This window comes from Stegodyphus dumicola, chromosome 6, assembly GCF_044657685.1.
Source record: "Stegodyphus dumicola isolate Sdum_Otavi_A_Nest chromosome 6, ASM4465768v1".
NCBI lineage: Eukaryota > Metazoa > Arthropoda > Arachnida > Araneae > Eresidae > Stegodyphus > Stegodyphus dumicola.
This window is the reverse complement of record NC_140773.1, coordinates 87227149-87371327: the sequence shown is the minus strand read 5'-3', so window position 1 is coordinate 87371327 and position 144179 is coordinate 87227149. Positions and strand designations below refer to the sequence as shown.

The window sequence follows — 144179 nt, the reverse complement described above, 5'->3', positions numbered from 1 at the left end:
ACAGGTGAGACCTCGCATTCATGTAAGTTTTTGCTATGTAGGAAACAACAAAGTAGCTGGTTTCGATACTATTATAGATGATAAAAATAACATTTTAGAATGTTGGTATTAAGTTTTACTTCAGAAATAAACATAATACTTGAATTTATTTGCGCATCCATCGTATTTCATTTTGCGACATTTTTTGTGAATCCTAAGAAATTCGGTTAAAATCTCTCCAGGAAAATCACCCATTATTTAATATTAAATGATTAGTGCTGCCATCTATGAGAAGTACGGCTATTTATTCCTTTTACTAAAAATGACAACCGACTAGAGCTACATGGTAAGATTCTGAGAAATATAATGCTACGCTAAATTTCGTTCAATAAAGCATTCTTATATCATAAAAAGTCCTCAGCTTAACTCCAGAAATTAAAAAAAACAGGCAATTTAGTTTCCATAAATATAAGAAATAAAAATGTTAGTAATAGACCAAGCTCATTCAAATTTTGCTTGTTTCAACTTGAAGATCTTCGTAAATTGTGTAGTACCAAGCTAAACAGATAGAATTTTTTTTAAAGCCTTGTTCGATGTGCAGAATCAAAATGCAACTGCTAATTTTATGACTTCGTATATGGTCTGAAATATAGTTCATTTAAATCTCATATAGAAAAGAAATATTTCTTTCTTTAATTTATTTTTTTTTAATTCTGCAATTTACATAGCATATTTCTTTCCAATGTATATTTATTTATTTATCCCCAGTCCAAAGCCCAATGTGAGAAGGAATCATTGAATTTCTCTCTATTTACTGTTTTGATGTAACTGGTAGCACATCCAACTATCACTGGAAAATCATGATTTGAATCTCGCATAATTGATTTTTCACGTTAGTTGCCCTTAGAAGCATTATGCTTCTACAAACTGAGTCCAGAAAGCCAATGTTTCATTAGAACCAATTGATGCTTTATCTCATACCAGAGCCGGAGAACACAAACTGAGTCAATTTTCTCACTTCTTAAAATTTGCTGATTAGAATGTAAACAATAAAGACGAAAATAAATTCTGACTTCTCAAATTATCTAGTAAAACATTTCTGTTGTCGCCTTTTACCTTCGGGCCTGTAAGCGCATGTTTATATTGCTTAATTATTAATTCACCGCTGGCAAAATCATCTTATTCAAAAAAATCTTTTTCTCTTTTTATTTTCTTTCTTAAAGTGTTGAAAATCATGGAGTATACTAGGAGCCCAGAATTTTTCGTTTTTCGTTAGTAACCAGCGATATAACTTAAGTACTCTAGTTACGCCACTGATTACAACAATTTTTAATTTCTCGAAATATGTCAAAACTAGAATTTCTTCGGATTGTTACATGTTCATTTAGAAATTAAATTTTTTCCTTAAGTTTTCTTTTATTTTCAGATATTTTTTATTCCCAATATTCATATTTCATTGCTTAATTTCCGAAACACCACTAGTTGAATTATATTCTTTGCAGGAGACATACTTTACAGAACATCCACTGTTCTCAAGTTGGAGTAACCGCAAATTTAGAATTTAGAAATCCTTTCTGTAGACAGATTTTACGAGTGTATTAGCGTGTACGCCGAATCTATGAACAGGGTTTTCATACAAAATAATTTTGTTTTATATAAACTAGATTCCGGACAGGAATAATTATTATCATTATTTATGTGACCATATAAATACCCATCGGAAGTTTCTAGGCTACATAATGTCTTTATTTAATGTACACCCATGCCCAAAATTATCTTTACATGCATTAAATAACAGCTTTCTCAGAAACTGGGAACTGTAATTTTATGAATTTGTGTGGAATGATCCATAACATCATAATGCATAAATGCAATGCAATGGAAATATTAACCATTGCATTTATTAGTGATATAAAACTGTAATATGAAACAGTAGAAATGGTAATAATATATTACAAGAAGAGTTCAGAAAAAATTAAGGCTTATGAATTAAATATACAATGTAGTCTTCCCTGACTTGTACTTACATATCACAATGTGTTTTCATGCTGGTAATAACGTTCTTAGTTACATTTTGGGAAATTAAGTTCCACCACTCCATTAATGCGGTAATCAGAGCATTTTCATCTCTAGGAGGAGAATGTTTTCTTGCAACTGCTCTCCCATAGGTCCTCTATAGAGTTATTAAAATGGATGATCAGATTACTGTTGGCCACGATATTCGCTCAGTGTCAGTTCAAGTATTTCATCAACGAGGTTTGCCCCATGTGGATGAGCATTATCGGTCATAAATAAAAAAGTCAGATCCATATATACCTCAGAAAAGGCTTACATAAGGTTCTAAAACCTCATTTCCAATATATCTGGCCAGTCAAAGATCCGGTGTTGAAAACGTGTTATCATGTAAGTCAATCGATCGTTACTCCTTTCCATATCATCATACCAGAGGGTTACCGAAGCAGTACTTTCCTTAATATTCGAAGGAGTATTTTGCATTCATGACTCCTTCCAGGTGGAAACAAATTTAGAATTAAACGTTAAACTAAACCTGGATTCATCAGGAAAGAACACATGAGATAATTGATGTTTACTTCAGTTCTGTTATTCTTTGCATTAATTAAACTGCACTAATTACATTCACCCTATTTCATTGTGAAGAAAGTGAAACATTTAGCTTCTGCTTTCTAACAAATGGCTTCTTCTTTAAGCCTTCTGTATCGAGTTTACCGTAATACAACAGTTCCAGTGACGGCTGCAAATTTTGAAATTACTTGCCGAGCAGTAAACTTCCTATAATCACGGGGAGTTACTGACAGATATCGATCCTTGCGGAGCAATTTTTATACGTTTACGGCCTTATCCACTCCTCCTTCCAACAGTTCCAGAGTTATGAAGTTGTTTCAGTAATAAGAGGTCTATCTGAAGAAATTCACACATCTCAACGCTTTCATAACTGTAACGGCCTGCTTTCAAACGGCTGAAAATACTCCCCTTAACCGGATTCTTCCATATCAAACCGATTTAGAGAGACCCCTTTTGCTTCACGTACTTTTGAGTATACGGCACAATCATCTGCGGTTGAAAGGCTTGTTGGAAAAAGGTAAAACACAATACGTTTATGTTAAATTAATTGCATTTAAAAGTGGAAAAAAAAGCTGCTATTTACAGCGGAAAAAATATAAATTGATGTTCACACAGATGCAGTCTCTTTACCTTTTCACTTTCACAGATCGTTCACTAAAAATTAAACGAAATTGCGGATGAACGATGGATACTTACCAAGCAGAAAATATGTGTGAATTACCAGTATCTGACAATGGCATTTAAAACGTAGATGGGGAATGAATGGTATGATGGCTTTTCGGATAAATCTCACTTTTATTTGCAGTACCCTGCTGAATGCACCTGTGTCGGGTGCTAGTGAACGAACAATGAAATGAATCCTGCAACGATGCTTTGCTTTACCGATCGGACAGCAGACACTGTATTATGGGAGCCACCAATCCAAGTAGACATTCGGTACCTAGAACAGCAAACTTTATGTATCTAGGTGCTAGAGCTTGTTATTTTCATCTTATCGTCAGGGCATATCTGGGTCCTTTTAGCAAAAGCATGTGACACACAGTACAGTAATACATGGATATCCGCTGTATTTCACTACTTCCATGGCATGCGCATTAATCTGTTCTGTTTGCCTGTTCAACATAACTAGTCCATCACCTCACATTCTAACGGGCCGTACACTGCTTATGGTTAAGGTAAATGAAGTTTGAAAAAGCTTGCCCTAGCTTCCTAAACTCACATCCAACGCCTGTTTCTCTGTTACCGGTCATGTAACAGCAGTTATTGTTCCGCGTGATGATTTGGTAAGTATACGAAACATTGATTTCTTAACGTTCTACATTTCGAACAGAGATATGGTTGTAACCATTTCACCGCTGTACCGTAAGTTGCCTGTGTAATAAATAAGTCTTTGATAGCTCATTTATTTTGTTAAGCTGCCCTTTTTTTTAATAAGCAGCATTGTACAAAGCACTTTTTATGGCAATCCGACGAACTTCGTTGATGACAAGATATGTCATAAAATTTAAGCTAAAAAGATAATTACAGGAAACAAAATAAAGAAAACATTTCATTAGCAAGCGCAAACGTGAAATTCATTACAAATAATTTTATTGAAATACAAGCATTAACTTTCAGATATAATATACAATAAATTTAAAACAAGAACGTGAAAAAATACAAAGCAATAATAACTGCAAAGGAGTAAACAATGCGTTGAGCGCTGCTGACACACGATGTTGAAATGCTCGGAAATGTTGAATCAATATCTGTACAGAAGTCGTAAAGCTGCCTACCAGATGCTTTCATAAGAACTTTGAAAACGATGTTTGCTGAGTCGCCGCTACACTTAGATCCTATGATGTCTTTTGAACAAGAAATGTATTTAGATACAGGGCTAAAAGAAGAACAATAGTAACAATACTGAAGGAAAATTATTAAATAAAAATAAGTGAAAGTTTTGGGATTTTATATTTCGCCAAAGGTTTTTTTTTAACGTTTTGTGGGTTACCTTTATTTATTAAACATCATGTTCTTCGTAGTTAAACCATAAAGATCAATTCAACAGCAATATCACAAAATTAATTAAAAAGGGCATGTCTTTAGAATTTCCGATACACAGTCTCACGCGCTGGAGGTAAAAACCTTTTTTTTTTTTTTTTTTTTCATACAGTGTTGCCACTGCTAGCTTTAAAATCGTTGAGTTTCTTAAAGAAAAATTCGGTAAAGTTTTACAAAATATGAAATAGATAATAAAACAAGTTCCAAATTAGAGCGTCCAGATGCCATGTTCAGGGGCAGGATTATTTTATTCAAAATTGGATGGCTCTAGGTACCGTTGTTTTATCACAATGAAAGAAATATACATATATTTATGCAGATTATTCATTACTTAAATATAATGCAGGACTTTAACATTTGGTAGCAGCAGTTTGAAAAGTGATACGCCGTTTATAGAGATTTGACGCAAAATGCCAAAACGAAATTAATAACCCTACTGGACTAATAACTCTAATAAACAATACAAATTTATACAGAAAAATCTAAGATCCTTTCTTGGAGAATTTATGATTAAAGGATATCTTTAATTTCAAGTTCAAGTTTCTGAAACCAAATCTCTTATAAAATGCTTTTTATGTATGGCACAAGATCAGACTCCCACAGAAACGCTTTTCCAGTAAGATAGCTTTTCTGACATCTTTAACGTCTTTTATGTTATGGAAGAATTATTCACAAATAAATATATCATTGGAAAATCAAGAAATAACTTTATTTGATATGTTTGCTAACATGGATAAAAAAATGCCTCAAAATAAAATGAAAATCCTGATTCCATCTAGTTTTTCTTTTGTTGTAGCAACATGGCCTTAAACAGAAAAATTGATATGAATGGATTAGTGATGTTAAGACTTTATTGGAAAATAATCAACAATTTTAAATCGTAGTAACAAATACTAATTATACATTTAAAGAAGGCTAAATTTTTATAATTAAATATTGTTTAACCTTACTTAAATGTTTAATATCGACAAAAGTTGGATATGAAGAGATTTATTGTGTGTGTGCAGATTTTGGATGTGAGAGTTTAAAAGCCATACTGTAAACAATACGTTAACATTGAATCATATGTCACAAAATGTACCACATAGCGCAAGAGATGCAGCTTTAATTAGCGTAGATTTTATTTTAGCTGAAGCTCTTTTAGTGATTCTACATACATTATAGTCTTTTTAAGCTACAGTTATACGAAAGAAATGCAGCACGAACAGGAAAAAAGCTAATGAATTTTCGAGAACTTATTAGTAGCTAACAGTGAAGCTCTCTTTCACAAAAGTTAAAAAAAAAATTGTAACAATAAAAAAAATCGGAAAGTGTTTAGATTTTAAAGATGGCCCAGGAGATTTCTTAAGGTTCTTATGAACCCGCTGAGCTTGCAGTCTACAAGTCTCTTATAGTCAAGTTGTACTCTTCTAATCCATTTCTTTTTGTCATTTCATAAGGTATTTCTTCCGCCTTCCTAGCGTGCCTTCGTGGTGTAGTTGTTCTGCACGCTGGGCCGGTATTCCAGAGGTCCGTGGTTCGATTCCCGGCGAAGGCGTTGTTAATGTTCCATCTCTCCGGCTTTTACAATTAACCTAATGTCTCTACAACTTTATTATGGAGGCACTTAATAGCTGGGGCACCGTTGCCAGGCTTGCTGGATTTGCATATATTGAAAGAAACTGCGGTAAACGTTCTTCAGGAGTACAGCATTTTGCTTCAAAATCGTAAAGAGAACAATCATATAAATTTATTCTTAGAATGATTATCAATAATTTCCATCAGAACGAAAGAAACTAACTTCCATTTGAAAGTATGTTTATTGGCTGCTTTTCAGAATAAATACCAGCAAAAATAGAATATACATGTATATGTTACCGCTAAAGCTGGGAAAGTCGTTAATGAGCACATTATCCAGTTAATCTGCAGATTAACTTATCCACTCCGTTCACGTGCAGAATCAACAATTTACCCCATTTTACTTAGGGAATGCCCTCATTACAACTTCCATACCGTCAAAGTTCAAAAGTTTGTTTCTTTGATGATTGATGACTGATTCTAGTTTATTGATTGTTTGATGGTATTAACTTGATTTAGATATCGAAAAATAAATAAATAAATAAATACGATTATGTTAATTTAACCCTCTCAGCGTTACGGACGGAAAATTCCGTAAAGAACGGTGGCTTTCGTATTTATTACCTATAAAAGTTTCTGCCAGCGTTAAATGAGTTCGATTTTGGATTGGATGTATATTGAAAGAAAAGGAATCAAGGTATAAAGTGAGAGAGTCGTTTTATTCATGACATTTGGAGGAACTTTAAAATTTCAGAACTAAACATGCAACGCTTGGAGTGTTAAGCGTACAGAAACTATGCTGCTGTTGTTCCAGCAATAATCTTATTTTCACTTTAACGAGTGCCTAGTAGGTAATATGCTGATTATTTAAGTCATTTGAGAAATGAAACAATTTTCGTCACCTTAATATACTCATTAGCTAGATAATCTGTAGAATAACTGATTTCTGCACTTTAGCAGTAACATATACATGGAGTAAATAATTTTTTGCTTTTTCTTCAGTAAAACATGTTAAACTGCGCCAACTGAAAGACATTATTTTCCTTTCATTTTCATGTTTGTACATTACCAATAACTAATACCCTTTCTGAAAAGCACAATATGAAAACTTACCAGCAAGCAGCAATATATATATGTTCGTTATTTCCAGAAAAGTTCCGCAAAACTTCAAATTCAGGATCTTCTGGCATTTTGGAGTAGAGGTAACAGTTTCGAATATTGTCCAAGTGTTTCTCTATGCAAGGTAAGTATGTAAGATAGTCTGAAATAAAAATTGAGTTCCTGAATAGTAAAACTATTCATATTGTTCAAAGATTACGTTTACAACATTTACCTTATATAATTTTTAGCTATTTTTGAGACTTTAAAATGAATCTTGACTCAGTCTTTCATCCCTTACGTGAGTTCATAAAATGAGTACGAAGTTCGCTTGAGGACTTAACATCGGGGGGCCGGCGACAAGCTGACCACTTACTTGTCCCGAGCATATGCTCATGCATCCAGGGGCCCACGGTCAGGAAAGGAGATATCGAGGCACTGCAGACTATGCCCACTAGGGCTGTTGAGCCAATGCGTTTTTTTTAATGAATCTGTTACATAAAGCACATAGCATTCTCTCAATTTTTGCAAAGCAAATTTTAAGCATTTTCTACTACCTGGCTGTGGTAATATTTTAGGTTTCGAAGGATATGGAATGTTGCTTAGACTTAAAAAAAAAAGTAAAAAGTAAGTAAAAAAAAATCATGGCATATACAATGGGGATCTGGGCGCTTTGTGTGTTTTTTTTTTTTTTCCTCAGTCCTTTAAATCTAAAAAACGATAGCTCATCCTGTTACACACGGTATTATATAATATCTGGCATAAAGGCAGGTAAAGAGAACCAAATAAGCAGCCTTTGTAATGGAATGCATGCGTGGAAATGGCTCGCTGAAGTAGTAAAGGCTGCGGTTGAGAACAGTAAAAAAAAGCGGTACGCTGGAGCAAATACGTATTCTCCGTGCGTATGCCTGGTTACACAAAATGAATTTTAATGAAGGAGGCCCTGATGAATACAGATTTGTTCAGAAAAAACGCGAACTATTCTCGAGTAAATAGCTGCCGGATCCCGTAACAGTGCGAGAAGAGATTACTTTGCAGTTTCAAGCGTGATGTAAGCAGGAGAATACATCACAGAGCTCTCGCGGTGGAAGAAGCTGTAATGCGTAACTCTGCTACAAGCACGGAAGCTGTAGGACGTGAGGTTCTGTTTTAGGCAACCAAACTTGTGAAGGAATTTTAATGAGGGAAAAATGCATCCATGTCTTTTGCAGAGAGCAGTCATTGAAACCGGGTGATTATCCTCTGCAAGTTAACTTTGCCGGCTCTTCACTACAGCAGGCTGCAGCCAATCCTGACTTAATTTCGTACTTGTTATTATTTATTACCATTAGACAAGTTATAAATTTCATCAATTTTAGTTTATCCATTATCTCGGATTTAAAGACAGAAGTGCTGGCTTCTCCAAGCACGAGCTGGTGCCATCTGTTAAACTTTATTTGGATTTGAAAAGGTTACCTGTCTCTGTGGTACTTACAAGACATAGGGATAATTCTCTTATTGTCTCTTTAGATTTCTGGTATAATTGTATGCTCTCGAAGAAGACCAAATCCAACAAAGCATTTTTTTTTTTTTTTTTTTTTTTTTTTTTTTTTTTTTCAAATCACATTCGGAGTTTTGGAAAATAATCATAATTTATATGCGATACTAAGATAAACAAGTTTTATTTGGTTTAAAAAATTTTAATTAATAGCTTTCGAAAGACACTGCTCTAAAAATGCACCGCACAACGATACTTTAGTTTTATTTTAATACGGAAATCGATATTATAAAATGTGACGAAATTTTTGATGTGACGTAGATGATGATGATGAAGCTGGTACGTGAACGTAGCGGGATAGTTGTGGCCGGTTGGTATAATTCTTCAGTTTTAGTATTACTATAGAAAACATATATATAGCTAGATTGATGCAAGAGATGCTCCACTTATTCAATAACTGCAAATGTACTTTTCACTTATTCACAGCAATATTATCGGATTTCTTATACTCACAGCAATATAATTGGATTTCTTATACTCACAGCAATATAATTGGATTTCTTATACTCACAGCAACGTAACTGGAGAGAAATAAACGTAGCGAACTATACATTAGCAGGGCAGAGACAAGCAATGAGAAGAACAACATTATGTTACTGACAGATTAAGAATGGTGAAGTTGCTGCATTTTTCAAAACATGATTCTCATATATCTCATTACTACTTTTTAATTAACAGTAATGATTTCATAATTATTGGATAAATGATTTTGCCATTTTGTCATTGCTTTTACTTTTACCATTATAAAAGTCATGCTTTCCATACGCTACATAAAAATCCTATAGCAAGGATTAGTTTTAAAATAACGCGCTTTAAAAATATTTATTATAAACATTTTACTATTTTTAGAAAACGGAAAAAAAATAAAATTAGAAAGAAGACTTCAGTTCAAATTAAAGTTAAAATTTTATCTTCCATGAATAATTTTAAAGTTACCTTTTCTGAAATTGGGATCTCTCACGTAGTTTCCTTCCTTACATAAAAGTTGAGATAGAGCTTGTGACCTACTGATTTGGAGAGAGATGCGTAGCTTTTCATCAGACGATATGCAAGATGTGTACCGTAAGAAGTCAGAAGAGCAACTTTGTCCAGCTTCAGCTTCGCTGGAAAAGAATAAATTGCTATTAGTGCTTTCCCTAGATAATTAATTTTCAGTTTTGTGACGACATGTTCTAATTAAAATATAGATATAAAAATACAAAGAAACTTCTCTAAGACGATCACCCATGGTTCCACATGATCTTAGTCCTTTGCAGGAATAGATGTTAATTACTAATGTGCATTCAAGTTTTCAGAAATGATGAACATTTTCAGGGATGATTTTCCCAGAAAGGTAATCATCATATGAAAATTCAATATATTTATAAATATATGATGGCCATAAAAATTCTTCCCTTATATAGAACCACTAGCTGCCTGGATTTGTCAGCTCAACCACTCGAAATAAAATTTCAGATATTGTTATTTGAAGGTATGCACTGCAGATTGCGAGGATTTAAAACAATAGAGCTGTCATGGTTACGGTTACAGATAAAACATTTCGAAGCAACACTCATTTGTTTCTTGCGCAAATTGACCAGCGCACTGAGAAACCACAAGGACCATAATGCACAAAAATTGCCGGCACACAACATTTGCAAAGGACCAATGACAACACAAAAGAGAAGAAAGGGGAAAACTTTCATTGGATATGCAAGTTTTCAATGTGCCTACCTTCGCAGATGATAATGCGTTGCATGTGATGGATTGTTGACAGCGATGATGAACGTAACATTGCAGGAGGAATTTGTATAACTTCGCGTTTTATAGTGTCTTTCGCGTTTTATAGTGTCTGACGCGAATATCTTCATTAAAGATTGAAGTGGATGTGATGAAAACAGATTTCAGATATCCCCAGAACCAGAAATCCTTTGGAGGAAGAAAGGGGATCGAGGGGGCAACGGGACTGTTAGATTTTAGGAAATAACTCTATCTTGAAATTTATTCCCTCTGAAAACTTGTGCTTCCAATAAAATCTTTTTATGTCTTCTAGCTTGTGTTATCATTGGTCCTTCATAGGGGCCTTCTCTGAAAATGTTTTACGCCGGCAATTTTCGTTGTATGTGTATCATTCCATAACATTTATGGCTTTTCAATGCACTGATCAATTTGCGCAGGGAAAACATGTTGACGTTCAGAAATTTTGAAATGTTTTCACTGTAACCGTAACCCCGAGTTCTCTATTGTTTTAAATGATCACAATCTCGAGCACATATCTCGAGCTATATTCAAATAACAATATCTGAAATTTCCTTTCTTTAGTTGAACGGATAAGCCGCTAGAATTTCATGTACAGGAAAATTTTACGACCACCCTGTATTTACAATAGATGAAGGACTTTTCATATATTAAGTTGCATAACATTGTTACCCCTATTTTCCGTGCAAGACAGAAAGGAAACAATACTTACCCAAGAAAATAATAATATCTGATTTCACCATGAATTTCTGAACTACTGCAAGAGCTGCAAATTCTGATGTATTTTTGCATTAGTGGCAATAACTGTTGAAAATCCGCAGACTACTCAATATGGTAATTAGCCTTTTTGACTTACAATCAGATTCAGAGACTTCGAATTCAGATTCAGAGACAATCGAATCAGATCGAAATGAACGATGATAAATTGAAGTCTTAATATTCATTGCTATGTTTATAATGTAACAGAATATGCATAATTTTTCTCGATTTCAATTTAGTGATATGAGTACACTTTTGCAGTACTATATTGGCAACATTGATGTCTCAGATATTATTTTAGATTAATTTCGACAGCATTATTTTCTCAAAATGAATGACGATATGGTTAGAAATCATTGAACGAGGAAAGCAAGCAGATAACGTAAAGGCTGGTAATTCGGTCCGGGGTACGGATCCAGCAAAGAGCTGGCCGTATTTGGGGATTTTCTTTTTTCTCATCGTTTAACGTGAATACGAAGAGAGTGTTCTTCAGAAAGTCCTTCCTGAAGGAATCCCTCCTTATAGCTAGGTTATCCTTGTGTCTTCTTCTATATTCAAATAACCTACTTAATCAAACGTATATAAACGCAAATAACCGTTAGCAAATAAGAAGGGTATGTTTTCAGAATTAGTGTAAGGTATTCATTAACCCTTGAAGTTAAATTCAGTTATTTCTTTAATTTTTTTTTCCGAATTTAACTTACCTACAGAGCTTATCTAGTTCTTCTTCAGGTGCAAAAGGTGGCTTACTTAAGGTGGTGAATGTTGCTAAACTCTGTATGCAGCTGGCAGTTCGATTATCAGGACAAGGAATATCTGTAGCAATAGTTCTTTGAACTGAAAAAATAAATAAATACACACACCGTTATTTTAAATTATGACTTTCTTGTACGGCCTATTAAATCATACACATTTTTCGCTGCGCTTCATTTAAAAATATTTTTCTCGAATTTCATTAGTAATATATTTCTCATTCAATCAATTCAGTTCTCACTTCGCGAAAAGGCAAAAATACATAAGAAGTCAAAACATCTTCATTAAAAATTATCAAATACAGAAGAGCCTAAACCACCAGACACATTTGAGAACAGTTAAAAGTTTTTGCAACTAAATTTAGAGTTTCTGAGCGATAACGAGCAATTTGGCTAGCGGGCACGAAGACAAAATTTTCGGTGCATGAAACTGAAAGCTTACTTTTGGTTCGACTGAGCAAAAAGGACACTAAAGTTTTTGAACAAACTGACTTAATTCACTATTCTTCTAACAGCTCCTAATGTAAACAAGTGGCGGTCTCGTTAGGCTTAGTACCATTTAAACAACTTTTAAATTAAGACACAATAACACGCCGAATAAATACTAATTCAGAAGTCAAACAAAAAAAATCAGCGTTATATTTTCACAATTTTCACAGTGTAAATGTTATTGTCTAATAGAGTTGAAAATCTAGGAACTAAATATTTAGCTAATGGATACGAGGCAGTACCTAAATTTGATACAATATAGCGGAAAGGAATACCACTTTTATGGATTTTGGGAAAAGCATATAATCTAGCACAATTCGCAACAGATGGGATAAGCGAATGTTTTAAGTTGCTTGAAATGATTTGTGAAGATTTGATCGCAGTTTGTATTTTTGACAAGTCCGAAGATGAAGGATCTTTAGGGATTGGATTATACGGTCCTTCGTTTAAGAGTTTAGCGACACCATCGATGTAAGTGTTCTTTTCCATGACGACTATCTGGCCACCTGTGAAAACTGTGAAAATATAACGCTGATTTTTGTTGTTTGATTTCTGAATTAGAACTTTTAAATTGTTGATAATCTACAACTATTGCATTAAGATTAACTAAAGGCATAAAAACCTTAACCATAAGATAAGAACGGCATCATATAATCACTTTTAAAGCAAAAAAATTCACAATTTACCAACATACAGTAAAAAACTAAGCTCGCCGAGCCGGGTTTACAAAATAGCAAATTTTTAATTAATTATTATCTTTCCTTTGCATTTTTATTAGTCCTTTTGAAGAATCAAACGTATATTTTGTAAAAAGTCATTTAATAGAATTATCAGTAGTTTTCTTTACAATCATTTCTTTCCCGAGACAACACTTCTCTGACAAAGAAATGTTCAATTACAGTACTGACACAGATTTTTCAATATTCGACATATTTTTCTCTTTAACAATTGTTATACGTATCTAAATGCTCATTTAAAATTAAAAGCTTGTGATTATTTCTTTTACTATAAATTTATTAATAATATTTTCACTTGTCATTTTGATATAATAATAATGTTAGCTATTTTTAGAATTAACAATATAAATAAAGTGTTTCAAACTGAAAAAAAAATATTTGCTTGCAAAATTGTTCACTCTTAAAACACAAATACGTATTACACATACTTGATATGAAAAATAGGAAAGTTCATTGCGCAATACATCTTTTAGTGTATTTTCAATAAATGTATGTACTTCAGAGTGAAAGTCAGTTCGTGGTAATCACGCTCTAGTTCCTTCACAGTTTTTACAGAGATTTCAGAAAAAAAAAAAAAAAGAACTGCATGTTGAGTTTTCTAATATAACAAAAGCAAAAATTCCGTTGGTGCATTATCCAGAACAACAAAATTCGGAACTCATCAAATCTGAAGACCTGATAATTCTTAAACATTACACAAGGATGTTGACATTTAGATAAATAGGCAAAGATGATGAAAGTTATGATTATAACTGAATACATTTGAGAAGGATGGAGAGTCATTAAGAATTTTTTAAGAAGAAGAGAAAAATGTGCAGTGCCCTCGTCGGGAATCGAACCTTGCTAACCGTTATGCCACGACGGAATGCTGGGAGGAGGGAGAAAATACCTTACATACTTTAGCCCTTTTAAAGGGCGATTGGGGATTAGGGAACCCAATCGCCAAATCCTGGTATGAAGAATCATCCTTCACTTTTTTTTTTTTTTACTTCGGGCATCATTGTTAGAGTCATTAGATTAGTTTTGAAGCGGAAGACGTGAAATGTGTGCAATGCCCTTGCCGGAACTCAAACCTAGACCTTTCGAATGCGCGCCGAGTGTGCTAACCGTTACACCATGCATGCTGGAAGGAGGCAGAAAACACCTTATAAGGAAAACAGTTTTTGGTGTTCTTCCTGTTAGCCAACAGAAAATAACAACACTGCATTTAAGTAATATCTGTTAATTTTGTTTTAAACATTTTGAACATTAGAAGCATTTTATTCCAATTATAAAATAGAAATTCAAATACGAGTAATTTTACCAATATATTGCAAATAATAAATTAATCAACAAACATTCAACATTCCGCAATTTTTCTCTATTATTTGATCGATAATCTCTATTATTAAATAATGAATAATTTATATGTATGCGTATGCATATTCCTCACAGTGTAGAAAAATGGAGGCCTCTAGAGCCGCCATGTTTTGAACATTATAGTATTCGAGCCGAACATGTACACTTGAGAGCTCGAGTTTCGAATTGTTTTCTATTTATAGTATGTTTTGTACTAATTTGATGACATTTTAATTAATAAATTTGAAGATTTAAAAGCAATTTCTATTCTTGCCACTAGAAAAAGCGTAAGAATTTATATTTAAACTTGAATTAAGAAATTCCTTAATTAAACAAATTTGTTGCCGCTATGTGAAAAAAAAAATTTATCTTCGAAGAACCAGTGTGTTACCCTTAGACAAAATGTAAGATAATTTATTTATTTATTTGTTTACTTATTTCTCAGAGTTGATCTATATGCTACTGATGAACAAATTAAGCGATATAAAATCAATAAACATAATTTTTCATCTCTTATTATTAATCACTAGCTGAACTTACAAAATTACACTAGCTGGGCTTATTAAAATTATTATGTTTTTTTTCCCTTTTTTAACTACTATATTAGGCGGCTGACCGCAGGTAATACAGAAAAAAGTTTAAATATTCCAAGAATTACTAGAATATGATTTAAAGGCAAGAAAAAATAACTGCTTGATACTTCTGAAAGCGTAATGAAACAAGTATGATTGTGCAGCGTTATCTTTATTGAACTAGTTAACATTAAACCGGGGAAGAAATATTACTAAATTGATATTCATTGACATGAACTAGAAAGTATACCAATGAAAGCTTAAAACTAGATATCTTTTTAGATTTCTTCATTTAAGTTATTTCAAAATAGTTAAAACTAATGTTATAAACATTTAATCTTTAGTAGAACTTATGTCTAAAAGATTTATTTGACTTTCGCTGAATTATGGGGCAGTATTTACCAGTTTAGTATAACTTCTCTTGTTTTAGTGCTTTAGAGGGTATATTAATTTCATTTGATTGGATTACTTGATTATTGGCAAAAAACCGTTAGGGTTATGAAAAGGATAAATATTCATAAATGGTTAAATTAATTCTAAAATTATTAGTGAAGAAAAATGACGAGGAAGTTACTTAATCATTTATAATAATGAATAATTATAACTTACAATAAATAACTATAAAACGCTATAATATAACGAATATCTTTTTTATGCCGCTTTAATGATGAAGAGGAAAAGTATTTTAGATAGCAAAATTAAATCACCAAGGGATTTAGTTTATTTTTACTATGAAATTATTTTATCATGTAAAAATACAAATCTTTTATGTGAAAAATTTTAAAATACGAGTAATATATTTATTTAATTGATGAAATTATCTATTGTTGTTGTTGTTTGTTGTTGCAAATGCTCACTTGTCTGACCTATGCTCAGCCCAAACCCACGAAATTTCTCGTGGCAAGGAGCGCAAGTTTACGCCTGTAGTTGGCAACAGCCTTGAGCACCTTACAGGTGACAGTGCGATTTAGCTCAGTTCCACCCTTCCCCCAGTTTTATGGAGATGCTGTATTCTTTACGGCAGGTACTTTGAGCAGATGAAAAATTAGATACTGTAAATAGGAAGTAGGAAATGTACATATTAATTGCTCTGAAATATTAATGCAATATATAAATTAGCAATAAATTTCTTAAATTAATTTTTATAGTATTACATTTCTATTTGGTTTTGTGATGTATGCTTTGTTTTCTTGCAACAGCAAAAAAAAAGTTAGTAAATCAAAATTATTTGTACACATAAAATATGAAACTAATAATTAGTTTAGAAAATAAATATATGTACTTAACTGATATCTTATATAAAGTTAAACAGCTAAAATTATGAAAAAACGAGAAAGAGATAGCAGAATTCTTTTAAATTTAAAAATTTTAATAAATTTTAAAAATTTTCGTATGTAATGTACTTTCGTACTTTCGAAAATCGAAATTCATAATTCTTTTCTATTTATCTAGAATTACATTTTCCTGAAATTATTCATTGCATGAGGAATAATAATATGGATAATCCATTACACGATGATAATAACAGAACTATAAATGTCCAGTAAGAAATGGATAATGACATACTCTTTCATAGGGCTGGAATTCCTTAACGAAACCTTAAGGAAAAGTATGCCATTTGAGGAAAGTGTTTATACTTTTTGGATTTAGGCAAAATACATAGAAAATTCAGTTTCTATCAATATTAACCTCCTAATTAAGATACATTAATGCTTTCATTAAGAATATTATTAAACCTTTTAAAACTTAGTTTTATATTAACTTTAAAATTGCATATTAATATATATGTATTTAGTTCTTATTATTTAAACATTTATAAATAAATAATAATTCAGTTTAAATTCTGAAATCAAAATGGAATAAATTCTACTTTTCCTACTTATCAAATTTGAAAAAATTGTACTTAACAGCAAAAAAGAACATATCCAGCGAACATCACCACTTTTCTTAATACTTGCATGATGTATTCGGAGCAAATTATAACTGAAAACTGAAGATATTATTTAATGGTTCCTCTGAAGCTACTGTCAACTTCTGAAACGCAATAAATTTTCAATTTTGTTCAAACATAAAAAGCACAAGCCGACGAATACAGCAGCTCTATCATATCCTGCGCTGATTCAACATCTGTGATGCTCGAATCTTACATACTGGAAACAGCTGGTACTGGAACTTCCAGCACTGTATGACAAAGCATATTTCCCGATGCTCTAGCATTGAGGAGAGGTAAAACAAAAAGAAAATTTGCGAAATATGCGAATATTGCAGAATCGGGAGACAGACGGCATTAATTGTTCTGCCTGGCTAATTTCCTATTTTCATTCTTTCTCTGCAGGAATTTCCCAGTTATGCAAATACATCAATATTGCTTTTATTCGCCCAATATTTCTTTGTATATTTATAGGAAATGATATAAATATACATTAAATTTTCATATAATTTCGATCAGAATACTTCAAAAGGATTATTTTATGACGCGAAATCTTGACAATTTCAGTTCAATTCAGTATGGATTTCGTTCTGTAGATTTTATGAATAATGACAATATTACGTTGGTGTACTTTTAGAGTTTAAATAATGCATCATGTTTTTATTCTTCATTTTCATAGTATTTATTCATCTGTAGACAAAACAGCAAAAAAATGCGTAAACATATTTTGCGTATCTGAAATATAGCGTAATATGTGGTATTTTTAAAATGTGAACGATGAAGAATGAATAGAGTTACCGGACGCCAGGTACTTGTAAGTAAGATTGGGATTGAAAATTGCCCAGTGTATGTAAATGAAAGTGACTGTTCGTCTAATTTATCGCTTTCGCTAATAAATGTACCAACTCCTGTGGAAAATAATTTTTTTCATTCCAACAATATTTGATCTCCAAAAAATAACAGTTACGGGTGTCAATAGTAAAGAAACTTGGAAGTAAATCCCAAATACTTATGTGATGATTTTACAAACCTATAAAATAAAGAAATAATTTATAAGCAAAATATTAACTAAAGAAAAATGTGCGGTAATGAAAGCGAAACAAGAGTCCAGCCATCCACTTTATCTTCAGGTTAAATGTACTTTAAAATCTGACATACTGCTATCTATTTTGTAATACTTTGAATATTTTGTTATTCTTACTGTATCGCGAACAAACTAGCTGCATGTTTGTTTTACGTGGTTTTCTCTATGTGTTATATACTAGCTAAATTAGTAGTCCTTGAAACCTAGAATACTTAAGAACTATGTGGAGACATTTCAAAGTTCCCGTACGTAATGACAAGTCCAAATACGAGTTAAAATTACTCTTTATACGAACTTAAAAAAATGATTAACGGATGGTCTCTTCTCAGGTTTACAGTTACAGTCTCAGGAGGTTAAAAAAAACATAGCTTTAAGCATTCCTTCAACGTCCACAAACAGGACATGGAAATAAAGCTCTGTCTCGAGCCATTGCATTCAGATTGTTTACAGAATATTGAAGAGGGCGAAATTATTTCCTTGATGAAGAACATACAAGCAGTCTTTTAGCAGCCGTATTGGCAGAAAATTGTTGATCATACAAAAAATGTTAATCCATGGCAATCGCTTTACCTACAGAAGGAACGTAACGTTACCTACAAAAAAAAAAAAAAAAAAAAAAAAAAAAAAAAAAAGTTTAGTACGACGATGTTTTAGAACTGTGATATTTTCTCCTTGCAAAGTTTCCTTCCATGACGTTTTCGTCTTGCGTTGATTTCTCCACGACGTTTTCGTTCGCCTTTTATTTAATGTTATCCGCGATGTTTTTGGCAGAAGCCCTCGTTTTAGGTGTACCTTTATTGTGCCTTCTTCATAGTATCATATGGGAAAGTGCTACCAGTATCAGTATCAACGTGCAGTTGTACATTACAAAACTGTAACATGTAGACGTAATTTAACAGTTTAATTACGCAATTAATCTTTTAGAACATTGTACTATCGGTTTTATAGAACATGCTTTGCATGTTTTTACGTGCTTTTGTACGTTATAGAACTGCAATGGCCTGTTTTAGAATAGTAACATACAGATATGATTCAGAACATTCTGGCAGTATGTTTTATGATAATTCTTTGTAAAGCGTTACACGTTCCACGAGAACCTCCTTACTAGATGTGCTATTGCCTGTTTTATGACAGTAACTCGCAGACGCGATTCGGAACATTTTCGCCTGAACGTCACATGCACCTTCATGAAACATTTGGATTGGACGTTCTCTGACCGTTTTGGTACTAGTTTGCAATTTACGAAGGAACACACAGACAAAAAGACACACACACACACACACACAAAAAAAAAAAAATCAAAGAGACCCAAAAAAAAAAATATCATAGGTATTGAAAAGTGAGTTGCGTATCTTTTCCAGCATGCCTACTCTGAGATGTGAATAACTGGAAGTTTTGTTCATACTCCCTTCTTGCAGAGTTTTAAATAAAATATTAAAGTATAGAAATATCACAATATAAAAATTAATTACCATAGAAACTCTTTGTTGGTTTCATATTTCCATAAAAATCACTCCATGAATATTTAGAGTTCTGTTTTAAATTTAAAGACTGCTTTCATCGTTGACACTAGTACTCAATCTCTTTCTAGAGATCAATGTCTTTAAAAACTGAAAAATTGTTTCTATTACAGCTGATGCATTTAGAGGCAAAGCTAATTAACTAGAAGCGAATCACGCTGATGGGAAAATACCAGACATTCATTTCCAGACACATCTTCAAGAGTAATTACAAATACACGAGGTCTGATAACCCTATTTTCTTAACAACGTATCAGCAGAGAAAGCTCTTAGAAATGCTTTCGCGCTGTGGCTCATACAACTACCAGTGACACAGCATCTTAAATTAGTATGTTTTTACTTATTCATTGTTTCAAAGATTGAGAATGTGTTCCCTTTCTCAATTAAAAGCAGGAAAAGTGAATGCAGGAAGCTTATTCTAAATGGGAAGAAACTACAGATCAGTATAATTTAAAAAGGGATCATAGAAGACATATGGCTAAAATAGTTTCGGCAGCTTTAGTAGCACAAATGAAAGATAAATCTGATATAGACAACACATAACTTCTTTGTACGGCTTATTATACACATTTTCTGCTGAATTTCATTAAAATTTATTTCCTCGTATTTCATTAGGGATATATTTCTTATTCAATTTATTCAGTTCTCATTTCGTAGCAAAAATATATAAAATAATATATATAAAACCTTATAGAATCTTCATTAAAATTGTAAAATGTAGAAAAACATAAAGCACCAGATACAGTTAAAAATAGTTAAATACTCTAAATTTTAATTGTAAAAAATAATTTTTACAATTTAAATTTAGAGTATCCACGCAAAAACAAGCAATCTAGAGAGCGTGCAAGAATACAGATTTTTCGGTGCGCAAAATTGAAAGTTTACTTTTTTAGTCCCACTCGGCAAAACGACACTGAAGTTGGTGCACAATGTGACTTAATTCATTAGTCTGCTAAGTGTTTTCAATGTAAATAAATGGAGACCTCGCTAGGATTCATCACTTTTAAATTGTTGATAATTCTACAGATATTGCATGTAGATTAACTAAAGGGATAAAAAATCTTAGCCGGAATATAAGAACAACATAATTCAATCACATTTAAAGCAAAAAAATTCCAATTTACCAACATATATGAATAAAAGAACTAAGCTCACCGAGCTGGGTTTCCAAAATAGCGAATTTCTAATTAATTATTAACGCAATATTTCCTAAATGGAGGGTCACGAAATTTTCAAATTCAAATATAGATTTTAAAGTTTCGCTTACGTTTTTACGTTGACAGAAGACTTGCATGATTTTTTTTTTTGGAGGGAGGGGGCGGTCTGATGACCATATACTGTCAAATTGTGTAAAGCATAGTAATCACACACTTAAAGATAATATGTAAATTTTATAATAATAATAATAAGTCCAGGTCTCTGTGTTGTACGATACTCTTGTTTGTTTATGTATGTTGCCGTGTCCCCAGGTTAGAAAAAATTGGGACTCTTTGACTCACCTAAAAAAAGCTTACCCGGGCAAATTCAAAGACCTGACAGCATACAGAAAAACCTCTTTAAAAAGTAAAAGAGAGCTTATGTTTGATGTAAAAATATTTAAAAATAATAATAGATATGAATAAATTTCTTGCCGTTTTAGCGAAGAAAATATATTTTGAAGGTAACAATGTGAAAACTTTAATGTAGAACACTGATGTTATTTTCATCCTATAGACTTAAATCGTTTTAGGCTGTTAAGCAGCAGAGATATTATTGTCCATATTTACTAGAAAATTGCGTTTCAAAACAAACTCTCTCTGGAAAATTTCATAATTTGCAATTATAATAAAAGTTTTTGATGGAGGTTTGACTCCATGTCCAAGAACTCCGGTGGTGCATCATTTGACTTACAGTGTCACTGTTCCTCTGTCGAGTAATAATGATTTAATTTTAAAACTACAACACATCTGTTTTGTTGTTCGAAACAGCGATTGTCATCTATTAATTTACAAGACGATATTTTCAAACCTGTTACGAAATATCCCATTTTAGTACAGCTGTAAAATCTTCTATTATATCTAAACTTCGGCGGCAGTTATACTATACAAATAAATAAATAACATCACAACAGCTTCATTATTCAACTGCTCTTGGAAATAAGTGATGAAATATTTGCATTTAAGTCATTGCGATGTATTTTATGACGAATACGGAGCACTAAAGCCCATGAATCAACCTGGAAACCTTTTTTCTTTTTTTGCGATGTATGAGAAGATTGACATGTAGCTCTATTCTTTGGGGTTTTATATTTAGCGATTTCGACAGACTGTATCAAATGATTGCGTATGTGACATTTTAATTTGAGTCAGTTTCTCATGAAACGATGACTCAAAGTATTACAGTAGTATATACACATATATATATTTAGTTGAAAAACAAACTGTTAGCATCAATTTCGAACTGAAAAAATAACCGATTCCTAAAATTGGACATCTCTATGATTCAATTCTTAAAAATGCATTAAAAATCTGTGTTACAGGTAAACTTTAAAAAATTTAAATTACCCAAATGATTTTTATGAGATCTGTTATTATAAAAGTACGTTCAGCACTTCTTATCTTATAGATGTGCAAACGAGATAGAGTCAACTAAATTAACCAGAGTAACACGCGGTACGACATCTATGGTTAATCCAAGCTAGTTAAAAAATCACAGTAAAGGTGAACATCCCATATGGTTACTAGCACGAACATAACAGTTTAAAAATGTTTTCGAGCAATTTATTCTTGGGAATAAGTTCATTTGGTTACCTAATTCAAATCAGCATTAAAATAATAATTAGATTAGATTATTTGAATGAGAGTTGCCTTCTTGGGAGGGCTTCTGAGGGTAGCTGGCTCGTGTTCACTTAACGCATGGGGAAAACCAAGAAAACAAACCATGCAGAAGAAAGCCCGTTGTCTAAGATCGAGACTAAATCGGTTCGAAATACCAATATTGAGGTATTATAACCTCTCGGCCACTGGTGGGGCAATAATGCTTAAGAGTAATATATTGTGATAATATACATCATTGCGTTCGCTCTCGAATAAAATATTGGTTTTAACTTTATGGGAACACTCCTATTTTATACGCATTTTGATTGTTTTCTTTTTTTTTTTTTGTACCTAAGCGGCTGAGCAGATGAAATGTCTGAACGCTGGTAGTTCGAAGCAAGATCAAATCCCGGAAAACAGGCTTCATGAGTGTTTTAATAGATTTTCCCATGCGTAACATGAACATGATTCAGGTTCTCTTAGAAAGTTCTCTGCGAAAGCATCTTTTCGCTTACTCTGATGCCTCTAGTATAGTTTTCCCTAATCTAATGAATCTATTTTTTTCTTTCTTTTTGTAGAAAATTTGTTTCACATTTATGGTGGTAAAAACAATTTATTCATCGCTGCGCAAAATACAAACTTAACCTTTTTAAAGAGACGGTTACGATTAATCCTTAACCCGGTTAATCGGGATTTGACTCTACGTAAAAAAGGATCATAATAATATCTTTAAAAATTCTCTACAAAGGACCAATTTCGCAAAGAAAAAATGCAACCATTGAAAAAACATTTATCTCATCTTCGTCGCCTAATGATCTAATTACCGCATCTTCATATACGCATAGTATTTTATTAATACTGAAAACCAATTATTCATGACTGTCTTGACAGTAGACCAATGATTTACGTTATGAATCAAATAAGATACGCTTTAAGGCTATCATTATTTGGACCTCGTGACATCGTTTCGGAAGCGAACTTCGTAGAAATAAATATAAATAATGAAATTTGGAAAAAAGTAAATAAAATGAAATAAAGAAATAATACTCTAATATTTCTTTATTTAATTTTATTACAGTATGCATAATTCATAATGTATTATATAGCATGAATGCTGGAGAAGCCCTTATTTTAACTATCCGGGAAAAATATTGAAAAATGCTTTACAGATGTCTGCTGAAGTTTAGTTGCTAAATCTAAAAAAGAATATTACCTTGCGCGTCAGTGCGTGGAATAAATGACAGCATTATGAATATAAAATGTCGATTATATATATATAGATTTCTATAAAGATTTGATATATGTAATATTGAGCGTAATGACATGGTTAACTATAAATGTAATGGAACGTAATGACATGGTTAAGAGATTAAGTATGTATTCACTACCTGTACAGCTGAGATTCAAGTAGCTTATCTGTAGTTTGAAATCTCAAAGAAAAAGATGTACTGCTGGGAAATGAGGTTTTCCTTTGGATGAAAAATTCAGAATTTAGAACGAAAAATTCATCTCCTACGCAATATTAACGACCGATTACTGAATCCAGCGTTAATATTTCAAACTATTTTTAGATAACCTTGCTTCCGGTTCAGGCAATAATAACCAAGAGGAAAAATATTGTATGCTGAATTTAGATATAGGAGAAAGATTGGATGGCATTTTAGTAAATTTAATACATGGGAATAAAAAAACAATGTCTTATTTGAAAAATAAAATGCTCTCAAGATTAATCCTTGAAAATATCTTGGAATAATAGAAAATGTTCTGGAGATGTCCTAGAAAAGTTACAGATATTTATGGATATTATATACGATATTTACGGATTTCATAAATGTAGTTGTCAGCGATATTCTCACTGCTTCTCCATAGAGCCAATCAGAAAGTTTTGCGAGATCAGAATTATAATCCAAAACAAAATAATTGCGCCTTCTGTGTGTACGTTTTAGGGAGAATGTTATGTTAGGTCCTCAAAATAAATGCCTATGAAATCTATTGTTATTCAAACTGCGTTTGTGCCCATGGAACATGAACAGTGACATTAAATCACTAAAAAAATTTTAATTGAATCATATTTGAAACCTGCTGTGGGATTGAAAGCATGTGAAGGAAAGTTTAAGCTCTTAAGAAATATTTTACCTGAGAATAATTACCTAGCTACTCGAAATTATATAAATGAACTTCTCATGGTGACCATCTGCAAAAGTGGACTGCATTTCGAGAACATAAATAATGACTGATATTGAATTTCATCAATAATCATAGTCTCTAATTTATTTATCACTAGAAATTCATATTTTTTCTTACTTTTTCTTACTCTGCTGAATGGAAATTATAATAAAATACTAATTTGCCATTTGCAACTGAATATACAGCAAGACGATGTTGCATTTCAGTGTCTTCCTTACTCAAACCTGGCACATTTATCCCAAATTTAGCCTCAAACAGAAATAGCCCTCAAACGTCATTCCCAGATCAGCCGTCATTTTTCACTTTCTCCTAACGTATAAATAGTGTATTTATGACTCTTGTTTTTGTTCTTTATGCCAGAACAATTATGTAATTTGTATTTATCTAACTTCTTTTGTATTTAAACTAAGGACTAAATTTTAGAAGCAGAGTTTTTTAAGTAATTGCTATATAATGATGTAGCTTTTTGAAAAAATAATTCGAAAACTGATGGAATATACTGAAACACTCGCGGTTGGCCTTAATGTTTGATCACAGACCTCTCAGACGGAAATATATTTATATAAAAATTTGAATAATCAGTAGTTTTCTAATCTACCAGTTATTCTTATAAATCTAGAACAGGGGTTTTCAAAAGTTTTCTTGCGTCGACACCTTGAAAACAATGGCTTTTTAATATACGACACAGAACATAATCGCAACATAAATAATTGCGTATAAACAACTTAAAGGTAACAGTTCAACTAAGAATATGTTACAAAAATTTGAAAAATTTTTATTAGAATAATAATTTATAAGTTTACATATTTTTTAATTTTACAAATAATAATAACCCATTTAAAGTAAACAAGTTTCCTGAAAACAAAATCAGAGTTTCCAATTGCATAAGAGTTCGTTTTAAATCAATGTAATGGCTGTACTTGACGTACTGATGCAATTTTATTAATATTTGGTATAAAACTGTTTAGCTTAATTAAACGACTTCGAATTCTTAAGTGACATAAATATTCATCCTGACAGTTATGGAGTTGACTAATGGCTGGGTAAGAAAGCAGGTCTACAATAGAAAAGTCAATAATGGTGATCCGTAACAACCTTTAATTTGAGATATTTCCAACAGATTACTCTTTGATGTTCCAAAGCTTAACGCACCTATATATTTTGAATAAGTCTTTGTATCACATGGCTTTATATCAATAAAAAATTAATTATCAGTTTACTGAGACGTAATTTTGTAATGAATAGGATCTTCATTATAGTGATTAATTGCCGGCGCACGTTTGGCTATCGGCATCCAGCAGACCTCTTGATCATCATTTACCCCTTAAAATTTCAGCGATACCCAGGTGGTTTATACCAGCCCCTTTGGGAAACCCTGATCTTAAAGATAAAATAATTAATCGAAAAATGATTCCCATTTAAAGTAAAACTTAGGCAATTACCTTTTTACACTTTATGAAATTATTTGTAATAACGCAAAAAGAACTTGAAATACAAATTGCTTCTATTTACTCTTTTTAACCACATATAAATTTAAAAAAAACTATAAAGCAAAATCATTTTTAATTTAATTTCAAGAAACAAAAGTTCAACAAATAATAATGAATATTAATCTCAATATGAGATTCGGACATTTATTGTTGTAGTTAATTCGAAAATTTAAATGAAATTGAGTGCTTGGTTGTTCTATACTTTTATTTACTACGACAGCCTTTAATATGTACGGCATTGAAAAGTATAAATTTTCGCAGAAATTGAAAGGAACTAGCGGCAAACCCGCCAGAGGAGCGGGCTGCGGCCAAAGCAAAATTTGTAAGTTCTATATACATCTGAAAAGAAAATGCATAAAAATATTTTAGTATGGATAAAATCAATCAGTTCATTCTTTCCAAGCAACAACCAATTCGCAAAGAATTTTATACTGACAATCCAGGAAACAAAAGTGTTCGACAATTCTGGTTAATGTGTATGACGTCGTGATTTAAATTTAATGTAATACAGCAACTTTTTCTCAATACCAATAAAAGAATTAAGGAGCAATATTATACCGTATCAGTTATCGTAACCTGAAACAAAAAAATTTGCCAACAGTAGCTATTTATTTAAAATGCTGAACATTAACGAAAACGTTTAGACCTACAATGATGTCTCATGCAATCACGTGCTTCCTTCAACGTCAGAATATGATATTACATAATAATAACATATTTAATGCTATTTTTATTTCTTATTTTGTAAAACTTACAAATGTTTTACTAACAAACTCTGCGATTTCAAAGGGAGAAGTCGTAATACTTTTCGAAATAAAGAATTTTTATAATCAGCGACTCTCGAGACTGTTGACACTCGGAAAAAATGAGAGCGGAAATTTGCGCTTTTAGAGTTTTTAATTAATATCTCGGCTGATTAAAGTCGTACAAATATGAGAATGGTCGAAATGGCTTTCAACGAATGTTTGGAATCCAGAGGGGGTGCATCTCTCAAAATTAAACTCCCCGCCGTTCCGGAGATGTTGCCACAAACAAATAACAAACAGACGTGCACATATTTTAATAGTATAGATTTTTCATTCTTCTTTTCATGCCTTTCCTAAATATTTTGAAATGAATATGGAATGATGTTTACGTTTGCTTCCAAATCTGCCCATAAATTTTCAGTTTTAAGTTTTTCTTCACTTTTCGTACGATTCAACGCTCTTTAGAATCTGCAAAAATTTTCCTTTTCCTGGGTTGATTTAGTTGTAAGTTTTTTTTTTTATTTTGATATCACGTTTTTCACTCTTTATAAACTGAAAAATGTTTTAAAATTAGAGATGGCGAAATTTTATTGCAATCAGAGCATAAAATTAAAAATAAAAATATACTCTTGAAAGCTAACATTATTTGATGTGGAAAAGTCCGATTCAGAGTTTGCTCTGAAAGTCTGTTTATGCCTGAAAAATTAGTCGTATTTAGCTGTATATTAATTTGCTGTTAAAAAGTAAAGATAAAACAAAGTTGAAAGACATCTGCAGATAAATAAATTTATACATTAAAAAATAGATTTAAGTTAAATCTATAGAAATACAAAGACGGGACTGGCAGCATTTTGTAATGTTTTTTAAGTTTTAATGCCTAATCTATCTTCAAATAAAGAATTTAATGCCAGTTTAAATATACAATTTAGATGATGAAGAATTGCATTTTATGATACATGGAATGAAATGTGCACGAATCCTGATAATATGGTTTCGTGCAAATATATGTCGTATCGCTCAGGTGACTTCAAAGGAAATGGAAAATTATTAAACATTTTTGTAAATCAACAGTAAAATATCTAAGAATTTATATCTTGAGAATCAGTTGTAGCTACAGACCTCTAAGTACATAAAATGAGCTTGAGGAATACTTAACATACTTTTTCCCTCAGATTAACCAGAGCTACATACATTTTCGAGAATCTTTATTGAACATTTAAAATTTTCCTTTCAAATTAATTACAAATTTATTTTAAAAGAAATAATATACATATCAATACAAGTCCGTAAACTTTAGTACTATTTATAAATGATATTGAACATTAAAAATAGAACGTATATATAACTTGGTAAAATTAAATTTGTCCAAGATCCGGAACACAATGGAACAGAAACAGGACACATTTTGCTTTCAGTGCCTGGATATTCAAGCATCCTGTGGCACAGTGTTTGAAGCTGTTCTCCTGAAGCTCGTTTTAAATATTCAGTGGTGAAATTGGCCGCTGCTTGACCACAGTTGAGATTAACTACTTGAGTTGCACACTTCATGTAACGAGACACAGAGCTGGAAGAATGAAATGATATCAGTAAATAAAATATTTAAAAACAAAAGTTTGTTTCATTATTTCCTCCACAAAGCTCCCAATAAAAATACTTTTAAGCATTTTCTTCGCACACATAAAAATATGTCTATTCATTTAAAATCCCTAAATGAAAATAGTAAATTAAAGAATTAATTTTAATATATGAATATAGATTATTTTGAGCTAAAATGCTAATGCAATCAATAATTAACAACATGAATTGCATAATGTGGATACATTTGCGATAATTTTATTTCAAAAGTCCAACAGAACTTCTTTGAAAGTTCGAGAGGCTTTTTTTAATGTTCTTTCACATAAACACATGTTCTTTTTTATGATTTTCATCTCGAAGTCGAAGAACTTTAAACCTAAAAAACATCATATTTTGTTCGCAAACAATCAAAAACATTTTAAAGACAAAGAAATTATATACAGACTTGCAATAAATGGTCAATTAGCCCAATTCGAGGTTTCACACAGATTTTTTAAGTTATATATATATATATATATATATATAACTTAAAAAATACGATGGCTTTGCTCTACGCGAACAGGCAACCTGTAATTAACTTTCCTCAATTTCAGGATCTTACCCCTATACCTATATTTTCGAGAACATTCTGGCATGTTACGTAATCGCTAATTCGAGAACATTCTGGCATGTTACGTAATCGCTAATATAAATGGAGAGTTCGCGCCATTTTTCCTCAGTATTATTTGAAGGCAAACTTAAATATTCTCCTATTTTGAAACAAAGTGCTCTCAATAATGAATGCTAATTAACTCCGAACTATTACTTAGCAGTGACAGAATGTGACCCCTTTTTGTTTGCTTTACTACTTAAGATCTACGGAAACGTTTGCTTTCCCATGATCAGACAACTCCAAACCTTAGTTTTCAAATGCTTTCCCCGCCTCCGGGTGACAGATGTACCAATAGTACATCTTTCATTTAATGCAAGTCTGAAAGGCCTAAGGCATACATGATCTATTTGTAGAAACTCTCTGTAGTTGAAACCAAAAGCGAGTGACGGTAAAGGTAAGTTTTTCGTCAAATTGCTTTTCTCCTCCTGCCGGGGGGGGGGCTTAAGACCTTTTTGCTGCCGCTCTGTCCCTTTTTCTTCCCTTTGTTAGAATAGTTATGACGTCGAAAACTTACCTTTAACATTATTTTATTTAAATCATTATTAGATATGTAGTTTTGGAGAATCTAAAAGAATAATGATCTGCTAATTTAGATAAATAAAGGATATGGAGTTTTAAAAAATGAAATCTTTCGATGTCATCATTTCTGCTGTAAGCCACTCAGTCATGTCCGGATTTTGATGCCAAGCTTCATTGATGGGCCCGACTGCCAAAATATTACATATATATGCAATAAAAACGGAAAAAATGCAGAAATATTGATGGCGCAGCACGTAAATAGCACAGAACGCAGAAGCATATTAAAGAGAAAGAATTCTGATTGTGTCGAACGCTAAAATGTTGAATTCGTAATGAATGGGAAACATTTCAGCCAAGTAAGATTAAATATTCATTTTACTTCAAATGACATTTGTGGCCACAATTCACTTGACACTCTAATCATGCCTATTTCCAAAATATTTACATTTTTGATACCGTTGCGATAGAAAGAGAGAACAGCAAAATAGCGTCCTAGCAACAACAGAAGTAGAACCTAAAGTGCGCAATTATTCAATATGGAAGCTCATTAAGGTTTTGATTTACGTGAGAAAGGTTTCAGTTCTCAAAATTGTGAGTTTAGGTTCCGAATTAAAACTGTGATTTCAGGTTCCGAATTAGCTACGTCATTAGCGTTAAATAAGCCATGTGACATAGATTAATCTAGAAATGGCGTAGTCCAGAAACGTTATTACTAATTTTAAAATACAGAGAAGAAATACCCAAATTAAAAGTGAGGAATTTAGAGGCTAATTAAACTAAATTATAAAGCTGATTTACATATTTATTATCTTATGTATATAGTATATATATATATATATATGCATATATGTACTGCGAATTATGTATGAAAACTTATATATATTTATACAAATAGATGTATGTGCTATGAATTATATTTGGAAACTATCTCTAAAACTTACATCCCCCGCCTTGTTAACGTTGCTAGCCGCGCTGTCATTGAGCTCAGGCTCGAATCTAAGAAAGGCTTAGATGTTAGTAGGTATATGATGTCTTGGGGCATGAAGACACTTAAAATAATCAAGCTGAAAGTCTTCTTGAGTGGCTTAGATGTAGTGGATGATGTACGAAAGACCCTTTGACACATCCTCAAGTGATTATCCTTTAAAACAGGGACGGAATTGAGCTAAGTTGTACTCCCTCCTGTAAGGCCTATGCCAACGGCAGACGCAATCCTGAATCCTCGCTCCGTTAAAATTTGAGATTTGTTCTAATGTTCTCTCAGACACGAGAGATATATCGTAACAATTGACTTAACACGGTTTAAGTTGGTTCGCATTACAGAGCATGCCTATCGATAACGGCAATCTGCATAATGGATTTACCCTATTTAGAGACTTTAAATTTTGTTAAAGGCAATATTGAAGTACGCATAACGTTTATTAATACAATTATGCTAGCAAAATTAGGAATTACGAAGATATATAAAGAATAATAAAACCTTTAAACGAATATGGACTTCTAATATTTATCAGTAAATTAAAACGGTTCATTAAAGATGTTGCTGAAAATTACAAGGTATTTTCTCCCTCCTTTCTGCGTGCCTTCGTGGTGTAACGGTAGCACATTCGGCGCGTATTCGAGAGGTTCAAATTCGAATATCAGGGAGGACTTTGCACATTTCTCACGTCTCTTGCATCAAAAAAAGTGGTGCCCCAGCTAAAAGGTGGTGGATGATGATTCTTCACCACCACGATTTGGCGACTGGGTCCCCTAATCCTCAGTCGCCTTTTAAAAGGGGAACTATATAAGATATCTTCTCCCTCCTTTGAGCATGCTTCGTGGCGTAACGGTAGCACACTCCGTGCGTATTCGAGAGGTGCAGGTTCGAGTCCGGCGAGAGCTTTGCTCACTTTTCATGTCTCTTGCTTAAAAAAAATCCTAATGACTTTATAAAACAATAATACTGAAATCATACTACAATTATTTTTGTTTAACAGAATTCAATAGAAATTCTTTAACCTTGACCCTCTGCTATCAAATGCCATTATAGTTGTGGAATTTAAAATACATATATTTTAAAAGTCAGATATCACTACTATAATGACTTGTAATTTCTCTTTTTAACTTGAACCTGCTTTAAGATCAAGAGATTCTGTAAGTACTTAACATACAATCTGTTCTCCTTTGTACGCATTTCTGAGAAATTTCTTTTTTATTTATTGAAGTTAAAAATTGAAAATTAAGTTACTGCACTGTACATTTCAAGAAACATATTTTCATTTTGTTGGTGTTTGCATATCCAGTGTATATCTGTATATTGGGAAAGTTATTTCTAATCAGCCTTGTGTTTGGAGAGCCTTATAAAAATCTTTTTCTGATATTATATGGACATTATATGGACTAGAACATCTGACGTTTAACATAATTAATTCTAGACATTTTGATTCATAAAAACGCAAAGAAGTGTAAAGATAATTTCTTTAATTATTCAGAGCAACAACAATGACATGTAATTTGAAATATGGAGTTACCAGCAGGAGTATTTCTAAACCAGATCATTATACTGAATCTGTACACGGAACTGCATGCTATAATCTAAAAAAATACGACACCAAAAGTAGCTGCTATTACTCTCGAAACAAAATATCGATAGGAAAAGGTCAAAATTCTCTTTCTTCTTGTTACTTTTACCATTAGTGATAAGTTAAACACTTACTTAAAATTAATACAAACCAATGATTATAACTATATTAATATGCTAAAACTTTGCTTAAGCTAATAACTTATAAAGCTATCATATGCCATGTGAAATCATAAACGAAGAAGCGATGAAAAGAAAGTAGAAAATTTACCAGCAAGGGGATACTTGGTTTTCAAGCATACTTTCAACGGGTTGCTCAAGAATTCTCAAAGCAGGCAAGTCTGGTACCCCAGTTTCTCGAGCACAGCATTCGATCTCCAACTTGTTTTTCATGACGCATCCTGAATGTTGCAGAAAAGCTAGTAGAATTTAAGAATTGTCTCAGTAATAGTCTTACAAATATGAAATCAGATAATATTTTAAATATGCAAATAACTGTCATGAATGTATATAAGTATCTTATGTAACTGTATACACGATAATGTTTGTAGTTAACATAGTTAACATATCCATGCTTATACACAGACTTTATGTCCATGTAATATTTATATGGAAGATATAATCCCTTCTGCCAGAATAACTAACACTGAAAGACATTTACAAAGTCAGGTCAGTGGTTATCCCAAGAAGCGCTCAGTAGAATATAAGATTAAACTAATAAAATCATAAAACATTTTCCAAAATGTTTTAAGATTTCTTAGGATGCATCATTTTTTAGGAACCTGAAATATTTGATTTTAGGAAACAAAAACAGATCAACAAAATCTTATAATTAATGTCATAATTACTTTCTCTCTATAAGATATGTTTAACATCGTAAAAAATACCTAAATAGTAAAGCAAGTGTCGTTAAGGAAAAAAACAAAAAACACAGAAGTTTTTATTTGGATACTATTAGCGTTTGCTACCGCTTACGCCACGCCTTCTACTTAATTGTAATCAGAAAGGTGAGGTGAACAAAAATTCACTTAATTGTGTCCTTGTGTGTAGCTTTGACAGCAGTATGTGGGAAGCGAAAAAGGTTCGCTTTCCAATTAATAAAATAATTTTTTACACATTCCATTATTATTTATGAGTTTCATTCACGTTGTGAATATGCCATAACAGACACACAAACGAATAAGTTAAATAGAAACCTAAAATGCTTGTTTCTGTTTTCCTCACTACAATGAAAAGAGCATAATTATAAGCTGAGGATTTTGAATCTTATAAAGAGGGAGCTTTGGACATTCGTTTAGTGCTGTGCGAATTTTATCAATTCTATCTAGAAGTAATTATCTCGACTCTGCTTTCTTTCGTAGCCGATACTTTAAACTTACGCGCCGTTAAAATATTGAGCCAGCAATATTGAGCTTTGTTTATTTAACTGTGTAATTTTAGGTTACTTTAACAACGTTTATAATTATTTCACTTATTTTTTAATTTATATCATTACGAGTAGTGGTTCTTGTCTGTAATACGAGTCGTGCCTTTTATGTTAAAAGTAGAAGATAAAATTTATTTAAAAGTCTTTTATTTAAAATTATTATATTATTATTTTTTATTTTTATTTTATTTATTTAAAAGTTATTTAAAAGTCTTTGTTGTACTATTTCAGATAGAGCGATAATTCGCTAAAATGTGTAGGATGTAGGATTTAAATTCAGTTTTTTTGGTCAGTTGCAACCTCACAATAACATATTAGGTACATGCAAATGTTCGGCCGATTTCAAGTAACCAATTAATAAGTTTTGAATTTCCACTTCATATGAAGCCCTATAATGATAAACCTTAAGTTACTGTGGTATACGTTAGTCGTTTGATTTCTCAGATAAAATAAAATTGATAATTATAATTATAAAATCCTTCTCTAAAATGACCGATTTTTAACTCAATCGAGACCGTCCTTAAGGTAATTTTCAGGTTCTACATTTGATTTATTTTGAAAGTTTGCTAAAATATGTTCGTTTACTCTCAAGCTTGCGAATTTTTGTTCCTGTTAAATTTTCAATTTGTATAAACATTAAGTCTAAGTAAATATTTTCTTTCTAGGGATTATCGTGGCTTTACTATTGGTAGCTAGAAGTCATATGGAGCGAAAACTCATCCACCACTCTGCTATGTTTTTTAAGATTTGAGTTGATACTTTGAATGTTCTGACCGTACAGGTATGGAAGGAGAATATTAATAATGGTAAGATCTGGCTATATTCTCCCCAAAAGATAACATAACCCTTACTAAATTTAATAAACAGACGCCAAACACAAAGCGCTAAATTCTCTAAAGCAACGTTTCAGCAATCTGATGTTCATCTTTCGCTTGGAGGTACAAGTATTTATTTTATCTAAATACTACTGTTTGGCCACATACAGTGCATAAATATAAAGATAGGGAGTTATCGGCCCCTGCATTTTTGTAATTAGACATTTAGTTGAAATTCGAATTCAGCAGCTGATAAACATTTCACGAAAAATACTGAATTAGGAACTGAATAACATTATTAAACATGTAATACAAACTGCACAAGAATGAAATCAGAAACAGCCGTTAAATATAATATATTGAAAAATAGAGTTACATAGATATAAAGGCATATTACCTCCTTCTAAATATCCACAAGTATCGTAACCATTCCCGCACAACATAATGAAAGTATGCTGTGCCATTCCTAAGTATAAAGGCAAGATTTCATCTCTCAGTTTTCCTTTGACACAGTTTGATGCCATGGCATTTACTGAGCAGTTATACCCACGGGCTGCCTGGCTGAAAGAGAAAAGATGTTTTCTACGTAAATATTTCACATACATGTAATGTTCGAAAATGTAAATACAAGATTTGTTTCCTTAAATGTACTGTATTGAGGCATGGGACATACAGCATTGCAAACATCATTTCTTAATCACAATAATACCTCAAACATATAAAAACTCCGAAACGTTGAGACCACTTACATAAATTACAAACAAACTTAACTGCAGTTATAAAAAAGAAAAACAAGTGAACCGGGCATGACGAGTTCGCATATCTGGAAATAATTGAAGCTCGCTTCTAATACTGGTCTAAGAAATAAATTCCAATTGTGTCCTCTGATTGCTCAACGAGATTTGGTGAACCAGATTTATTGTTACATGGTAATGGGAATTTTAAGATTAAAAAATAATTAATGTAGGGTGATTCGTATAAAATCAGACCTACAGTTCGTTGCTATCCCAGCTCGTACAAGTAAGCCTAATACTCTTTAATGGTCACTTTGTAAGGATCTTAAGTTTTACTAACGTTTATTTTATTTTAAATCTTTACTATCGCTTCTTATTTTCTACTTCCGGCCAGAATTAAAAGCTTTAACTTATTTATGCAAATTTGTCTTGCGAACGCCAAGTACTTAAGTTGTGGCTTTTTGCCAAGCAAGAGAGAGGAAGGAGCTATTAGAAACAGGCCGCTTGCCATAGTAGTTTTACTCGGTTGCTGGTTGCCTTCAAGGCCAGAGGTTTAATCCTCTTGATAATTTTAAACGTATCGTAGTGTTAGCAGTTCTCTGTACTACATACGGCTTTTTGCTAATATACGGCCAATCTTGGAGTAGGCACTTGTTTGATTAATCCAAAGTTAAGTTTAGTTAGAGTTTAGTTAATATTTTTATATTCTTACGTTCAGACCACAAGTGGTTGGTCTCTGTATTCCGAAGTCCGGAAATCATTGTAAAGAGAGAAAAATAAAGGGTTTCGTATACCCTTCCTGTGTGTATTGTCTACTTCCCAAATTTATTGAACATAGCTTTAGTAAGCTCCCTGTTCCGAGTCAGGACATTTAATGTTCCCAAAGCAAGTAAGGAGGAAAACAGAACCTGATAGTGGCGCCCGACGAAGAAGAATAACCATGGCCGAGTTTCAAGAAGAACCTGTGCTGCCTGCAGAAGCGGCTCAGAATCCAGAAATGCCAGCTGCCGCCCTGGAAGGATTTGGTTACATCGTCCAGACCATGAGCGCATCGATGAAACCAGAAGCAACATTTAATGGAAACTCACCGGTAACCAGTTTTTTGGAAAAATTGGATGACCACTTCATGCTGTATCCAGTGCATGAGTTCCAGAAAGTCACCTTAGCTACCAGCGCTTTGAGGGGGCAAGAGCTTAACTGGTTCAAATGTATAGGCAGAAGCCTCTTGGGTCAAGCGGGAAGTCCCACCTATACTTACGAAAATTTTAAGACCGCCTTAGTAAAAGCCTTCCCTGTCGTAAGAGATTGTGCAAGATTAGAAACGGAACTTTTCAGCATATATCAGCAACGAATCGAAAATCTTTCCACCTTTATTTTAAGAAAAATTCACGTCTTTAAACTCTTGTATGGAAACCGTCCGGATCCTGAGATAATTCAAGTGATTTTGCCGAGGTTACTTCCCCAAGTGCAAGACTTTATTGAATTAAGAAATCCGACTACACTGGAAAAGTTATTTGAGCTAGCAATCCAGTTTGAAAGTAGAAGAACGGCGGACATTGAAAGAAGACGCCAATATCAACAACGAAACCAATTTGGTGCGCAAAGACCACAGCAAAGTCAAGAACACGGCTACGGAAGCAAAGCGAATCAGTGGGCAAGGAAACCCGAGTATCCAAAAACAACCGGCGAACGTCGACAGTTCCATAGTAAGCCAGGAAAAAAATTTGAAGGCCAGTGGAAAAAGAAGGAAGGCATGGAAAGGAAGAAACAAGATTTAAACTAAAACGAATTTCTGCTGAACATAGCTTTAGTAAGCTCCCTGTTCCGAGTCAGGACATTTAATGTTCCCAAATCAAGTAAGGAGGAACACAGATCCTGATAACTTTCGATGATATTTGCTTCCTGATAGCGTGTCCTTGGCTCTCGCCATATCACTGTCCTTCGGCAATCGTTATGGATGTTAAATCGAGACTCATCCGTAAAGAGTACGTTTCCCCACTGCTCCGTTATTCAACTGTGATTTTCACAGGGACAATTTAGTTGCGCTCTGACATACGACGGAGACAAAGGAAGACAAACCATAGGTTATGAAGCGTTTAGGTCAACTTCATGCAGTCGACGCGATACAGTTTTGGCAAGATATGAGCCGTCCTGCAGTAACAGAGAGACGCCAGCTGTTGTGATGTTAACGATCTACCGCGTATTGCAGATAGCAACAAGACGCTGTCGTCTGCCGATGTAATCCTCCAGTATCCAGACTCACCTCTTCTACAGGCATTTTGATTCCTTCGGTAACGATGCCACAGCCTCTTGATGACCCTACGATGAACATTCAGCTGTCTCGCAACAGTGGAATGTCTTGCAACATCCCGAGAACCCTCCAACGCATTTTATCATGCAAACGGTATCTCCGACTCATGCTTTCTGCTTTGGCTATCTCGGATTACATGGAACTGTCGCTGCTTGCAAAATGTCGCATAGGTCCGGTATGTCCCTTTTTAAGATGATGTGGTGTGATTGCAAGATTGCGTTTTATGCTAATTTTGGTTGCCCACTTGCATTCGGGGATGCAACGTCTACAGTGTCGTCATATGTAAATTGTACGTTTTAATTTCACTTTTTACATTCGCACCTTTTCTTTTATCATTAATTGCTTATTTTTAGCACGAGTGTATTACGGTGCTATCAAGAATTACTATGGAGCTTTATATAAATTAATTCAGATGTATATTTTTTGAAAGGTATACATATTTGAGATAACCAAATTGTTTCTGACTTAAAATTTAAAATATTTCTTTTCTAAAAGTTATCATTTTTCATAAGCTTTTTACTTTGCATTTTAAAAAATATAATTTTGGTAATCAGTTATTAGAGAAACCACTGGGGTGTGAGTTGTCAAAATTAGCAGAATTATTCGCCAAATTTGTAACTTGCAATTTATTAATTTAAACAGCCGCCAAATTTAATTAGTTGCTAAAAATGGCTTACGATGTTTTAAAAAGAATCAAAACGCATAAAATTCCTAAAGTTGCTTTAAAATATATATATTAAATAATTGTTTACCATTTTATATATGCGCAAATCCATATATGTATATGAAAATTATTTAAATAATTAATATTTAATTATTTTAAAATCATAAAATAAGCAAAGTTATTTTTGCAACTTTATACTTAACTGATATTTGACATTTTTTCAGTAATAAAACTAAAGTTAAGCCATTCCAAATCCGCTTTCCTGGAGCGGTAGTGAGAACACAAAATGAGAAAAAGGAAGGACAAAAATAGTGAGACAAAACATATTTTGTAATGCTTAGTACAGGAGAAACCTACAAATAAGAACAAAAACAAACAACGATCGTCATTAAAGAAGGTGTTGAAATTACGACTCTGGACCGTGATGCAGGCCTCATTTCTCTGGCGCATGGAAGATCTGCATCACGAATGGAAGATTGCATGGAAAATGAAAAACGCACGGTTGCTGCATCACGGTCCGGTTCGTAATTTCGAACACCTTCTTTGATGATGATCGTTGTCTGTTTATGTTGTTTGTTCTTTGTTTTCGTTGTACTTCGAATAATAAACATGTTTTATCAACCCGTTCGTGTCCTTTCTTTCTTGACTTTTGTGTCGTCTCTACCGCGCCAGGAAAGCGTTTCCGACTATTCCTATATGTGAATGATATATTCCTATCTGTATTCCTATATACATTCCTATATACGATTTCCCATCGTACAGGTGTACTCTATCATTCCTGAAAGTTTGTCACCGCTGTACTGATACACCCTGCATAGACTAAAAAAATGATAAGAGAATTTGGTGAACACTCACCTGCACAATTTATGTAATTCTGTATGTTCGGAAGTAAAAGGTAGTTCAGTGAGTTTCAAAAATGTCTGGAGGTCTATTAGACAATCGTCCACTGAAACAGTGCAACATTTTTCACCGCTGCACTGCAGAGATGATTCTTGTAATGCAGAACCTGGAAATTTTATTTGAGCTGAGATAAGATGAAGTTTATTTCTAAACAGTTTTATGCTAAAATAATTTAGCCTTAGATGTCAGTAAAGAAGGGTTTCAAAATTTAATTCTCATTAACAAAAAAACCCTTGATGAGTTTGTGGTTCTTTCATATATTTTTCATGTGTGTACGTATAATACTTTTGAATATATAGCATTTTCAAAATTAATAAATCATTTATGCTAGCCCTGTGCATTATTGCACTGCAAAAGTGCAATATTTACATTAATTTAGGATTTTAACATTTGTGAAAATGCCTTTGCTCTTGTTCCATCACGTAAATCAATTAATTGCTGCAAATGGGGTATTTCAGTTGATCCTGCTTTTATAAATTATCAAAATTTACTGACTTACAACTGAATTATTGATCATGTCATTTTAAATGTAAATAATTCTAAAGTCACTGCATATAAAAAATGGAGTATGCTAGCTTTCGCTGCAATACTTCTGAGAATTCTGTATACTTTCTTTCTTTAATACATAATTTTTATCCGCTATAGTGAAACGAACAAGTCATCAGAAGCTATTTGAGTATTTGACAGTGGCAGAAAAATGAGGAACAGAATAAAGTCGTTATTAATCGCAGCAACGTTTGTAGTAACAAAATACTAGAAGCAAGTTTTATTTTTTCCATGTAGAAAATAAATTGTTCCTGTCAGGAGTTACGGCTGACAAGTGCATTAATCAAGACGTATTGAAGAGATAGGACCAATAATTTATTAAACATTAATTAATTAATGATGACAGACAACTGATTGAAGTTGCTCTGCAGGTTTCATGTAGCGCTGTGTTAAGTACAAGTGCTTAGAAAATGGTATTTTCTAGAAATTTTAAAATCGGAGTTGAACAATTGTTTACTTCCTTTATCATATTCAATCAATTATACATTCATAATAAATTAGAAAAATATTTAGCAAAACTTCCTTAACACAGATAAATAATTTGTGATTTATATTTTTAAAGTTTAGTTTAATGCTCTGCCAGTTGCTTTACGTAAATGCGTTAGTTTCTAATTAACAAATTGTATATAATGTAACAAATCAGTTTTACAGAAAAAATATTGATAATAGAGTAATCAGATAAATGAAATAAAAATCTTCCTAATTAATTAAAATTAATCTAAATGACTATATATATAATCTATAGATTAAATTTATTTTCATAAATAATTTTGTGAGTTTGAAACTTACACTTTACAAAGGATTTCATATGAACAATTTCACTGTTTCTCTATCATTGTTTTGCGTCTATAATATTGTGAAATTTCTCACGGTTTGGTACGAAATTTTTGTGTATACGATTCTAGTAGAAGTCTTCGCTTTTTTCGTTTTAGAAAATACTGATTCGCACAAGTATGACGTATTATGAAAACATATTATGAAATTAAGTAACAGATTAGTCCTCCATTAAGATAATTTGCATACTACAAAAGAAAATCCTGAAAAACATAAATTTTTATAATAAAAAGAACAGTTAATAAGTGGAGCAATTATAATAACATTAGTAAGGTAAGTAAGATTACATTAAGTAATGATAATCTTTGTATGTCAAGATCACCGGGATCACATAAGTGTGATATCATTCGAACAACAGACCCAAAATTGGCATAAGATTGAGAAACACTGCAATAACCACTTTTAACATTTCTATAAATTTTTACCTGCTAGACCTATTAGAAAAAGGAACTGGAGAAACATTGCTGTAGCGATCACGGATGCACCGCACTAGCAAGTGTCTGGATTCACAGAAGTTCTGGGATTTCGTTACTAACAACAAGTGCGAAACGCGTACGGGTTCATTTGTGGCAAAAGGTTAGTAAGAATTACGCAATTCTAATGTGCGCCACCTATGTTTCGTTTGAAGGAATAAAGTATGGAATTGAAAAATTTAATCAGCCGTGATATTTTCACGATACGGATATATATACATATACAGTTCCTTCATCTAAACAGCTTGTTTAAGTGATAATTTTGAATGCAAAATCTGAATTATTCGATACAATTTTTAATGAAGTTTACCAATGAAGCATTAATGAAAGCGATATCCTTACTGAAATATCAGGGTTCGTATGTTTATTTCACTCAAAGATTCATTTCGCAGGATTTAAATTTTTATAGGCTTACTTTCAGCCGCGAAATTCCTAGGACAAATTAAATTAGCACATGGCAAATCTGAGTACTGATTAACCAAAAGAGATTACATTTGGAAAACAAACCCAAAAAAATTTCTCTCTTATAAAAAAATGAACCTCATGTTAGTCAGCGCGATACTGAACTTTTGATTTTTGAATTAATATGTCTATGAATTAAATAGTGTCCTTACCTTTTTATTGCCTTTAGCCTTACGTTAGGTCAGTGGTGTGATACAAAATCGCATTTTATTCTTGCTTTATTAATATTTCAAAATATTTTAAAATCTAGACCTGTTAAAAGCTATAAACGTGTTTGTCTGAAAGATGTGTTGATCGAGATCGACAAGAAAAGGGAAGATGTGTGCTGGCAACATTTGCATGTTGCATTGCATCTACTTTTTAAAAGTAGGCAAAAAGTCACCCTTAGATTTTTAGAACAAAATTCTGCCCAAGGGACTGAGTTCGGTCGCTCTGGAAACAAACAGGCGTTTCGAAACTGACAGAACAGTGCAAGTCGTGCATTTTATGTTAAAACTTCAGTTTAATAGAAAAATTTTTTAAATCTTTACGAGTCTTTGTCATACTGTTTTCAGACGTAGCGATAACTCGTTAGTTATCTGGTAGCTTTGTAGGACTCAAATTCAAGTATCATCTCAATTATAACCTTACTACATACTTAGTCTTAAATAGTGTGGAAATTCCTACAAGAAAGCCTACAGCTAGAAATATACTACGAATTTGATTATATCGCTGTTATATGATCGCTGGTAATTTTCTGATGCGCACTTTGCTTTTCTTGAGCAGTTTACGCATTAGATGTGTTAAATAGTGTCACAGTTAACATAAAGTTAATATGGTTTCTTCTCCCATAGCGGTGGGGGGAAGCAGCAGTTAGCTTGTAGTAGTTTTGTCAAATGTAAACGGCACATTTATATATTGATGACGTAATTACCATTTGAGTATAACTTCTGTCAGCAAATTTCAATGGCTTGCTTGAAGAAACGAATGGGAGCAGATTTTACTGTGGTTCATTAATTCTGTTTTCTTCGTATACTCCTGAGTTTTCATTTTTTATACTGAGAGTTTAAAAAATGCATGTGTTTTAAAAATTAATTATTTTAAAATACATGAAGTAAGTTTTCTGTGTTTTTGCATCACTATTATTTTCTATAATTTGTTTCATACCGCATGATTCAACTTTATATTGATAAACAATTATCAATTTTATTAATATTTTTTGTAATAATTTTTTCTCTCTTATGCCAATCAATAGCGGCTGTCAATCACCATTCGACTCCTTTAAAATTTCATTGAATCTCATGAGTTCTGTATTGAAGCCGATGGAAACCGTCATATCAGTTAAAAAATTAATCATTAATTTTATTAATATTTTTGTAATCAATGAGATCTTATTGTGCCGGTCAGTTGCGGACGCACACTGCTGGCCATTATAATTGCAACACCATGAAGGAAAGAAAATACAAAAAAGATATTTATTGCAGGTTAACAGTATGGCATGAAAACAAAATCATTAAATTTGTAAGCATTGGAGGTTTACAGGGGTACGAAATTAGTAGAAACAGCTGCCACCCCTGGCACCTAAAACTGCCCTTACCCCATCAGGCATGGAGTTAAACTAGCTTGGATAACAGAAATTGGCAACTCTTTCTATGCTGCTTCAAGTCTATGCCACACTTCATCAACCGTATTAGCTGGAGAGGTTAGGCGGGTCAGTCTCTGAGATCTCTCAGCCATAACGAGATATTTTCAATGGGTGACAGATCTGGAGATCGTGCAGGCCAGGGCGCGAATACCCTGTGTATCCAGGAAGGACAGAACACCACACGTAACATGCGGTCATGTATTATCTTGTTGGAACATGGCGTTTGGGGGCCTCAAAGATAGGGCACAACCACTGGACGTAAGATGTCAGAAATGTACCCATCCGCGTTCAAATTACCGTCGATCCGAACTAGAGATGTGAGTGTCGTGTACCCAGTGACTGCCCAAACCATAACACCAATGGCAGGGCCCCTATTCCGATATCAAATGTAAGCAGGCGACGTGCGACCTCATCGGACACTCCAGACACGTATACGGCCATCAGAATACTGCACGTAAAACCGGGACTCGTTTGTAAAGGCGGCATTGTGCCACTCCTGTATCCAGCTTTGTTCTTTGAAGCACCGGAGTCGCCGTCTCTCTCTATGCTGCATTGTCAAGGAAAGCCGAATTAATGGTCAACCTGCTGATAGTCCAAGATGCTGCAAACGTCGACGCACCTTACGAGCTGATACTGAGCGGGCTGCAAACATGCCCATTTCCTGACTAATGGTTCAGGATGTGGTCTACGGTTTTGCAGGGCTGACCTCACAATATGTCTGTCCTCTCTATCATTAGTCGTGGGAAGGCGTTAAGGTCCTGCATGCCGTTCAGTATGACCCTCAGCAATCCATTGATTTCATATTCGCATGACAGTGGATAGATGTCGACCAGTGCGTCTGCTGATATCACGGAACGATAATCTACAACAAAAGGCAACAATTCTTCCTCTGTCGAATTTCGAAACTTTCTGGTAAGCATCTCTTCTTCTGATTCGAGGCATAACAAGATATTCTGTGCAAACTCCAACCTTATAAAGCACTTTCCGAATGCGAAAACCACTACAATACTTTTCTTTTATGCAGTGCTTCAGGTATCGTTTCTCTCTCCTGCGTCGTCTAAACGCGCTGAAATACTAATCATTTGCATATCCCAACTTCTTCCTTTTCATGTGATTTTGACGTTCGTTAGATCGTTCGTCTACTTGGTTCTTCAGACGTTCATCTTACTGGTGCTACAATTTTAATTGCCAGCAGTGTATATTCGGCTATAAATCTCCATCGCCCTCTTGGTCACCATCGACTCACTTTAAAATTTCAAAAACCTCGTTAGGAACCCCTGGACTAGAAGGGCTAGGCTAGTCCCTTAATATTTTATACAGTCACACTTCGAAGTATATTTTTACATATCTTTCATTTTAGCTCTTTTGAAAATGCGCGCCATTCGAGTTCAGTCGGTTTTTGTGGAAACGGTAGGAGTTTGGGTTCCCATCTGTATGTTGGGAAGGACTAGCTGGCTTTCAACTGTTCTTGTAACTAGGCTAGTAAAAACAGTGTATCTGTTTTTACATTGTGTATCAATTCTGTAAGCATTATGTATATAAAAAGCGCTGCATATCTATTCAAATTAAATAAGTATTGTGTACCTGATATAATGTATTGCATAATGTATTCTCCAGAGTAAAGTTTCATCTGTAATTACTATATCATCTAATAACAAAATTTAATATTCTACAGTGTGCCTGCATGCTTTATGTATGTTTATATGCGCATTTTACATGTGATATGTGATCTAAATGTGTCTTTAGTGTAAGTCTTTAGTGTGTGCAAACCAGTATCTAATTTCTATTTTTATATAATGTGCTTACATGTTTTATATGTATTATATATGTGCTTTTATATGTGTTTTACAAGTGTTTTGTATGTATCTTTATATGTGCAAATGTATGTACTTGTATGTGTATGTATATGCTGTAAATAGTGTCTAACAGTGTCTAACAAACCAAGATGTAACAAATCATCCGCCTATCGATCAAAACTAATGTATTCCTAAGACGCCTCTGTATGGCCATGTACAATTACGTAAAATTCTTCAATAAACTCCCGAGGTGGCCTCATGAGGCTCCTGGGAGTTGCTGCCACTAGATAGGGGAGAGCGCGGGACATATGCCTCTGTTAAACATCAGGCGTCCCCGTCCTCCGTCACCTGTCACCTGTTCTTGTAACTGCCTTAGCTATGTTGTTAACGACTGGCAGTAGAGCGAAAGAAATTTGAATTTTTTGTGCTTCTTATAAATGTTAATTTAACTTTTAGTACTATATATTGATACATCTCGAAAGCGTTCTTATAGTACGTAAAATAATACTTAGTGAAATATACTGATGCAGTAATTCCAAGTTTAAATTATGGAAATGGTGGCACTACGAAAGCTACTCCTACACCAAGAAATCATTACACAGCATGCGCAAACAATGCCATTTTATAACAACGCACTCCAGAGCTGTCGTGTCTCAGCCCTATGGTCTCGATCGCTTATCTATAGCTCTTTTTTTTGGGGGGGAAGGGAGGGAAGGGGGTTTCAAAAATCTTAAAAATTATCCAAACGTTACATTTCGTCCACCTAGTTTCATTTGTACAAGCATGAAACATTATATCCTTTACTCCAAAGTGGAATATCATTTAATTTCAAAGCGATTAATGATGTGCGAAATAAGAAGGACTCGTTTTTGCTAGTGTTGTGATCTTTTTCAGATAAAATATATTTAACTAATTAATTTTATGGCAGCTATCAGATTAAAAAATATTTAATTATTATGGTAAGATCCTTCTGACTTCCTCTCTTAATCCAGTTTTTATTAATTCACTACAGCATTTTAATCATTATGCTACTCATTAATCTTCAAATTATATCATTCGACTTCCTATCCAAAATACAGTATATCCTGGAATGACGGCTCCTTCTTAAAGATGATACTTTTGAAAGTGATCAACATTTCTGCAAAAATAAGTAAATACTAGTAACTAATTTCACCTCTCTAAGAATTAACCATTACTGTACCCATAAGTTTTAAAATTATATCAGTAATTATATCTGTTAGTAATTAAAATACCTGCCATGACGGCCACCTCTCGAAGAGAATCACTTCTGTCAATAAGTGACCAATATCTCTGGAATTAAACGGCTAGTACTGAATTTCACGCTTTTAAGGCGACCAACACCGTAGTCCACGCGCGGCCAGACCTTCATAATAATTCACACAGATAACTTCATAATCATTCTTCATACCTAATGCCTTTCGTTAAAAACTACGGTATGTCACTGCTTATTGATGTTGTTAAAATTACCCCAAATATGACTTGCCTTACATAGAATACAGACAAAACAGCCTTTTTATTATCAGCAGCATAACCAAACTTACATCAGGATTGACAAATTATGCGGTAAAAAGAATAAATTAAATTTTTGTTTGCTATAAAAATGCTATAGTGTCTCAAACGTTTTCTAAGAAAACCGTTTAAACTCTTTCATTTTCAAATGACTCTGGATCGTTACAATAATCATGAGCTTTGTTACACATCATGAGATGGGATATTTACTCAGAAATTTCTTCAATAAAGTGGATGTAGTTTTACTATCGTTTTACATTCAATGGTTAGAAACAAGTAAAGGATCATTTAACTCTTTAATGATGAAATTCAAACAATGTTTTATTTTGTTAAGTTTTCAATAATTATGTAACAGAGTGGGTATATATATATAGATGTAATGATTTCAAATGTGTAGATGAAAGCAGTGGACCTCCCAACAGCTTACGATACTGCGTAGATGACCGAGAAGACCGTAGTGGCTTGAAGGTGGCAGAGTGGAAAGCATGATGACGCAATTTAGCGCAACATATCTTGAAAAATCACAATCTTTTTCTTTTTCCATACATATCAGATCATCCTTTTTCAGAGAAGATACTTCTTAATAATATTTGAATAGAATAACTCCCATTTTGAAGTACGACGTCATCTTAAGCAAGTAAGCGGCAGCAGCATGGATGAAAAAGCGTCTTACCAGCAGGAGAGCTAACGCGGAAAAGGGCAGAGTATCATAGAACTTCAGAGGAAGAAGGGTGGGAGTCGGAAAAGTTTCAGTTCACAGTTCTGGTTTACAATTAATTTAATTGGACAAGAGGCATCTGCATTAAAACGTTACATAAGATAGAAAAGTCTGGAACCTGTGAAATATATGAATCAGAATTATAATATAACTATAAACATTAATTCTTCCTCTCTATTCTAAAATCGTAATAACTTCTCTGCATTGCGTCATTTCTAGATCACTCCATGGCCCGCGCAGCTCTGATGACGCAATAATTGGAAACTGAAACTGCCATTGTAAACCAAAACTTTTCTCTTCGCCGTGCTTCCATCTTGCATAACTACGCACTTCAGCTTTGCTCTTTACTCTGCTAAGATGTAATTTCGCTGGCTTGCTTTCTATCTCAAGAATATCAAAAATGTAAATCTTCTGTAGAAAGGCACGACTAGAGTGCCAAGTGATTGTGGCCACAAATATCAGTTGGAAATAAAAATGAAATTAAAACTACAAAAAAAAAAAAAAAAAAAAAAAAAGGCATATTCAAAAAGTGTTTTGAAAATCATCGAGTATCTCAAGTTCTTTACATGTTACCAAGTTAGCATTATTAGCATACTACGCAATCAAAATTCGTCTTCAATATGGATCTAATCACGCATTTGACAGTGTTCCGTCTTTTGATTTGCTCTTATTATGACATATATACTTTCGGTGCGACCGATTGCTACCAAAACGAGTGGTGCACAACTACAGATTATAGCAGTCCTATATACAAAATTTCAACGTTCTGAGGTTAGTCGTTTTTGGGTTATGCGAGATATATACATATATACTGTTACGGCTTTTGTATTTATATAGCTATTTTTAGTAGAATTAATTAAAATTCTTTTATATCCCCTTGCAATGCAGCACGAGACTTATTTAAAGAGAGAGCTTCGCCGAAAAATTAAAAATACAGAAGCACGCAAGCACGCACATTTAATAAATAGATATCTCGTAATTGTACTCTCTTGCTTTCCAGAAAACTACAGAAATTACGAGAAGCTTCTCGTGATAGATTGAAAAGCTTATAAAAGCCGGAATAAAACATCTCAATTCAGCTGTTGTTTGTATAACTGTTGTTGTTTACTGTAGCGAATTCGCGGTGAAATCGTATTAGCTTTCTCTGTTTTGAATTAAGTTCTGTTGAACGTCTTAGTAGTTTAAACGATAACTACTGTGAGCTATTGCGATATTGTACGAATATCTCTAAGGAAATTTAAGCATTTTGATTTTTATTTGTTGTGATAAGAATAAATTTTATTCACTTTTCATCGGACTTGTGCATTCAATTTAATACGAACCCGTACTCACGCAACAATACGTACATACGTACGTACGCATAGACACCATGAAAAATTCTCTCTGAATCCATTTTAAATCAGTTTTGCAATGCGTTTGTGGAAAAAGAGTCCTTTATTCTGTCCTTATTAACAGACGTCACAAAAAAAACATTGTTAAACTGCATTCGACAGCGGTCAAAATGGATATTTTCGTTGAAATACGGTACCACCCAGAATTTTTCGTGATTACAGTACTTCCTTTACTTCGTACAAAGAAGTAAAAAAGGCAGTTTATTTAAAACTAAGTCAAAACAGAATATTTATTTTTAAAAATACGAAATAGTCTAATAGCCGTTCTTTTACTTACCCGGCTGTATGTTGATTTTCATGACCAAATGGCATTTCAGTATTACCATGGGAGCTTTTTCCTCCCCCTTGGTGCTATTTTCTACAATCTACCAATTGTCTTTTTTCTCGTGTAGAAAGCACTTCTTTTTAACAGTTCATCAGTGCTACAACACACGTAGCATTGATGACACAAGTTCATCAATGTTACTACAGAAGTTTTAAATTATATAGATTCTACTATTCGTTCTTTCCAATTTTTTAAAACATTTAATTGTATTGACATATGACTCGTTACACTTTTATCCTGGTGAAGTTAAACTTATTTTACTTAATGTGGATAAAAACTGGAGTTTCTTTAATTTAGATTTCTTTTTTAAATTTGGAAGTTAAAACTTTGGTTTATTACCACGCAGATATGACAGGGTATTTCTTTTGACTCTTCTTATTTTTAATTTTACACTGAATGGGGAATCAGAAATAATCATAAAACATTTATTGAAACTGTCCTCAGAACCTAAAAAGCAAGTGCAAGTTTTACTCTCTAGGCTTATGAAGAATTCTACATCAGATATTAAGCTCTGTGACATGTTTCAGGAAAATCCGAGAATACTGCATTGTTTGCTTTTTTATATGTAAATGGCGTTTATTTTTTATTCACAGTAGGATAAGACTTTATAAATGCTGGTGATATTCCCTGTTATTTAGGTGGATTCGTTTTTGGAACTACAGAAATAATTTTTGGAACAGACATTTTTAATGGATAAACGTTTGGCGTTCTATTCCCCCATAACTCCGTCCTTTCCAATATTTCCTTTACTAGAAATGTGTTTATTCACTGTGGCCTCAGGAAGTTTTGTAACATATCTTGATTCCAAGATTTCTACACCGTTTTCACTTTAAAAAATGAGAATATGTTTTTCAAATAATGAAAACGCACAGTTTTCAGTAACAAATTCATTTATATTAGCTATTTTGAGCTTAAAAAATGTTTATTGTAGCTGGTAATAATTTATTCCTCGATGTACAAACTGTTACAGTTATTTTTTTATACTTCGCTTATTTCATTATTTCCTTAATCAAAAATCTACTTTATAAATTTAATTGATTACTTACTCGGTTAAGTTTTAATAACTTCATTATTAAACTTACTTTAAACTAAAAACTTATATTTCAGCTTCATTTAATCTTTAATTTTTTTACAATTATCTTAAGACTACTTAGTTAACTTAAAAGTGATCAGCGAATTCTGCTAACTAGTGATGAGCAATTATAAATCCCGGGCCACAAATGACCGTCAAATCTACTTATTACGGTCCAAACATTGTTTTTACTTTATTCAATTAGCTTCATCTTTCGAATTTGTTGAGAAATAACGTAGCCCTCTATTTGACCTAGTTTGCAAAATTTCTGTTAAATTTAGAAAGATTTGAAAGGCCTTTAAGCTGTTCGCACTAGAAGGAACTTTTGAGAAATATGTGAAAGGTAGAATTCAATCTTCGAAAGAATTCCAGCACGACCGCGTCTAGATATGGGCTGTAACTGGCAAGAGCACCAAAATTTCTGGATCTGACCACAAGTTTCGATGTGCCAGACTGGTGATTACAGTGTAGTTTTTGTGTATTTCAAAGATGTATAACGTCTCTTATGTTTTGCTATTATAAACTAATGAGCTCGACGTTCGAAGACTGTTTAGGGAATAGTCCGTACTTAAAGTACGACAAAGTCAGGAGAAGTGCGTAAAGAACCCTTTATTAATTCAAATATAGTTACAGGGGGCACCAGCTCGAATTATAAAAACCAACACTTTTGGCTTAACTCAAAAATATTTTTTCCATAACTTTGCAGGATATACTAGTCAGATCAATGGGTCTATAATTATCCGGAGATCCATCCACTTGCCCTGATATTTTTATAGGAACTATAATTACATTTTTTCATTCCGTCGTCAGCCCCCCTTCGAGAATCCAAGATTGGTTAAAGATGTTTAAAAGTCTTTGCCTTGAACCAGTGCCGAGATGACTAAGCATCTCGCCGTGGATGCCATCAGGTCCAGGGGATTTAGTCAGGTCAAGATCTCTCATTGCCATCTTTTTCTTATGTATAGATAAGATTTTACCAAATAAATTATTGTCCGATACTAAACTGCGTACAATATTGAACCATGAGCAAGATTTCTAGATTTTTTCTCTATTGTCTTGTCTACAGCAGTAAAATTTAATTTACTAACTTCTGATAGTGCGATCCAAGCAAGTCAGCTGCAGTTTCTTCGTCCCTGGAAATATTCCCGTCCCGATCCAGGAGAGTATTACATTTCTCCGTCTGCTGTTGGACTTTACTTATATTTTTGACTAATTTCCACAGTTTCGAATTGCTAGATCTGGCATCAAATCTCTTACATAGGTCCAACTAATTTCTGCTCTGAGCAAAGCATTAAGTCCACTTTATTTCTACATTTATTTTGTTCAGTTCAATTCTAATCTGGTCAGTATTGCCATTCTGCATACCTTTATACAGATTTTCTCTTTTCTATATCAAAGGTAGTAAAAGAGGAGAATTATGAGAATATAGAGGAATGTATTGTTTAATATTTCATCCAGGAATAGTCGTTTTGCTGCGTCAAAGAGTAGGGTCTTAAAAGATCGCCAATTTAAGTCAAGAAGTGCAGGGCTCAGAATCAATCTTTGTGTCCACTAGAGAACCGAAAGTATGCCAGTACGCATTGCCAAAGTTCCAATATTTTTTCAATTAAAAACGGTACTCTGTTTATTATTTATTTCAATTAGGAGTGGTAAATGGTCGCTCCCAATATTTTTCAATATGTTCCAAGTGCAGCTAGGAAATACAATAGAGCAGCCTAGGGCTTCAGATGTATTATAACTAAAAGACGAATGGGTTGAAGAGCCATCATTAAAAAACATAAAACCAGGATCATCTACCATATGTATGAGATCTAGTTTTCTCTGGTTAGGGGTTGAGAATCCCCATATTGGATGCTTTGCATTTAAGTCCCCCAGAATTTATGAAGTGTCATTAAGTAGATTTTACAAAACCACTGGACAAATTTTTATGGTTGGGGGGATGGTATTAATTATAAATATTTAGGGGTTTACCTCTCGACATAACAATAATACTTTGCAGCTTCAGGTTTGAATTAGTTGGAGGGCAGACACCTTTGCCATGCTTATCTTCTCTAACAATATTATAGCCTTCTGCTTTGATTTTATGAGTTTCCCATAACTTTGTTTCTTGGACGGCCACAACTTGTGCCTTTTGCTCCTCAGACAGATCCAGTATCTGATTAAGTTTAATTATCGCTGCACTGGTAGATATTTCATTTATGTTGCACTGAATTATCTTAAGCGGACGAGCTTTGGGAGACGATAATTGATTTTTCGGACGAGGCCCTCTTCCTAAACCTCGAACGCATCCCTTTTGAACTTACGCGATGGACGAGGCGGTATGAACAGTAGTAGGTGACATAACTCTTAGACGGAGGACAAAAGGCAATCTCTGTTAGTCCAAAGACCTGACAACCAGAGGTAGAGGACTGAGCTCGTTTCCCTGTAGGTGATATCAATGTTCAACTTCTATCCGTATGTCTGCGGCTGCGGTGGGGTCACGTGGTAAAAAAGGAGCAAGCAGGTGTAGTCACTAAAAATTAATGGCGGCAGAAGTAGCGATGAACGCTCGCTAATAGGGAAAGAATGTTTTGCTAAAAAATACTTATTTCTGAATTAACATTATAGCGAGAAATCTGCGTGCTGAAAAAGACAGCAATCAGCTGAATTTAGTTAAAAAAAGATAAGAAAAATAAGATAGCTGCAACTACAGTACTTGTTCGCAGATAAAATCAGGCGTTCAAAAAATTCAGTTCAAGAAAATCAGCGGCAAAAACTATAATTCCAAATCCATGAAATAGCAAAATTTGTCCTGACAATTATTTCCTAGTTCTGCATATTCATTTACCTTTAATGAAAATGAAGGTCTGACTATATCAAACTGCTATAGCAAATTAGATATGATTAAAAGATTTGTTACTTTTTCTTTTGAAATAGGTAAAAACTAAAAAGTTAATTATAAATTAAATTTGATAGTTTTTTAAATATTACACTGCATTAAAGAGTATGTTAAATTTGTATTTCCCTTTATAAATATATCTTTTTGGCTAACATATATTTGAAAGCACATGAAATATATTTTTAACAGCCCGTTTAACTTCAATCGGAACGCCACTTTAAAAGATAATGTTTTTTGTAAAAAATGCACTAGAAGCTGAAGAACAAACTCTGGTGAATTTTTCAGACGATATCACACTAAAATAGGACCAAAAAATTTAAGAATTGATTTACTTGATGATGTATGTAAGCCAAAATATGCATGTAACTTCTGTGTGCTGCTAGCTTAGTGGTAAAGCTGACAGTAATAATGTTTACTTTTGGGGGGTCGTGAGTTCAAATCCCATACGCTTTTTGCACCCTGTCTGCAACTTTCTCAGCTTTTTGTTCCAATTTGATCTATATTCGTGTTTTATAATTTATTTCTATTATTATATGCGTTAAATATATTGTTTTATTTATGCTCTTATTTATTTAAATTTCCCCCCCAGCAAAAAAGTTTGAAAATTATATAATACTAATTTAAAGCATACCCTGTATATATATATATATTTGAATTTAACAAACATTCTCTATTCGCAAAAAGCAAATTTAAAGTTAATTAAATATAGATGAAATAAATGATTAATTATTGCTGCGAACTAATCTACAATATCATTTAAATTCTGTGAGCATATGTAAATTAAGTGCAAGTATCAAAATCCATGAATAAATATATAATTCCAAAAATTTATTAATCCTAAAAAATTTATAAAAATGCATAAGTAAATAATGGGATAGATTATTAATCCTAAAAAGTTTATAAAAATGCATAAATGAATAATAGGATAGATTTAATCCTAAATAAAAATGCATAAGTGAATAATAGGATAATTAAATTTTTGGAATTGTATATTTATTTATGGATTTTGATACTTGCACTTGATTTACATATGCTCTCAGAATTTAAATGATATTGTATATTAGTTCGCAGCAATAATTAATCCTTTATTTGTTTGCATTAAATTTAATTTTAATTTAATTAACTTTTAATTTGCTTTTTACGAATAGAAAATGTTTGTTAAATTCAAATTTCATTCCTTGCAGCAATGGCGCAAGAGAATTATTTAAATTTAATTTATTTTGAAACCCTGCAGATATATATATATATATTTTCGTTTCACTTTTATGTGAATGTATATACATGTGCTCAGACTTTGGGATGTTTACGACTCTAAACTTTCATTCCAATTAACACGAGACAGTATTAATGTCCTAAACATTTTTTTAACAAAAAATTACTATACTAATTGCTTTTAAATTCAGTCCTCTCTCGCAGAAGCGCAGGAATTAATTAATTAAATATTTCCATTTTCTTTACCTAATGTGTGTATATATAAAGAGAAAAATCTTATTTTTATAACTTCTATAAAAAGAGATATGAATTAAAAATGTTTAAATTAAAAATAATATTTTATGGATTATGCATAAAATATAACTGCCCATAGTGCATTTTAAAACAAACGAGATTTCTAATAAATTATCCAGCTATGACCCTGAATTCAGCGGTATACAAACATAGCAAATTTTGCGTAAATATTGTGAACCTTTCTTTACAGTTGCTCTCTACTTTTAAAGTACCAACTATTTTTTAATCCCTTTAACTTTTTTATTTTATTTATTTATTTGTTTACTTTTTCACTACAGTACATTTTAGTTTTAATAATATATATAGTATTTCATAATATTTAAGGCTTCTACAAACATATTTTTTTTTTTAATTTACTTAAGCTTCTATGGAATTAGTGATGTTCATAATATGCATTATAACTTTACTTATGTAAAAATAGCTAGAGTACTTTACTTTCGCAGTTCATAAGCAGAAATAAAAATTTCCAATAACATGGAATTTAGTAAACAAAACTTTTCTGCGTTTTACGTCAGAATCCATATCAAATGCAAGACAAACAATACTCGCTTAAGCGAGAAAAATTCAGATGTTCAGCGTCGTAACTCGAGAACTGCTTGTTTGGCGCCAAAATATTCCAGTGACACCTAGCGGCGGAAAATGAAAATATTTTACGGATACGCAGCAGTGGAAACGCTTGTACGGATGCCGTAGGCGTGTCTTCAATTGACGCAACGCGTTCGTACGCAGTAGTGGAAACGAGCCTTTAAGCTGGGTTAGTGAAATGGCCTTCACGCCTTGGAAGACCAGGAAAATGCGCTCCAGACGTCCTTTACCCATTCCATCCAGTGACGCCCCCTCGCCACGATGAGGCAAGCTACAGGACTAGAGGGGTATTTACTGAAGTTTTACTTTTTCGCATTACTTTAGTTTCTGTGTTATAATGACTGCTGACTACTGTTTTATTTATTTATTTATTTATTTTTCAAGATTATGAATAACATATAAAACGGACTGAAGGAACTGGCCCGGCGTTGATGAGTAGGCTGCAAATTCACGTGTTCCCGTTTGTTACGTTTGAAGTGCAGCTAAAATTGCTATAAATAATTTCATGACTGCGGCACAAAGCCAGCAATTTATGACCAAAGAATTACTTTAAAATCTTTGTGTATCTGACCACTATTTCAAGAAATATAGCAATTTAATTACATTTCTGAAACCTTGAACGGAAATCCTTTGTTTATGAACCAAATAAAGTATTTCCATGCTTTTATTAATCAATATCGATATAAGTGTATATGTTCCAATCAATATATTTTTTATATAAATAAATAATATATTAATAAATTGTTTTTGTGATTAATCTCACTTGTCTGCACTTAGAACAAACCCATGAAATTCATCACGGCAAGGAAACAAGATTACGCCTGTTGTTGACAAGAGACTTAAGCACCATACAGGTAACCGTACGATTTTACTTAGTTCCGTCCCAAACGCTCAAGGAGAGCATCCCGGGGAAAGGATCTGAGGATATCCTACCCCCTCTTTCCCTTACCATCAACCTCTCGAGAGGACTTTTGAAGGGCCATATATTTGAGTGTCCCCATGCCGTACAGATACTATACATTTGCAAATATCTATACCTTCTCCACGATTTATATTATGTTGAATATTATGTGAAAGTTAAGCGCAAAATTTTACGGTTTTGCAGCTGAGGATGGTGGTTCGGTAAAACCATCGAAACTAGTCCTGTAAACATTTTGAAAATATAACACTGATTTTTGTTGTTTGACTTCTGAATTAGTATTTGTTCGGCGTGTTATTGTGTCTTAATTATAAAACAGTTTATCAAACGGAGTTGTAATTTTTCTGCCCAAAAACAACTCAGCAGGGGTCTTGCCAGTCGTATCGTGTTTGGCAGTCCTAAGGGCAAAAGCTAATTCATTGATATGGTTATCCCAGCTTTTATAAAAATTTTAATATAACTACGAAAAGTTTTAACTATGTTTCTGTTGACCCGTTCCGCTATATTTTATTGCGATAGATACGGGACTATTTTTAAATAACGTATGCTCAGTTCTTCACAGATGTCTTCAAAAATAAAACTAATAAACTGGGGACCATTATCCGATATAACTTTTAGGTGAGCCCTGTATTTTAAAATACATTTATTTAAGATAGGATCAGTAGCTATTTCCGCGGAGGCTCCTTTCAGCGGAACAATTTCCGTCCGCTTAACTGAAATGGTCGACCATAACGGGGAGATACCGATTTTTATTTCACTAACTTTTAGGAAAAGTGTCCAACAAATGAACGCTTATTATTTTATTTGGAAATTGTGATTTAATACTATTTAAAAACCCGTCCGGGCGAGAATTAACATAATTAACTAATTGGCATGTTGGGCAGAAGTGTACATACGCCCTTGTTAACTTTTGAAGTTCAGGAAAATAAACTGCTTCGCGTACACGTTAGAAAGTTTTTCCAATGCCCAAATGGTCTGAAATAGGCGAATCGTGTTATTCCTGTAATATTTTTAATCTAAAACTATCTGGGAAACTAGTGGTTATTATTCGTAGTCTTCGTATAAAATAACAAGCCATCTATCAGTTAGTAGTGGGCCGCCCTATTTCTTATTGTCACAATATATTGGTGACTAAAATTTTCGGGATCCCTTAAATAATCATATATATTTTTTAATTCTGGATCTTTGCCCAGTTCGAAGATTACGGTTTCATGAGAGTGTATTATTTTTTATGTGAGCATTTTCACTTTAACTGTATTTCCATTTTCGTCTAGTTAAACTCTGGATAAAGCATCTGCTACGACGTTTTCCTTTCCCGGCGTGTGTTTAATTATCAAGTTATATTCTTGCAGTTTCAGTGCCCCTCTTATTAATCTTAGGAACAAGTTCTTTCCCGAATACAATTTAGCGACCGCCCCATGATCGGAATAAACTGTTACTGGAGAACTTTCCAAAATAGACTCGGAACATTTGAACTGCTAAGAGAATCGCAAGCGTTTCTCTTTCAGTGGCCGAATAATTCCATTTAATGTACCACTAAAGAATGCCACGGGCTGCCCATATTGGGAAAGCACCGCCCCTACGGCGTAATCCGACGCGTCTGCCGCAATCTCTATATTTTCATCATTTTCGGGAAATTTCAAAACAGGGCTTGTGTTAACTCTTGTTTTAATTTTTCAAAAGCGGTGTTAGCTTCAACTGTCATGCCTTCTTTCGTTTTAATTTTAATAGTGGTTTGGCAATAATTGCGAAATCCTTTATAAAGGACCTGCATTACGAACACATTCCTAGATAAGAAGATAAATTTTTCGCAGTATTTGGCAGGGGGTAATTTTGAGTGGTAATTATTTTTGATTTATTAGTTTCAGTTCCTTTCTGGAAAATGTTATACCCCAAATAACATAATTCTTTTCCTGCAAATTTAGACTTATCAACATTAATTTTTAGACCGGCCTCATTTAACAACGAAATAAAGCTCTTTGATATGCTGTTCCAGATTATCACTGGTGACAACGATATCTTCCAAATATATAAAAGTGCTCTTCCCTAGGACGGGTCTTAAAACAATGTCCATAACAACGTTGAAATGTTTCTGGCGCGTCCTACAGGCCAAACGGCATAGCGCAAAAATGCGTAAGTGCCAAACTTAGTTATGAAAGACGTTTTATGTACATCTTCACGCTTTACGCCTATTTGAAAATAACCAGATGTTAAATCTAGTGTAGTCATATATCTAGTAGAAGTTATATTTCTTAAAACTTCCACAATAATGGGTAATAGGTACATCGGATATTTTGTGACGCTGTTAAGTTTGCGAAAACGCCACCTTTTCGGGTTGAGTAACCGGATATTCATTATTTTTTTCACAGGCGTAATAATCTTCTTACTTAACATATCTTTGCCATTCAATAATTTTTTCTTTAGATTTATTGCAACGATATGGCTTATGCCTGACTGGTTATAAGTCTACAGTATCTATTGAATGATGATATTACACTTGTGTAAAACCGGAAATATCACCGAATAAAGTAGAAAACTCACTTACCACTTGCAGCAGCTTTTCTTGCTTTTCACATGGCAGGTGCTGAAGATTTAATGTGGGGGTGAGTCCGCTTTTACTTCTGTGACTGGCTTCATGGATAACATGACTGACGATTGCTGAAAATCTAATTGTACTCGTACTTCAGCTATTGAAAGAAAATCTATCCCCAAAATAATAGAAGGCTGTAGCTTTTTTACAATAAGAAACATTATTTTTTTTACCTGCTCATCCTTAATCCGGATATATAAGGGAACTTTACCGATGCACTTACATTTTTCTCCCTGGGCAGTTATAACCGTCGTACCAACCGTATTGTAGATCCTATATCTACGATATATTTTTTTAAAAAGTCATCTGACACGAAGTTACATAGATCGCCAGTATCCAGGAGGGCGGTGTCTAGAATATTATTCACGAGAACTTCAATTTTAGGCAGAACTAAATTCTTCACAATAACTGTATTGAGCTTGATGGTAGAGGGATTTTGTTGACCTTGGGATTTTTGCGCTCTCCCGTCAGCAGAAATCTGTTTCAAGTTTAAATTTTCTTTTTTATTCTTTTCAGTGCCTTCCTTCTTTTCCCGCTGACCTTCTTACTTTCTTTCTGGCTAATACTATTCAGCTGTCGACGTTCGCCGGTTGCTTTTGAATTTTCGGGTTTCTTAGACCACTGATTTGACTTGCTTCCGTATTCTTGTTCCTGCCTCCGCTGTGGCCTTGACGCACCAAATTGGCTTCTTTACTCATACTGGTGTCTTCTTTCGTTATCCGCCGTTCTTCTGCCTTCAAACTGGATTGCGAGCTCGAACAATTTTTTCAGGGCCGTAGGGTTCCTTAATTCAATGAAGTCTTGTACGTGGGGTAGTAATCTCGGCGAAATCACCTGGATTATTTCAGGATCCGGCTGGCTCCCATACAGCAGTTTAAATACTTGTATTTTTCTCAAAATAAAGTTGAGCAGCTACTCAATTCTTTGCTGATAAACACTAAAGATTTCAGCCTCCAACTTGGCTCGATTCCTTACTATCGGAAAGGCCTCTACTAAAGCAACTTCAAAATTCGAAAGGAAACGAAAAGCGAAACAAGTAGCAAGTGACGCCAGAGATCACGTGATGTTTTGTGGCGTAATAGGAGCGAGAGTTCGCGTGACCTCTGACGTTTTCCTAAAGTGAATCTCCTTATACTCTTACGTTATAATTTTATTTTTGCTTGTTTTGTAAGTGATGTCAAAGATATGTGATTTTTGCGACGTTTTAGATTCGTAACCTCACATGAGCTCTAACGGCATAACAATAAAGATCCGTTGTTTATGGATTGTAATTCTGTCCATGGTATTTATATTATGTCCATTAGATTTAACGAAAATATTAAAAACCTGTTGTTAAGTTTTCATTGTTTAAATCTCCGTCCAGGTTGTTACTTCTTAATTAATTTGTTCATATCCATTGTTAGATGCTTTGTCCCGTTTGGATTGTTTACAGTATATTTTTTAGAGATGGTGGTATTCTTTCTATTTGAACTCAGTTCACATTTACAGAGCTTTAATATGTTTTTATGTTATCTATTTTCATTCTTTGGTAATTAGTTCTCAATCATGAGACTTTTAAGCATAAGATTTTGAAAGGTAAAGTTAATTTTTTTTCACGTTACTTGTAATTTATAACCTGACTTTGAAATGCTATTCACAAATTGCCAAGATGTAAATAAAGCAATCAGTAAAGCACGGGAAAATACCAGCGGTTTCCGTTGAAAATTTAGAACGCATGTGTCTAGGACTACGATTGCAGGAGTGTCAGTCGCCAATTTTTATTTAAGTATAAATAAATAAATTATTTGTTATTATATAAATCAATTTCTAGATACATTATATTAACAAATACCTATTTCATAATGTATTAAAAATTTAAATTTGCAAAAAATAGGACAAGGAAATGATGAAGTCGCCAGAAATTCGTAAAGTGGCCTAGGAATGAATTCTAATAGCGTACGAGCAAATTTATGAAAAATCCCAAGATCTGGCAGCAGTGCCCTTAAATTACGTTTTACAATTCCAGTTCATTTCTATTAACCATTTCATGTCTACATTTGTCACTAGACGGCGATATAGAACAGCAAGTTTCCAAATTCTGCTTATATCATTTCTCAACAGCATCTACATTTTCGCCCCTGCGACGACGTTTATTAGTGTTTGTTACAAAATTAAGGCCAACAACCTCAGAGCACTTACTAATTGTACCTTAAAAACCTCAGTGACTAATTTCCTAAAAATCACCATAATCAACATTAACGGCCCATGTTTTAGTGCTAATTCTTGCTTTGAACCATAAGTGCTCCAAAACTACACTGAACATTTTTACAATGTATAAAACTATATTGGTGGCTCAGCATAATTTAGTATTATCATCCGAGCTATGGACGGGTTACATCATTAGGCAAGCCTGCATTTCTGCACACACTTGATAATACCTGCTTCGAATGTGAAAGGCTGTGGTCATTTTTTGAATAATTTTAAAGTCCCTGTGTTTACTAATACTCCTGAGCCCCCATTTATGCAGAATAACTTTATAAATAAGGGCTTAACAGAGTCTAAAAATGGATATATAAGCAGAAATCATATATATATAAGCAGAAATATAAAGGCTACAGAAGATTTATTTCCACATAAGATACATTTTATTCAAATCCCCACCAACAGATTTCTATACTCATTGTATGATTAAAACAACAGAATTGTGCTAATGTAAATTCTTTAACAGGAGATAAGCAATTAGCAGGTCATTATGAACTGTTACTTTATTAATTGTACTGTAATATGCTCGCAAATGTAAAAGAACAAACGCTGTTTTATTTTAGTGTTTCGCATTTTATTCTTAGAGTATTATGCTGACAGCACCCTTTATCAGTAAATATTTGAGCTAGAATTCATCCAATATTTAAAAAAAGGAAAATCCATATCCTGGTAAGTCTTTATATGTAAACTGATGGATCAATTGCTGGCCTTATGCTTTTTAAACGTGTCAGAATGAATAGTCTGCAAGAATTCTATAGTTAAAAAAAAGAGACCGGGGCAGATATTTTAAGAGACAATTTGCATTCTCAGAAGAATCTCATTGCTCATTTTCTTCTCCATAAAAATAAATTTTTAAATGTTTTAGGATATAAATGCGATGAACATTTTGAAATAAAATGAAAGTCATTCACGGAATACTTTAAGATTAAATTCAATGCAATCTTATTGCTGTTACTGATCAAATAAGAAAATTCCTTATCGCTCCAAATACTACTAATAATAAACTACATATTCAACAAAATTTTAAAAAATCGCCAGAGAAAAATATACATTTTTATGATAATTCTTTGTTATTACAAATAAATAATCCATGTTTTAAATTTCTTAGTTTATTACAAAGCCAGCAATTTTACACAGTTGTGTTAATTTTCAAATCAAATGCAAAAAGCAGAAAAAGGCGATTTCAAACATACGAATATACATCAATACGAAAATGCATCAAGTGGTATCTCAAACGAGGATAAAACTATAATAGTTAGGTGAACGTTACGAGTACGAATATAAAAGTACATGTAGTGGCATTTCAAGTGATAAAAGGATAACGGTCAGGTAAAAAGTAAGAGTATATTCGTCTTCTTTTTTCTCTTTGCCAAATGAATTCTAATTAAAACTTAGTCCAGATTAAAATGTGTACATTGATTTTCATAAATATATTTACAACTTTAAAGATATGGTATGTAACAATATATTATGTCTGTACCTCTCATTATTATGAGATCGTATCTGGAAACGCTTTTAAAGAGAGAAATTGGAAAAGCATTCCTTCCATTTTGTGAAGCAAAGTGAAATATGCTTCGGTCTTCTTTTTTACTAAAAGTGATAATCCAGCTCTTATTAAAACAAACCACAATTACTTTTTATATCTCATCAAAATAGTACCTTGGATGATAATAAAGCTGTCCGGGGTTTCCTTATGTCCGGTGTTATTTTCAACAAGCGGCTGCAACACGGTCCACAATTTCCGTTATCAAATTAAATAGGCGTGCTGAAAAACTTATTTATTATGTTTGAAAAGACCACTAATTTAAGTTAGTGGTCTGTAACGTGTCTCCATCTATACTTCAATGCTAAAAGTAGTATAGATTGAATGTTGTTGTTTTAGCAAAACACCATAAAATGCATGAGTTCTATTCTGCAGAAATGAATAATTTATAGCAGCGTTTTCTCAAGTGGAGACCACTTTTATAAATTGGAATGTTCTGAGAACAAATTTACTATTGTTCTACTTTGAAAGTAAATTTTTAGCATATGTTACTACTAGTACTCTTGTAAGGATCTTAAGTTTTACTAACGTTTATTTTATTTTAAATCTTTACTATCACTTCTTATTTTCTACTTCCGGCCAGAATTATAACCGTTAAGGTTTTTATGCAAAGTTTGTCTGGCGAACGCCAAGTATTTAAGTTGTGGCTTTTTGCCAAGCGACAGAGAGGAAGCAGTGAGTCGAAGCAGGCCGCTTACCTTAGAAGTTACGCAGTTGCTTGTTGCCTTCCAGGCCAGAGGTTTTAATCCTCTTGATAAATTTAAACGTATTGTAGTGTTCACAGTTCTCTGTACTACATACGCTTCCTGTTAATATAAGGCCAATCATCCACGTTTATTATTTTAAAGTTAAATTAGAGTTTAGTTCTATTTTTATATTTTTACGTTAGACCCCAAGTAGCGGGTCGGTGTATTCCGAAGTACGGAAGTTTTTGTAAAATAGAGAAAAATAAAGGGTTTTGTATACCCTTCTTGTGTATCCTGTCTACTTCCCACAATTAGTGAACATAGCTTTAGTAAGCTCTCTGTTCCGAGTCAGGTCCTTGCATGTTCCCGAAGAAGGTAAGAAGGAACATTGACCCTGATAGTGGCGCCCAATGAAGAAGAATAACCATGGCCGAGTTTCAAGAAGAACCTGTGCTGCCTGCAGAAACGGCTCAGAATCCAGAAATGCCAGCTGCCGCCCTGGAAGGATTTGGTTACATCGTCCAGACCATGCGCGCTTCGATGAAACCAGAAGCAACATTTAATGGAAACTCACCGGTAACCAGTTTTTTGGAAAAATTGGATGACCACTTCATGCTCTACCCCGTGCACGAATTTCAAAAAGTTACCTTAGCTACCAGCGCTTTGAAGGGCCAAGCGCTTAACTGGTTCAAATGTATAGGCAGAAGTCTCTTGGGTCAAGCAGGAAGTCTCACCTATACTTACGAAAATTTCAAGACTGCCCTACTAAAAGCCTTCCCTGTTGTAAGGGATCGTGCGAAATTAGAAACGGAACTTTTAGTATATATCAACAAAGAATCGAAAACCTCTCAAGCTTTATTTTAAGAAAAATTCACGTCTTCAAACTCTTGTATGGAAACCGTCCGGATCCTGAAATAATTCAAGTGATTTTGCCGAGGTTACTGCCCCAAGTGCAAGACTTTATTGAATTAAGAAATCCGACTACACTGGAAAAGTTATTTGAGCTAGCAATCCAGTTTGAAAGTAGAAGAACGGCGGACGTTGAAAGAAGACGCCAATATCAACAGCGAAACCAATTTGGTATGCCAAGACTACAGCAAACTCAAGCACACGGCTACGGAGGCAAGGCGAATCAGTGGGCAAGGAAACCCGAGCATTCAAAAACAGCCGGCGAACGTCGACAGTTCAATATCAATCCAGGAAAAAAGTCTCAAGGCCAGTGGAAAAAGAAGGAAAGCACGGAAACGAAAAATGATTTAAACTAAAACGGATTTCTGCTGACGAGAGGGTGCGGAAATCCGAAGGCCACGAAAACCCCTCTTCCTACAAGTTAAATACAGTAATGGTGAAAAATCTGACTCTTCCGAAGATTGAAGTGTTGGTGAATAATATCCCAGCCACCGCACTCCTGGATACAGGCGCGCAGTGCTCCTGTGTGGCAGAAGATTTTTTTAGGAAGTATTTTCGTAAATATAGCATATATAATTCGGATAATACGACAGTGTTAGCTGCGCAAGGAGAAAGATGTAAGTGCATAGGTAAAGTACCTCTGTATATCCGTATCAAGGACGAACAAGTAAAGGTGATGTTTTTTATAGTAAAGAATCTGCAAGCACATATAATCTTAGGAATAGATTTTCTTTCAGACGCACAAGCAACACTGGATTTTAATGAAGCGTCCCTTAAGCTGACAATGAAACCAGTTCGTGCAGAAAAGGCTGAACCGCCGATGTTAAAACTTGACCACCTCTCTAATGACGAGCAAGGAAGAATCCGACAAGTGGTAAGTGAATTTGCTTCGTTATTTAGTGATATTCCAGGATTTACTCAGGTTACTAACCATAGTATTGACACCGGAGATGCAATGCCAGTTCGCCAAAAACCATACCGGTATGATAAGAATAAGGAAAAAATTATAGAATGGCATATCACCGATATGCTACGTAAAAAGATCATAACGCCCATCTCAAGTAGTTATGCTAGCCCGGTGGTTTTATGTAAGAAAAATAATGACTATCCTTTGACACATCCGAAAAGGTGGAGATTCGCGATTGATTACCGTAAATTAAACTCCATAACTAAATATCCGGTATATCCGTTACCGATTATAGAAGAAATTCTAAGGAACATAAAATCAACCAAATTTATGACGACTTTAGACTTAACGACTGGTTATTTTCAAATAGGGGTTAGGCCTGAGGACGTGCCTAAGACTGCTTTTATAACCAAGTCTGGCACTTATGCATTTTTGCGTATGCCGTTTGGCCTTTCAGGGGCCCCGGCAAAATTTCAGCGATGCATGGACATTGTGTTAAGACCTGTTCTTGGAAAGTCCACATTTATCTATTTAGACGATATCATTATTACTAGTGATAATCTCGACCAACATGTACAGGATTTAAGACAGGTGTTTTCTTTATTAAATGAGGCCGGTCGAAAAGTTAATGTCGAAAAGTGCAAATTTGCAGCCCCTGAATTAAAATATTTAGGTTACAAGATATCTCAGAAAGGAATAGAGACAGACGAATCAAAAATAATTGCTGTACAAAAGTATCCGACTCCAAACACGGCGAAGAAGCTCACTTCTTTACTAGGACTTTGTTCATATTATAGGTCCTTTATAAAAGATTTTGCAGCTATCGCTGAGCCATTGTTAAAATTAAAAAGGAAAAAGGCAAGATTCTCGTGGACGGCCGAAGCCAATAGTGCTTTCGAAAAATTAAAACAAGCATTAACGCAAGTCCCTGGGTTGAAATTTCCTGAAAAGGATGAGAATTTAGAAATTTCAGCGGATGCTTCGGATTATGCGGTAGGAGCGGTACTTTCGCAAAATCAGCAGCCCGTGGCATTTTTTAGCCGAACTTTAAATCAAACACAAAGAAACTATTCCGCGACCGAGAGAGAGGCACTTGCAGTTCTGTTAGCAGTGCAAAAGTTCCGAGTCTATTTTGGAAAGGCGCCAATAACAGTGTACTCTGATCATGCGGCGGTAACTAGATTGTACTCAGGGAAAAATTTATCCCCAAGGTTAATAAGATGGGCACTCAAGCTGCAAGAATATAATCTGGTAATCAAGCATACCCCCGAAAAGGAAAATATCGTAGCAGATGCCCTATCAAGAATTAAAATAGATGAACAAGGTAATACCGTAAAGGTGGCAATGCTCACGGCATGTACAATAAATTCCCGAGAAACTGTAATAACCGAACTGGGTAAGGATCCTGAGTTTGGAAGCATTTATGAGTATTTAAAGGATCCTGAAAATTTTAGCAACCAGGATATTGTGGCGATAAGAAATAGGGCGGCCCATTACGAACTAATAGATGGTCTATTATTCTATACAAAAACTACGAATTCCAACAACGAATTTCGACCTGTTATCCCAGCTAGTCTTAGATTAAATATCCTGCAGGAGCTCCATGACAGCCCTTTAGCTTCTCATGCTGGTATTCGGAAAACTATCCAACGCGTACGCGAGGCAGTCTACTTTCCTGAACTGCAAAAGTTAACAAGGGCGTATGTCCAGTCCTGCCCAACATGTCAAGCAGTTAATTATATTAATTTCCGCCCGGCCGGGTTTCTAAATAGTATTAAATCCGAATTTCCAAATGAAATAAATGGCATCGATTTATTGGGCCCTTTCCCAAAACGTCAGTTAAATAAAAGTCGCTATCTCCTTGTTATGGTTGATCATTTTAGTAAATGGACCGAAATTGTTCCCTTAAAACGAGCCTCCGCGAAATTAGTTACTGATTCTATTTTAAATAAATATATTTTAAAATACAGGGCGCCCCTAAAAGTTATATCGGATAATGGTCCTCAATTTGTAAGTAATGTATTTGAAGACATGTGCCAAAAACTGGGCATACGTCATTTAAAAATGGTCCCGTATCGACCGCAATCAAATATAGCGGAACGGGTCAATAGAAATATAGTGAAAATTATCCTTAGTTATGTTAAAAATTTTCATAAAAGCTGGGATAACTATGTCAATGAATTTGCTTTCGCCCTTAGGACCGCAAAACATGATACAACGGGCAAAACTCCTGCTGAGTTATTTCTAGGCAGAAAGACTATAACGCCGTTAGATAAATTATTTTATGTGCAACAAAGAGCCCCAGAATTTAAAATGGGTGATATAGAAAAACTAATTAAGGAAGCAAAGAAGAATACTGAAGTAGCACAGAGAAAACATAAATTGTATTACGACTTGAAACGACGGGGAGTAACTTATAAAGTAGGGGATGAAGTTTTAAAAATTAAGCATTCACTTTCTTCAGCACCAGAAGATAAGACTGCCAAATTTTTTCCACGATTTGAAGGACCATATGTTATAGAAAAAATAACTCACGCTGTAGTAGTGTTAAAAGCCAGAAATGGTGAAACCTGCTCCGCAAACTTTGATCAAATCAAACCCTACTTTGATCGTAATAAAATGCAAATATTTTCAGATCTTTTGCAGGATCCGGCACGGCAGACACCGCAGGCACAAGCTCCAGAGATGGAAAAACGACAAGTACAAGGGCCATTAAGAGCCATTAAGAGGCAGGAGCAAGTGAAAAGAAAATTTCTCCGCGGAAAAATTGAAGGTAGCAAGAAAAAGAAGCCGTTCCACCGTCCAGAAAATAGAGTTCACGAACACCCCCAGAATGAAGAAGGGAGAAGGACGACGTATGTGAAGAGAACCAGGAGAAATGACGGCAACTATAACCCGGCTCTAAAACGGAAGATCTACTCATCCGACAGGACTCTCCGCAGCAAATGTCGCCGAACTGCGGAAGGGCCATCAGCGGCGGAGGAAAAGTTACAAGGAAAATTTGAACGGCCAGCAACAAGGTCCAAGCAGGGACACGAAAGAAGTTTCCCGGTACCGCCAAGACCAGCTGCCATCAAACGGCCAAGACCACAAGCAGAGGAGAAAAAGAAGGTATTCAAGGGTGACCGAACTGGTGAAAAAAGGAAGCTTCCAGAGGAAGGCACTGAAGGGCGAGCCCGTACAAGAATGAGGATAAATCAAACAACTATCTGCAATACCTTTAAGGACTGGGCCCAGAAGAGGATGTCCGAATATCACAAAGATAAGTAAAATTTTATGTTACTTTGCAAACTTAAGTTAATCTTTCATTCTTACTGCAAGTGGCAGATTTCAAGAAGTTTTACCTCATGCGAGGTCTACCTTTATCGCCAAAAGGGCGAGAAATGAGTTGTGACCGATTTTGGTATTATGTTTTTCAATTACTCGCGCGTAAATCTAAAGTTGATGTATAATAGAGTTGTGTAAAGACTTAAATATTGTAAAAAGTTATTGTATAAATTTTATTTAAAACATTCTAGCAAGAAAGAAGTTTTAGTCTGAAAGACTTTTTGAAATGTAGTATTTCAATGTAGAAAGAATTGGCACTTGCTTTGAAAAGAATAGAAGTTAATAATGTATGTTTTCAAATGTGTAAAATTAACGGCATGTTGATATGTTCTTATATACAATGTGAACTGTTATTTTAAATGTTAAGAAATAGCGTGATATGGTAAAAGTGAATGTTAAAATTTTTTTTATTCGCGTGACTGTAAAAAGACTAAAGCATGGCGAATATGTGTTAAAGGTTGAATGATGTAGTTAGGCTCTCTGACGCTACACTTTAGAGTTAGCCACTTTCAGAATAGTACCTCAGGGTTTAGAGTTGAAATTAGGGTGTGTTACGAGGTCTTGTTATGTTGAATTTTAACACGTTAGTGTTTTGATTGTAGGAGGAAGTGTGGAACTCGTAGACAGAAACACATGCGTGTTTGGTGTTCTTTTACAACACATGTCAGAGAGCACGGGGAGAGATAATTAAAATAGTCATGAATGAAATAAGAATGTTAAGTGAAATATAATTATACATGTTACTTGCCATTTCATTGTGTAACATTTCATTAAACTACGAGGGCTATCCAGAAAGTAGATTACGTTTTGGAATAAAAAAATAAACAAAGTATAGGAAACAAATTTTATTATATACAGATGAAAGCCACACTCAAATACTACTTTTCTACATAGTCACCATACAAATTAAGGCATTTATCGTAGCGATGTACGAGCTTGGAAATTCCTTCGTCGAAAAATTCGGCCGCCTGCGCCTTCAACCACTTCGTTACCTCTTCTTGCAGCTGTGCGTCGTCATCAAAATGCTGCATAGCCAGCCACTTCTTCATTGCTGGGAATAAGGAATAGGTCACCCATGTTTCGTCACCAGTAACGATGCGATCGAGTAAAGAGTCACCATCCTTATGGTAAGCGTCCAAAAAGTTCAACGCTGCAGCCATTCGCTGATTTTTGTGGTCCTCTGTCAAGATTTTTGGAATCCATCTTGCACAAAACTTGTGGTAACCAAGCTTTTCGCTGATGGTTTCGTGCAACAAACTTCGCGAAATTTGTGGAAAACTCAAAGAAAGTTCCGTTATTGTGAAATTTCGATTTTCACGGACTTTAGCATCGACTTTTTCGAGAAGTTCGGCGGTCACTATGCTGGGTCTCCCACTTCGATCTTCGTCGTGAACATTGGTTCGGCCATTTTGAAATCTTATGACCCACTGACGCACTCCACCTTCAGTGATAATGTTGTCCCCATACACTTCACGAAGCTGCCGATAGATTTCTATCGGTTTACAGTTTTTTGCAGTCAGAAACCTTATTACTGAGCGCACCTCGCAGCTCGCGGGATTTTCAATTAACGCAGACATTTCAAACCGTCACAGTATCTGAACGGAGCACAGCACGAACCTCTCACTAGCACGGCTAGATGCAGACTGAGCTGCGCAACGCTCTGACCCCAAGATGGCCGCGCTAGCCCCGCCCCTAGCGGACACAGACGGAAACGTAATCTACTTCCTGGATGGCCCTCGTAGTTTTCCTTCCAGATCTCTGGAAGGAACCAGAATTGAATAAAAGCTCCTGTTTAGATGCAGTACAGATGAAAAAAATTGTGTATCCTGGGAGCTGCTATTGTAAAAACACATTTCTTTCTTTTAAATTTCTAGTTTCTAGCGAAAAAATGTTTGTAAAAGATTGGCCTCGCGTTAGATTCTAGAGCTAAAAGTTTTCAACAAGGTCGTTTTAGACCTCAGTTTCAAACTAATTAACTCTGGCGGGAAGTATGTAAGGATCTTAAGTTTTACTAACGTTTATTTTATTTTAAATCTTTACTATCACTTCTTATTTTCTACTTCCGGCCAGAATTATAAGCGTTAAGGTTTTTATGCAAAGTTTGTCTGGCGAACGCCAAGTATTTAAGTTGTGGCTTTTTGCCAAGCGACAGAGAGGAAGCAGTGAGTCGAAGCAGGCCGCTTACCTTAGAAGTTACGCAGTTGCTAGTTGCCTTCCAGGCCAGAGGTTTTAATCCTCTTGATAAATTTAAACGTATTGTAGTGTTCACAGTTCTCTGTACTACATACGCTTCCTGTTAATATAAGGCCAATCTTCCACGTTTATTATTTTAAAGTTAAATTAGAGTTTAGTTCTATTTTTATATTTTTACGTTAGACCCCAAGTAGCGGGTCGGTGTATTCCGAAGTACGGAAGTTTTTGTAAAATAGAGAAAAATAAAGGGTTTTGTATACCCTTCTTGTGTATCCTGTCTACTTCCCACAATTAGTGAACATAGCTTTAGTAAGCTCTCTGTTCCGAGTCAGGTCCTTGCATGTTCCCGAAGAAGGTAAGAAGGAACATTGACCCTGATACTCTTATATTTTTAAAAGGCAAGTAGTTACAACTCATGTAATTTTCTTAGAAGAAAATATATATTCGTTTTTAAAAGTGAGTCTTAAAATAGCCCTTCATCACACAGACATGTAGAAGTAAATTGAATTATAATTTTTAAGCTACATTTTATAATTTACTACATTCCGTTTTAACTGATAATAAAGTCCATAATATGAACATGCCTTCTGCTTGGAATTTTATGTTAAGCCTGGTGACATTAAAGCGTTTAATTAACTGTTCTCTTTTATTTAATGATAATTCCTTTTTTCCAACGAAAGCTTCACAACGGAAAGGATAATGAAGACATGAAAATTCGTTATATTTGCCACTTGGAAAATAAGTTTCAGATTGTACCTCAGTGTTTTGAGAGGCGAAAATATGTGATTGAATAATTCGTTTCCAATAAAGACATCATTTTTCATTCTAAAGTTGGAAGCGGTGAAAGGTTTTGCTGTTTTATACAACTTTTTCACAAATCAAGATTCCTCTCAAACCCCTCTATTTTCTTATGGACATTCAGAACATTCAAAGAATTACCTTGCTGACAGAGATTTAATTCATTTAGTTTTGAGAAAACACCTAAAACTTATGCCAGTGTACGTACGTAGCCACAGGCCATCAACAAAGGATCTAAATCATCATTTCATTTACAAATAACAAGACTTCCTGTCTTGTTATTTGTAAGATGATTCAAAAGCCTTGTGCTCCATGATTCAAAAGCCTTGTGCTCCATGAAACCCCAAGTAAGCCAGCGAACTTCAGAATGAAGAAAACATTATTTGTGCTCAATCTCCACGTCATCAAAAGCAATGAAAACATCTTGCAGTTGCGGAATGCACATTAAAACAATTCTAATGTTTTATTCAGTTGGATGATGTTTTATTGAGTTCATACATCGATGGGAAAATTAAACAGGTGTACATTTTACAATTTTGTCTCTACTGCCATTTAAATTTCGTTAACGCATCGGTGGAAAAATTCGACAGGTCTACTTTTTACACTTTTGTGTCTAGTGCCATTTCAAGTTCTTTAACGCATAGGTGGAAAAATTACCCATGTCTGCTAGTGACATCTCAATTTGCAGGTATCATATATGCAGTTAATTTGAATTTTGTTTCTTGCTTTTGTAATGAAATCTAGGAGCACCACAAAGGCAGATACCAAGACCCACTTGTGAATCTTGAATAACTCTTCAGCCAATAACGGTTTCAAATTTAGGAATCAAAAATTAAAATTAACGAAAATATTCCACAATAGGTAAAATATTCTTCAATAAATAATTAATGATTCCATTGATAGCATGTTAAAACACTTAACTGCATGTATCTCCGTGCACGGCTGTTATATTTCAGACTGAATAAATCGAAATGGTTAGAATATTTATTTCATTTTTTGTGAGATTAACTTCCTAATCGATTTTGGAATTCAAAATTTTTACAATCTATCTTGATGCTGCTATTGCAATCTTGAGCAGTGTATATATCAGTGAGTTCAAAAAAGTAAATGTAAAAAAAATCACGAAAAATTAAAGAATAAATTTTATTTTAACACGTCATAGAGTAATTTCATACTTTTACATGTAAACAAAACACGAATCAACAGGTATTAAATTTTGTATGACAGACTAGATACAATAAAAAATATATAACAATTCTCCAAATATAATACATAGGCATTCCAACCTCATTTAAGTGCCTAATTAAAAACATAATTTCGATGTTATAAAGAGCAGTTAGTGGTCCGTAACGTGATAAAATTAATAAAATTAACAATTTTTATGACAGACTTCAAATCTTTTTGAACATATTACGTAATAAAATATTTGATAATAGGCATTTCTCCTGAGCCTACGAGGTGGTGATTATGTACAAATTCAAATTCCATAGTAACTTAAACAATAGTAAAATATTAGGATAATATGTGATCTCTGATTAGTAGCGAAGTTATGAGTAATATAAAATAACAAATTAATAGTAAAAATCTTTAATTCAATATAAAGTTAATAACTTCAAATCTCAAACTGCACTGAAGGTGCCGCTCGAAGTAATGTGAATGTGAAGAACTAAAATGAAAATTAATAAAAATAATAATATTATGCTTTAATTTTTGAATTGAGTAAAATCCCTTCTTAAAATTAAAATGAGATGTGTTTTAAAAAACGAAATTATTGGGAAGAAAAAGAAAACATTGTATTCATAATATCGATAAATTTAGATGTTACATTTAAAGTAAACAATTCTATTTCGCACATTTCTTTATTTTCATTTAAATTCAGTGCAAATACTAACATTTATAAATTGTAATTAATATAGTAAATATGCAGTGAGAATTGACGGAAATATACATACATACGAGCTAAATTGTAGCAGAAGAATTTTCACGCCTAAAACGACTATCGTTCAAACTTATCGAAGAACAAAGACTAGAAAAATAGATATTGACCAATCTTGGTAAATTATTAAAACATTTTATTTAGTATCACCGTTTGTGTTTACAAATGCATCTTAAAGTAAAGAATTATGTGTTATTTCGAAGAGCAAATTTAAAGAATAAAAATTTATACGAAATTTATATGTTTTAAATAATTAATTTATGTAGAAAAATAGACAGCTTATTCCAGCCGAATGTAAAATAGGTGTAAAAGTTGCTTAACTTAATCAGAAAGGTTATTTGTAGTTCTCCTTCATAAATTAATTACATAGAAACCAAGTGTTTACATCTGGGTTGTAGTAATAATTTGAAAAGTTTAATTCGAACTTTCTTCGAGTGTATTACATAGACGCATTGAATATTTAAAAATCATTTCTCACGAAAGTTCAGTTTTATTACTTGTTGACGTTTCTTAAGAAATTGTGTTCATTTACTATAGATTAAGGAATTTTAAGACATACGAGATAGAATTTCATCATTAAGATAGACAAGACCATTGATACAGAATTTGGTAAAATTGTCCATGACCCTGAACACTTTGGAATTGGATCAGGACACATTTTTGTCTCTGTGTTTGGATATCCAGGCATTCTCTGGCACATTGCTTGAAGTTGTTCTCCTGAAGCTCGAAATATGTATTCACTTGTAAAGTTGGCCGCCGCCTCACCACAATAGCGATTAACCACTTCGTTGGTACACTTCATGTAGCGAGCGACTGGACTGAAAGAATAAAAAAATTCCATCTAGAAAATATCTTAATAGAATATTTAAAAATTGTACAATGTGATGAACAGAAGCCTAAAAATATAAGGTGGTTATAACTAATTCAAATTATTATAATTATACTCAGTTTTATTGTAGTTCAAACGTAGTAGGCGAAATGATACCGGAATATGTACAGACAACTTTCTAAGGAATAACTTAGGGTGAAAAGCAAATATAAAATTGTTACCTTTGTCCTAAAACTAAAATTAAAAATATGATAAAAAAAGCCCTGGAAGAGAATACATTAAAATAAACTTCCACAGGAAATAATTTCATTACTTTACTTTCTAAAATTCTTCACTCACGTTATTCGAAAATGGTAAGTTGTCAAATTATAAAATTTTATAGCCTTAAATATCTTTTTTTTTTTTAAACATAATGCATTGATGAGTGTAATTCGTTAACATGTAACCCCCAAGAATGAACTTGATACGAAACCACACATGGAACTATTCAGATTTAGCTGAATAATATTTCTGTTTGTACACTGAAGTGCCCCTGAATTAAATATACCCGACTGTAACGAGCTGCTGCTTCTTTAACCTTCATAATGGCTGTCATATAACCAAATGTGGATTTTATAAGAGTACAGAAGTTTGTTTTGCAAGATGTCTTCTAGAATTTCCCATAGATGAATTAAATATTCTGATGGTACAGAACGTGCTTGCATTCCTTTTTTTTTATAAGACAAACGTATTCAATAGGATGTAAGATGGGGATTCTCGGTGGTCATTTCAGCAGATGAATTCAGTCGAATGATCTTGGAATCAGGTGGTACCCAGCTTACATCTGTGACAGGACTATTTAATTAATTTCCTGATACACTGCATTTACATAGGAACGGCAGAAAATCGTGAAATAATGTAAGTGATCTTTCAGCCGATCTACTCATTTAGAAACGGTGACAATATTCGTTATTAGTATATAAAATCCGAAAAATTAATTATAGAAAACATAGATCGAAAGGATCATCAGCGAGGGGTAAATTCCAGCCTGGCAAGGTGAATCCACAGCTACAAGAGCCTGGCGCGCTATACCTTTCGAATTCAAGACTCATCACTCCATAGTACTCGTTTCCAATCATCAGAGATTCAGTTACGACGTTCTGCGGCTCATGCAAGACGCTGAGCGAAATGGAAGAAATGGTACTCTGGTGGGCCTTCAGATAAAGTAAATCGGAGGAAACCCATAAGGCCCATATTAGCACGGCCCACATATTGACCAGTTAAGCGACATCAAATTCTCGTATGGCCATGCAACTTACTTTTTAATCCTTCAATAAACTTTCAATAATGGAGACGAGATAGATAAGCAGGTGCATGACGTCAGGTGTCCCCGTCCTGAATCACCAGTAAATTAACTGACCTCTCACTCTTCTAGGGTGTTCATCTGAGCTAACGTTTGGTGTGGCTGATTACATATTCCATAGCTAAATTTATGAAGGTCAAAATCATTCAAGACTACTTGTTCTTTGCAATTAGTTAGTTGAAGTTGCCGGATTTCTGATTCTTTTCTTGCTTCCCATATATTTTTTCTATACATTTGACACTGATAGAGAAATCCTTATTTTAAAACGAATGGAATGGAATTGCCCTTGCGTCATACATGCATGACTCGATCTCTATCTTAGACATTTAAATCACTAGTTTTACGCATCGTATTATTTGGCATAGAGACAGCTATATTTTCAATTATACACTGCGCTCCAAAAGTTAAGGAACAACATGTTTTTTGTGTCTAATATAAGAATCAAGAAACATCGAAACACGAAATTTAGCGGATATGTTCACTAAACAGTTCTTTAATGAATGTGACGTAGAATGCTTCTTAAGAGGAGTGCAAACATGAATTACAACAAAACAATTTCACTCTTGGCAGAGAAATCCAGTCTTGGAGAAACAGTATATCGCAGTTTTTCGAGGAAAAATGCGGTGATAACATTACAAAAATGGGTTCTAATAAGGAATGTATCTCCCCCTGGCTGAAACACATTAGCGGCAGCGACAGTCTACGCTATCAATTAAATTATCAGTCAGTGAAATGAGAAGCAACGACCAGACACGGACTCTGGACTCTGGTACAGAGCTGCCCGTTTATGTTGGGCAGCTCATCTAACATTTTAGAATCCTTGTTCAAGCTCATCTAACATTTTAGAGGAGGATTTAAAGCAGCAACATGTATCCCGAGGTAGTCCCAAAGATACTGTATTGGATCCAGGTCTGAGAATTGAGCTGGCCAATCCATCCGCTCCCTACCGTGACCCTCAAAATATTCTTCATCAACCCATGCTCGATGCGGTCGCGCAATTTTGTCCATCGGAAGAAATCCAAGACCAATAGCAGCGTCATAAATCAGCTGATGACCTAAATTACTCTCCCATGTGAACATGGACTCTTCTGTGAAGAGAACAGAAGCCCATTGTTGAGAGGTTTTGGAGACGTATTCTCCTGCCCAACATAAACGGGCAGCTCGGTATCCTTGGGACAAGGGGACACAAACAACTGGTCGTCTAACATGCAGGCCTGTGTTGTGCCGGCATCTGCGCACTGTACTAGTTGATATTCTTGCTCCTGTGACCAATAAGTGATCTGCCATGATCTCAGGCACAGTAATATCACTCCTCCTTCGGGCCGAAAGAGCTAAATAATGGTCTTCCGCAGGTGTTGTAACTCTTGGTCTGCCTGGAACATGTCTTCCAGACACAGAATCCTCGATTCCATAGTTGATTCCATAGTTGTTCGACTACACTGCGAGAGACATTGAGATATCAAGAAGCATCAGCTTGTGACATTCCCATTTCCAATCATCTGATCGCTCGCTACCTCAACAAATCGGGCGAACGACACGAACTCTTGGACATTGATAGAATATCCAGGATATTGTCAGCGAAACTGGCAATAAGAATTAAATATCAACACTCGTAAGCAAATCTTACAGTGTTTGCATTTTTCTCCAATTCTTACATAAGTATTCATTTCGATAAAATAAAAGTGCTAGCTATTGTTTTTACATATATTTTCTTAAATTTTGTTGCTATCATGCATATAAATTGCAAATTTAAATGTTACTGACATTTTTACTGACGCGAGGTTTGGAAAACAAGCTGCTCCTTAACTTTTTGAGGGAAGAGTATATATCACTTGCCAAGGTAATTTTTTATAGGCGCAGATATGAGGCAGCGGTGTCACGATATGTAGATAACTCTGTGTGCTCCTAGTTTCATATCATATACATATAACTGTAAAATCGTGCTCTCTTATTCAAATGCATTCTTTTCAGTATTATTACATTCCCGATAATGAGACAAAAATCAATCTATATAGTAATACTTTGCATGTACTTTGTTGTAAGAGAAATTTTAATTTTTTAATGACTCATTATATCTCTTCTAATTTCGCTATTTTCCTTTCTTATCTGTTAAAATCGCAACATAATTACAATCAATTTTTATGAGGTATGACATTCCAAAATTAATTCAACATATATTTCTTACGTAAACGAAAGTGATGCACATATTTACATAACAGCAATCATGAAGCGAAATCCTTTATACAAGAGTTTTCATAACAAAACGCTTAATAAGAAGTTCAAACGACATTAAGTACTTGTAGCTAGATAAAAAATAACTCTAACAATTTTAAACGTACTCTAATAAAAAAGTCTTCTTTTTTTTCTTTTCTCTCTATGTTTTTTTTGGGGGGACTGCATGAAAACATGCATAATTATGTCGCAAAATCTAAATGCAGGCTTTCTATTACTTCGCTCACTACGTCTTCTGTACTGCTACGATTTTATTGCCTTAATGCGAACTGCCATGATTTTATGGAATAGATTGCTCTGTTCTAAAACAAATTTTTAAAGCGGAAAATTGTCTTTGGAGTTCCTAAAAATCTGCTTCAAAATTAGTATCAAGCTTATATATATATATGCATTGTGCGTGCGATTTTTTGTGTGTAGGGAGTGGTTTGCAACAAGGGGCAAAATATTGAAGTTGACAAAATAATCAGCCCTTTTATAAAATTTGTAGCCGAAATTTCTACGTATTTATCCAAGAAGGGAAAAAGGCGAGAGTATGTTATTGGGATATATTTTTACAAGAGCTAAGATACTTTATTTTTCTACATAAGCATGAGTATCATTATATTTATATAACAATCGTGAGGTAAAATACCTTCCTTCAAAAAATTTAATTTTAAATATGTTACTATTTTTGGAGCACGAATTAAAGATAATAGAATGAAAAAGAAAATTTTATTTGTTGCAATCGAATTACAAAACAATATATATATATATATATATAAAGGTTTGAATTTTACCTTACAATTTGAGATTGCCTTGTTACAAACCACTCCCTACACACAAAAAATCGCACGCACAATGCATTTATATATATAAGCTTGATACTAATTTTGAAGCAGATTTTTAGGAACTCCAAAGACAATTTTCCGCTTTAAAAAATTGTTTTAGAACAGAGCAATCTATTCCATAAAATCATGGCAGTTCGCATTAAGGCAGTAAAATCGTAGCAGCACAGAAGACGTAGTGAGCGAAGTAATAGAAAGCCTGCCTTTAGATTTTGCGACATAATTATGCATGTTTTCATGTAGTCCCCCCCCAAAAAAAAACATATGTATGCTATCATATGAAAATATTATGATCACAAATTGAGCAAAAACGACATAAAATATAAAATTTACCAGCAAGCTAATATCTGTCTCTCGGGCAAGCTTTTGCTGGATTGCTCAAGAATTCTCAAAATTGGCAAGTCTGGTATCCGTGTCTCTTGAGCACAGCATTCCATCTCGGATTTGTGTTCAAGGATACATTCCGAATGTTCGAGGAAAGCTAACAGAAAATTAAACCATATAAATATAAAACTTCTTTCATAATATTTTGCAACGTTATAAAATTATGATGACGTAATAGCAAATAACAAAATGGAAATAAATTATTCGAGATTAATTAAGAAAATATAAACCACTGCTTGTACAAAGCAAGGCATTCACTGATAACTTTGCCTTCTCTCTCTCTCTTTTTTCTTTTTTTTCTTTTTTTCTTTTTCTTTTTTTTTTTTGTTTTTTGTTTTTTTTTTTGGGGGGGGGAAGCACCAGATGCTTTGCAACATCTGATACCAGATAAAGAGGAAAGTACTATTTTAAAGAATTGAGAATTAGCAGCCACATTATCAAAATCTGTACTTTCCAGTGCAAAAGATAATATACTGTATTAAGGAACATAACAATCAGTTTCTAAGCTGTAGCTGTGTGTCATTATTTTCTTCGTCGAATTAGAGTAATTGAAAGACTTCTATTTTCACCCTTTCCTTTTCACTTCATTGTACGAAGTAAGGCAAATATTGTAATCGCGAAAAATTTCGGATATTATATTTCAACGAAAATATCCATTTTGACCGCTCTTGAATCCATTTGAGCGATGTTTTTGTGTGATATATGTACGTAAGACATAATAAAGGACTTTTGTTTTTTCAAAAACGGATTGTGAAATGGATTCAGAAGAGATATTTTTTTGTGACATAAGTATGTATGTATCTTGCATAACATAAAATACGAGTAGCCTCAAAACGTTGAAATTTTGTACATGGGACTGCTATAACATTTAGGTGTGCACATGCTGTCGGTCGCACCCAAAGTATTATATATACATTTCGTAATTACAATAGAATTTTTTTAATCTAATATAATCATATTTAGTATTTTCACGTATTACGCTGCTGAAAAATATCAGTAAACGCAGGTTTTAAAAATTTAGGACCAATTTTACGAAGACGAAAAGTAGAAATTAATAAGTAATAAATTTCATAAAATCCAATAAATGCAAAAAATAATTTAATCAATGTTAAAACTAAGTACAAGTAACAAGTAATAGCTTATTTGGAAAAATTAAGGAAATTTAAAGAAAAGAACATAATAGAAGATTAATTCAATCAACTTCAATGCTACTTCGTCAGGAGAAGGAACACTGAAATCAATTGAAATTTCTCTTCCACAAAATATCCTTGCTTTGCTCTCTCTCTATATATATATTTACTAAAGAAATATTGAAGATATTATCTCCTAATATAAAATTAGTAGAAGTATCTACCCATATGAAGTTTAATTTCGAAAATTGTGTTGTAAAGTAACTTGTATGTAAATTATGAAAAACACTTTTTACGGGGACTTGAATTTAAATCATGAATAACAAAATTTCAAACTTTGAAAAAGAAATTAAAAATTAAAAACAATTGCCGCTATTGATCGGGAATTAGTTTTTTCAAAGTTTGAAATTTTGTTACTCATGATTTAACTTCAAGTCCCCGTAAAAAGTTTTTTTTCATAATTTACATACAAGTTACTTTAAAACACAATTTTCGAAATTAAACTTCCTACATATGGGTTCCCTCTTTTTTGATACTTCTACTAAATTTATATTAGGAGATGATATAATCAATATTTCTTTAGTAAATAAATTATTATTATCTTACTTTGCAGCTATTGCGCAAGTATTAGAAAAACTTGTTTTCGAACTAAGTGAATGTTACATCATTCAACATTATATATATATATATATATATATATATATATATATATAACATTATATATATATAACGCATATATATATAAGTTACGTAACGTAACATATACTCTCTGTTACCCGGCTCGATGAGCTCAGTTTTTTATTCTTATACGTTGGTAAATTTGCAATTTTTTTTTTTAAATGTCATTGAATTATGTTGATCTTATGTTCCGGTTAAGGATTTTATACCTTTAGTTAATCTACATGCACTAGCTATAGAATTATTAACAATTTAAAAGTTGTTTCATTGCTGCTAAGTGTAAACGAACCCGCCATTTATTTAGGTTTGAAACTCTTTAGTAGAATAGTGAACTAAGTCAGTTGCTGCACCTTCAATGTCTTTTTGCCGAGTGGGACCAAAAGTAAAAGTAAAGTTTTGTCCACCGAAAAATCTGTCTTCCTGTCCGCTGGCCGAATTGCTTGTTTTTGTGTAGAAACTCTAATTTTAATTGCAAACATTTTTTTTAACTGTTTTAACTGTATTTGGTGTTTCATGTTTTTCTGTATAAGATACAATTTTCAATGAAGATGTTTTGAGTTTTTATGCATTTTTGCCTTGCCTCGAAGTGAGAACTGAATTAACTGAATGAGAAATATATCTCTAATAAAATTCGAGGAAATAAATTTAAATGAAAGGTAACAAAAAATGTGTATAATTTAATAGACCGTACAAGGAAGCCACGTGGTGTCCACATCAGATTTTTCTTATAAAGCGAAATGTTGTTGCTATGCTGACTCATTTGCAGAAGACTGGATGATGTTTTTCTCAACTAACCACATAAGTTGTAAGTTATTGCATCATGTGGGAAAAAATTATATGCAATGTTCTGAACATTCAAAAATCCAAATATGGAATAGCTATACACATTTCATAATTTAGTTGTTAAATTATAAATCTTATTAAGACATTGCTCAGATATAGCATTATGTTATCATCATAGACTTTTACTAAACAGTTATATGTAATGTTAATGTTGCATAATAGTTTTAATATGAACAATTAAAATTTAATTAATAACATTAGATTTCTCATGAGATATTAACTTTCTTAATCTTAAATCAATTATTGTTATAAAAATAATATAATTAAATGTTAATTAATCCCCAGTTGCTGGAAAACTCTCGACTTACTACAGTCTAATGAACAATAAAAAAAATGTAAGTAAAATAGCATCTTTAGTCTGTTTTTCACTGGTTAGCAGGTTCAAAAGTCACGACGAGATATTTTGGGCAAATTTGTTGTTTTCGATTTATATATATAGGGTGGCCCAGAAGTCACTTTACATTTTGAAAATTAAATAACTTTTTCTTAAATGACTGTATTTAATTAATTCTTTTTTATTTTTTGATTATTCACATGTCCATTCAAATGGAAATGAGCTTCATCTCCCATGATCAACTTGTGAATAAACTCATTGTCATTTCTTGCAGTTCTCTGAAACCTGACAGCATAATTTACTCATTTCTGAAAGTCTGCTGGTTTTAAAGATTGCACTAATTGAACCTTGAAAACGAGTCACTAAGTTCCTTATTGCAGGCCTACTAGGGGGATGTCGAACATTAAAATGGCGCATATAACGATCTTTGCGTTGCAACAATTGACCGTCCATTTTCAAAGTAAAATTCAATTATCTTCACTCGTTGTTCTGTTGTAAACTTATCCATGCCAAAAATTTCCAGGGATTATATTTTTTAATTCTGAAAAGAGAAAAAGAAATATATTAATAGAAAAAAAGTTATTTAATTTTCAAAATGTAAAGTGACTTCTGGGCCACCCTATACTATGGGAAGAAAATAAAAAAAAAAAAAATTAAAAGAATTAAAAAACGCAGGAAATGGACATCTGTGAATCTAATTCAAACATGTACAAAATAATTTATCAAACTATTGTTTTCGATGTGTTTATACAGCAAAATGCATCTCTTACAGATCAACCTTTTAAAAAAAGACAAAACGTAATAAAAAAAAAAAAAAAAAAAAAAAAAAAAACTAAACATAACCCAAAAATAAATTCCTAATGAAATGAAAAACAGAAAATAATAAGAACATACAAATATTTAAGAACAAATTAAGAAGAGCATTATATACTTCTATTGAAATCTCTTCTGGGACAGCTATATTTTGAATGATAATACAAAAAACACAGAGTAAATAAGTACACAGTTTATGGCAATTTTAATTACCTGCAGTAAATTTTTGCTTCAACTAGTGTCTGTGCAAACTGTTCGTGACGTCTGAAAAACTAAAAGCAACAATGTACCAAAAGGTACAGAAGTAGTAGAAGGTACCAAAAAGTTTCGAGACTAGTTTTGTAACACGCCAACAGACAGCATCGCAAAGCTACGGGCATATGCACAGAGAGCACCGACCTTTACAAGTCAGTGTACCAAAAGACATTGTTCTGTGTACATCGGTAGTTCTGCAGCTGGTGCTAATCTTACAACTTGCTTTAACACGTCTGCGATTTTCATTATGCAGAGTGCATTAGAACAACGGGCGAACGTGAATTGGACAAGTCTGACACAGAGACACGTGACATATTTCAGCAAGCGTACGGCGAGGTTGCAGTGAGTCGTTCAAGGTATTTTGAGTAGCACGCGAGCTTGAAGATCGGAAGAACATCACTCGAAGATGACAAGATATCAGGACGACCTTCAACGATCACAACACCCGAAAATGTCGAAACCATTCTGCAGCTTATACATAAGGATCATAGGCGAATAATCCACAACATTGCTGCCATTGTCTGTACGTCATACAGAACAGAGCAGGCAATCCTCACTTGTGATTTGAATATGCATCGTATTGCTGCTAAATTCGTTCCCAGGCTCCTTACACAGGAGCAGAAAGAACGCCGCGGGGAAGTCTGCTAAGAACTTCGATACTTTGATACTTTGTTGGCTATTCTGGCATGCAGCGTAGATGAACTACTCCTGCTCTTTCCACATTCCTGAATGAGTCCCCTTAGGGTCCTGACGTATGTAAAAGTCCAAAGATGAAGGTTCTGCAGTTGAGATAGCCTTGCAAAAGGAAAAGAGACGTGAAGCCCTGAGCTTCGGTGATCAGCAAGCCATGTCTCTGGCAACTGCAGGACAGGGAGGTGGGGAAAGCTGGCCGGAAACACAAAGAGGTTTGTCGAATCCGAAAACGTTGTGAGCTTGCGAACTACTATACAATACGAAAAATAATAGACGTATGCAGAAATATTAGAGATATGAACAATATAAAATAACATCTGTTCTGACCAAACAGCTATTAATTGGAAGGGAATGCTTCTTGAATAATAGGAAGAAATAATATAGAATAATCTATGCAAAGCAATAAAATTTTAAAACTGCTCTTTTAAGGGCAAAACAATCAAAAACACTGAGTTTTCTGGCTTCTGGTAGCCAGTAGTAGCGACATAGCAAAGTCGGAATGTTCACAGCACTAGAAACGCAAAGATTGTACTTTGTGATGAAAACATTGTTACAAATAGGTAAAATGGCCCTTTAAATTTTTCGTAAAAATGGCGGCGACATATATAAACCTCAATAGGTTCATAATTTCACAGATAACTAATAAAAGTATGAAATTTAATTAAGTAAATCCTGAGTGAGTATGCTGAGCTCTCGTTGGTCGGTTTAGATAGACTGTACGTGAGAAGCGAATGGGCGAAGAAGTTTATCTTCATCAAGTATTTCGTAACTTAACATATTAGTGAAATTAGATGGGTTGTAATTAATCACTCTGTTGAGAATTTTTCATTGATAAATTCGTTGTAAGTTTAAATCCGAGTGCAGACTACGATTTCTAACGAAGTAGGGAGTTCCGGCGATTATTCTTAAGAACTTCTTTTGAAGGACTGGAAGTTTTCTGTAGTCCTTGTCTTTTACGTTTGCACAGATAGGGAAAGCGTATGTGATAATCGGTCGAATGACCGTAAGACAGAGTCTCTTTTTCAGACGTAGAGATAGCTGCTCACATTTTAACAGTAGGATCTTTTAGCTTTCCTCGAACGTCCCTCCCGTGATCAGTGGTGATTTTAACTCACAGAACAGCCTGTGGGGTTATCCACGTACCACCCCAAAAGGAACAGAAATGGAGCACTTTCTTAACTCAAACAATTTAATCCTGCACAACGACCCTGAGGACACTTTCACCACAATCAATGGAAGAGGATGGCTCGATCTAACTCTTAATACACACCATCCAACTCTCCAAATTCAGAATAGGAATATCAGCGAAGATGATTTTTTCTCCGACCATAAATAGATCACCTTTGAAATTGCCCAGAAAATAGAAAACATACATACGAAATGCTTTCGAATTAGTACCAGCACAGAGAAAAAATTTATCAAACTATTAAGTCCAAAAGTTCAATCCATTCCACAAACCATCACCAAGACTAAATCGAAAGGAGATCTCAATAAATAGGCAATACACTTCACACGACTTATTCAAGAATGCTGCCATGCATCCTTCAAACTAAAGTCAGCAACCAATGAAACAAAAGCTAATTGGTGGACCAAAGAACTGCGTGCAGCTCGCCAAAAGACCAGAACGCTAAGACGAAGATTAAAGTCCCGTACAAACGACGAAGATCGCACAGCAGCATTGGCCGAATACAACAGGCAAAGGGCAATTTATAAGAAGAAAATCACGGAAGATAAAGTCAATTCTTGGACCTCCTTTTGCACCAATAACTAGAATACTTATGGAACACTATAAAATAGCCACTTCAAAGATTTTCAAGTCGATGCGGATACACACCCCAAATAGTATACATACGCACAACAATGCCAACGTCACGACAGAAGACAACATCCTAAGCCATGTGTTCCCACAGGACAACAGCGACGAAGACAACCCAGAGCAACTAGGATTAAGAACCTCCATTAATCCACCAGACCCCAGAGCATATTTCACAAGTCCACATCATCGTAGCCACTGAGGGAGGGGTTTCAAAAATGGACCAATGAGCTGCTATTGCTCTTGTGACGCTAAATCTTCGTGCATGTGAGCGTATGTTCTTAACGCTTTATTTTGCATTTGTTTCGCAGTTATAAATATATGGAGTAATAGTAGAAAATCTCGTAGTGCTTTCGTTTTCTGAGTTTGATTAATCGTTGACATTTCACTTTCGCGATTTTTATTACGCATTAATATTAGGATTGATGTTCACGGCATATTATGTGGATTAAGAGAATTCACGTGTATATTTTTTTAATTGAGCTGAGGATAACTGAAAGTGTTACAATGAATCTAGTGTTTTCTTATTTCAGTGCTTGCATTCTTTTGATTTTTATAAAGTGTAAGATTCAGAACACATATGATCTGATTATATCCAATGTTAAAATTAAAAATTGTATATGAATAAATTGAATATGCTCGCTGTAAATACGATAAATTCACTCTGTTTGATGAGTATTTCTTGTGTAGACAGTACATTTGAGAGTAATCATTTATTAAATGTGAAATTTAACACACTAAATGTACACGATTGCAAAATAGTAAAGTTCACTTTGAATAAAATTTTGCATTGGTTATTATTATAGAACATCTCTTTCATATAGACTACAATAAAAAGTGCTGACTTCTATTTACATATTGTTACGTTTTATTATTCTTCTGACACCATTTGTTACGTTATTTTCTTCCTTCACGTTCGTACGGGGTTCGTGTGGTTTTGGAGTGAATAACGACGACAGCACTTGATGAAATATCGAAACACACTTTATTTATCAATGTTAATCAGGACAGCTCCAAAACACTTTTATAGTCGTCGAAGATCAACCATAAACACGCTGGAACAATCAGCGACACAGCCTTCACACTGTCAGGCAATAACGGTGGAGACAGCTTCCTGCAAAGCTCCCGACTGTGCTTGGTCGTTCTCGGAACTCCACATACTCTCGAGACTCTCCACGCTACAACTCGCGATGTACTCGATGACACACACACTACAGCTCCTGACTCTTCGGTTCAGTCGTTCCCGGAGCTCAACACACTCTCTCGATGATGCACTAACCGCGATACACTAACAGACTCCTTCGCTGCACTCGACGACCCACTCGGCACTCGCTGCCCGGCTGTCAACTCGATCGACTCCGCAGGGACTGACTCGCTAGACGAAACACACACTCGATGAGAGACATAAACTGACTGCGGACCAGCAGGGTTTATATAGCTTTCGGCTTGTGTTCGAGAACATTCTGCGCTAAACCGGTAAGAATTCGTTCCAGAAGGTTCTCCATCCGTCCATGGTATATCGCCAATTATGTCGCCAAATGTGCGATTTCTCACTAAATGTGACAACCCTGCCTTCCCCTTGCCATTTTTATGGCAAACCTAAAAGAGCTTTGCGGGGGAAGCCATTTTACCGCGCATGTACATTTCGTAACAATATATAATAGGTGTAAATATTTTTCTCATACGCATAGTTTTCTGAAAAGATTGCATTTGAGCTCAGATGTTTATCATATATTTCTTTCTTCATCTTATTTACCACATATTAAGTAATATTACACATCGATATTTTTGCGAAGTATCCAACATGTGTTTGTATTTATTTCAACCAGGTAGTGAAATCTTCATAATTTCCTATAATTGATTTAATTTCGCAATGAAAAGTTTCAGAAGCAATGGACGATGCTTTAATTATTTTGTACAGAAATTGCGTAGCACAATATTTTCAACCATCTTGCTTAAATCTTAAAGCTCGCGAAAGGTCATGTGATATGACAGAAATATTACTGGATGCTCATTGGTCCATCCTAGAAGCCACTCCCTCGGTGGCTACACAGATGTGCACTTGTGAAATATGCGACCCGAGAAGACAGGGAATTTACAAACAAAGAATTACAGCAACTCGTCAAAACACTGAACAATGCGAAGACACCTGGCCCAGATGGGATTTCAATCCAGTTTTAATGATAATCTGTAAAGTCAGCCCAGAAATACTCCTAAATCTTTACATTAAATGCCTGAAATAGAACTGCTTCCCGGACTGCTTTAAGCACGGGCAAATCAGCCTGTTCTCGAAGAAAAACAAAAAAAAACCCAAGGACCCTCGCTCATACCGACCAATAAATCTACTACCAGCCATGGGAAAGCTACAAGACAATAGAATAAATATCAACCAGTATGGATTTAAACCCAAAAGATCAACCACTCACGCAATCGATATAGCAATCTCCCAAGTACAAGCAAACAAAAGCAATGAAATGCATGTCTTGACAGGCAAAACGTTTTCGACTCTCTCTGGTGGCCAACTGTCAAGCAGGCCCTCATTGAGATGTAGTGCTCAAGAAACTGTACGTTTTGATTACGGAGTATCTCAAGAACAGATATTTACGACAATACCAACAGTAATCTACGATAATACCATAGTCGCCAGAGAACAAACTAGAGGATGTCCACAAGGGTCGTGTAGGATCGCGGACCTCTGGAACATCACCTTTAATAATATTATCAATCATCAGTGGCCAAATTACACACGGATTGTAGACTTCGCCGACGATGTTGCCTTCATAATCTAAGGATCTACACGAAGACAACTAGAGGAATACTGCACCACCCTTAAGAAGAAAGTAAAATTAAATTTAGTTTTAAATAATTCTCTTGCGCCATTGCTGCAAGGAATTAAATTTGAATTTAACAAACATTCTATAATTAAGATACAATAGCACGCCGAACAAATATTAATTTAGAAGTTACCCTGATTTTTATTGTTTGATTACTAAATTAAACATTCTCTATTCGTAAAAAGCAAGCGAGTATCAAAATCCATGAATAAATATAAAATTCCAAAAATTATTTATAAAAATGCATAAGTGAATGATTGCTGAGCAGGCAGGAGACAGACTTATCAAGAGAAAGTTGCCTCCAAACCTAACTCTTCAATCATTCAATTCGTGTTTCGTCATCCATGTAGGCAAGGGTAAAAAAGTAGATTTTTATCTTTTTCTAATTTTCCTTACTTTTGGCCAGTATTTAGTTAAGTTTTGATTAAACCAGTTGAAATCCACTTTTAATATTACATTAAAAAATTTTCAAAATCTAAATTAAAATTAAATTTTACTTCAAAATAATTTTATTCATAATTTTTTTCAAATACATTTTCAATTTTTACATCCTTAATATTTTACTTTCTCTAATAGTTTGCAACTTTTTTCACATAACGTTACAGTTTGCATTTTACATTTTTTTTGCACATTTTTACAACAGAACACACATTTTACATAACTTAATATGTGGTAATAGTTTACAGAATAGGTTTTTTAAATTGATCACAGATAGAAGCTTTACACTCAACTGTACCTTACATTAGCGGCCTCTATTTAAAGTTTGCAGAACACACTACTTAACATCACTTAGATTGGCAATGCTTCTCCACTCCCATAAACAAATATAGTTGGTACGTTAAATTAAAACTTACTATTTACTTGTCTTTTTAGTATTATTTAAGTATAATTTACGTATTATTTTTTATAGATAATGTCTAGTTTCTTTTTGATTTATATGCATAATTCGTGTCGGGAAAGTTTCTGAGGGCAAAAGTTTCTAAATTACTTTGGTTTTCTAAAAATTTGGTTTTCTACTTCTAGTCTTTTAATTGCTAATTTCTCAAAATTCCACTTGTTTAAATTTCTTTTTGGTAATTCACCACATTTGGTATTACTTTTGGTTTTGACTTTTATCCTTGTCTCATGGATGACGAAACACGAATTAAATGATTGAAGAGTTAGTTTTGGAGGCAACTTTCCCTTGATAAGTCTGTCTCATTCACTTATGCATTTTTATAAATAAATTTTTAGGATTAAATAATTTTTGGAATTTTATATTTATTCATGGATTTTGATACTTGCACTTGATTTACATATTCTCTCAGAATTTAAATGATATTGTAAATTAGCTTGCAACAATAATTAATCATTTATTTGTTTACATTAAATTTCATTTAAATTTATTAACTTTAAATTTGCTTTTTACGAATAGAGAATGTTTGTTAAACACCCTTAATATATTCAACAACCTTTGTCATAGAATAAAACTCCAAATATCACTCATAAAATCGCACGCACTTATAATACACAAGCCAGGGCAAACAATAACCAAGAACCCCACGCTGCGAATTGGAAACAATAAAATAAAATGTGTGAAGACCACTAATTACTTAGGACTCACCATAGACCAGAAATTCAATTGGATACCCCATCCCCAGAAAAAGAAGCTAACAACCGCCAAAATCGCAAAAGCATTAGGGCCATGAAGGGATATTCCTGGGGCCTTAATCATCGCATTATGAAAATTCTATTAAAGACAGTAATCAATAAAATAATCACCTACGGAGCTGCTATCTGGGTCTTTCCCATGACAGCGAGAAAATTTCGGACTTTTAACTGAATTCAAAGACCTTTCTTGATCAATATTACCCTATCATTCTCAACAACCTCTACCAACGCCCTGAAATTACTAGCCGGGGGGACACCATCACCAATTCAAACAGAAATCGACGCACTGTCCACAATGATTCTACAACTCAAGAAAACTTCCACGTACAACGGCGTGTTTTTCAATCCACAAGACTATGAAGAAAATTTACCGAAATATAACAGACATCCCGCTCTGGGTCTTCACAATATCCATTGGAACTTCAACAAGCCACCGTCATCAACTGATTTTATTGCATACACGGATGGCTACACTTTGATCTTAGCCAAAAGGCCAAGAAGCGGTACACGGATGGCTCAAAGATCGAACATGAGGTAGGAAACGGTGTCACCATAAAAACAAAAACATGCCTCCATTCCAAATGGCAAGTTTAACTTCGGCCGCTAAACACCTTATATCAAGCATAGCCTATAGCCATACTAAACAGCATTATGCAACTTAGTGACTTAAAAACAGATACCATCCACGTAATCACCGACAGTCAATCTTCAATACATGCCATCAAACAACAGCACACAAATTCTCTAATAGCCCGGCAAATTCAAGACGTCATAAGCACAAGTGATAAGAAATTTGTCCTATCATGGGCCAGAGGGCACAATGCCTGTGAAGTCAATGAAAGGGCCGATTTTCTAGCAAAACAAGTAGCTTTATAACAAACAGGATCTCAAATTCATGTCCCATAACCTAAATCAGCATTAAAGTAAAAACTAAAACAAATGGTGAATGAAAAGTGGCAACGTCAATGGTAACAAGGACCAAAAGGATGACGTACATTCGAAATGCTACCCAAGGCTGATGAAAATACCACAATATCAACCTACTTCCTCACCAGTACATCTCGGGTCACGGTCTCTTCCCCAAATATTTTTATGATCGCAATGTGGCTACGTCGGATAGATGCATGTGCGGGGAAAGCGAAGACCCTGAACATAGCATGTTTCAGTGTCCGCCCATCACATTCGCCATCCCACCCATACTGGAATAGAATTTATAAGATTCATCATTAAGCACCGTAAAGTTTTCCAAAACATCAAAATTATTATTGATTTCCTACACCGCCAAGGACTGGACCTGTGCCATTCATAGCTTGCAGCCCAAAATAATTCTCTAAGTTCAGAAAGTGCAACATAAAGAATATCCACTGTCACCTAGACACTATACATGAGTGCCTTTGGTAAACACACTTAAATATACCCATTTATTGAAACCGTGACTTTTCTCATACTACTCAAACTACGAACTATGAATTACTTCATATTGTGCAATGTGTGACAGATACACCAGTACTATGTACTTAACACTATGTACCATGAAATGAATGCTGAACTATGAACTGTATGCTGAACTATGAACTGTACTATGAATGAACTTATAAACTGTGAACCGTGTAACCAAAATATCAAACAAACAACCAACCATGTACCATAATCACTCTCCCCCGCCAACAGAGCTCCAGACCGAAACACAAAAGAAATATGTATATATATTTACATATTATACAATATTTACATATTATACATATTTACATATATATATACGAATTATGCACCATTAATATAAACTGTGTATTATGAATGCTGCAATGTAAACAAATGCCCGAGCATGGCGTTAGCGTGCCCTGGCAGGGTGCACTTCCATAGATGGTTAGTGCAGTGGGGCGATACCAGTTTTGCCCATGGCGATGATTTGGTGCCCCCCTGTACTTCTTTCTGGCTGTCTCCCCACGTCCTCCGTTACGACTACTACTACTAAATTACTTCCAGTTTCATTATACTCAGAATAAAAACTGGAATCAGAAAAAAGAAATATTTCCTGATCTTCCCATATTCCATATTTTAACTGCTTGGTAACTGAAAACTTCATATTAACACACAATAGATGAATAAATTTACGTGTAAAATTCTTAAATTAAAATTTTTGTTTTTAAACCGTTTATTAACTTGTTTCATCAAAGCCGTTTCAAAACTCCTGGGCCCGAATCATACCTTCTTCATAGCATTTGGTTGTTGAGGCCTGGTCGAACTGTCTGACAAAGATTCAATTGTTTTACTCTATGAAAGTTACATACAGATAAACATTTTATTACCTTCTTCTAAATATCCTCGACTGTCATAACCGTTACCACACATCATTAAGAAAGTATATTGAGCCATATCTATGAACAAAGGCACGATTTCGCTATCTTTTCCTTTCAGGCAATTTGATGTTATGGCATCAGCTGAACAGTTATAGCCATGGATTGCTTGGCTGAAATGAAAATAAGTTATTGTAATTATTCATTTATTTTGCATCTATCAACTTTACATAGTGTGCGAATTTTATAAATTTAGATAGCTCGGAATTTTTTGCATTTCCTACTACCCAATCCAATCACAAAGGCAAAAAAAGCAAAACAAAATGTACAAAAAAAATATAGAAGTGCTGCAAGAAGAGACAGAAAAAAGCTGTTACTAAATATCTAATAGTCAATAATAGAACTTTGTATATCTTGGATGAAATGATAATTCATGAAATCCAGTTTCTGTTCGTGTGGTCCAAATCTCGGATAAAACATGAATGTTTGCAAGGTATTGAGTCCTTCAGAATATGTGGCATTTAAAACATGTCATTCTAAATCAAAAGCGATTAATAGCAACAGAACGAAAATTACAATATCTTCAGGTTCTAATGCTTGAGATATTCTCTTAAAAACTAGGAAGGTTGTAAGCAAAGTCACTCTACATCATATGTCTAGAAGCTTATCCCCCAAACCCAAACTCCTAAAAGTAAGTAGCGCCCTGTAAGTGGAGGAAAAGTGTGATTTAGAGAGTGGCCGAATGTTCAATGTAGTGGTTTCGTAATCAGCAATCCTCCCCTAATTAACATATTTTATATTTGTGTAAAGTGTATATAATCCACGTTTGTGCTGTAAATAAATGGGAAAATTAATCTTAGTGTCATTAATTGTGTACAAAACGACACCTGGCACAACTGGATCGTACAATGTCCCAGTGGACTAGGTGTCCCAGTGGTATAAAAATTGTTCTACGGAAATTGCAACTTAAAATTTAAGAGTGATCAACAACTGCAGCTTTGACAGCTCATAAGAAAGCACGCGGAAGTGGGTTGTCACAAAATAAAATTAAAACCCAACGAAAAAAGGAAAAAGCCGAGTATTTACCGAATTCCTGAAACTGTAAAAGCCAAAGTTGAGAAACAAATTGAAGAGCTGTTAGAACTTGATTTAATAGAACAAAGCAATGCAGAGATTACCTATGCTATAGTTTCTGTGAACAAGAAAAACGAAGGAATTCGACTATTTGTTAATTTTCATGCATTAAATGCTGCAATAATTACTGATGATTTTCCTATGTAAAGTGCAGCAGAACGTACATATTCCATAAAATTAGCTAATATCAACATGATTTATTACGAGGTTATTGAGCTATTCCCATAGATCCTGAAAGTCATGATTACACTTCATTTAAAACCCATCGACAACAGTACAGATTTAAAGTTACGAGTTTTATCCTGAAAAGTGCTGCAGAAACATTTCAAAAGGAAATCAATAAATCACTCTATGAATACAGAGACTCTCCCAGAGCATATGTTGACGACAACGGAGTTTTTTCAAGAGATTAGAAATCTCGTATGATTGTTAATCGCCAAGTTGGAAGAGCTTTGCTTTACAGTCAATATCAGCAAATGTGATTTTGAAAAACCACAAATCAAATATTTGGGTCATGTAATTAGTTCTAGAAAACATCAAGGGGTCCTGAGAAGATAAAAGCAAATTCTAAATAACTGCACTCATGTCCATAAATTAAGGATAATGCAAAATCAGGTAAATGAAGAGTTAGAAGCAAAACAAATTTGACTTATTTGTAAAGCTTATTTATTAAACAAAAGGTAAAGAGCAAAAAAAGATGCTATATGTTTGATATTAAAAAAATTAGCGATTTTTTCTCCCTGGAGCAAATTACAGAAAAAACAACCTATTTACAAAAACCCAATATTACATGGTTGGTATGATTGTTAATACATTGTATGTCTCCCAGACGATGCAATACAGCATGCCTAGGCGTACAACGCCTAGGCATGCTGAGTATCAAATTATCGATCTGATCTTGAGAGATATTACACCACTCAAAAGGCAATGCTCTCCGAAGTTCCGGTAGACATGTAGGAGGAAGTTGACGGGCTGCAACTCGTCGGCCAAGCATGTCCCACGCGTGTTCTACTGGATTCAAGTCCGGTGAGCATGCTGGCCAGTCCATACCGATGATATCTTTCGATTGAAGGCATTCCCTTACGATGTTTACACGGTGAGGACGGGCGTTGTCATCCATAAACACAAATTGTGCGCCCATGGCACCCCGAAACAAACGTACATGTTGTTCCAGAATGACGTCCCGATAGATTTGGCTTGTCATGGTTCCAATTTGAACATGCAGGTCAGTTCTGGAACCCAGAATAATTCCACACCAAACGAGCACTGCTGCATCACCGTAACGGTGTCCTTCAATGATGTTTTCTTGGTGGCAACGGGTACCTGGAGCTCTAATGTGAAAGTCCGGCGAGAATCAGACTGCAAGCTAAACCTGGAGTCGTCGGAAAACATCACACAAGCCCACTGTTGCGGTGTCCACAATGCATGCTCTCTACTCCAGGCTTACCGCAGGCGACAGTGAGTTGCAGTAAGTGGAACGCATCTGACAGGTCTACGAGCATATAGACCAATCTGCCCTAAGAGTCTGTACACGGTCTGCCTTAAAACTGTCGTACCAGTGGCTGAAGAGAGCTGACGAGACAGGTCTGAGGCTGTGTTCCGCCTGTTTCTTTTGGCAGTAACTGCCAAATACCGGTCCTCATTTGGCGTTGTAACTCTGGGGCGACCTGTGCTGTAATGTCTACTCACATTACCATCATCTTGGAATCGTTGCCAAAGCCTGGAGATGACACTCTGGGCATTTCCAAGTTCGTCTGATACTTCCAGTTGGGTATGCCCACATTCCAGACGACCGATAATTCTGCCACGTAAAAAATCATCCAAATGCGTCCTTTGTGTCATAACTATTCGGTTATAGCAGTGAAATGCTTATAAAGAGCCTGCGAACAATTTTACTTCTTTGCCTGTATTTCTTAATATATCACTCTCTTACACTGTCGTCAGTGTGACGTACCATCGGTGTCATCTGGTTACTTCCTGAAATTTGCATATAATTCTTGAAGATGTGTGTAGTGATTTTACAGGTGATATATTTATTTTAGAGTTCGATTTCCGCGTGACTCCGAATTATCCTTAATTTATGGGCATGAGTGTATTATCGAGACTATATTTCAAAATATTCTGAATTAGCGAATTCACTTACTGAACTTACAAAGAAGAAGATACCTGAACAAATACCATGAAAGGAAAAGCATGACTTAGCTGTTGAGAAACTTGAGAATGCTCTGACTAAAGCTACATTATTATATACACCAGTATGAGGGCTACAATTCATTATAAATTGTGATGCCAGTCAAATATGAATTACAGTATGTTTGTCTCAAAATTTCAATGAACACATTTACCCCATAGCTTATGCAAGTCAGATGTTAACTCGAGCTTAGCAATCGTGGTCTACTATTGAAAGAGAAACATATGCTATTGCATGGAGTTTGAAGAAATTTGAAACTTGGATTTTCCGATCTAAAGTTGAGCTATTCATTACGTTACTTAACAAAATATGTACCGAAATCATCTAGATTAGAGCACTGGGCTTTTGCCTTATAAAACTAGAATATCGACATGAAACGCTGTTAATGTAGTAATAATATAATTAATTATAATAATTCAAAATAATAATTAATAACCTTTAAAGTTAATTATCAGTTCACAAAACTGCGCTTGTTTTATTTAACAGCTGTGCTGGAGAATATTATTCAAGAGAAAGGTTTCTTTCACACCACCGAGAAATACATCAAGACTAAGTGCATTCCAATTAACATAAACATAAATTACCCCTGTCGGAGCATTCACAACTTTTTCTGAATACTATCTGCCATGAAATTGTTATTTGCAATCACACTGAAATACATACCTGCAGAGTTCGTCTAGTTCGTTGTTTTTGGAAGTAAAAGGTAGATGAGTGAGTCTCAGAAACGTCTGTAAGTCCTTCAAGCATTCATCCAACAAAATAGTACCACATTTTTCAACTCTAGATTGCGGAGAAGATTCCGGTAGCACAGGACCTGAAAATGTTACTCAAGTTCATATAAAAACAGTATTTTGACGAAAGAAATTTAAATTCATATTTTGCTGCTAGAAATGCAATCTAAGCGACAGCTTTTAGGAATAATTAATAGTGATAAAATTATTGCGTCAGATTAGAAGTTTGTCGACATTTACGGATGTACACGAATTGCTGCGTCAGATTTATGAAACATAATTTCGTTCGCCTTAATAATTATGTCATTCACTGGCTTCAGGAAGCAAATTTGAACCCCCAGAAACAATTAGAACCTTTGTTTATAACTGTAATTGAAAAATTAACTTGCTTAAAATACATATCAATATAACGCCTAGTCACTAGAAGTATATAATCTATTCCAGGTTGTGATACCTCACTATGCTTGACTTAACTGTATGGATTTTAGTGTACTTCGTTTAACTAATACGTTCACAAATGACAATGATTGATTTTCTGATTAGCTTATTTGAAAATGAAAAGCCGCATGATATGTAACAGCTTAATGATAGCGTTGCATTAATTGAAGACTTTCTCAAGGAAATTCATTCGCATTTACGTACTTACGGAGAAAATCATGAACATCCTTAAATAGCCATCACTCCCGTCACAATTGGGATCTGGAACGAACTACCAGTGTTCAGAAACTTATCTATATACACTCAAAGAAAATGAAGCATGCTTGCTTCAAAGAAGCAAACGAAGATAATGCATGATGAAATAACGATTAAAAAAGAATGGTATTTCCTCATGAAAGAATCTTTTTTTCCCTGCCCTCATAAAGTGAAATAGTTTTAAAAAACTTCCACGCTGGTTGACATAGATCTTAAAGATCCTTCGTAGCAATCTGCAGGTTCCTGTAAGAAAGAAATGTTTAATGATGTCTCCGATATACTTATCAACAGGCAGCGTGTTACTATCAACTCAAAATGGAAAGTATTTTCACATATAGACTTTTCAACAACTGTTGTAATACACCGAGATTACCATTGATACCTTGTTTTTCCTTTTTTGCTTCCTTGTTAGAAGTTAAAGGAAATATTGCAGATGCGAAAAATTTCGGGTATCATATTTCAAAGGAAATTTGGAAGATATTTGGCTTTACTTCTGTAGGTAGAGAAAAAATAAATTACTCTTCTTTCCAAAACGAAGTGTAAAATGGATTTGAAATTATTCAAAAGAATTTTTGGTGCCGTCTGTAGATATTGCGTATAGATGAATCTCGTAGAATTCAAAATGCAGATAAACAGGTCTTTGCAAAATTAACAGTATTTGCAAATTATGTCTATTTTTACAAAAGGTATTGAACCAAAGGTACTAATTATGCCGCCGAATAATTATGCAAATATTTGCAGTCGAACACGTAAGCGTACACTTAATGTCTGCGGAGTTGTGATTCTGGAGGGGATATAAGCGCATGAGAAGTTTTCAGCGATTTGTATTCTCGTACACCTTCACAAATTCGCCGTGTTTCTAGCAAGACGGGTAAATTTTACAAGGTATCAGGTAAAAGGAGCAGCCACGGACGCATGAATTACTAAATGAGAAGATTTGTCGGTAGATTAGGGGCAGGTCAGTCACGAGCACAAATAGCTACAGAGCTCAATCTAACGCCCACTGGTGTCTGTAGTTTGCGGAAACGGTTTCAAGACACTGAATTCATATCGAGAAGATCTGGAAAAGGTCGACCAAGATCCAGAGCAACCGTTATTTAGCACTGCAGCGCCAATGCAGGACTGCTACAGCATCACAGCTCTCACGTGAAAATATGATGCCATTGGAATACGAGTTTCACGGTTTACTGTTGCTCGAAGCCTTCATGAGAAAGGACTGTATGCGAGAAGATCCGCTGTTTCCGTCCCGCTCGCTGCAGCAACCAAGAGAACGGGTTTTGCGCCTTGGTGCACACTTCAGTGGACTACCATACGTTTTATAGATGAGTCGAGATTCAGCCTGGTTACTAATTCTAGGCGTACCTGTATCTGGAGAGATCTTAGAAACCACACCATCCGTTCCTCAACAGGGAAAAGGATCATTACAGTGGTGGAGGTGAAACAATTTCGGTAAGCATTATTTTGCATCGTCTCACATCTTTGTATGTGTCTGCAAAAGAATTTCTGACTGCTATGAGGTACAGAGAGGACATCTTAGAGCCTTATGTTCGACTTTTAAGGGGGCAGGTTATCCTGGGTTCCTGTTAATAGACAAGAAACCTAATCGACATAGGGCTCAGCTGAACAAAGATTACCTGGAAAGCGAGGGTATTCGTCGCATGAATTGGCCAGCCAGATCTCCTGACTTTAACCATAAAGAGAATGTCTGGAACGCTACTGAGAGGGCAATTTCATCTCGACGTACCCCTCCGAGAAACATCCCGGAGTTGAAAACTGCCTCTCTGCAGGAGTAGGATCGACTACAACAGGGTCTCCTCATTTGCGTCCTGTCCAATATGGCGTCACGTTGCTCGACCTATCTGGCTGCGAGAGGGGACCATGTCCCATATTAGACTCATTTTCAGTTTGACATCATAACGTGAATTTTGGATATCCCTGCACTATGATCTTTGCTAATAACTAAGGGTACATAAAATGGCTTTTGACTGGTACACTGCACAAAAAAGGGGGCAGTTTTATATCTCCCGTTCCTACTGGGCCGATTGACGAAATTCAACTTGCGTTTTTAATGTCTCGAAAGCGACGAATATATATTAGATATATATGTAGCATTATTCTAACATAGGTATTTTGACACAAAATTGGACTTTTTCTGAAATGACATGCCAGATTTTTTTTCTATATTTCGACTCTACGACTCAAATTATGCTCAAATGCCAAGTTTTGTAAAAATCGCCCTTGTAGTTTTTCAAAAAATTAGTTCCTCAATGTTAATTGAATTTGATATATATTTATTAATATCTCTTTTTTTTTTCTTAAACTTACTTGTTTCCTTCTTTCAGCTTTCAGAATTTAGGCTTAATACAAATATAATTCGCACATTTTTTATGATTTACTTTTAAAACTTGTGTTTTTAAATATTTTTTATAAATTTTTCGAAATTTTGTTTTATTACAACCTATAAAAATTTTAACATCCTCTTAAAGTAGATGTATTTCTAGGTACTACTGCAAAAAATTACAGTTTTTTATTCAACTTTTTTTGAGATATACGTAAAAGTACATATTGGAGCATTTTGAAATTTGGCATCTTTTTTTTTAACGATAATAACGTCAAATGTGGTTTACGCACTTTGTTAAAATTATATTAAAGTATGAACGATGACTTTTTTTCCGCTCACTGCAATGCAAAAAAGGAAAGAAAAAATAGGTTGCTATAAATTAAGAAGTTTGCCAAGTAAATTATTCTTGGCGCAAACTGAAAAAATACGCCAAGATAATTTTTAATTTTTTTCGTAAATTTCGCACCAAATTTTACTCATAATATTTAGGAATAATTTGAGTCGTACTATCGAAATATGGGAAAAATGGAATGTCATTACAGAAAATGTCTGATTTTGTGTCAAAATACCTAGGTTAGAATAATGCTATATATAAATCTAACATATATCCGAAGTCGCGCTTTCGAGACATGAAAAACGAATTCGAATTTCGTCAATCGGCCAAGTAGAAAGGAATATACAGAACTGTCCTTTTTTTTTCAATCGTGTACATCTTGCGCGTACTGCGTTACCCTTCAGTAGTCAGTAGATATAGAATTGTCCCCCTTTTATTTAATTATTTATTTATTTTCGCAGTGTACATTTCTTTCTCCATTATAAATGTATGTTCATATCTAATTTCCTTAAAAATCTGTTCATTAGTGTTTTAGAAATTCGCTATAATATGCAAATTCTGTTATTTTTGCGCATTGAGTGTATATACCCAGCCCCTTACCGACTTAACACCATTACCCGGCCTTTATTTTCGCAGTCTCTGAGGTCATAATCGTATATTCTACTCTCAAATGCAGAAATGTTTTAAATGACGAAATTGTTCATATTTTGGCAAAATCAAATTTTGTAAAAAGTTAATTTTCGACAAATAACGAAATCTGGCTTTTAATGTGGTTTCCAGGTTCCTATACTTTAATTTGGGAAAGTTTTATACTCGTTATGAAAAAATACAGTTATATTAAGAAGTTTGATTCCCGAACGATAAAAATTAACCGCAGTGTTTCCTTTAAAAATTTGCAATTTTTGACGGCATTTTCAACTTACCTTGAAGAACCAGCTAAAGTAATTTGAGAAAATGAGTTTAAATAAAGTGCAGCAAATGTGTGTGCAACGTAATAGGTTGGTACGAGAAAATCATGCGGTGTACAAATCAAATTTTTCAAAAAACGTAATAGTATAGGCACCTTTGTTTGTTACGATAATGTTTCATGGCGTAAATAAACTCTTATTTTTGCATTCTAGATAATTCAGCATGGTATTGATTGTTCGCATAGTGTTTTATGATGGAGATAGCGCCGTTAGAAATTATTAATGTATTTTCTTTTTCTTAGAGTAAAAATCATAATTAATAAACTGTTCTTCCATTTTTAATCATTTCGATACAAAGCCTTTCATACATTTACATACAAAATTTCCGCAGATACAATTAATAAATATTTGTACTAGTAACAAAGAGGCCAGCTTTAAGTTTAATTAAAAAAGTCATTCAAGGGCAGAATCAACAATCTCCAAAATCAGTTCATTAACTTCATTCTTAATCTTGAATAAATTTTATGATGGGAATGCTAAAATGGAACTAGGTATGTATACCATTAGCCTTTATTTCATTACTATTTGTTAAAAATGGGATTTTATGCTATTGTTGATTACTATTTTGACATAATATATATTATGACTATTTTATTAATTGAAATATTTACTCTTACATCAAAAGTTAGATTTCTATGCCCACAGAACCCTCGTCATCTTCTTAACTGAGCGTTTTCAAAAATCCTTCAATTTGATTTGAGGAAATTTTGTAATTGCAACTGTTAAGGATGAATATGTGAGTGTGCGTAAATAATTATATTAACCATCTACTTCGAACACTGTAAGTATGTAGTATTGAAATTAGTTTTCTCTAAGACACACATTCTTAATGAAATCAGCCTCAAGAAAGAACAACATCAAGAATTTCACAGGATGAATGGCAAATAGAAAAGGCCATATAAAACATATAATCAAAGAGATGTCCCACCTGGACCCAGAACCGCATAATCAGGAAAACCTCCTTTTTGATTATTTCCTATTTTCTGGCTATGTAGAAAACCTAAAATTAAACAAAACAAAAAATTCATTTCCAAACTTAAATTCTTATTCAGTTAAAATTTTTGTAAATATTTTTTATTTTATTGATTTATTTTCTATATTTTCATTTATTACAAACAGAGTAGTAACTGATTAAGCTGTTCTTGATATCTCACAGAATGAACCAGAAAAATGTTGCTTAATATCACAAAGTGTCACCTCGTTCACATTTTTTAAACGAAATATGATCATTAAAATTTTCAAGGAAAAGGTTTTACAAAGATGAGGGAGATTTTGATAGTGTGTAAAGAGCCAGTTAAAATCAGATGTTCGCTTTAAAAATTTTTATCTTAGATATATCCCCTTCAAAGAGGAAAATGATTGGATATAAGAAAGCCTATTAGGGAAACGCTTTAGAACGTTAACAAATGAAAGTTTACATTCTGTGCAATATATACAGTTGAATGACAAAGAAAGAAAGTTATTTTCCTCAAAGATATAGCCTTTAGGTATCGCTACACCCTGTAATTTATTCATTATTTCTCTCATATATTAAACATACAAAATTACACATAAAAATGTAAATTAGAAGTGACACAGAAACATAACATTAAATTATATATGAAATAAATGAATAGTCCCATTTAAAAGTGAATTAGTTCTTTTTCTGTTAAAATATAAGTTAAATATTTCTTGCCAAATATCATAAAAACGGTCGTACGTTTGATACCAAACCTAAAATGTTCGTTTACGTGTTCATTAAATTAGTTGAAAACAGTAATTTACTCATTATAAAACAAACCGTGTTTCTTACTGTAAAGCAATGTAAAATGGACTTTAGAACCTAATAAACGTATTTTTGATCCAATGATGTAGAAATGTTGACTGTGTAAACGTTGACCCATAATGAAAAGCAAACTTTGCAGCCGAGGCAGTTTTAATAAGAAGCATTCGTGTCAAGTTTAATACTCATTTTTATTTTAATTAAACATTTGCGACCCAAATAGTTTCGTATACTAATCACGCCTATTTCATAAGATTTACATTTTTGTTATCGTTACGATAAGAAAAGAGCAACGCAGTAGCAATCCATACAGCAGAGAGTCAAAAACGATGTGTGATGCGTTCAGGATGAAATTTTTATCCAGAATGAGTTAATTTCGATAATTAATAAAGTTATAAAATCCTTATGGGCTGAAAGTATGGGTAAGCTATTTTTGTCAGAGCGTTATGTAAAAGTCATACCTAGAAATGAAGCTGCTCAGCAGAAATGTTTATTATAACCAATTACTTATTTTAGAATAGAAAACGGAAATTAAAATAAATTGGAATGAAGGGTTAATGAGTAAATTTAAGTTAGAATTTTGCTTTTCAGTTTTTTTTTTTTTTTTTTGTCTTACAGACATATATAAAGAGAATTAATTTGCGGAGAGGAATTCACGAAAAGCTATCTTAACTCTCTCTCTCTCTATATTTATATATGTCTGTAAGACATATATAAATATATATATAGAGAGAGAGAACTATATATATAGCGAGAGAGAGCTATATATATAGAAACTCACACAATTTCTTTGTTTCCAAAGATAGCTAGCTTTTCGTGACTTCCTGTTCTCAAGTTAATTCTCTTTCACTCATCTTGTTCTAAACAAAAGCTTTAAATAGTAGTCACTCTCATGTTTTAATTCCAGTTCACGTGTGCTCTTCCAAACAAATAACCTTGAGATAGTGGACAGTGTCATACTGAAGTAGCTTGCACTCGAAACACAAACATGATTACAGTATCAAAGCATAAGTCGTAAAATCAACGCCAAATCCTTTGTGTGGGAAACAAGTAAAGCTTTGCCACAATACATGATTAAAATATATTGCTGTCGTGATTTCATCTCTTCTATAACTATCCTTCTTACAATGATTTACCCATTGTATGTTGATTTTGGTTGTTGTACAGATGAAGAAGCGGGGCGGTTGCTGAATTTCATGTTTGCATAATATACCATCAAATTCTCTAGAATAACGACTTCGAAATAAAGTGGTTGAGGATCACAGCTGTAAGAGTACTAAGTATGATGAATTAGTAATCTGAAAATGAAACGGGCTAGAATTTTTGTGAATGTTGTTTATCATAAAATATTAACGTATGTTGTGTAGAGAATTTGTCTGATCGCGTTATAAAAACTAGCTGAATGATTTTTTGATTTATGGAAATCTTAATTTTATTTGATTCTGAATTATTTATTTTAATGCTTTAATTTTATGCTTCTAGAAATATTATTTACTTTAAAAAGAATATTATTTATTTTTCTTTTATTTGCAATTTTTGTACAAGCTTTGATTCATTGTGAAAAGAAGCAGGGAAAGGGAGGCAATTTTGCTAAGTCATGATTTCGAGCGCTTTGTCCTTTAGAATGTTCTAGAAGGAATTTCATTGTGCAGTTGACCTTAGGACAGGAAGTACGTGACAGAAGGGTCAGAGGTTGCCACTTGACTTTCGATGTAAGTCATTCAGGTTTTTGGCGATTGAAAACGCAAATTTTGCCCAAATTATGGGGGCGATAATTGAAGCCATAGTGGGAGCCCGCGTTTGTGAAGGAGACGAAGAAAATTCGAGTTTGAATCACTTTTTGGTGTGACACGTTTCGTGCGAGACTTGGCAAGACTTGCTTGCGGAACTTACCTTGGACGTTACTCTTGAAACTTGCTCTGGGATTGAGTGTTCTAAACGATGTAATTTACGAAGAGAGATGCTCCCCTGCCGCGTTCTCGAGTTTGAATCACTTCTCGTGCGAGACTTGGCAAGACTTGCTTGCGGAACTTACTTTGGACGTTACTCTTGAAGCTTGCTTGGGATGAGCAAGAACAGGCGAGCCGTAATTGCCTAGAGAGACGTTTCTGGCCGGAAGCTGCAAACATGCTCCCCTGCCGCGTTCTGGTTAAAAGGCGAAATTGAACCGGGCGAGTGACTTAAGACTTTCAAGACCGGGCGGACAGCCGTGCTGGGCAGCAGTGCTCCTGTTTCTGTTTTCCAGAGTAAAAATAGCTTCGTCGTTATGAAAACCAGTTACCTGCGTGTGTGTTTCGCCAATAGTGCCAAGACAGGACGATGTCTTCTGAAACTTCCATTTGTGACCGTAAAAATGAGCCCCGCCGACGTCAACGCTTATTAGGATACGAGTCCTCCACTTCAAGACGTCCTTACAAGATAAGTCTATTTTTTTTGTGTTTGAACTTTAATTAAGGTTTCAACGACTTCCTTGGAATGTAAAATAACAACGTCGAATCTTAAATTAATTCTCAGGCTTTCAATTGTTTCCCTTTCCCCTTCTAAATTACCAAGACAAACCTTAAGGTTTTTATATGAATTAGGATGTAATAATTTAAGTTGTTTGTGTAATCTTCCTTAGAACAGATGTGAATTGCAAATAATATGTTTTCCTTAACCTCTTAGAAATTATAGATCGGGTACCCGTTAAATTAAAAGAGTCATGTAATAGATTTGCAAATCATGAATTTAAATGTAACAAAAAGTAAATGACAAATTGAAGAATTCCCCATGTGTCTAAAATAAGTAAATTAAAAGGTAACACAATAAGAAATTAGACTCTCTGATGAGGATAAGATTTAATTTTTATTGTGAGGAATTTGAATAAACTGATATTTAATCTGGAAACCTATTACTTATGTTTTCTTTATATCTGTTATGTGTTTTTCTTATATATATATATTGATTTTACATGTTGTTTATTCGATCCTCTCACGGCGCGGTCCCGGATGCATTTTCACAACGCAATGCATTAAAAATTCACTTATACGATCACTAAAAGTGTGGTAATTAGCAAACTCTTAAGAGTTTAGTTTCTCAGTTGATATTTAGTTAGTTACGGTTTCACCTGTCTGTTTCTGCATTAGTTTCCTCCCTAAGAGGAAGTAGTAACACTGCATTGGTGCCCATGATTTATGGCAAAGTATAGAAACAGAACATTGGTGCAGTAGCTAGTTAACACATAAAAATGGCAAAAACAAGGAAAATTTATGTCGGTAAATATTTTAAGTGTTTTATTATTACTTATTATTACACATTTTAATGTTTTGACATAAAAATATATTTAATAATCTATTAGATGGCAACAACGCGTAATTTATTAAACATTTCGAACACACAGGTACATTCATGCACGCTATCAAAAGGTCTGGCCTCTACACTTAGCTGTTATGTTATTGACCACTACAAATAACACACTAATAAATTTATTATTGAGAATGAAACCATAGTATTGAAGTTTAACTATTCATAATGTTCTTTTGAGTAAAGAGTTTAAAGATGAAAATCTGAATTTTTATCCCTACTCCAAGTTATATGACTATTTACAAATGGAGAGGAAAAGCAAAAAGGAACATTTTCCTGCTTCACGTAACACGTATACCGTAAATTTTGCCTTAATAATGCATTTCACTCGTAATCTTAAATTCACAATTTCGGAATTAAAAATTTACTACGCAGAAGACATCAAACTCTCATAGTGCCGAAGTTAATGTTAACATTTCAATTCACTTGAACGTTAGTCTAAAAGTAAGCTGGACTAATTCTTGAATGACTACTACGAGGCTTCTGATAGCTTCTAAAGGATGGGCCATCTACCTTTTGGAATTTGAATCGGCTTTAAAAAAACCCTAATGAATACTTTTTTCAAAAATATGAGTTTATTAAAACGATTGGACATTTTATTTTAAAAATGAAACACAGCATCATTCAAATGACTGCCACGGCTGGCTTGACAGTACCCGTACACGTTTTAAGAAGTTCAAAATGTTGAAACAGAATTTTATGTGATTTGCTACATTATTGAACATCACCGGACAGTAAACTTCCGGAAATTTTATTGGTAGTTGAGCAAATGTAAAGTATAAAATTTTAGTAATGATTCAAATTAGTATTCCTTTAACACATTTTATCGAGCTTCGGTTACATGAATATACACGGAATTCAAAAAAATTGCACATTCAAATAGCTCTTGAATTTTGGTCACATACAATGTTATGAATGTTAACAAATGAATGAAATAAGATAGCCCACCAAATTGCGAGAATCTCAGTCACATATGATACACTTTCGTAAACATGCATAGAAATTAAATATTATAAATATTTAATTAATCAATATTACAAATATTTAATTAATTAATTTAAATATTATAAATATTTAATTTCTATGCTTGTTTACACCAGTGAAAGAGCAAAATGTTTATGAAAAAAAAAATGTTTCCTTTAGCTGATTTATTAGAACGAACAAAGTTCCTAGCACCAAATAAAGGAAGTTCTATAACGCGAAAAATTTCTCGTTTATCATATTTCAACAAAAATGTCCACTTTGATCTCTCTCGAATCCATTTGAACAACATTTTTGCATGATATCTGTACGTACGGACACAATGAAAGACTAATTTTCCAAAACAGATTGCAAAATGGATTTAAAAGGGATTCAGAAGAGATTTTTCGTGACGTCTGTACGTACGTACTTACGCTTGTGTTTATCTCGCATAACTCAAAATCAAGTAGTCTCAGGACTATGAAATTTGCAAATAAGACTGCTATAAGACGTAGTTGTGCACCTTCCTTCTTGATTGCGATCGGCCGCATAAAACGTATATATATGTGCTTATATAGCGTGAAAAATTATATAACGTTATATCATATACCATGAAAAATTAGTTCTAAATTTCCTTTTTTATGCCTTTACTGATAATTTTTCAACAGCTTAATAAGCGAAAATCCTAGGGAAATTTATATTTTGTTTTTCAAAAATTTTTTTGTAATTGCATATATATATAATATAATGTAATTATATGTGTATATACAAGTATATTATATATATATATATATGTGTGTGTGTGTGTGTAATATAATGTGATTATATATATATTATATTTATATAATTATATATATATAATTATACATACATATATATATATATATTATATGTGTATATATGTGTGTAAGGTATAACAAAATATGATAGCTTCTTTAAAAAATAATTGGCGACTTCAAAATTAACATTCTAAATTTGGTGCTCTCCACTTAAATTCATCTATTCTCTCAAATTCGAGATCTTTCTATTGTTATGTAACGTTACAAACTAACCAATCATAGGTTAGCTGTGCCTGTACATCAAACTTGGTATAAATACCGCTAACAGTTAATTACGTCATTCTTATTCTGCTAGCTTCCACCTTGCTAATATATCACCGCTTAGCTTCCCCGTCTAAAATACCTGAGTCTTAATTTTAAGAACCAGTGTACATAACAACAAATTATCATATTTCATTATGATTGAATCATAGAAATGTACCGTATTTCATTATGATTGGACAAATATCTACTGTGATGATTTTATATACGCGGAAATAAAGCCTGGAAATTCTTCGAGTTACCGTACTTCAAGCGCTAACTTGAAGAATTTCTAGGTACTCGACGTATAGATGAAGATAACGCCGTTAAGCCACAACGACTGCAAGCTGATTCCTCTTCTATGCTTCATATATATATATATATATATATATATATAAGATAAAAATATATGAATCAAAATTATAGATTAAACTATAAACATTAATTCTTCCTCTCTATTCTAAAATCGTAATAACTTATCTGCATTGCGTCATTCAAATTAATCATGCGATCTTACTTAACCCATAATGCAGATCCCTCTCGACCAATCACCAAATTGCAAACCGAAACTTTTCTCTTCGCGTGCTTCCATCTTTCATAACTACGCACTTCAGCTTTTGCCCTCTACTCTGCTAATATGTAATTTCGCTGGCCCTCTTTCTATCTCAACAATATCAAAAATGTAAATCTTCTGTGGAAAGGCACGACTAGAGTGCCAAGTGATTGTGGCCACAAATATCAGTTGCAAATAAAAATGGAATTAAAACTGCCTCGACTGCCAAGTTCTTTAGATATTACCAAGTTAGCATTACTAGCATACTACGCAATCAAAATTCTTCTTCAATATGGATCTAGGCACGCATCTACAGTGTTCCGTCTTTTTTCCTTTATTCCCCCCTTCAAAAAGAAAAAGGCGTAGCGACAGAGAAGCCTTTTTAAAGAAAAAGAGTTAAAGCACAAGCAAATTAAAACAAAATATAAATAAATAATAAAATTTTGATCCTGTAAAGTATTATTTATAAATATCAATTTTTTTAAAAATAAATTTTTAATTTTTAGAGTCCTATTGAATTTTTCTGCATTTCAGTCCAAAAGTCTTTTTGTTTGAGAGTTCACATAATCATTACTTATAATTAAATGTAATGCACATAAATATTTATGATATTAATTTTCATATTGATAAATTATATTTTAATACCATATAATAATAGGAGTAAGCTTCAGAAATTGTGGTTTCACCGTTATCATCTTTCATTTACAATTCCTGTATTTTACCAAACTGGAAGCCTCGCAATACTTCTAAACAAACATATCCATCAATAGGGCTGTCCTCTTGAGCTAACCAGTGTGTTCTCTGCACTGGTGGCCCAGGGTGCCTAGACAGTTACTTGAAAAGGCCTCCGTTCCTTGCATAAGGTAACTGGCCTTTGCTAACTGCACTAATACATTCCATATAAAAAATATAATAATAATATAAAGAAATTACAAACACTCATAAAATGAGAGCCTCCAACATTATCTTATTTGAAGAGGGTGAAGGGAACAACTGTACAGAGGTAATTACAGGCCTCTGTTGAAGGAACCAGTACACCCTCATCATACTATACTTAACACACAATAACCCATAAATCTTAACATGCATTTACCATAATTTCATATTACTTATCTGTACTAATTTCACTCATTTTTTACACCTACTTCATTTTTAGAATAATTATAAAATTCGTATTCAAAATTCTCAACAAAATTTCAAAAACATAAAAACTTCTTAATATCCTTCCTATGAATAATTTAAATAGCTTAAAATTCGTTACTAAATTTGCTCACACATAATTATGAAAAATTAGAAAAATTAATGAACAAGAATTTCAGATTTTCTCAAAATAAAATTGCAGGAGATTTTAACCAAAGTTGAAATGAAAACTATAGAATCCGCAACATATTAAATGATTTAGTTCCTGAGTTAGAGTCACACGAATGTAACAATTTTTGAGCTGTTGAAAAAGCGGAAGTGCAAATAATTTTCTGTCGCACATACTTGCAAACACTAACTCGGATCGACCTTGAACTCGCTGTAATGCTTAATTCCTAAACGGTAATTCACTGATGATTTAAAGCACTTTTTTTCTAAATATTGTAGAGATCGGCGAAGCAAATTCAACATTCCTTTTCACTAGGCATTCGAACTTCTCAATTTATCGAGAGATTACTTTCAATCTGTAAACACTACACGAGATTATTTTTTGAAGCACTTGCAAAACACCACAGCAGAAGAATGATCTGTTATTTTTTAAACACTGAAAAAACAAACTTTATGATTCACTTCTGATCTGTTATTTTTTAAACACTGAAAAAACAAATTTGATGATTCACTTCTTTCACATTATCTTGGATTTATCACAAAACGATGATTTGAAGAGCTGAATTAAATTTTCCACTGAGGTTTCAGGCTGCAGGAAACTATCCTTACCCATGAGTAATTTAAATGACGCAATGCAGATAAGTTATTACGATTTTAGAATAGAGAGGAAGAATTAATGTTTATAGTTTAATCTATAATTTTGATTCATATATTTTATCTTACATATATATATATATATATATATATATATGATATATCCTCCTTGTTACCCGGCTCGGTGAGGTCAGTTTTTTCATTCGTATATATTGGTAAATCCTGCAATTTTTGTTTTAAAAGTGATTGAATTATGTTCTTCTTATATTCCGGTTAAGATTTTCATGCCTTTAGTTAATCTGCGTGGAATAGTTGTAGAATTATCAACAATTTGAAAGTTGTTTAAGTGGTATTAAGCCTAATTAGGCCGCAGTTTGTTTACATTTGAAACTCTTAGTAGAATAGTTAATTAAATCAACTTCAGTGTCTTTTTGCTGAGTGGGCCCAGAAGTAAACTTTCAGTTTCGTGCACCGAAAAGTCTGTCTCAATGCCAGCTGGCCAAATTACTTATTTTTGAGTAGAAAGTCTAATTTTAATTGTAAAATGTTTTTAACTGTTCTTACCTGTATTTGGTGCTTCTTTCTTCTTCTTCTTCCTCTTCTTCTTCTTTTTTTTTTTTTTTTTTTACCATTTTTAATGAAGGTGTCTTGAGTTTCTTTGTATTCTTGCCTTGGAGCGAAGTGAGAGCTGAATTATGTGAATGAGAAAAGTATATCTAACGGAATTCGAGGAAATAAGTTTAAATGAAATGCAGGAAAAATGCGTGTAATTTAATAGGCCGTACAAGGAAGTCATGTGGTGGCCACACGAGATATTTTCCGAAATGAATTATAAAATGGATTCAAAAGGAAATTTTTCGTGACCCCGTCTGTTCGTACGTACTTATATCTCTCATAACTCGAAACCGATTAGTCGTAGAACGTTGAATTTTTGTATACAGGACTGCTATAACATTCAACTGCGCACCTTTATGTTTTACTGCAGTCCGCAGTACCCTTTATGCCGGCTTAAAAGTCCTTACCCGGCCTTTACTTTCCTAAACATTGGTCGTCATATATTTCCAGTTACAGAAGCGTTTTAAATGACGAAAGTATTCATGTTTTGGAAATATCAAGTTTAAAAAAAAATTGATATTGGACAAATAATGAATCTAATTGTGGTCTCCCGGTTTCTATACTTATGTTTCGAAATGTTTTATACTAGTTATGTAAAAAATAAAATTATAAGAAGTTTAACTTCTGCACGATAAAAATCAACCGCGATATTTACTTTCAAAATTTGTATTTTTTTTACGTCATTTTCAACTTGCCTTGATGGATCGGTTAATCGGTTAATTAATTTAGAATAATTCCAGGAAATAAGTTTAAAAGAGCAGCAAAATATATCTGTGATTTGGTAGGCCTTACAAGGAAGTTCATGTGGTGTCTTCATCAGATATTTTCATGTTATTAAAATAATTTGACAATTAATTAATTATTTTAAGGCCGTACAAAGAAAGATTATAAAAACATCTAATGTTTTCAAACAAGAACTAGGTTTCTATTAAACGAGAAATGTTGCATTAATTAATTGCAACAGCTAGATTTAATTTACATTTTTAGAAAGCCTGAAATTAGAAATTTAGTTATAAAAGTATTCAGTTTCTAATAAACATTAACTTCTTTTCATTTCTATAGATAAAGCGTTTAATTTATAGTGATCAAAATTTTCCTGTGCAAATAATGTATATATATCCTAATGGGGAATGACAATACAGAAACGTTAATAGTAAAAGAAAGAAAAAAAAAAGAACGACAAGTTGGAATTTAAAAATTTTATACTGCAGACTACTTCTTCAAAAATTTTGATTAAAACAGTAAACAGTAATTTCGAAAAAATATCAGAAACTACAACACACGGTGAAGGCTGCTGTAATTTATGGATAATTAATTAAAATTAATATATAAAATTTAATAAGTGATAATGAACTTATTTTATTTACTAATTGTTTGGTACGTTGCATTCGTAAAGAAATAATTTATTTCTAAATTTTAATATTTAGCTTTATTTAAGAACCCCACTCTAGTGGCCTATAGCCACTGTACTTCTTTTACCTGAAAACCATATATTAAGGTTAAATATTTATTTACGCGTTTTTCCTCTATTCTGTTTGCTATTTTTAATAAAAATTTTGATAAAAATTTATTTAAAATTCAAAGTTTACTTGACTAAAACATTTTTTCAACTTGTTCTCAGTATGAATTATGTAATCTTATTAATTAAAATTCTAAATACGAATTTTAGTGAATCTTGGTATCTTTTTATGACTGCATTCTATGGTCAGGTCTAACCTGCATTTTCAATATATTTCCCACGATAAAGATTTTTATTTTCATGCATTTTATTAAAGCTTTAATTTTTTCTTCGCATTAAATTCCACCTTGCTCACCTTTCGTATTTTCGCTGCCCTTTCGTTTTTTTTTGGGGGGGAGGGGACTGTATTTTTTTAAATTTTACTCAATAATTTGTTTGTTTCTCGATCTACAAGTTCGGCTACTAATATATGAATTAATTTAATAAATTTTTTTCTTAAATGTTAATTAATTTTCTTCGTTGTACATTCGCTGTTTCGAAGAAGCGTAAATTATCTTTTACATTTCTCACTACTCTAACTCTCTGATGAAAATGCTCCGGAATGTGTAAAATTATTTTCTTTTACACTTTTTTAAATAAAATAAAATTTGGGGCTTTTCACATTTCTCTAATTTTTGCTGTGATTGTTTACACTGTTTTAATCAAATGTCTTTTTTGTTCTGTTTTGGCTTCCTTGTAGGAGTCAATATAGGACTATATCCAGAAGCTGAACGCAAAGACTTTCATGATCTTCTTGATTAAAAAGCCTGTTATCGCTTTAATCTGAAGCAATGACAAAGTCGTAAGAAGATTCAAACGACTTTTTTATTTAACTCTTTAAATTAACAAAAGGCTTTTCTTGTGCTGCATATTGAGCCTCCGCTACATACGTGCACTTTAAATTTCATACGAAGAATTTAAATTCAAATCTAGGTAACGTAGACTAAGCTGATTCAAGTAATTAATGGTGCTTATTTAATCGTCGGCTATCAACATGGCTAAAGTTGGAAACAAACTTTGCCAGATCTGGCGATAGTATGTAACTGCAATGAGAGTTCTCAGGTTAAATACACAGCAACTAATTTTAATATTAGTAAACTGTTATATATTATGTTTTAATTTAATTTAATGTAGTATGTATTATGTTTTAATTTTAATTTTAATGTTAGTAAATTGCATATATTAATTTTGCTTTATTAAGCAAATTGAATCCATTTCATGTAAATTTGTATTTATGTATTATTATGTCATATGAAAAGAAAACGGCTGTATAGAGGAAGGTTTCGGACTTCTCGGATCGACTATAATAATAATTAAATAATTTAAAATGGTTCATCAGCTAATTTTGGATGAACAGAAACACAGCGGTTTCTCTAGGAAGATGAGTTCGGCCGAGATTTGATTCAACTCTTCTTGATAACTTTGAATCAGATTTTGATTGTATTCTTTTTCTTCTTTTTTATGTATTTCTATTGATGTTCCTTCGGGATTTTTTCCGATTTAAAAACACTGAGCTTATGTTTTTTTTATTATTATTTTTTAAATATTTTATTGAGAGATTTCGGAATTGTGCTGGTTTTAAATTTCACTTCTTTCATGTCTTTGGGGTATTAGTTTGAAATTTATTACTTTTTTGTCTATCATTACACACACACACACACACACACACATATATATATATATATATATATATAAGATGTAATAAAATACAATGGCTGATTTAAATATAATTGGTGACCTTAAAATTAACTATTCTAGATTTGGTACTTTCCCCCTAAATTCATCCGTTCTCCCAAATTTGAAATCCTACTACATTATATAACAACCTCAAATTAACCAATCATAGGTTGTCTCTACAATTATATCAGACTTTGTTTAATACTCTTGGTACAATAAACTACGTCATCCTTCCATTCCCTAACTGCTGTTCTGTCAGCACCACGCTGCTTCGCTTCTGAAATGCCTACGTCTTACTTTTAAAATCAGTGAATAGGGCTTACTGTATTTCATTATAATTGGATGAATATCTACTAAGATGGTTTTATATGCGTGAAATAAAGATTGGAACTTCTTCAAAATTCATTCGTGTCGGTGTCATCTATTCGTCTGTCCACTCAAGCCATCACGACTACGCATCAAAATTATTACATATATATAGATATAAATGCGATGAATTTTATATATATATATATTACTGATATCTAGATAGATACAAATTATGTAAAAAATAAATTATAATTGAAATTAGCAATAGCCCCTTAATGCTGAATATGGTATTTCCCCTTTCTGTTTTATAAATAGTAGTCATTTTCTGCACTGTACCATTTCAAGATTATTCCGTATCTTATGACTGTTATATAATATTGGTGATATAAATGTAACTAAAATTCAAACAGCCAATAATAATTTTACAGCAGTATTAATTATCCAATCAAATGCAATGTTAACCAAAACTAACACATTCCGAATTAAGATGTCATCCTGACCACAACTGCATTTCCTTTCTACACCACTTCAGTCTAGCGGAACTGCTGCTCTCTTCTTACTGTAAAGCTATAAAAAATCAATCGTTTGGAAACGGGTATGAATAGTGTGCTAAGTTGTTTGTGGCCGCAACATATTTTTTAAAATAAAATGAATCGACAGGATGTCTTAAGTATGGGTACACCAATAGAAAAATCCATTACTGAATATCAGTTGCAAAATGATTCAGCATCCCAGTCATCAGTCTGTCATCAATCATCAGATAATAAATCTCAGTGTCATTTACTTTTACTTCGCACATGTGCGGGAAAATGTTTACCATCTGCTTCTGATTAATGCGTTTTTAGCATCCAACCTTACAGATATTTTACCCATAATAATTTTCATTCAGTCAAATGATATTAAATTACTATTTTTCCAGTGATATAAAAGTAATACTGATGAAGTGGATTTCAAATTTTGTAAAAGTGTTTTGGTTGAATTTTTACAGTTTGATTTTCTTATTTTGAGAAAAAGTGTTCAAAGAATGGAAACAAGTATTCTAGTATTTTTGTTTAATGGTTTAGCATTGATTAATTTTTTGGTGCACTTTATTTTTTTTTTAACTGAGTTTAAATTTTTCATAAATATGAGTTAATAAATTAATTAATGTTGTTTTGAAATTTAAACATATAATACTGTTTTTTCTTTGGTTTATGAAGGAAATTTTTTGGTATTAGAAATATTAGTTTAAATAACAATTTTTGAATTAATTAAATAAACAATTTTAATATTTTTTCAGAGACGATTATTAAATTGTCATTAATTATTACATTTTTGAGTTATTTTAAAAGTTTTCGAATTAATGTTAAGAATTTTATAATTATTCTGAGAATGAAGTGAATATAAAAATGAAGTCAAATTAATACAAATAAGTAATACAAAATTTAGTAAATGCACGTTAAAATATATGTATAATTGTATGTTAAGTATAGTATATGTTGACGGGGTACTCCAAAGAGACTCCAAAAGAGACGCCTATTACTACCTCTGTTGCTGTTTTGAGTTTATGATGATGCTATGACGTATTTTTTGTGTTCCTACAAGTGACTGACTAATTGCGTACAAACTGGCCCTACATTGATAACTTTATTATCAATCTAAAGTCCTTAACGAGGTGATGCATTTCATACAATTTTGATGTCTGTAAGTCAAAGTGTTTAAAAACTATTAACATTTGAAGTCTGCATATTATAAATTTTTTCGCAATGTCTCGCCATTTAACAACTCGTTAACGACAATATAAATTCTTTAAAAGGGGACTCATACAGCTTAAAACCCATAAGATGTTCAAATAGGTGACTGTTGCAAGAATTGGGAATAACTTATTTATTTTAAAAGCAATTACTACCAACTGTTTACAGCTGACTACATAATATAGCTGCTTTCTGAAATAGTAATCAGAAAGTTTGTGTTGCCACAAATATTTCTATAATCCGCTTTGTGACAACATTTTTCGTCATGTTTCCAACTTGCGCGCACAATTTAAAACATTCTGTTTCATAATTTAATTCCATATTTAATATATAGCTTTTATAACATTTGGAAACTACTGTGAACCTAAAATTCTAAAAATTTCATGTTCAATTTTTATTTTATTTTGATTTGAGTTTATAAAATATATTTTATTAACAAAATTTGTAATGTTTTTGTCCATAAAATTTTTCAATATTAAAATATTTATCAGATTGTTGGTTCAGTTCGAAAATAGTGCCCATATAAAGAATTCTATCCAATTTCAAGTATGTACCATTAGCCATTTTTAAAATATCATGCGCGCAAGGTGGAAACGTGGCGAAATATTTTGTCATAAAGCGGATTAAATTACAACAATACAAACTTTCTGGTTACTATTTTTGAAAGCAGCTATATTATGTAGTCAGTTGTAAAAAGGTGGAAGTAATTGCTTTTAAAATAAATAAAATATCCCAATTCTTGCAACAGTCACATATTCGAAGATCATGACGGGTTTAAGGTGTAAAAGTCCCCTTAAATTTGAATTTAATGCACTAAATATATAATTTTATTTATTAATTTTGCAAGGTTGTATAGTTTATATTTTTTTATTGTCATGTAGTTTCTATATAAAAAAATATTGCTGCTGTAAAGGATATTCAATATATACCAGTTTTTGCTTGATGTTATTATTTTTTAATTTGTCGAAAACCATACTCTCAGATTTTGATACTTTATTACATATAAACACCTATTTGAACTTTTAAATTTAAAATTTATTGATAAAAATTTTAATGTCAAGTAGTAATTTTTATATCTTCAAATAGCTAAATCTTTTCTCTTTCATATATAAATTTTATTGGGAAATACTTTAATTTGTGATAGATATTGCCTAAAATAAAATTTTAAATTCTATTTATTTTTAAATTTGATTGCCAGATATTGCTGAATATTTACTCTCGTTAAGAATACTAGCGCATGCAAAAAAATTTAATTTTATAGGAAATAAATATTTTGTACTTAGTTTCTTCCCATTAATAATTTATTTAATAATAATAATTCTTTTGAAAAAGGATCTCAACAACTCCACTTACTAAAAAAAATATTATCATTAAGATTCATATAGTTTATACTTACCTAGCTTTCAATTTTCCTGTAAAACTTCTTTTTAAGTATCGTTATTACCTTTAGTGGTAACATTTATCATCATTTCATACTTTTTTAAGTATTAGTTTGACTATATATTTTGTAATGGTTTAAAGTAGGATTAATAAGAGTTATTATTTAACTACGGCAGCTACGGAAAACACAGAACACCATAAGCCACCAGGTGTGGATAGCGGTAGGTCTTCATTTCTATCTCCACATGCAGAAAGATCTATTTCAGCACATTCAAAATCACATTTTAGTAATACACATGGAGATATATCAGATCCAGTTATAACAGATAGTACTGCTAAGGACGTTAGCGTTAAAGTTTCAAATGGACAAGATTGTAATCCTGGTAATTTTACTTCCAAAGACTCTTGTTCCAGTGAATTTACTGATTCTGCATTTGAATGCTTAGAAAATTTAGAGGGTATCCTTTCTCGAGAGAATATTTCAAAGAAACTCTCTAAGACACTAAGATCTTATTTCTCGGATATTTTCAAAATTATAACAAAACAAAATGCAGTGATAGCGCAACTCCAAGGATAATTGGAACAATCACAAAACATAGAAAACTATTTGCAAGGTTTAGCGGAGGTAAAAAGCAATGGAATTATTCGAGTGACTTATGCAGAGAAGGCTGCAGAGACAGTGCACGAAAGAAGTCGATCAAAATCTAGACATAAAGGCCAGAGCGAACATATCCTGCTGGTTTACCCAAAAGAGGATTGATCAACATCAGAAAATATAAAAGAAAAAGTTGAAAAATATATAAGTCCTGCAAAACTCAAAATAGGAGTTAAAAGTGTCAGGAAAATTCGCAAAGGAGGCATTCTAATTCAAGCCAATAAAGAGGAAGAACTTAAAATTCTGGAGGATGCAATTAAGGAAAATGCAAAATTAAAGGACTTGGTTGAACCAAAACAACCGACAAAAATTAATCCTAAAATCGTAATCTACAATGTAGAGGAAGGTTTTAAGGAAGAGAAAATTGCTAAACTTCTAAAAACACAGAATCATGAGCTACGTGATGCGACCATGGAAATTAAATTCAAAATGAAAGGTCAACATGGATATAATTGGGTTCTCTCACTTGACCCCACAGCTTTTAAGTCGATAATGCAATCTCAGAAGGTTAATATTGGTTGGACAAGGAAAAACATTCGTGAGTATATCCGACTAATTCAATGCAAAAATTGTTTAGAATTTGGTCACACAAAAAGATCTTGTACAAGAGAACAAAGATGTTTTAAATGTGGTAAAAGAGGACACCTTAACAAAGAATGCAATTTTCCGCAAGAAAAATGTGTCAACTGCAAGCATGCTAATAAGCATTATCATTTGAATTTGGATATCAATCATAGTAGTGTAAGTAAAAAATGTGCAAGTAAGCAAATAGAAATGGATCTGTTAATTAAAAAGATTAATTATGGATATAGTTAAAATAACACAGTTAAATTTACAGCACTCACGGAGTGCAAGTGCACAATTAAAAGTTGACATTGAAAATATTCCAAATTTAAAATTAGCTTGCATACAAGAACCTTACCTTATTAAAAATGCGGTAAGTGGATTTCAACAAAGATATAGGATCTATTCTCACCAAATACAGGCAAAAGCTGCAATAATTGTGAAAAAGGGCTCTTTTTCAATCATTCAGATTTTCACAACGGAGGAAATAACAGTAATCAAAATAGAAGGATTGCTAGCTTTTATATTAATCTCGGTCTACTGTCCACCAAGCACAGAAATTGATCCAATATTAATTACATTAGAAGGAATAATAAATGATGTAGGTGATCTTCCAATAGTTATCTGCGAGGACTTTAATTCGAAACATAGTATGTGGGGTCCAGTACCAACAAACCGTCGTGGAACAAGAGTGGTAGACTTTCTAGCAACAACTAATCTCACAGTTATTAATGAACAAAAAAGCAACCCGACATTTGTAGGTCCTCTGGGAAATTCATGGATTGACTTAACTCTCCTCAAAGAGCTACAAAATTTTAAAAATAGAAAATTGGGAAGTTGATCCGAGAGACACGTTAAGTGACCATAAAGCAATTAATTTTGAAATTCACATGGATATGAGGCCTTCTTCTTAAAAACTCAAACTGAGAATTGAAAACTCTCAATGGCTTACATTAAGGAGATAACAGATCTTTCTTGTTCAGAATTTAATTTGAATTCTGATACAGAAATTAATTCTACAATTAACGAAATTTCAGAAAAATTAAAGACGCTCTTTAAACAACATTGAAGGCATTTACCATCTAATAAAACACACAAAACTACAAAAACTTGGTGGAGTTTTGCTCTCACACAGGAAAGAAGGCAACTAAAGAAATTGCGCAAAAACTATCAAAATGCAAGGAATCAAGATAGGAAAGACAAACGTCAAATCTACAATAAAGCAGCGGCGGCTTATAAAAGAAATATATATAATGCCAAATTACAGGCTTGGGAGAATTATTGGAAAATTTAAAACTGAAATCTCCCTTTAATACTTACTACGATATAGTTAAAGGAAAAGGATATAAAGCCCTTAAACTCTGTAAAATTAAAAGGACAGATAGTAGTTGGACAAACACAGTTGAAGATACTCTACGCTATATCATTTGTGTTCACTTCCCTCAGGACAACATTGACGATGATAAGGAAAAACACAGAAAAATAAGAAATCGTTCTATGATAACTCCAGACACAGATGATGATCTCCCAATAAATACCCAAGAAATAAAAAATATCATAAAATCTACAAAAAGAGGAAAAGCGCCGGGGGACGATGAACTTTCCATAGATATCGTAGAAGAAGTCTTTATTGCTAATCCAAATCTAATGACTAGAATTATGAACAGATGTTTAGCAACTGGTTACTTTCCAGAAGAATGGAAACTTGCTAATTTAGTCCTTTTTCAAAAAGAAGGGAAAGATGTTACAAATTCCAATGCCTACAGACCCATTTGCCTCTTATCGGCTTGGGGGAAGATTTTAGATAAGCTTATTGCACGACGACTAACTCATTTTTTGATTGCAAAGAAAATACTCAATAGCCAACAATATGGTTTCACAACGGGTCGTAGCACAATTGATGCAGTAAATAACCTAGTTAATGAAATTCATAACAATAGAATAAACAATCTTCATACTTGTGTTATTTCTTTAGACGTTACATCTGCGTTCAATAACCTTTGGTGGCCTGGATTGCTATCAAGGTTAAATGAAGTCAAATTTCCAAGAAATCTTTTTCGCATAATTCGAAGTTATTTGAGTAACCGAAAAATACAATATAAAAGAGATGGAGTCAATATCTCACATTCATATCAGAAAGGGGCACCTCAAGGTTCCAACCTAGGGCCCACTTTATGGAATATTTTGGCTGATACAGCTTTAAATTTAGAATTTGACACTGGCGTAAAAATTCAAGCATATGCTGATGATTTCTTAGTCATCATTTCTGGTAGCAACAGACTGCGAATTGAAGAAAAGGCTCATAGAGCTTTAGAAAAACTTAAGCACTGGAGCAATAAATTTCAACTTAAATTTAGTATTGATAAAACCAAATTAATTTTGTTTCCTAAAGGCACTAAATTACATAGATCGCCTCCACGTATTAAGTGGGACAACATTACCATCTCAAGAAGTTTTACATTAAAATATTTGGGTTTTATTCTTGATCAGAAACTCACATGGATTCCACACTTAGTACATTTAAAGGAGAAAACACAAAATTTAATTCATAAACTAAATCGGATCATTTCTCAAAACCGGAGCAAGAAAGGAAAATTACTTAAAATACTTTATCTCAGAGCTATCGAGCGATTAATACTTTATGGGTGTCCCGTGTGGTTCACGGGAACCGTACGCCAAAAGCAAAAACTTTCACAAATACAAAGGTCAGTTCTTTTACGTATTACCAAGTGTTATTCAACATCTCCTACATCAGCTCTGCAAGTTCTCTCGGGCCTTATGCCTTTAGACATAAAAGCTGAGATGGAGAGAAAATTCTTTAGACTAATTCATTATAAGGAAAACTTGGAAATAAGCAATCTTGTTATATGGTACAATACCTTAGAAGAAAGACTCCCGCACTTCCACACGCACCCTGCTCATCAAGACATACTTCCCTGGCATAAAAATACTCCAACACAGAAAAATATCGAAATCTTTACAGATGGATCTAAGATTGGTAAACATGTAGGTGCGGCTTTCGTTATGTACAACAATGGGCACGAAGTTCATTCAGAAATTTATAGATTAAATGATACGACTTCCGTGTTCCAAGCAGATGTTCTTGCTTTAAAAAAAGCACTCATCTGGATAGGTTCCACAATAACTGACAACATTCCTATTCGTATTTTTACAGATAGTCGTAGTTCCCTTCAAAGTTTAAATAGTGATAAAATTACGAAAAGAAGCATTCTTAGCTTAAAGGAAATCATAAAAACTCTTTTGATTCCCATTCTCTAGAGCTTAATTGGATTAAAGCTCACATTGGAATCGCAGGGAACGAAAAAGCAGATTCCGAAGCAAAAAGAGCAACACAACAAGATCAGATAGATGTTGAAGTGCCACTTTCAGAGATTTCGGCCAAACATCAAATCCTGCAAGAATCGCTTAAAACATGGCAGCAAAGATGGGATGAGGACTCTACAGGACGTTCGACTTACGCCTTTTTTTCACAAATTTCTCTCTCTCGTATACATTCAGATCACATTTTAAATCAAGTCTTGACAAATCATGGTAAATTTCCGCAATATATGCAAAGATTTCATAAAAAGAGCACAAGATGTGGCTGCGGGACAAGTGGAGAACTTGCAGGAGCTCTCCATTACATCACGTCTTGTCCAATAACAGCAAAAGAAAGAACAACTCTTTATCCACGCCATTGCCTTCACTGGAAATTTTGGCAAAATGCACTTCTACTCTTAATGCCATGAAATCAATTATGCAACTTATACATGCAAATGACTCAGACTTTATTGTTTATCGTTAATCCTACAATGTTTATGTCATTCTGATTGTTATTTTTTTCCATTCACTTCAATGTAATGCTCATTTATTTAGTTACTGTAGTGTTTACTGTAGTGCAGTGTTTACTGTAGTGGTGTAGTGTATACACCTGCAGGAAATTGTATATCTGTTTAAATGTTTTTTGAATTTTTCTATTATTTTGTTATTATTGTTATTTATTATTTATTTGTTATGATTATGATTATTTATTATTTATTTGTTATGATTATGATTATTTATTTGTTATGATTATGATTATTTATTTGTTATGATTATGCTTATTATTTTATCTGTTATGATTATTATTTTGTTTGTATATATGTTTATTTTAAATTTTACTCTGCTTTAATTAATTGTTCATTTTATGTAAAAAGTTTTTTTTTCCCTAAATTACGCTAGCATTGTAACTTTACTGGCTGTCCCATCACTTCCTGTTTTAGCCGTCATGACTTCCCCCCTTTTTTGTTTTAAGTTTACAAAGCTTTCTCTAAGTTTAGCCTTTCCTCTCAGCCCCTTTTAGTCGATAGGCTTTGCTTCATTTCGCCTGTTCCCCTTCTTTTTAGCCGTAATAGCTCTCCCCTTCTTAGACTAGTTTTTGGCTTTTTGTTTCTTTCCTTTTAGCCGAAAGGCACCCCTGCTGTATTAGCCGCTTGGCTGCCTTTTTTTTTTTTTTTTCTCTTCTGCTTAGTTGACATGCTCTGCCCAGTTTTAGCCTTTTGGCTTTTGCCCACTTTGGTAGTTAGCACCTGTCTCCTCCTGCCTAATCCAGAGTGAGATAACGGAGTGGTTAGAAACTTGTATTCCAATCGTTACACTTTAACAATCGTTTTGTAACAATTAGAATAGTTACAAAACACCGCAGTTGCTTTCAGTAGCACGAGCGGTTATAAGAGTTTGTTTGTTGTATTACTACCTCTGTACATCTGTTACTTTTGCTCTTTTGATATAAGATAATGTTGAATGCTCTGGTTTTATAATTGAGTGTAAATTCTTCATACATTATTTTTTTAGTTCGGAATGTATAAGTGCAGTTCACAAAGGGCCAGTTACCTTACTCAAGGAACGGAGACCTTTTTGAGTAACTGCCATAGCATCACTGAGCCACTGGTGAAAAACAAACACACTAGTTAGCACAAATGGATATGCCCTATTGATAGAATTGTTTATTTAGAAGTATTGCTGGGCCTTCCAGGTTGGTAAAACAAGAAATTGGAATGACAGATAATAACACTGAAACCATAATTTCTGAAATATTATTCCTACTCTAATTCTGATTTTAAAAGGCAATTAATCAATATGAAAATTAGTGTCATAAATTTTTAGTGTTACAGACATTTAGAATAAGTAATGGTTGATTAAAAGTTTGTATTTGTGATAATCTGCGAGAGCAGAAACCTTCCCGGAAGAATTACGATAATGTGGACTCTAAAACAGGAAGACTGCTGGACTGAAATACTGGACAATTACATTATTATTTATTAAAAATTACATTAATTTTTTTAATAAAAATTACACTTCACAATTATTAAATTAACTATGTTGGTCAACACCGTATGATTTATATTTTCCTTTATTTGCTTTTGCTACGACTTCTTCACTTTAAAGGGGGAGGATATGTATAAAAAATATGCATAAAGATAAATTATAATTTTAATTAGCTATAGCCCCTTAATGCTTAATTTGGTATTTTCACTCTTTAATCTAAAAATAATAATATTTTTCTGTACTGCGTCATTTCGAGATTAATCCATGTCATATGACTCTTACATAACACTGGTGATGCAAATGGAACTAAAACAGCCAATAATAAATTTACAGGAGTAATTAAATATCCTAGTCGAATGCATTGAGAACCCCATCCTGAACACAACTGCATTTCCTTTTTACTCTTCCGCTTAGCTGGATTGGTGCTTGCTGCTGTCTTCTTACTGTGGAGCTATCAAAAATGTAAAAAAGAAAAAAATAAATAAAAGTTTAAATTTTGTATGGGTGTGTACCCATACAAAATTTAAACTTTTAAAAACATTTGGAAAAAGGCGCGAATAGTGTATCAAGTTGTTTATGGCAGCGATATGTTTTTTAAATAAAGATGAATATTTAATTTGCCTAGGCTGCTAAGTTTTTTATGCATTATGGATCAACATTTCAGCATTCTACACCATCAATTTATCATACATGATTAAAAGTAAATTTGCTTCATAACATACACACATATGTATGTATGAGATAAAAAATATGAACTCAAAATTATTATATTTAATCTAGCTACGTCTTCTTCCTTCTGCTTAGCTGCTTCAGTTAAAAAAACTAATCGTATTATGTCATCTGGATTGCCATAAGCTCTTTTTCAATCGCCGTTCAGAACTTAAACAAAGGATTCGATTGTTATATCCCTTTGTTGAAATGTGCTGTCACATTTCCACTTACTGTTGCTTTTATTAACGCGTGTGTCACTGCTTCTCTGTATTGTCTATTGTATTAACATGTGTTAAGTTGTATATAGAATGTCGGGTATTTGTCGCACCCATAATGATGAGTAAATCAAGAATATATATCCTAAGAATTTATTCTTCAAGAAAAAAAAAGGTGCGTGATGAATATCTAACTATTTGTGGCTTTCCGAATTCCATCAAATTACGTCCTATTCGCATGTTAGCAATTGTATTATGCAGAGATTATATGATATATTATGTAGCAACAGTGGTGAATATCAAGCTATTTGTGGTTTTTAGAATTCCATTCAGTTCAATAACATTATATATTACATAGCAATAAAGTTATATATATTATATATATGCCGGCAAATGCATTATATAAAGAATATATGTCCTAAGAAATTATTCTTCAAGAAAATCAAGTTATGTGGTTAATATCCAGCTATTTGTGGTTTTCGAAAGCCCATCCATCTATTACGCTTCTTATTCGCAAGCCAGCAACATCTCTAAATATCTCAGCCATGAACTTCAAAATAATTGATGCCTTTGTATATCACTAAAAGAAGTTTACATAATTCAATGACTTTTAGATATATATTTCATTGAAAAAAAAAAGACTTGGTATATGAAGAACAAAAATAACATTCACGCTACATCACATTCTTAACGTTCAAGCTACATCAGCACAATCATCAAACACAAAATTTACTTTAATATTTTATATGCCAACAGCTAGCTCGGAATTGTATACTGAACCGAAATTTTTAGGCTTTATGGAACTTCTCCAAAACAGACTTATTCTAGTACACAGTACAAATGTGTGCAAATATGCATTAATGATCTGATATACGCACATAAAGCACAAGTGTTGCATAAAGGAACAAGATATAGATCATAAAACATTTTGTTGGCAATTCATATAGTACAAAAATATAGATCATAAAACTCTTTATTGGCAATTGACTGAAAGAAAAAACTGAAATGTGGATTATTTCTCAGACCAAAACAGAGGAATATTCATTTGCATGAATTAAAAGTTTCATTCCTGAAATGGCCTGAAGAAAATACTACACTGGCCCTAACTTAAAAAAAAATCCTGTAATGTTTAACATGCTTTACAAAAATATAGATTTCCATATAAACTTAAGCTGTTAAGTAAAATATCACGCACACACACATGTATATATAGAGAGAGAAGAGAGAGAGATATATACGTATATATATATGAAATTAATTTAGTTTGATTACTTTAGAATTTGGTTTAAAATCTTTTTTAATTTGGATATAGTTTTGTTTTTTCAAGCATTGAATTATTATTTTTGCCCATCTTTGCTTGTCGACTTGGTCTACTCAAATTATATTTTTTAAAATTGGTCTGCTATGTCGCATTTTTTAAAAAAATTTGTCTATGTTTGTGATGCTATAATTTTGCATTTTTGGCACTGCTTACTTTGTCGTGTAGGGGTTGGACTGATAAAGACACATATTACTTTGATTGTTTTTCTAAAATTATTTTTAAATTTTAAAGTTTAATTTTTAACTTTTAAATTTTAAAATAATAGGATAAGGAACAAATCACTAATTGGAAATTTCTCCTTAGAAGATCTTCGATTAAATTTTAATTTGAGCAAAATGTTTGTAGCTTAAAAATATACTATATTTAATTTAAAAGCAGAAGAGAAACATGAAATTAGTAGCACAACATGTTTGAGTTTGGCGTAGATTAAGCAGAAGAGAAACACGCCAAGTTAAGCTAGCACACAACATCCTTGAGTTTTGCGTAGATTTAAGTCAAGATAACAATCGATTTCAAGGGTAAACAGGTACAGGTCCATCTTCAACAGGAGCAATGTCTTCCAGATTTCTTTGCTCCTGATGAAGAGGAACCTGTACCTGTTTGTCCTCTAAATCGATTGGGATCTTGAATTAAATCTACTCAAAACTCAAGATTGTTGTGTTACTAATTTTATATTTAAACTATTTCCTAAATTATAACACTATCCTGTGACCGACCCTTTAAGAGATATTTACTAATAACCCTATTCTAAAAATTAACGATATCAAATAATTTAGTGGTTATGAACCTAAAGAAAGGAAAGCCTTCATAATCGACTTTTTTAAGAGAAAGTTAGGATTAGGTTACCATACTTATATATTAGTCTTCCGGATCATATCTAAATAACGTGATTCTTCTTTTTCAATTTGGATTGCATAAGTGAATTCATTTAGGGTTTTGACATTATTTTGCTAACGCTATTAGAAAAATGTGTGTATAAAACTCATTTAACAATACATTTTTTATAAGTTACATATCGAAGTACATTGCTTTCAAAATAAAGCATTTGCTTCATTTCACTATTCAGTCCTAAAAATTGTTTGAAATCAATAGCTAGACTTTGCGAACTATACCTTTTGTCATATTTACTTTCCCTTACTGATAACCATTTGTTAGTATTATGCTGCAGTGAAAATGATAATCTAGTATCTGTTTCTGTCAGCTAGGACAAAAACAAGTATAAGAATGTAGCTAAATCTTTTTAAGCTATTGTGTAATACAGGAAAATCTATTGTTCTTTAACAAATGTTGTAGAAACATCCTTATACATTCAGCAAAGATAAAAAGAACTCCACATATAACAAGATTTATACCGCAGACTATATTCATTTTTGTTGAAATGGCAGGGGTAACATAAATGTGGAGAATTTATGTGATATTATGTATAAACAATATATTTAAATTTGACTCCTTTCTTTCTGAGATTTTACTAACAATAGTTTACCAACCTTGTTATTTGAAACAGAAGCAATATGGAGGATTTCAAGGAATTAAAGCTTGCCTTTCACGTGTCTTGAACTAACAAGCGGTCGAGGAGACCAGACTGCTGAGCACTAGTAATTTGATTCGGGTTCAAAACCCAGCGAACGAGGTAGCTGCAAAGGCGTTTTCGTAGTTTCGCTATGTGTAAAGTGAACACGAATCAGTTTCCTTCGGAAAATCCTCCACGAAGGCATCTTCATGGACAAATAGTGTAGTTTGCTTTTGCATAACCATTAAATCCATTCCATTACTAATCCCATTCATATCCTTATAATGTAGTAATGAGCGCATTTAGTTTAATTCCCAGCGAGGACGCTGCTCACGTTTCTCAGAACGAAAGCTAGTAATTTCTACAAAATGAGTTACTAGTCTTCTGCGTCTTTGTCATTCGCCCCTCAGAGAATGTCAATATGCGAAGTGTTATTTCTCTATGAACATGTATTTATTATTAGATTTTATAAATAAATATTAGATAGCATTTACATGATTATGTAAAGAATGAACGTTTACTTGGAGATCGGGTTTTAAAATATGTTGTTAAATTTTTACCTGATTCGTAAAATAAAATTACAAGAAAACTGCTTGTTATCTTTATAGTCTTCTGTTTAAAATATCTAATTGAATGAAATTATTTGCCACTCTCTTAATGTTTAAAATTTTTATCTGAAATTTATTCAAATGGTGCATTTGCTATGTCTAAAAATAAATTAATTTTAGTTATCTAGCTTTATCAAAAGTTTCATTTTATTCTTAATTTTCTTTAATACTTATTCATAATTAAAATAATTATCTTATTCTTTCCAATACTCGCTTAGATGAGAAAGGGTTTGCATAAATGTGCTCTAACAAACCACAGTTATTACTCTGCATAAAATCTTGCGAATGTATTAAATTCTAGACCTCCTTCTTCAGTTTTAGTTTTAAATTTTCACATTCTTCAGATTAATTTACTTAGGGAAAAAATTCTTTGAATAGTGTACGTATAAATTTTGATGTCAGTTCACTCCTTGTTTACAAATACCTAATACCTAACAATGCTCTGAAAGCCCAAATTTAATTACGTATACAAAGAGTCATAAAAGATATTTATGAAGAGTTTTATAGTATAAATTATGAACAAATATATTATGTTTTTATAAATACTACTCTTTTTACCTTGACAAACAGTATATTGCTGTAACATAATAAAATGAGGTAAATAAATGAAATAAATTATATAAACTATCAAGAACTTCGTATGTTGTCTTTAAATAGTAGAGTAACATTGATAAACGATGAGTAAATTATAGGCTTAAGCTGCGTTCAATGCTAACAGCTCCGGAGGAGGCAATCTGCTTGAATCTCTGGATAATTACTAAAGGCATGCGACGTGTAATTTCAGTGGACATTAGAGTTGGCAGTTTGCTTGACCGTGTGGAAGATTAGTGTCAAATGGTGTAGTGGAAAATAAGATACTACGATACGTGGAGAGGAATTACGATAAACATTTCTGACGTCAAAACTTTTACTCATAGGAAGCAACAGCAGAAACCCGCGGCAGCCAAAAGCATAATAAGAGGGAAATGTAACGTAGAGATGTGAGAGGTAAATATTTAAATATTAATATTGAATGTAAAAATGCATCATATTGAGCAGAACTAACAGCACATAACTGAAGAAAAATTAGAAAGATATCACAATTAAGTTTTCACAAAAATACATTATAGAATTTTTTAGAATTATAACTATTAACTATAGTTCAGAAGTCATATGGCTTATAACGAGTCTAAATATAAATGCGCTTTTGAAGACAGAATTACGTTCTAAACAACTTTTGTAATTTTTGTTTGCCCAGCACACAGTTACAACTAATTTCTAACTTTACCATGCTTATTTTATACTTCCATTTAAACTGGAAAGTTAAAAATAAATATATTCTTATGTGCGTGATGTGAACTACTCGGAAGCAGAATTCCAACAATTGTCTGAGGTGTCCTGCATTTCAGAATGAGTGTAAAACTGAGAAAGAAGCTGGCAAAAATATTTTAGTCTTACGAAATTGATTTATTTTATGTCTGTAATACGGGATGTTTCAAAAGGATTGCGCAAATGAATATTTCAAGTGCGAGTGACCTTTCACAGTTTAAGAGAATTCATCAGTGTCATAATGGTGCATTGCTTGGTTAGCTAATTAACTGAGGTAAGCAAGCGAGAACTCCCTACCTATAAAGAAAGATAGTATTCATTTATGATGCTTCTAAAGGCAAATAGTTCCTATTTACTCGATACATGAAGAACATTACGAGAATTTAATGCTCCTGATTCGTTCGTATCGATTAAAGCCAGGTCAGATTACAGAATTCAGCAGTCTTAATCCATCGATCAACAATGAACAACGAGGGTCAAGAGACAAGCAAAAGTTGGTCTTTTACCAGATGGACCTTATATATCTCTTATATGGTCCCTGTTTTACTAGCGGTGACGTCACTTACAGAAGTGGGAGAAAGAAGCCACTGGAAGAAGTAGACGCCTATGAGTAGATTAGGAGTCAATGATATCACGCAAGAGCAAAATTTGTGGTACAGTAAGTAACCTTGGAACTAGTATGATTGCTTAGTACTGTTAGATTACCACTGGCAAGTTACTGTAGTTTCTTCTCGTGAACGAAGTGGCAGAGTACAAGAGACTCCAGTGGAAATTCTACTGGTAGTCTCTCTCCACAATAACCTTTAAGGTATTTTCTCCCTTCTATAAGCACACTTGTCGTGTATTCGAGATGTCCAAGTTTCGAGTCCAGGGGAGAGTATTGCACATTTTTTCCGCCTTCAGCATCAAAAACCCTAAAGGCTGTGCAAGGGGCGCCCGAACTAAAGGTGGTTGGTGATAATTCATCACCACCAGGATTTGGCGACTGAGTCCCCTCATCCCCAGTCGCGCTTTGCAAGGGGGGGAGTATATATGGTACTTTCCCTCTCCTTCCCGCATGCCTTCATGGCGTAACTGGAAGCGTATTCAAAAGGTTCGGAGTTCGAGTCCCGACGAGGGCACTGCATATTTTTCACGTCTCCTGCTTCAGAATAAACTAATGACTCTACAACCCCTTACGCATTCTTTCTAATGATCAGCTGATCAACATATTAATCAACGAGGGATCAATCAAATGAAGCTAAGTTTCAGATTGGAGCAATTTTATTTTAATGACATCTTCTAGTGCATGAAACTTAAATTCTTACGCTCTTCGTTAAAAAATAAATAAAATAATAAATCAAAGAAAGTAATGTAAACTTTACATTGCAGTGTAATACCTCGAAGAAGAATTTATCAGTAAAAAATTAAAAGAAATAAGTTAAATATAGAAAAATTAAAATGAATGGAAATCGTACATTTATTTTGCTTTTATTCGTAATATAATAATATCGCCTGTTTCCAGTCTCATGAAACTAAAAATTTAGCGTTGAATAACATTAAAATTCAATTAAAAAAAATTTCAGTTTTATAAGCTTGTTTCTGCATATCTCTGTTGGACATAAAATAATATAAACAGAATTTTTCGAAAAATTATCATATGAACAAAGTTAAAAAAAAAAATGATTTTTTTTTATTTGGGGGAGATTTTCTATCTATATGCGACAAAAAAGCTTTATCGGAATCATTAGATTTTATTCTGAATGCACAAGATACTGTACGCTAGACGTACAGTTACAAATTTTGCAGTCGACTTGTAAGAGGTATTAGAAATTTATTTTCTTTGTGATATTCATAATATGAAATTACAGTTGTTGCAAAAATATTTTCATAATGATAAAAGTCGATATTGTTATGACACCTAAATTGACGCTCTTTTGGTGTTTTGTAAGTTTGGTTTTTTGTAAGGACAGTTTTGGTAATCATGTAACTGATTTTCTTTTGAGAAGCCTTTAGCTGCATGATGCGCAATTTAGGTGCTGGAATGTTTTTAATGGATCCGTAGAAAAATTTTAATTTCGCATGTTTTATTAAAAAGTATCACGCGAGCAAATGAGCATAGTCCAAAATCTAGTTTTATTTTCTTCGTTTCTTAATCCGAAACCATATGTCAACGACAAACCATTCTTATGCATTCTTTGGAATACATTATTGCAGGATGTGTTGTATTTCGACACTGAAATTTGTGTTAAGGGGAATAATTTATTTTTGTCTAAATTAGCAATACAGCTGACTCACTTTTTTCGTGAAACAGGTGCGCAACATTTTTTTCAAAATAATGACTCGGCTGTATCTTTTAACAATAGTCAAGAGGTCTAGGTTTAAAGATGATTCCCCGTGTTATATTGACTTTTTCATCTTTCTTTTGGACGAAACAGGAGCACTGTTTACTCCAAAAAGTACAGTTAGACTTTCTTTCCAAATACATTCCATTTTATATTCAATTTTTATTGCATTTTCATAATTTCAATGAAATAAAATGTTGCAATTTAGAAATAAAATTTAATACAATCTAAATTATTAATGATAATTAATATTGATGTAAAGCATGAAATTACTGTACACAAACATATATCAATTCTAAATTTGAAACAACTATGCATAGTATATCAAAATATAAAAAAAGAAAAAAGCGTTAGCAATTTTTTTTTTCTTCTTTTTTCCCCTTTTTTCCTTTTCCGTTCCTTAATCCAGGCAGAATTCTTGTTAAATTCTTGTTTGTCAGTGGGAGCAAAAATTACTTTACTTTTATTAAGCTTCATCTTATTATTCCATCGATTAATTTACGTAGCAATGCGACATATAGGGTGAAACCATATATTTAAATTAATTTCATCAACATAGTAGTTAAAACAATCGAAAAATAGCATCAGAGAAAATTACGGTGAAATACCTTTAAAATTAAATTAAATCTTAATTCAAAAAATCAAGCAAACATTTATTTGATAAGTAATTTAATAAATAAGTTTCAAACTTAATGTTTGAAATAAAGTTGCGTCTATTCAACACTTAATCACTTTCGCATTTCTTTATTTAAACAAAACCTTACCTGGTAGTCCTATTACAAAAATGATTAAATGAAACATTTCCTTGTTGTCGTTATATAACGTAAAAAGTAAGTTAAAACTTTCTTTCTTCAACGAGATGACAATCAAACTTTCACTAAGCAGAAGACATTATTCAGTCGGAAAGAATAGGCTCTTCTCATAATAGTATGTTACGTCAGCCAACAGCAGTTCTCTTATTATGGTTACATCAAATGTTGGCTCCGTTGGAAAGAAAGCACGCCAAAAGATCGCCAAAAATTACGTAAACTTCGTTTTGGTAAATGCGTTTTATTCTGTAGTTAACAAGCTAACGAAGAATATTTTGTTCTTAAAACATAGTTTCCTGAAAAATAATAAATACTGAAGTATAGTTAACGTGCACAAGTTATACCAAGTTCGAAAGTCAATAAAAACATGGTAATTGTATCCGTAAAATAAAGAAAAATTCAGCGAAATAAATTTAAAATGCATAAATTAAGACACTTTTAAATATCAAAGGATTGTGTTTTTTGTGCTTTTTTTTTTCCCTGCTCATTGTACCGATAGTTGAAAAATATCTGGAATAGTTTTAGATTTCTCATCAGAACAAGAATATAATGTAACTAGAAATAAACCAGAACATTATTACAGCTTATTCTCGATTCACCGAAGGATCACAAACAACGTCAACTGTTAAAACAAATGATTAATCCCACACCAGTTAGAAAAACATAGGAAAAGGGGACCGTTCAGACAGTATAGTGGTTAGGGGAGCCCACTATGGTACGAGGGGCCAGGTTCGAATCCCTTGACGCCATGAATCTTTGTAAATATATAGTGACTTTGTGGCATGGAGGCACTCTAAATATATGACGAGCCGAAAGTCCTCTGGAGAGGTTGCGAATAGAGGAAGAGGGGTGGGAGATCCTCTGAACCGTCCTTCCGGGGTGCCCTGCATCAAAACTGGGGGCTGAACTCAGCGGAATCGTGCTGTCATCTGTATGGTCCTGAAGGCTCTTGCCAACGAAAGGTGCAATCTTGCTTTCCTTACCATGATCAATTTCTTGGGCGTGTTCTGATGTTACTGTCAGACAACTGAGATAAGTCACAACAAGACGCAACATATAGGAAGGAGAAATAACCCATATTATTTTTTAGCACTAGACATAATAGATATTGGCCACTACCAAAGCCGGGAGGGGTGGTCACTTTTTTATGGAGGCATCTAATAGGTGAGCCACCGTTACCTCCTATGAAGGGACAGATAATTTACATCCATGCCTTCTGGGGGATTCGAGCTTGCGTCCTTCGGTACGGTCATTAGAGGTCACTTACTGCTTTCCCGTCTGGTCGGCATAATAATCCATATTAGAACTACAGAAAAACGCAACTAATAATTTACATATATTTTCTAAAGCTTAATCTGAAGAAGAGTCGCTAAGACCGCAGAATACTGGAAGTTCAACCCGGGCTCGACCCCACGGAGTGCAACTAGCCGGATTCGGGCTCGTTGCACACTCAGTTTTTGTGATATTTTCAGATTTATAAAGTCCCTCTTCTCTGCATGCCCTCATGGTCCACTTTCAAATCCCGGCGAGGGCATTGCACATTTCTCACGTCTCCTGTTTCAAAATAACCTAATAACTCAACAGTGCGCCCGAACAGGAAGTTTGTGGATGATGATTCGTCACCACCAGGATTTGGCAACTAGGTCCCCTAACCCCAAGGTCGCTCTTAGAAAGGGGTAGTATATAAGGTATTTTCTCCCTCCTTTCTACATGCCTTCGTGGTGTAAAGGTAGCACACTCGGCGGGTATTCGAGAGATCCAGTTTTGAGTCTTAGTGAGGGCACTGCACATTTCTCAGGTCTCCAACTTCAAAATAACCTAATGACTCTACAGTGGCGCCCGAACTAACGGCTAGTGGATGATGATTCTTCACCACCAGGATATGGCGAGTGGGTCCGCGAATCCCCAGTCGCCCTTTAAAAGGGGCTATATAAGGTATTTTCTTCCTTCTTTTTGCATGACTTCGTGGTGTAACAATAGAACACTCGACGCGTATTCGAGAGGTCCAGGCTCGAGTACCGGCGAAGGCATTGCTCATTTTTTATGTCTCCAATATCAAAAAACTCTAATGACTCAACCATTTTTTGTTTGTGTAACGTAAGTACGAGCCAGGTTTCATTAGAAAGTCCTCCAAGAAAAATCCCTCCCCTTGCGCAGATAATCCTCGTGCGCTTTGCCATGTTAAAATCATTTAATCTAACGTGGAGAAAAATTCCATTTGGTTTTCAAAATTAAATAAGGAAACTGAACACCTTCTAAATAAAGGAAGAGTAAACATAAAAGGAATGAAGAACTCTGAGTAACAGAAAACTAAATATCACTGGAAATGAAGAAAGTAATTTATAAATAACAATAATATGCCCTGCGACAATTGCTCTCGTATTTTTCTTTTCCTTTTAATGGTTTAGTTTTATGCTGATGATTCGTGACAATAATGTTTTCATCTTTTCGCAAGGAACAAAAATTTTAGAAGCCTCGGTTAATGTGCAATTTGATTAACTATATCACTTTAATAAACAAGAAAACTGGAAAGCTGTATCTAGATCCACCATATTTTTAATACACAGAGTCCTCCATCCGAATATGTGCCCTTCGAGGCTTTTGAATTTGTTTTTTTATTTTTTCACATATTTTACAAATTGAACTTTGAATTAAAATTTCAGATCGCTGAGTTAGCGAGCAATGGCATTACTGTTCGAAATAAAATATTTTTATCTTCAGCTCGTTAGACTGTTGTCATTCGAGAAAATGTAAGATATTTATTTTTCTCTTTTAATCTAGAACTAAACGCGATATATTACTGCAGCCTTAAGATATAATACTTTTATTATATATGTTACCGTGAAAGACCGAAATTGGAGAATGTCGACATTCACCGGAGAATGTCAACATTCACCAAATACGTCGGTGAAAGATCGAATATTGCATTACATTCTTGTACATTTCGACTCTCACCGGTGCACGTCGTCAATCAGAGATATGCTCTGGTGTAGGTGGAAAAGAGAGGAGTATATGTACACGCTGTCAGTGCAAAAGGAAGTGTTCCACAAATAAATGAAGTTGTAAAAGCAAGGGCCTCTTGTGCAATTCAAAGAGCCATAATAGTTTAAGTTGTTGCAATAAATAAGATTTGAATGAAATAATTTAATAAGATTTTAAGTTCTATTATTTTCTTTTCTCATTTTGAATGTACTGTGTATTTTAAGTTCTTATGTTCTTCAATTCTTATTTTAAGTCTCAAGTGCGTTTTTTTGCGACTGAATTACGGAGAAGAAAATATATTATTCTATATGTTCAACATTCACCATTAGTACATGGTGAATGTCGAAATTTACAGGTGTAAGTCAGAAATAAGAGTATTTGGAAAATATATCGGACATACACCAAGTGACTATGTGAATGTTCACATTCACCGGTGAAAGTCGACATTCTTCAGATTTCGGTGTTTCACCGTAACATATATACTTGGAAAGTTGTTAGGCTTTTTTTGGGGGGGGAAGGAGGAGAAGTGAAGAATGAGCAGCGCCCTTGTCGGGACTCGAGCCTGGACCTCTCGAATACTCGCCGAGTGTGGTACCAACGAAGGCATGCTGGAAGGAGGAAGAAAATACCTTATAGACTATAGTTTCCAACAGTCTTACATCCTAGCAGATACAGAATACATGAAACTGTAAGTTATTGATAATATATTTTAAATTGCATTCATTTTTTACTACATGCATAATTTGCATAACCTATACATATTGTTGCGTGCGTACGGGTTCGTTATGAAATGAATGCACAAGTCCGATGAAAAATGAACAAAAATTTATTATTATCACAACAAAAATGCTTAAATTTTCTCAAATTATCATGCAGTATTACAATATCTCACAGTAGTTATCTTTTAACTACTCAGATATCCAATAGAACGTAATTCAAAACAGCTAAAGAACGCTAATCCGCGAATTCGCTACAATCAACAAGAGCAGTTTTCTAAACAACAACAAACTAAGCAAGCAACTACTACGAACTGAGATGTTTTCCTCCTTTTATAAGATTTTAAAATCACGCGCTAGAATTTTCCAGTACTTTCTCGAAATCAAAAAGAGATATTTATTTATTTAACGCACGCGCTCTTGTATTTTTAATTTTTCCGGCTTAGCTTTCTTTTAATATTCGTCACGCGCTGCACTGCGCGAGAAATAAAACCATTTAATTTATAATTGAACTAACATTAGCTTTTTAAATAGCAAATTCGTAACACTGCCCCCTTCCCAAGGACTGCACGTCCCGGGCAGTACAATCCCTGGACAGGAAGCTAAACTTACAACTGTGGCATAAATGCAACCGAGGCATAAACATTACATTACAATATCAAACAATATAAACAATAAATGCAATAACTAACTTAAACAAATCAAATATTAAATGCAAATCAAATACTAAATACACATTTATAAACAAAAAGGACCATGGTCTGATACTATTTACAATTATTTACATTACGTACTATGGCCATAGTAATGAGCTAACCTGTCGTAAGAGTTCGAAGACTCACGGATCCGAACCATGACGTCATTTAGCCTGTTTAGGATTGTGTGCGAACCATCCCAAGGTGACTGTAAATCAGGCCTGACTCCTTTTCGTCGAATCGGGTTCCACAACCACACCTTGTCTCCTTCGTTGGATCTATGTCCAGCAGCTCTCGTGTTGTATCTGGTCTTCACTTTCTCCGTCGCCAAGTTCACTCGCTTTCGTGCGGAACGGTGCATCACTTCAAAACGGGCCTTGACATCTTGGATGTGTTCCTCAGGCGATGAAGGCGCATCCGTACGGCGATGAAACAGGCGGTCACAAGGCAGACGAAGGTCTCGACCGAAAAGCATCTGAGATGGAGAATAGCTGGTAGTCTGGTGTTTCTTTTCGACCCTAGCATGATTTCGGCTGTTTCTCGAGCTGGTTCTTTCGGACAAAGCGTCGGCATTTCCAGGTGAGGATCCCTTCTTAGGATAGTCATGTCTTTAGATCCTGAAAGCAGTTTGTTGTTTTTCAAGTCTAAGGAAAAATTGTATTTCCTTAAAAAGTCCAATCCGAGTATGCATGGATCTGTAATATCCGCCACATATGCCGTGTGATGGTAGGCGGCACTTCCACACGTGATGTTTACGTTTAACTTCCCACTTCTGACACCAAAAATTGTTGCGTGCGTACGGGTTCGTTATGAAATGAATGCACAAGTCCGATGAAAAATGAACAAAAATTTATTATTATCACAACAAAAATGCTTAAATTTTCTCAAATTATCATGCAGTATTACAATATCTCACCGTAGTTATCTTTTAACTACTCAAATATCCAATAGAACGTAATTCAAAACAGCTAAAGAACGCTAATCCGCGAATTCGCTACAATCAACAAGAGCAGTTTTCTAAACAACAACAAACTAAGCAAGCAACTACTACGAACTGAGATGTTTTCCTCCTTTTATAAGATTTTAAAATCACGCGCTAGAATTTTCCAGTACTTTCTCGAAATCAAAAAGAGATATTTATTTATTTAACGCACGCGCTCTTGTATTTTTAATTTTTCCGGCTTAGCTTTCTTTTAATATTCGTCACGCGCTGCACTGCGCGAGAAATAAAACCATTTAATTTATAATTGAACTAACATTAGCTTTTTAAATAGCAAATTCGTAACAACGAAGGCATGCTGGAAGGAGGAAGAAAATACCTTATAGACTATAGTTTCCAACAGTCTTACATCCTAGCAGATACAGAATACATGAAACTGTAAGTTATTGATAATATATTTTAAATTGCATTCATTTTTTACTACATGCATAATTTGCATAACCTATACATATTATTATTTCCGAAGATATTGACATAATTTTAGTAAGGGTTCCACAGATTACTTTTATTTTGGTTATTGAAAAATTCCAAAACTTTTTACTTGGTGCAATGCTTAGATATGATGTTTCTCTGTTTATGTGCAATTAGAGAGCTGATATATTATACAGATTAGTTATTTTTACTTCCTTGTACGAAGTAAAAAGGAAGTATTGTGATCGCGAAAAGTTTCAGGCAGCATATTTCAACGAAAATATCCATTTTGACCGCTATCGAATGCAATTTAACGATGTTTTTGCGTGATATCTGTACGTAAGGACAGAATAAAAGTTTCGTTTCCTGCAAAAAATTATAAAACTGCTTTAAAATGAATTCTGAAAAGAATTTTTCGTGGCGTCTGTACGAACGTATGTACGTACGTATCTCGCATAACTCAAAAACGAGTAGCCTCAGAACGTTGAAATTTTGTGTATAGGACTACTATAACATGTAGATGTGCACCTCGTATTTTGGTTGCAATCGTTCGCGCCAAACGTATATACAAATATATTTATATATATATGTCCACTCTGTTACCCGGCTCAGTGATCTCAGTTTCTTTGTAAATTGTACATTTTTTGCTTTAAAAATGATTGAATTATGTTGTCTTTATCTTCCGGTTAAGGTTTTTATGCCTTTAGTAAATCTGTATGCAATATTTTTAGAAATATCAACAATTTTAAAGTTGTTTAAGTGCCGCTAAGCCTTTTTTGTACGGCGGCCATTGATTGTTTACAGTTGAAATAGCAGACTAGTGGATTTGTTGCCAATCTAGAGAAACTTATCTTCGCAACAACAAAGATAAGCCTTCATTTATTATTGCCAATTAAATCATGCTTAATTCTTTCTGGAATTTTTTCGAGGAAATAAGTGTTTCAGATTTACTTCGTAATTTTTAATATAGATATTTTGAGTTTTTATGTATTTGTGCCTTCTCGCGAAGTGAGAACTGAATTAATTGAATGAGAAATACTCAATCGTCTGTGAAAAACTGCTTTTTTTTAACTTTGTTGGCTTAATTTATTTTATACATCATTCTAGCTTTATTTATTATAGTATTTGAATAGAACATGCGGCAACGATTAGATAATTCTATTCTTTAAATGATATAAATTTTGTGCATTATGAGTTATAATATGAACGAAATATAATACTGTTAAGTGAATCTAGCGCCAGAGTGTTGCTATGGTAAACAAATACTAGAGTGAATTTTAAAGAATGCATTTATTCTATTGTGGTTTATGCGCTGTCGGCGAAGTAGATTTAATTCAATCCAATAAGTTTAGATGAAATGCAAGAAAAAATGCGAATAATTTAATATTTCGTACAAGGAAGTCATGTGGCGTACACATCAGATTTTTTATGTCTAACGAGCGCTATTATTTTCCTTGTTATAAAAGTAGAGTTTCTTTAATGCAGTATTACATTACAAATAATAAGAAGCACTTTTTAAAACTCTTCCAGGAACATGATTTCGAAGGATCGGCTTATGTTCATCACCTAGTCTTATGAATAAAATTAGCAAAACATTAAATAAAACTTTGTTATAGACTTAGAATATCATGCGATGATGTTTTTGGATAGAGCACAGTAACCATAAAGTACTCTAAAGGCAGTCATAAATTTAAATAATAACAAGCAACAAAACGAAAACATATACCTATGTTCTTTTGGTTTTTGTTCTGAAAGCGATTCAGCCAGCCATTTGACAAACGTGTATTAAGATGATAAGAAATTCTTTTATGAATTAAGTATAAATGAATAAATTCGACATGTGCCACATGTGGCCAGATTGTCGGTAAGGGGTTCGTCGAACTCTTCTATTAACCTCACATTTCATTGAGGAAAAGAAATCGAATATGTATTATATTCATACGTATGTATGCATATGTTTAATACACACATTTCTATCTCTCCAAATTGTCAAAGTAACTCAAACGGAAATAATCCCTTTTGGTTCAGAGCGATAAAATTTTATTTTTCTCATTTATTATTAGCTCAAAGGGCGTTAAATGGGCTATTAATTTCGTTTTGGCATTTTGCCAAATGTCGTTTCACTTTTCAAACTGTTGCCACCAAATATTACAGCCCTGTTTTTTATTTAAAATAATAATTAATATTTAAAGAAATTATATTAAAGAAATATATAATATTAATAAATATTTATATATTTATATTTAAAGAATAGTGCTAGTAATATTTAAATTAAATAATGAAGAATCGGCATAAATGCATATATGTTTTCGCATTGTGATAAAACGACGGTACCTAGAGCCATCAAATTTTGAATAACGTACGTTTTTACCCGAATATATGTATCTGGAAGCCCAAATTCGGAATTTTTAATTTGTTTTATTATTTATTTTATATTTTGTAAAACCTTGACGAATTTTAGTTTAACAAACTCAACGATTTGAAAGCGAGCAATGGCAACACTGTACGGAACATTATTTATTTATGTACGAAACATTTTTATCTTCAGCGCGCGAGACTGTGTATCAGAAATTCTAAAGATATGCTCATTTAAAAATTATTTTGCGATATTGCTGTTGAACTAAATTTTAGGGTTTAAGTGCGAAGAACATGATATTTAATCAATAAAGGTAACATAAAAAAATGTTAAAATGTCTTTGGGCGTAATGTAAAATCTGAAAGCTTTCAAAATTTAATTAATGTTTTACTTATTATAATATTAAAATTTTTATCTGCCACTAATCCCCGATAAAAATACGAAAACTGAACATAAATTTGGAATAAAAGGAATCTGACCGTTGACATTTAAATAAATGTACTATTCAATTAAAGAACTGAGTTTGCTGAGTTTCTCTTTGTTGTCAATGAGGATCAGCGATTTGCTAACACTAGATTTTTTTAAATAACCGTCGTTGATTCCTTTAATTCTTACATAATAAAGAGCTTGTAAGGACAGTCCATTCATGGAGTAAAAGTAGAAAGGAAGGATGATCAAAGGCTTTTTTAGTATGGAGTGCAAGTAGAAATTAAGGAGGGGTTATCAACGGCTTCTGTAGTATAATAATTATAGCTCTTTTCTGGAGACCAACAACTGTATGGTTCGAATCCTCAACGTAATCAAATCTTTACAATGACAAGCAAAAGGCTAGTACTGAGTATTGCTAAGTCAACCGCTACATTGTAAGGTCAGTCCCCTCACAGATGTTTGTATTTGGGCCTCGATAGCATTTTCAACGTAAAAGGTAGAAAAAGGCAAAGAACTAGGAAGGAATGGTGAGTAGCGTATAAATCCTAGCAATCATAGCATTCCGTCTGATTTGTGAACGAAAATTTCTGCAAAACTTGACAAGCTGCATTTTAATACATATTACAGTAAAGTTTTGACTTCGTAAAATAATAAGCCCCGAAATTACATTGTGTGTGTGTATGATTATGGCAAAGCCTCGAGGGCTATCTTCCTAAGGGAAGGGATGCCTTCGTGGAGTACTTTCTAAGGAAAACCGGCTCGTATACACGTTACGCATGCGGAAAAACACGAAAACGCCCATGCAGCCAGCCCATTCGCGGGATTCGAACCTCGGACCGACCTACCAGTATTCAGCTATTTTACCGGTGGTGGACCCTCGAATTTAAATTGAATAAAATGCTCTGTAAATTTAATTACTGAGTTGGTTTACATTTTATTCTTATTTCTTTGTGAAAATCTTTGAATCCTGTTGCATTTAAGTAGTTAATCCTTCGAAATACTTTAATGAAATATCCTCAATACCTCTGTTTCTTTTAACTGAAATATCTAGGTCATAAAATGCTAATGTCTTGTAGAATTTCAAGTGATGAAATTGAAATAAATCAACTATACGCCTCTGCAGGCTTCTAATCATGTTAATGCATTAAGCCTAATTTACTTTAAAGTAATAATGCTAAAACTGTTACCCGAATTTTACATCCGAGTCATCAGGGAATTTAACATACTTTCTGTAGTATTTTTAATCTGTTAATCTTATTTTCTAAAACTAATTTAATCTTTATAAATAGTGAAGCAGAAATGTTTCCTCACATATTTAAATAATATCTATATTATATCTCCAAAGTTACTATACAATCAGTGATATTTCACCTACTTCCAGGTTTTCAGTCCAGAAACTATCAAAAGATTTGCAATTGGTCAAAATCAAATACTTTGGAAATGATTCCAACTCCCCAATAATGCTGCGGTATTAGGAATGATAGAGTTTAAACTACCACAAAGGTTACACAACCCGAAATCCAGAAACAGGATAATAAGTGTAATACTCTCAAACATTTCTCAGGATTAGCATTTAAAAATGTAGAGAACTGCTAAAAACCTTTTTGATAAACACTGTTGCTAACATTAAAAGGCATTTCAAATATAAATAAATTGTATTTTTACAAAATACAGGGTGCGGAAGCGTTCATAGCGTAATTTGACTTGCGTAGCACAATGACTTAATGCGCGCCAGCTCGTGCCGCATTCGTGTATTAATGAGCTGCCATTTCGAGTGTGACAGTGATTTAGTACGGTGGAGTGCACAGCATCGTGCCTTTGCTGTTGAAAGTTATTTCAAGAATAACTACTCTGTTATTGCTCCCCAGGCGTCTATTTCGGCAACATTTCAACTTGGGACGTCATGAGAAATTTCCAGATGGAAGGACTATTGCGACAGACATTTCCAGGTAGAGTAATTTCCCGTTTTGATGGCATTTCCTGGCCGCCTCGCTCACCTGATCTTTCATGTGCAGACTTTTTCCTTTGGGGACACCAGAAGCAAGAAATTTTCCTAACACGTTGTGCCACCATTCCTGAGTTGAAAGATCGCATCAGAACTGCAGTCGGCAATATCCCAGGGAATACGTTACGTCGAGTTATAGCAAGCTTCCAACGCCACCTAGATGAATGCGTTGTACAAAGGGGGCATGATTTGACAGGCATCATATTCAAAAAGTAATCCACGCAATGGACAATGACTTACACATTATTAAATGGCATACCTTTAACTATTAGTTGACATAAGAGGTAATAAATAAATTACAGTTACTGCCTTATGGTGCGTTTTTAATACCCTAATAATTCCTTTGTCAAGTAATTAACTCAGGTATTTTGTCTGGATAGATTTAATAGTGAGAGAGCAGCGGATAGCTACGGTCGTTCTTAATTGATAACATAAATTGTTAATGCTCGTATTATAGACCAAAGGCGCAGATTCAAAGGTCAAAAGCCAAAGGTCCAAAGAACATTAGCATCAGAATGTATCACAAAACTGCAGGTCATAGACTGTAGAATTCAACGACAGCAATCAACGCCACGAATTATTGAAAAGTGTTGAACATCACCGTCATATGTAGCGAGGAAGTCGTTTATCTTAAACGTGGTAGCGGTCTGAAGAAATCGGTTTCCTTTTTGCACTAAATAGGTAAGAAGATATAGGTGTAGCATATATAGCAGGAGGAGGATTTGGACTCATCCTACGTAAAGTGTTTTGTTCAGTAATAGGACGACTTTGTAATACTATTTAGAGACCTATCATGAGATACATTTTATGTGCTTAGATGCCCTTAGGTAATAAAGGATTCTATAATGAAGTGGAAAATCGCATGCATCCTTTAATGACTACTATTCTTCTTGGTGACTGGTTTCACCAAGACAATATGTTTTTCATCGTAAAGGTATTTATCCAGCCCTCTTAGCGTTTTCGTGAGGTCCATGGTTTGAATCCCGGAGAGGGCATTGCTGATTTTTCATCTCTCCTACTTCGAAATAACCTAGTCTCTACAACCGAAATACTACCACTAGGGCATGGTTCGAGGAAACTTCATTTGAGTTTTAGACCATACAGTGATCACCAGGATTTGTTGATGTAAAATCTAATCCTTTGAGATGCTGTTGAGCAAACTTAGATGACTCATACTGACTACTCGGTCTTAGGAACATTCAAATTATCAATGCAAAAAATA

The 144179-nt window shown here is 33.5% G+C and overlaps 3 protein-coding genes across 3 annotated transcripts; all 3 read right to left on the bottom strand.

The window, feature by feature from the left end:
- Nucleotides 1-4135: 4135 nt before the first annotated feature.
- Nucleotides 4136-17324, bottom strand: LOC118188368 (uncharacterized). Its single transcript, XM_035358784.2, has 5 exons — nucleotides 17087-17324; nucleotides 11995-12127; nucleotides 9731-9897; nucleotides 7273-7420; nucleotides 4136-4438 (listed from the first exon to the last, which is right to left on the bottom strand). Exons 1-5 carry the CDS (start codon nucleotides 17136-17138, stop codon nucleotides 4198-4200), a joined length of 741 nt encoding a protein of 246 aa, XP_035214675.1. The 5' UTR covers nucleotides 17139-17324; the 3' UTR covers nucleotides 4136-4197.
- A 10794-nt stretch (nucleotides 17325-28118) lies between these two features.
- LOC118188367 (uncharacterized) lies at nucleotides 28119-41030 on the bottom strand. The gene is made up of 5 exons (XM_035358783.2): nucleotides 40895-41030; nucleotides 39045-39195; nucleotides 34878-35041; nucleotides 32511-32658; nucleotides 28119-28494 (listed from the first exon to the last, which is right to left on the bottom strand). Exons 1-5 carry the CDS (start codon nucleotides 40929-40931, stop codon nucleotides 28230-28232), a joined length of 765 nt encoding a protein of 254 aa, XP_035214674.1. The 5' UTR covers nucleotides 40932-41030; the 3' UTR covers nucleotides 28119-28229.
- A 31041-nt stretch (nucleotides 41031-72071) lies between these two features.
- Nucleotides 72072-132490, bottom strand: LOC118188371 (uncharacterized). The gene is made up of 6 exons (XM_035358786.2): nucleotides 132319-132490; nucleotides 101150-101221; nucleotides 95818-95968; nucleotides 91842-92002; nucleotides 78439-78586; nucleotides 72072-73696 (listed from the first exon to the last, which is right to left on the bottom strand). Exons 1-6 carry the CDS (start codon nucleotides 132353-132355, stop codon nucleotides 73417-73419), a joined length of 849 nt encoding a protein of 282 aa, XP_035214677.1. The 5' UTR covers nucleotides 132356-132490; the 3' UTR covers nucleotides 72072-73416.
- Between the last annotated feature and the right edge of the window lie 11689 nt (nucleotides 132491-144179).

Excerpts from the sequence above, each read along its gene's own strand:
- LOC118188368 (XM_035358784.2), bottom strand. The coding sequence starts at position 17,138 with ATGCAAGTATTAAGAAAAGTGGTGATGTTCGCTGGATATGTTCTTTTT. Across the intron at positions 12,128-17,086 it reads TGGATATGTTCTTTTTTGCT|TTCAAAGAACTATTGCTACA; the intron begins GTTAAGTACAAT and ends TTATTTTTTCAG. Across the intron at positions 7,421-9,730 it reads AGATCCCAATTTCAGAAAAG|ACTATCTTACATACTTACCT; the intron begins GTAACTTTAAAA and ends TTTTTATTTCAG.
- LOC118188371 (XM_035358786.2), bottom strand. The coding sequence starts at position 132,355 with ATGTTTCATTTAATCATTTTTGTAATAGGACTACCAG. Across the intron at positions 95,969-101,149 it reads TTATGCGGTTCTGGGTCCAG|GTCCTGTGCTACCGGAATCT; the intron begins GTGGGACATCTC and ends TAACATTTTCAG. Across the intron at positions 92,003-95,817 it reads GAACTAGACGAACTCTGCAG|CCAAGCAATCCATGGCTATA; the intron begins GTATGTATTTCA and ends TTTTCATTTCAG.
- LOC118188367 (XM_035358783.2), bottom strand. The coding sequence starts at position 40,931 with ATGTTTCTCCAGTTCCTTTTTCTAATAGGTCTAGCAG. Across the intron at positions 35,042-39,044 it reads GAATTACATAAATTGTGCAG|CCAGGCAGCCCGTGGGTATA; the intron begins GTGAGTGTTCAC and ends TTTCTCTTTCAG. Across the intron at positions 32,659-34,877 it reads TTGTGGATATTTAGAAGGAG|CTTTTCTGCAACATTCAGGA; the intron begins GTAATATGCCTT and ends AAATTCTACTAG.